General features: G+C 41.2%; 2 protein-coding genes across 3 annotated transcripts; both read right to left on the reverse strand.

Annotated features, from left to right (window-relative positions):
* Positions 1 to 35,295: 35,295 nt before the first annotated feature.
* On the reverse strand, positions 35,296 to 92,920 carry LOC147609411 (peroxisome biogenesis protein 5-like). 2 transcript variants are annotated; one of them, XM_086787539.1, is made up of 17 exons: positions 92,593 to 92,920; positions 89,521 to 89,619; positions 89,008 to 89,179; positions 88,326 to 88,451; positions 88,037 to 88,232; positions 45,995 to 46,188; positions 43,989 to 44,252; positions 43,095 to 43,217; positions 42,810 to 42,974; positions 42,517 to 42,701; positions 41,878 to 42,127; positions 41,628 to 41,712; positions 36,629 to 36,738; positions 36,336 to 36,560; positions 36,150 to 36,215; positions 35,899 to 35,993; positions 35,296 to 35,524 (listed from the first exon to the last, which is right to left on the reverse strand). In XM_086787539.1, exons 3-17 carry the CDS (start codon positions 89,125 to 89,127, stop codon positions 35,446 to 35,448), a joined length of 2,283 nt encoding a protein of 760 aa, XP_086643665.1. In that variant the 5' UTR covers positions 89,128 to 89,179; positions 89,521 to 89,619; positions 92,593 to 92,920; the 3' UTR covers positions 35,296 to 35,445. The 2 variants fall into 2 exon arrangements, with proteins under 2 accessions (XP_086643665.1, XP_086643666.1); XM_086787540.1 differs by lacking the exon at positions 89,521 to 89,619 and having other exon boundaries at positions 92,593 to 92,884.
* Positions 92,921 to 129,913: 36,993 nt separating this feature from the next.
* Positions 129,914 to 131,779, reverse strand: LOC147609412 (uncharacterized). The gene is made up of 2 exons (XM_086787959.1): positions 130,792 to 131,779; positions 129,914 to 130,707 (listed from the first exon to the last, which is right to left on the reverse strand). Exons 1-2 carry the CDS (start codon positions 131,777 to 131,779, stop codon positions 129,914 to 129,916), a joined length of 1,782 nt encoding a protein of 593 aa, XP_086644085.1.
* Between the last annotated feature and the right edge of the window lie 12,400 nt (positions 131,780 to 144,179).

The following is a 144,179-nucleotide window of genomic DNA, read 5'->3' on the forward strand; positions in this document are numbered from 1 at the left end:
AAGACTTGTTGGTTTCTTGGTTGAGCTATTGTGCTCCCGAGTGTGGAAGGGTAAAGCCCAGAACATTTGGTAGCATCTTGCACCATTCCCATGGTACTAGGGCTTTTCACATAAGTGGCACCACTGCCAAGGAATAGATTCACCGCATAGCCACAGTGCATTTTGAATGGTTTAATTTCATGAGATTTTTGTTTTCAGTTCAAGAATCAGATAGGAAGAAACAAATGGCATATTTTGCTACATTGTGGTTACTTTTTGTTACGTATTCTTGTTGATTTCTATTGCAATTGCTTTCCAATATGAACTTATTCTTCTTTGAATTTTGTCTCTTGTAGTGTTTTGCCTATGTATGCGGAAGGAATGGCTAGAGCCATGGTGAGAGACAAGCGATATGATCAATAGAGCAAGAAAAATTCATGCATTCATAGTCTAATAGTGGATGACTAGTGTGAAGACAATGGTTGAGGTGTTTTAAGGATGTTTGAATCTTTTGGAATATTGAGTACATGGAATATTGAGCTAGAACTAGCATGGAGTGTTATTATATTGAGTACATGGAATATGGAGTACATGGTCTATCCCATAATGACTTGATTTTGTTCATTTTGAGGATTAATCTTTATTGAATACATATTCAAAACTTCCATGAGAGAATGGAAAGGACCAATGATCATCCTATGCTTTTGTTTATGTGAAGACAATATGTAAAAATCAATTTACGAATAGAGTTTTACACAACTTTTCTCAAAAGCATCGCTCGAACTCGAGGCTCGCTTGAACGGAGTTGCTCGATAATTTGACTTACTCCATGGAATGGTGGATGGGTGTGATGGTGTGTTGCCACCCGCTCAATTTGGCATAGCACCCAAGGGGTCCCCTATGCAAAAAAAGAGTGGGTTTGGGTAGGACATCACACCCATCTAACAGTTGATAGGGGTGAAAATTTGCAAGTGGGTCCATGGGGCTTCTCTTTCCCCACTCATGTGATAAATCCATTTGTACGAGAATCTCAAAATCCTCTAGAACATATCCATCATCATCCATGATTTCTAAGATAGCCTGATGAGATGATCAGTGCTACACTGATATGGGCCTTCATGTTACAAGATCCACAGTCACTATTGACCATGGTGGGTATAATTCATCTATCTCCCAAAGGCAATATAGGCCAAAGTCTACACTACACTGATAGGTCGGACAGTCATCACCCAATGAGCGGCAAATCAGACACCTAGCAATCATCACCAAATGAGCGGCAAGTCAGACACCTGGGAGTCATCTCCAATGAGCGGCAAGTCAGACACCTGGGAGTCATCTCCAATGAGTGATAGGTCAGGAACACCTAGCAATCATCTTGCCAATAAGGACAAGGTAGTAAATATGAAACTGGTGGTGGCACCATCACCCTAATGTGTACCACTCCCAAGTGTCAAAGTCAGCAAGGCAAACTCTATAAACTATGGGACCGATCTTTGGAAAGTGGTCTTGCAACCAAAGAGTCTGATGATGGTAGGGGATAGATCGCGAGACTCAGCATCACATGATCGCGGGTTGCATCTCTGCCAAGTCTAGCCCACTCCCTAATATAGTGCTATGTGCGGTATTATGTGATCCGTCTCTTCAGATCCACCTCATGAACCAACTCTCTCTGGCAGCTCTTGGTCACACTCCTACTATAAAGTGAGCTAAGACACCTATCGTCGATGCAACTCATCTAGCGAGGTTGGTCAAGACATTGGCCAACCTTCCTACTACACGAGACATCCTCCATTGACTCTCGGTCAGCTGTTGCAACTTTATCACTTAGGTCTCCACGACCTCATTCACAAGATGGTCAAAATGCTTCCCTAGCATTCTTGACATAAAACAGTCATTTAAATACAGGTCATAAATATAGTTTCTATAACGAACTCTCGTCTTTCCACATTGTTCCACATCAATCCACATTACTTAATCCAAGTCCAATCATTTGTATTCCTATCGTCATTCATCCATTCTCATCCAGTTACATCCAGTCACATCCAGTCACATCATTTGTATTCCTATCGTCATTCATCCATTCTCATCCAGTCACATCATTTTTCATCTCATCATATCTTTCCACATTTATGCTCATCACATCTCATCCACTCGCATTTACCCATATCCACATCTCATCACATCACATTCATTCACATCTCGTCCATTCATATCTACCCCGATCCACATCACATCACATCTATTTCACCTCACATACCATTCATTCACATCTATCCCGATTCACATCCCATCACATCTCATCCATTCACATCACATATCATTCATTCACATCTATCCCGATTCACATCACATTACATCACATCCATTTACATCACATATCATCCATTCACATCTATCCCCATTTACATCACATCACATCACATCCATTTCACATCACATCTCATTCATTCACATCCCGATTCACATCACATCACATCTCATCCATTCACATCACATATCATCCATTCATATCTATCCTAATTTACATCATACCACATCACATCTCACCCATTCATACTTATCCGACTCACATCACATCACATCCATTCACATTCATCACATTCATTGTATCCCCATTCCATCACATACATTCTATCCACATTACGTCACATCCACATCATATCTCATTCATACACATTTCATCTCATTCATCCACATCCATCCAATCATTCACATACATGACTATCCACATCTATCATATCTCTTTTGACCAACTTGATCTTCTTTTCTTGCATCAATTCCTTGGCCATTCTTGAAGTAAGCAAAGGTTTTAATTGCTTTTTGTTGTTGCTGGATGTAGATTGGGATTGATATTCTCCTTATTAGGTTGCATTGTAATCCTGTATTTACAACAATGATAAATTATAACATCTAGAAGACAATATTAAAAAAGAAACTTCTTTAAATACATTTATTACCCGATCTTGCTTGAAGTCTTTTCTTCACACCACTTGAGCCTAGCTTCAAGGTCTCAAAGTTTTTGAGCTTTCTCCTTCTCTGTCTTTCTCCAATGCTAGTGTCCTTTGCCCTATATCTCCTTGTGTCCTTAATCTTGCAATTTCAATCTCATTTTTCTCAAATTATTTTTGAGGGCCTTGAAATCTTTTGTTGAACGGAGGAGTTCAGTAGCTTGATGTTGTGAATACTGTCTTTCACCATCTGTATACGTAGCAATGGATTTGCAATATCCTAGCAATCCATTGACTCCATCTCTTGTAAAACATAACAGAGTAGTTGGGTTTGAGAAGGGAGGATAAGAAGCATTCATAGGGTTGATAGGGTAAATTTATCCATCACACCAAAGATCTATATGCTTGTAAGATTCCTCCCCAGCCTCTCAAAATGTCCAGCATCTTCCCCTATAATCAATCCCCTCTGCAGAAATATAAGAGACCTTGGTTCTAACTGTTTTAACCTAGAGAGAGAATATTCAGATTTTTAATATTTTTGGATAGAAAATTAGCTCATCTTATTAAAATAAGTTCCCCTGAAATAGAAATTCAAAAAGAACTTTCCAATGTGCAATTGAAATTAATTGGAAATGGGTATAAAGGACCTTAGCCTAAGGGTCTAGATTTTCAGAAATTTTTGGATTATGGTCCAATTAAGGTTCCTATGGGCCAATAGCATCAATCCATGTGTAGGGAGGAGATAAATTCAATTTGTAAAAGAAGATACCCAAAAATGAGTAAATGCTCACATAAGATAAAGAGTTGAATATGTACAAGGTTTATTAGTGAAAAACTATGAGTAATATCAAAAAAATGAGATAAATTGGGTATCCAAAAATGAGTAAATGCTCACATAAGATGAAGAGTTGAATATGTACAAGGTTTATTAGTAAAAAACTATGAGTAATATCAAAAAAATGAGATAAATTGGGTATCCAAAAATGATTAAATGCTCACATAAGATGAAGAGTTGAATATGTACAAGGTTTATTAGTAAGAAACTATGAGTATTACTAAAAAAATGAGGTATTTTGGGTATAATGATTCCATTTTGACACATATGTAAGGAAGGGGAGTCCCTTAAAGGAGGTGCATACTTCACATGCTTGAATGAGTTTTAAACTAAAAAATAATGTGATATTTTTATCTCTCCTCTCTCTTGAACCAAACCAAATCAAAAGGAAACCAAACCGAATCAAAAAGGAACCAAACTAGGTCCAAATCTAGTCCAAATTCAACCAAACTGATTTGGAAAATTTTAGAATCAGTTTGTTTGGTTAGGAGCTCAATTTTTCCTATAAATAGAAGCCTCCCCCTTGTTGAAAATTAATAGTGTTTTATGTACTGTTACTCTACTCCACCCAAGCCAAGAACTGTGAATTCATTTTAATAATTCACTAGTTTTTGACACTTCCCTCTTCCAAAGATTGGTGGCCACTCTCGTTCAAACAAGAGTTGAACCCTCAAACCATCAAGCCAAAGGTAAGCTATCAAAGTCATTAGTAAGTTGGTGGTTCTTCTTTTCTTTCACTTATTTTATGGATTTTTATGCTTTTAAATGGTTTTTATGCTTTATGTCTTCTCTATAATGTTATGCCTCATTACAAAAAGGCAATTCCCCTCTCTTCTCTAGCAAAAACCAACCTTTCTCTATCCTAGGTGAATGGTTAAGTGATTAATGTCAAATTTTTATAATGTTTGTTTCAAACAATTAATGGACAAATGATTATTTTAGGTAAGTTCAATACTTTTGGTGCATTTTAATTAGTTAGAAATTTGAAAAATGGTCAACCATACAAAGGAGGTTATGGCGAAATTTTTAGAAATTAGTGAAATAAAATTCATCTTTCTAAAAGAATAATCCTTATGGTTTCTATATTCTAAAGTATCATTCTCATGTATAGAGGTATGCATAAAGGTTGATTATTTTATTATAAAAGTATTACTTTTATCATATTTGAATTTCATGCATAGAGGTATGCATAAAAGTTGATTATTTTATTATAAAAGTGTTACTTTTATCATATTTGAATTTCATGCATAGAGGTATGCATAAAGGTTGATTATTTTATTATAAAAGTATTACTTTTATCATATTTGAATTTCATGCATAGAGGTATGCATAAAAGATGATTATTTTATTATAGAAGAGTTACTTTTAGTATAATTGAATTTCATGCATAGAGGTATGCATAAAAGATGATTATTTTATTATAGAAGAGTTACTTTTAGCATAATTGAAATTCATGCATAGAGGTATGCATAAAAGATGATTATTTTATTATAAAAGTATTACTTTTAGCATAACTGAATTTCATGCATAGAGGTATGCATAAAAGATGATTATTTTATTATAAAAGTGTTACTTTTAGCATAACTGAATTTCATGCATAGAAGTATGCATAAAAGATAAAAATTTTATTCTAAAAGTGTAATTTTTACTAATTGAATTTATGTATAAGAAGATGCATTAAAAAAATTAATTTTTAAGTATCTTTCTCATCTAAATTGAATTTATGCATAGGAAGAAGCATAAAAGATTGAATCTTAATTCAAAAGCGTCATTCTCATTTAAAATGAATTTATGCATAGGGAGATGCATAAAAGATTGATTTTTATTTCGAAAGTGTTAGTCTCCTTAAATGGAATTTATGCATAAATAGATGCGTAAAGAAATCTTATATCAAATATAAGAATTCTCTTGTATTCTATAAATAGATATGGAAAAGGATAAGATATGATAAGATGTATATGAGATGTGATAGGATGTGATAAGATGTGATAAGATGTATATGAGATGTGATAAGATGTGATAAGATGCATATGAGATGAGTTAGGATGTGATAAGATGAGTTAAGATGTGTATGGGATGAGGTAAGAAGTGTATGGGATGGGATAAGATGTATATGGGTTGTGATAGGGTGAGAATGGATGTATGGATGTGAGTGTGGATGCATGAATGTGGATATATGGATGTGAATGTGGATGTGTATGTATGGATGTATGCATGTAGATGTGGATGCATGAATGTGGATGTATGGATGTGAATATGGATGTGTATGTATAGATGTATGCATGTAGATGTGGATGTATGCATATAGATGTGGATGTATGGATGTGAATGTGCATGTAGATGTGGATGTATGGATGAGGATGCATGAATGAGCATGTAGATGTGGATGTATGAATGTGGATGTGGATGTATGCATGTAGATGTGAATGTATGCATATAAATGTGGATGTATGGATGTAAATGTACATGTAGATGTGGATGTATGAATTTGGATGTGAATGTATGCATATAGATGTGGATGTGTATGTGTGGATGTGGATGTATGTATGTGGATGTGAAAATGGATGCATGGATGTAGATGTGAATGTATGGATGTGAATGTGGATGTGGATGTGGATATATGTATAGATGTGAATATATGATATGTGATGTGAAGGAATTTGAAGTGAAGAGATGGAAAATGATGTGATTGGATGAGTACACATATAAAAGGAATGTGGAATAAGTAAAGTGGATTGATGAGGGATAATGTGGAAAAATGAGAGTTAATATAGAAATTGTATTTGTAAACTGTTTGTAAATGGCTGTTTTATGTCAAGAATGCTGGGGAAGCATTTTGATCGTCTTGTGATTAAGGTCGTGGAGACCTAACTGATAAAGTTGCAACTGCTGATGACGGAGAGTCAATGGAGGACGTCTCGCGTAGCAAAGTCGGCCGAGGTCTGGTGAGCTTCCGGTACAGTGGATGAGGGACCAAGAAAGCGGCCTATGAGTGAAGCGCTAGGTCACCTGCGAAGGATCCTAGAGGGTGCTGACCATACGGTGCTCGGGCTCTGGGTCGCCTAGGATACCCACACGTGCATCGAGGAAGATATTGGAACAAGGAGTAAGAGTTGTTTTTCTGAAACCGGGCATGGATCTGGTTGATTGACCTTGCTGGTCTTCAATGGATGAGTCCATGGCTCTTTATATGGATCTTGGTTGATCTTGCTGATCTTCAACGGAGAGTCCATCTTGATAAGTGATTATATTACCGAGTATTATGGGCTAGGAACTATTGAAAAGGCCCCTGAGTGGACAGGTGGTGAGCGTTCTGGTTGCCAATGATGCCATAGATATTATGATGGGAAATTAAGAATCAACCGGATAATTTGGAAGATTGTGATCAGTAATACTATGGTTCATTAAAGGATTGTTTTAAAACTGGTTGAATCTGTGAAAAAGGCAATTTCATATTAGGTGTGTAAGTGGTGTGACTAGTTTTATTTTTGCATGAACATCCGGCTAGGGGGCCTGGGAACTCTTTTCCCTGGTACCCGAGACAAAAATCAAATTCTAAATTGGATCCCATCACTACAGTGGTTGGGCGGTTGGCTAATCCATGGGACTAGATGGGGTTAGGCTGGACTGATGGATCCGTAAATCGAGACTCAATTTCTGTTACTACGATAGATAAAGTAAATCTCGGATAGTAATTGTTCTATGGATAGGAATCAACGGATGTGCCTCTTGATGGGGAAAAAAGCGTTGATCCCAATGATACAAGTGCAAGTTTCTTCCTTGATCTGACCAAGTATCTGGGCTGACATCACATGATTGAGGATCAAACTCCACGTGTTGAAGGGCTTACGTCATCGTCGATTCACGAATTTTTACGTGGGGACAGGGATCTCACAGTTGATATCAGAGCCAATTAGCTAATAAAGATCAACTGAGAAGACAAATATGTCAAAAATTTATCAAGAAATACAAAAAGGTTGTAATTGTGTGATATAATTCATACAATTTGATATTCAAATTGAAATTCGTAATTTGGTAATTGGGTCTTCAGATGGAAGTACCGCAATTATATAGAATCCCTGACTTGCTTGAGGCCTAGACATGATGGTATTTACCTTCTAATTCCAAGGGCGGTGACTACCCGTATATACCGAGAGTATAACTGCAGCTCTTTACTGACAGTATATACGAGTAAATCTAAGACTTGAAATTATAAGCGTTAATGCTATCCAGATGATGAATTCGAATGTGGTTGATATGATTTTAAATTCTGTTTGAGAATTGATGAATTGATTTGGATTTTGATTGAAAAATGATGATTTCTGAAATTTAGTTGAAATATAATAACCTGAGCGAAACCACAATGAGGATGAATGGGACGAGTCCCTGTGATGATATTCATAACTGGAATGATGATAATGAATTCAGTAAATCACTATGAGATAAGTGGATTGTGCTGTCAGATTGCTACTGTTAACACTTGACCGGTAGATCAAGTTAAGGGATGACAAATTGAGAACTTGCTTGACTGAAATTTCCGTGGAGGAATGCTCAGAATGAAATTTTTCGGTCTAATGGACCATTATCGTGTTAAAAATATGGATGATATGATCTGAATGAATTGTTATTTAGATGATGAGTTCTATATAAGGGATATTTATCCCTGTATTCTGTTGGGTTGACCAGAATATAAGGAACCCCAGAATAAATTGGATCTTAAGAAAAAGAGTTGTCCTCTATCTTGGGAGATGAGGACATCTCGCACTTTTTAAGTGGGGTAGAATGTAAGATTCCTCCCCCAGCCGTCGAGGTATACAGGAATAAGAACCTTCCTTTCTGATCTTATAATTATTCCCTCTCTAAAATAAAAGAAAGATTCTTTTTAAAAAAAAGGAAGATCCTTTCCCCAGAATACTTTCTCAGGAGTCCCATCTGTTTTAAGGATTCAGAACAGTGAGTTCAGAAGTGAGAATCGGTGTTTTGGATACCAAGGTTTTGGTCTTCATTCGAGTATGGCCCAAAAGAAGTTCTTTATCTCTTGGGAAGTATAAGAAGTTATCCCCAGATATTGTGGGCCTTATCTGAATTCAAAGAAAGAAGGTGACTTAGCCTACGAGTTTCTTTTACCTCCTCATCTCAAAGTTGGGTGCTGCTTTTGTGACCATATGATGGACGGGCTTATGGAATTGTAAAAATTTCTTCTATCTTTACTGTGTATGTTCCAAGAGTGAATAAAGTTGAAATCTTGTTCTTGTCTTGAGTCTTGCTCTCTTTGAGTCTTTTCTTGGTGGGGTAATCTTAATTAAATTTTCTCTTAGTCTCATATTTGTGCATCTTGCGAAATTACCTCCAGTTTGCGAGATGAGAAAATCTCGCATTGCCTCTCAAAATGTCCAGCATCTTTCCCTGTAATCAATCCCCTCTTCAGAAATATAAGAGACCTTGGTTCTAACTGTTTTAACCTAGAGAGAGAAAATATTCTAGAGAGAGAATATTCAGATTTTTAATATTTTTGGATAGAAAATTAGCTCATCTTATTAAAATAAGTTCCCCTGAAACAGAAATTCAAAAAGAACTTTCCAATGTGCAATTGGAATTAATTGGAAATGGGTATAAAGGACCTTAGCCTAAGGGTCTAGATTTTCAGAAATTTTTGGATTATGGTCCAATTAAGGTTCCTATGGGCCAATAGCATCAATCCATGTGTAGGGAGGAGATAAATTCAATTTGTAAAAGAAGATACCCAAAAAGGAGTAAATGCTCACATAAGATGAAGAGTTAAATATGTACAAGGTTTATTAGTAAAAAACTATGAGTAATATAAAAAAAATGAGATAAATTGGGTATCCAAAAATGAGTAAATGCTCACATAAGATGAAGAGTTGAATATGTACAAGGTTTATTAGTAAAAAACTATGAGTAATATAAAAAAAATGTGATAAATTGGGTATCCAAAAATGATTAAATGCTCACATAAGATGAAGAGTTGAATATGTACAAGGTTTATTAGTAAGAAACTATGAGTATTACTAAAAAAATGAGATATTTTGGGTATAATGATTCCATTTTGACACATATGTAAGGAAGGGGAGTCCCTTAAAGGAGGTGCATACTTCACATGCTTGAATGAGTTTTAAACTCAAAAATAATATGATATTTTTATCTCTCCTCTCTCTTGAACCAAACCAAATCAAAAGGGAACCAAACCGAATCAAAAAGAAACCAAACTAGGTCCAAATCTAGTCCAAATTCAACCAAATTGATTTGAAAAATTCTAGAATCAGTTTGTTTGGTTAGGAGCTCAATTTTTCCTATAAATAGAAGCCTCCCCCTTGTTGAAAATTAATAGTGTTTTATGCACTGTTACTCTACTCCACCCAAGCCAAGAACTGTGAATTCATTAATAATTCACTAGTTTTTGACACTTCCCTCTTCCAAAGATTGGTGGCCACTCTTGTTCAAACAAGAGTTGAATCCTCAAACCATCAAGCCAAAGGAAAGCTATCAAAGTCATTAGTAAGTTGGTGGTTCTTCTTTTCTTTCACTTATTTTATGGATTTTTATGCTTTTAAATGGTTTTTATGCTTTATGTCTTCTCTATAATGTTATGCCTCATTATTACAAAAAGGCAATTCCCCTCTCTTCTCTAGCAAAAACCAACCTTTCTCTATCCTAGGTGAATGGTTAAGTGATTAATGTCAAATTTTTATAATGTTTGTTTCAAACAATTAATGGACAAATGATTATTTTAGGATAAGTTCAATACTTTTGGTGCATTTTAATTAGTTAGAAATTTGAAAAATGGCCAGCCATACAAAGGAGGTTATAGCAAAATTTTTAGAAATTAGTAAAATAAAATTCATCTTTCTAAAAGAATAATCCTTATGGTTTCTATATTCTAAAGTATCATTCTCATGCATAGAGGTATGCATAAAGGTTGATTATTTTATTATAAAAGTATTACTTTTATCATATTTGAATTTCATGCATAGAGGTATGCATAAAAGTTGATTATTTTATTATAAAAGTGTTACTTTTATCATATTTGAATTTCATGCATAGAGGTATGCATAAAGGTTGATTATTTTATTATAAAAGTATTACTTTTATCATATTTGAATTTCATGCATAGAGGTATGCATAAAAGATGATTATTTTATTATAGAAGAGTTACTTTTAGCATAATTGAATTTCATGCATAGAGGCATGCATAAAAGATGATTATTTTATTATAAAAGAGTTACTTTTAGCATAATTGAAATTCATGCATAGAGGTATGCATAAAAGATGATTATTTTATTATAAAAGTATTACTTTTAGCATAACTGAATTTAATGCATAGAGGTATGCATAAAAGATGATTATTTTATTATAAAAGTGTTACTTTTAGCATAACTGAATTTCATGCATAGAAGTATGCATAAAAGATGAAAATTTTATTCTAAAAGTGTAATTCCTACTAATTGAATTTATGTATAAGAAGATGCATAAAAAAAATTAATTTTTTAGTATCTTTCTAAATTGAATTTATGCATAGGAAGAAGCATAAAAGATTGAATCTTAATTCAAAAGCGTCATTCTCATTTAAAATGAATTTATGCATAGGGAGATGCATAAAAGATTGATTTTTATTTCGAAAGTGTTAGTCTCCTTAAATGAAATTTATGAATAAATAGATGCGTAAAGAAATCTTATATCAAATATAAAAATTCTCTTGTATTCTATAAATAGATATGGGAAAGGATAGGATATGATAAGATGTATATGAGATGTGATAGGATGTGATAAGAGGTGTATGAGATGTGATAAGATGTGATAAGATGCATATGAGATGAGTTAGGATGTGATAAGATGAGTTAAGATGTGATAAGAAGTGTATGGGATGAGGTAAGAAGTGTATGGGATGGGATAAGATGTATATGGGTTGTGATAGGGTGAGAATGGATGTATGGATGTGAGTGTGGATGCATGAATGTGGATGTATGGATGTGAATGTGGATGTGTATGTATGGATGTATGCATGTAAATGTGGATGCATAACTGTGGATGTATGGATGTGAATGTGGATGTGTATGTATGGATGTATGCATGTAGATGTGGATGTATGCATATAGATGTGGATGTATGGATGTGAATGTGCATGTAGACGTGGGTGTATGGATGAGGATGCATGAATGAGCATGTAGATGTGGATGTATGAATGTGGATGTGGATGTATGCATGTAGATGTGAATGTATGCATATAAATGTGGATGTATGGATGTGAATGTACATGTAGATGTGGATGTATGAATTTGGATGTGAATGTATGCATATAGATGTGGATGTGTATGTGTATGTGTGGATGTGGATGTATGATGTGGATGTGAAAATGGATGCATGGATGTAGATGTGAATGTATGGATGTGAATGTGGATGTGGATGTGGATATATGTATGGATGTGAATATATGATATGTGATGTGAAGGAATTTGAAGTGACGAGATGGAAAATGATGTGATTGGATGAGTACACATATAAAAGGAATGTGGAATAAGTAAAGTGGATTGATGAGGGATAATGTGGAAAAATGAGAGTTAATATAGAAATTGTATTTGTAAACTGTTTGTAAATGGCTGTTTTATGTCAAGAATGCTGGGGACCTAACTGATAAAGTTGCAACTGCTGATTAAGGTCCTGGAGACCTAACTGATAAAGTTGCAACTGCTGACGGAGAGTCAATGGAGGACGTCTCGCGTAGCAAAGTCGGCCGAGGTCTTGACCAGCCTCGGTTCGATTAAAATGGTGAGCTTCCGGTACGGTGGATGAGGAACCAAGGAAGCGGCCTATGAGTGAAGTGCTAGGTCACCTGCGAAGGATCCTAAAGGGTGCTGACCATACGGTGCTCGGGCTCTGGGTCGCCTAGGATACCCACACATGCGTCGAGGAAGATACTGGAACAAGGAGTAAGAGTTGTTTTTCTAAAATCGGGCATGGATCTGGTTGATTGACCTTGCTGGTCTTCAATGGATGAGTCCATGGCTCTTTATATGGATCTGTTGGTTGATCTTGGTGATCTTCAACGGAGAGTCCATCTTGATAAGTGATTATATTACCGAGTATTATGGGCTAGGAACTATTGAAAAGGCCCCTGAGTGGACAGGTGGTGAGCGTTCTAATTGCCAATGATGCCATAGATACTATGATGGGAAATTAAGAATCAACCGGATAATTTGGAAGATTGTGATCAGTAATACTATGGTTCATTAAAGGATTGTTTTAAAACTGGTTGAATCTGTGAAAAAGGCAATTTCATATTGGGTGTGTAAGTGGTGTGACTAGTTTTATTTTTGCATGAACATCCGGCTAGGGGGCCTGGGAACTCTTTTCCCTAGTACCCGGGACAAAAATCAAATTCTAAATTGGATCCCATCACTACAGTGGTTGGGCAGTTGGCTAATCCATGGGACTGGATGGGGTTAGGCTGGACTAATGGATCCGTAAATCGAGACTCAATTTCTGTTACTATGATATATATAAAGTAAATCCCGGATAGTATTGTTCTATGGATAGGAATCAACGGCTGTGCCTCTTGATGGGGAAAAAAGCGTTGATCCCAATGATCCAAGTGCAAGTTTCTTCCTTGATCTGACCAAGTATCTTTATAGATGCAGTCGGATCAGCTTGATCAAAAATGGTCTTGATTACGTTAGAGTAAAAGTTATCTTGGTGGAATCGCCCGTGCTTTCCGAGTAAAGGAAGTTTTTCTAGGTTTGGTTTTGGATAAACCGACGGATTAGTCTCTTGTCCGGATATCCGTGTGGGCAAGGCCCCGAGTGTGGGACCCTGCCCCTCGCAAGATGTGCTACTTTCGAGGCTAGCACCCCGAATCCGTTGTGCGGTGGGGACAGGGATCTCACAATGCTACAACCCTACCATTCTCATGTTTTCCTTAACGTTTGATGAGAGGATTAGACAGTTTTTTCTGCCATTTTAAATGGGCTCATACTTACTATCAAGATCAATGTGCAGATGATACTTTTTATTTTTATCTTCTTGATTAATATGGATAATTGAAGGGTTACTTGCATTGTAATCCTCCATTGGTTACATGTAAGATGAAAGAGGGTGTATGTAAGTTGTTTATTATTTGAATTTCAATTATACCGCCATAATGCTTCATTAAAAAAGGAAAATCCAAGTGAAGAAGATTTGAAAATAAGGTTGTAGCCTCATTAGATATAAGAATATAAGGTTATGACAAGCTCACAGCCTTATTCGTAAAAATAAGGGTATGACAAGCTTGCAGCCTTTCTTAAATATCAGAATGGTAATTTGGAATAATATATACATTTTGATATTTGGACGTTTTGGTATTTTTAAAGTTTTCTCTAGTGAGAGAAATTAGAAATTAGTGAATTTCTTACAAGGCCCTCCAAATGACCTTCAAAATGTCCTAATAGAATATTAAGCATATACTAAAGATCCAATGGGCATGCATATCTCATCATCAAACATAAAATAAAATAGAAACAAAACAAAGCTATCTCACTTGGGTGATACAAAACAAAGCTATGTCACTTGGGTGATACAAAACTATCCATGGCATCCCATCATGGAATACCAAGAAACATGGAACATGAGAGGAATGAGAGGGGATAGATAGATAATGGGAGAGGTTTGAGAGAGAGAGAGAGAGAGACAGAATGGGAGAGAAATAATACTAAGCATGTACTAAAAGAAATAATATTAAGTGTTACTAAAAGAATATTAAGCATGTACTAAAGACCCAATAGGCCTATGAGACCAAAGTGATACAATGATGTCCATGACATATCTTATTACGTGAATGAAAAATAAAATATAAGCAAAACAAATCTATCTCACTTGGATGATACAAAACTATCCATGGGATCCCATCACGGAATACCAAGAAACGTGGAATATGAGAGGAGCATCAACCCCCCCTAATATATAGTATACCACTCTCCAAATTATCAAGCATGGGGATAATGAGTGTAGCCGAGAGGTCTCCCCCTCAGCCATGTCACATGGAGAGAGAGAGAATGAAAGGGAAAAATTGTCTTAATATTGATCACTTTCACTTTTTAGAATGCTTCGGTTCGATTTAAATGGTGGATGAGGGACCAAGGAAGCGGCCTATGAGTGAAGCGCTAGGTGACCTGTGAAGGATCCTAGAGGGTGCTGACCATACGGTGCTCGGGCTCTGGGTCGCCAAAGATACCCACGCGTGTATCGAGGAAGATATTGGAACAAGGAGCAAGAGTTGTTTTCTCAATTCAGGTATGGATCTGGTTGATTGACCTTGGTGGTCCTTTCGGATGAGTCCATGGCTCTTTTATATGGATCTGTTGGTTGATCTTGCTGATCTTCAATGGAGAGTCCATTTGGTTTTTTATAAGTGAATATATTTCCGAGTACTATGAGCTAGGAACTATTGAAAAGGCCCCTGAGTGGATAGGTGGAGCGTTCTAGTTGCCAATGATGCCATAGGTACATCGATGAAGGAATGATTGGAAATTAGAATTCAACCAGATATTTTGGAGGATTGTGATCAGTGATACTATGGTTTCATTAAAAGATTGTTTTAAAGATAGCTGAATCTGTGAAAAAGGCAATTTCATATTGGGTGTGTAAGTGGTGTGACTATCTTGAAGTTTGCATGAAGGGGGCCAGGGAACTCTTTTCCGTGGTACCCGGAGACAAAACATAACCCAATTCCTAAATGGATCCTATCACTACAGTGGTTGGGTGGTTGGCTAACCCATGGGACTGGATGGGGTTAGGCTGGACTGATGGATCCCTAAAATGAGACTCAATTCCGTTATGGTACGATAGATGAAGTAAATCCCGGATAGTCCTTGTTCTATGGAAAAGAATCAACAGCTGTGCCTCTACAATTTTGGCCAAATCAAAACGCAAAAATCTTTGAAAACATACCGCCAAATTCACTAGGAGAGCAAGAAGCAACGTGTCGATCACAACTGCGAGAAAATTTGCAGGAGAGCAAGAAGCAACGAATAATGAATGTGGGTCAGCTTTATCCACGAAAACTAATGGTCTATACACATGGCAGACATGCATGATGGCAGACCACGTGCTTTGCGCATGTGTTGATGATAGGTGTAAAAATGGATTGGTCATAATCATCATAATGAGTACAGCCCCACATCCTCCTTCGCACATGTTGTTGACACGTGTCCCCATTGACATGCTCTTTCGCATGTGTAATCGTACTCCTCCGCACATGTGTCTGACATGTATCATCACTGTTATCATTCCCGATAAATGTCGTACTTGTCCTCGGTAAATGTGGTCCACATCTTTCATGTATGTACCCTTGTTTTTATTTTCCCCAGGTGTCCTTGTCTTTTGCCCCCGTTTCAATTTTGCCTCCTCTGGACAGCCTTCAGCTGCATGTATTCCTCTATCGTGCTTCATCTACGCCATCTCTGTGATTCATCAAGCAAGCGTACATCTGTTCAAGATTTTCCTTGCGTGATTCTTTGGTGAGTTATCAAGCAATCACTACTAGTCCTAAATGTTATATTCAATCATATATGTCATGTTTTACCTACGTTCATTAGATATTGGGTCAAATGAAAGGAAATGTCTGACAAATCACTATACGACACGAAGAATGAATTATGATTTTTTTTTATGTAGCCATATTGTGTTATAGTGATTTGGACATACTTTCTTGTCCTATTCATTATTTTGTGTCGTGTATGTTATCTATCACTTATTTTCATAAGTTACTTTGTGAAATGAAACGCTCTGTGTGAGAAATCACTACAATGTGAGGAGGGTATGACGATTAGGTTTGATGTACCTATATCGCGTTGTAGTGATTTGAAGCTATTTTATTGTCATAGGTATTGTTGGGTGTATTGTTTATGTGTTATTTTGTCAAATGAAAGGTTCTGTGTGAGAAATCACTACAACACGAGGAGTTGATGTAGATTTTGTCTAATGTACCCATGTCACGTTGTTGTAGTGATTTGAAGCTATTTTGTTATCCAAGTTATCTTTTTCAATAGTTTTTGTCTTATTTTGTGTTTTGAAGGGCTATGCGTGATAAATCACTACAACGCGAGGATTGTATGGTGATTGTATCTGATGTGCCCATATCGCGTGTTTTGAAGGGCTATGCGTGATAAATCACTACAACGCGAGGATTGTATGGTGATTGTATCTGATGTGCCCATATCGCGCTGTAGTGATTTGTTGCTATTTTATTGTCCTATATATTTATTGAGAAAACTTATCATGTAACATTATGACTATTTTCAGATGGTGCATACGAAGAAGACCGCAAGGCTCTCATACAAATGATCCTAAAATAGGTTTTAAAAAAAGCTGTTTCGAGAAAGAAAATGTCTACACTGCGCTCAATGAGGAGACGAGCAACATAGACGCAGATACGAGCAACATAGATACATCCTTCTTGAACTAAAGAAGGTGGAGAAACATATGCATTGTGCGGTTCCAAAGTTGCCATTCTAGCGCGTAGTTATTAGGTCGATATGCGAGGATTTTGGCATTAATATGCATTGGCAGGCATCTTCCCTAGGATGTTTGCAAGAGGCTGCGGAAGACTGGCTTGTCGAATTTTTCAGGATAGCTACGTCCTTGCCGCGCATGCACACAAAATCAATGTGATGCTGAAAGACATGAACTCGCTTCGTTTGCTCAGGTTTTTAGATATGATAGTACGCTGGAGCCTATCCTACTTAGTTACAAAAGAATGAAAGGAATTTTGAAAATCCCTCCTTTGACAAAAAAAATTAAGATCACAGAAGTGACAGAGCCTAGTCATTCTCATGACACAAGGCTCAACGCACCAAAAAGGATTCGAGACCAAGCCAAGATGCAGGAACTCCAAGAATTGCGGATGAAGAAAGCGGCTATTTGGGAAATACATAAGTCAAATGTTAAAGCTTTGAGTTATTTTGTCCCCTCATTTCATGTTAGACTTCCGGTGTACGAGGCACCGCGCAATTTTTCCCTTTTCGATGCGGAGGAGATTGCTATTTTATCCAATGTTTTAAGGGAGGTCAATGATAGAATTATGATAGCAATTCTAAGGTTTGCTACGTCCTTGTCATCATCTTGATTGTAAAGTGGTTTGCTTGTCCAAACTAACTGATATAATGTAATTTTCTTATGCGGCCTGATTATATCAAATCTCCCATATTCAATGCTCAAAATCGTGTATATATTGTAGATTCCCTTCTTTCCTTGGTTCTTACTGCACAACATACTTCAATGGTTGATGTTGTCCATGGTTTAGTCCGATAAATTTTGATGTAGCTCAAATAATTATAATGGCATACAATGAAGAGTAAGTGACATGCAATCTCATTTATAGTCTTAGTATTGTGACCTAAATTTACTATATATTTTTTATGTTACTTCTCATACTCATTGCATGTTGTAGTTCACATTAGAGTTTGATCCTTTACGATATAGAATCCAAGACTTCCTACTTGGCCAATTCAAGTGAAGGATTCCATGGAACCGTGAGACAATAAGTCCACACAATCATTATTCATATATCATAAACGAGTTGGAGAGAGAGAGACAGACAGACAGACAGAGAGACAGAGGGAGAAGTAGGGAGAGAACTTTCAGTATTGACAATAGTACTGTTTTGGGCAGATCAATTAGAAAGCTAATAACTGGTCTCGAGGGCATAATCTAGGACCCACTGCTAGAACACACAAGGATTGTGAGATGCAGAGTCTCGCAGCACACGATGGCCATAGTTGCGGTTGGAGGGTGTGCTACAACGCAAAGTTGTTGCTACACTTAGTTCTCTCATTGCCCACAGAAAATGTAGGCATGCTCTTTTTTTTTAATGATATCTTACTTTCCTTCCTCATTCTTTGACGGCACGTCTATTTTTTTTGCTTTCTGTAGAATCCACGATTATCAGAATACTCCGATGTCGATTTAGGGCTATTCAAGAAAGAGACCATTGAGCGTATTATTATCAACATTCAGGATCGGTCGCCTAATATCCCTGTTGCGATTGTGCCCCCTCCACCACGGCCACGACCAGAACCACCGCCCACAGTAGTACCACCAAACCAAGTCGACAGGTTGGTTATCGAGCTTCCAGAATCTGATGGATCTGAAGACATCGATTTGGAAGCTTCGAGATCCCAACTACAGCAAACCGCGCCACTGCCCCAAGCACAAAGTCAAGCTTCAACCCCGCAAACGACAACAAGCTTCTATTCTAGAAGAGCAAGCTTCCCATCCCTAATAGCAACCACCCCAAGAGCATCCAGAAGAGCAACCACCCCCCAAGAGCATCCTGAAGAGCAAGCACCCCCTCAACGACAAGCTTCACCACCCCAACAACAAGAATCTTCCCACACCCAAGAGCATGCTTCGTAGTAGAAAAAAAAGAACATGCTATCAATGTTTTAAACATCCAATAAGAAAATGTAGAATATTTGTCTTAGTTTCTATTGCTCTGAGAAATACAAAATGTTGTCATGCTGTCAAAAATATATGCTGTCAAAAATACATTTATCTCCATTTTTTAATGATTTATCTCTATGAGATGGTCGTTTGCACCACGAAAACTTGCTTCCTTGTAATGTCTTTACATTGAATGGTCCTTTCTTCTCCTTGGTACCTATTTCCAAAAATCAAAGTAATGTATATAAGTAATAGTGATTATGGCATAGTTTTGAAATGAATACTTTTTCGAGGTTAGATTGAATAACATAGCTTATGGTCGTTGCACTTGAACACATAATCATCAGGCACTTGTAGGTCATCCTCATTTGCCAATTCTGTTCTCACTTCACATAGTGAGATATTTGACCTTATATTGAGTACTATCAAGAGCTCATGTTCAAACCATACCTCTAATAACATCATTGGATTTTCAATGTCATCCTCCAAGTCCTGATCAATTGCTACAAGTTTTCCATTGACAGAATGCCATCTCATATAATGAAAGGCTAAAATAAAATTATGGGAGCCAATCATATATTTACAAACAATAGATTTCCTCTGGATTTCGCAGGTAGCCCCATTTAATTCTTTCACATCCCAATTTTGATCTAAGAAATCCAAACATTTCTCTAATTTATAGATAAACATTGACGATGTTATTTTGACCTCCTCATCATAAAAGAAGTCGACAAAAATATGCAATGGCATAAAGACAACGATTTTCACCTAACGACTTGCTACATTTGGTTTTATACACCTCTACACGTCTTGATATATTTTTAATCTAAAGCACTCACTTGTTTGTGCTATTAGTATTGGCCATTCTGGACTATCAAATGAAGGCAGTGGTAATGCTTTCAAAGATCCATAATCTGTAACACTATGAGGTGCTGTGTAAAATTCATTATAAAAGAAAACTCCTCTCTTTGCCAAAGACCTGCTTGATGTTTCTTTGTATAGTTGCTCACTAATAGATGCATGAAAAGCATCGAAGATTCCCACAATACTATCTATAGGCTGCTAGAGTCAACCAAGTTTGAAGGATATATATCTATACAGACGAATACAAGAGAAGCATAAGTATAGAAATAAAACACATTACATAAACATAATGTAAAAATATTTCAAAAAAACACTTACTTACAGTTTAGTCTATGGAGTGGGATTCCATTAGGCAAATGTTGCAGACGCAGTTCTGCATGTAGGCATTTTGTATAAGGACTTTCTTAATGCTCCTACCTATGTCAGAGAGTTTGAAATCTTGAACTCTCCCTTTGTAAGTGTCGATGAACTCATTCTTTGTATTTTTTTACTTCCTCGTCTGCAACATAATCCAACTACCGATAGAGATTATGGTAGGAATCTACCTTTGATTATCCATATCAAAGTTGTTGTATACTATAATATCTTTAGTAGAGGAGCAAGACGGCTAGGACGTGTGGTTTCCATTGAAGCAAATAGAAAATAAAAGTAGATGTAAGAAGATGGAAGAAGAGATAACCTCCAAAACGTGCAAAATTTTTAGAGGGAAATCCATTCATTAAATGAGCTAGGAACTTCGAAGAGAACATTTCAAATTTTTAGAGGAAAAAAGTACTTTTATTAAATGAGCTGAACGAGGAAAATTTTTAGATTGAAAACCGTTCATTAAATGAGCTGAGATTTATTAAATGAGCTGACAACACTCCTCTAATTTTCATATATATTAAAGAAATGACATTATAAAGTGTGGTCAAATGAGCTGAGATTTATTAAATGAGCTGACAACACTCCTCTAATTTTCATATATATTTAAGAAATGACATTATAAAGTGTGGTCAAATGAGCTGAGATTTATTAAATGAGCTGACAACACTCCTCTAATTTTCATATATATTAAAGAAATGACATTATAAAGTGTGGTCAAATGCATTTTGTATTTCTTTAATAACAATATATTCATATAAAGAATATATGAAAAACGTCTGATTATCAAAAGTTCCATTACGGTGGCTCTCTTCCTCTTGGTCCAAAGCCTTTCTCTCTCTAGAGGAAAAAGGCCCAAAGTTGCGTCCAAAATTTTCCTAATGTCACTTTGTTGGATTGTTAAACCAGCAGAAGAGTCAGATTTCTATAATGGATGGCTATGGTGGGTTCTCAAGAAAATTGAAGGAAAAAGAGAGAAATTACTTTTTGAGCTCTTCTATAGCAGTTAATTAGCATTGGGATTAAAGATTAACTAAATTGAAATATGGTCTAAGAGGTTTATTTACTTATTTTTACTTAACTTATGTACTCATAAGTTAAGACCTTCTAAAGGCTAAGAGATGGTGGAACAACTAGGAAAAAATTTCCATTGTGAAACTTTAAGAGCCAAACTTTTAAAGGCTTTCTCTTAGACTTATGTGTTAATTGAAAATTTATGGCCATAGGGTTGTATGTTCAAGTTTAAGAGACGTGTGCCCTTTATACCTTATGAAGGCACTGCTACAAGAATTAATGGAATTAAGCCATGGAGTGTATCCATTGTGAGAATAAGTATTCCAACTATCACATTCAAGTTTAGTTTGAGATAAGTTAAATTACATTCACTTCAAGTTTTTAATTTAAATACAATTTTTTTACTTTTAGGCTCAGTATTAAGATCTAGTCACTTCCTTCCCCTTTCAGTAAGACTTTGTACGATATCATTTTTTATTATGTCCTATTTCTTTTGTTTACATGTGACAAAGTTTATTACCGAAATCATTTCTTTGAAAGTCATAGCAACCTCTAAGTCCTACCTAATTTAGAGACCTTCCTTATGACCTTAAGCGACCACTTACGACGTTTCTCAAGAAATTTCATTTGACATTAACTCACCTATGCCTAGGATTTTAAATCTTAATACTGAAAGAGAGTGTTATAGTGAAATAGTTAAACTCGTGTCTTCATTTCATCAAGTTAATCAAGACTGCAGGATTAATACTAGTCATTCATTATTTTTATGTTATATTATGTTTAAATTTTGGATTTATTGAAAGTTATTCAATCTATTGTCCATTCACTTAGTAAAATCTAACATCAAATCAAAGAGGTCCCAATTCACACAAAAATAGATGTAAGAGACTACACCAATAAAAGTGAAGATCCTAATGGAATTCTTTATCCTAAAAATAGGAAAGTTCCAATTGCCAAAATTATTTTGTCTATAGCACTATGACTCGGACATCTCGACATGACCCTTATATCCACCCTCGAAAATTCTAAGACTCATGTCAGTGTGTAGTCGATTAGCTTATTTATCTGAATGAAATGGCACTCTATTTTAGCAATTACTATGAATTTTTAATAATAAACAAAATGACGAATGGTCGAACATTTGGACATGCGAACAATGAATTCTTCATCATGATACCTATCGGCAACACCAGAGTTTTCGCTCCGAACATCCATTTTTGTCAGGTCATGGAATACCTAAAAGTCATTCGGGGATATAGCATAGAAGACGACCCAACAATATCTGATGAGGAATTTCTTACTCGTTTTCACTATCTTAAATCCAAGTTACCACCCAAGAAAGTAATTGTATCTAATCACATCCATTATTAGAGGATTAAAAAAGTGATTTTTAATCTTGTTATAGTTAACATTTTTATCAATTTTAAATTTCATTCTTTTAATAGCAAACAACTCATCAATTTAAAGTAAGTCACTCCTACCTTGATATCAATAATCAATTTATTATTATTTTTATGATGTGAAGTTTCAGTTGAATTGTTGTTTTTCAGTACTATTGCAATAGCAACTTTTTTTAAAAATCAAATATTAGTTGTTTTTCTCCTTTTTTCCTCAATATTTATTTTTTATATAAAAGAAAATTTATACTTCTTATGCATAGAAAGTATGTAGATTCACATATTGAAGTACCATTTTTTTTGGCTAGACTATTTCAACGACACCAAAACAATGAGATATGTATTTCCTAATGCCCTTCTCATCAAAATATTTGTCATTGCTTAAGTTTCAACTATAGCAGATTTTCCACAACGTCCCACAATCCAAGAGTAGATTGACTCTCTTCGCGAATTCTTATATAAAGATCAGAAACTTCGAAGAGAATTTCAGAAGAAACTTTTAAAACGTATGAGCATAAAGCAATAGAAAAGAAATAAAATAGTTAACAAATTCAAGAAAACTGACATGTATAGCTCCATTAATAAAAGTCCAAGAAATATTTCATTACATGTTACAGATGTCGTCAAGAAGAAGGACATTATGCTAAATATTGTCTGATGAAAAAGAAGAACAAGTTCTTATCTACACCCACAATCGATGACAAACGTCTCAAGAAAATAGACACGTATGGCTCCATTAATAATAAAATTCCATGAAATATGTCATTACATGTTACAGATGTTGTCAAGAAGGACATTATGCTAAAGATTGTCCGACAAAAAAGAAGAACAAGTCCTTATCTACACCCACAACCGATGATAAACATCTCAAGAAAGAGGATATCATCATCAAGACACTATCAAACCGTGGGTGTTGACTTTTTTTTGTAAACAATGCACACTTATTTTTACATTTGTTTTATCATTTCTATAACCTAAAGGCCTAAATAGTAAATCCTAGCAAACTATAGATTAAACATTAAGATGAGGTCAAATTGAATAACTAAAGAAATATTTAAATTCCATTATAACAAGTTTACCAAGAGATTCATAATTCAAAAAATTATAAACATCCTAAGAGAGGCTATAATTTTTAAATTTTAAAAAAATATTTTTTTTTCAAAACTGTCTCAACCTTTTGAATAAGATTTCAAAAAAAAAACTTCAAAAAAATTTTGTGTCGAAATTTAAGTTTGAGAAGAAACTCGCCACTCCGTCTCAAACTTCTATTTTGAAGGAGTGATATGTGGAATTAATCTAGTGGTATGGGACATCATTTGATTAGATTGTTGCCTATCATCACTACTATTGTCAAGTTTTCCACACCAATAATAAAGCCATTCTCTCATGGATTTACACAACTGAGGACAGTTTCAACCCAAGCAAGGGGAATGTTATGAGAATCACTCTCGAGTTATTAGAAATTATATTTCTTATTTATGTTGGGAACACCCATGTATACCATGACAGTTGATACATGTGATTTGATATTATAGTTATTACATATTTCTCGTGACAGTGTTGGGATTGACTGGTGTGTTCAATTTATTGTCTAACTAACGTGAATTATGTCTAAGTATAGGTAATAAGATATGTGAGGGTACTGATTAAAGTGTCGCACTATATAAGGGTACCGATTGAGATGTCGTATGGATGGTGGATTAAGCGATGGTACGAAGATGAAGATCATGTGCTAATCATGTATTAGAATTTTCTTAATCATTTGCAACCTATCATGCGGCTAGATTCTATGTGCGAGTGTACAAGATTATTTTATGTGTGAATGTGCACAAGATTATTCTAAGTGCGTGTATGCACAAGTAGTTCTGTGAATAGGCCCATTAGTATTTATCATTGGACAAAGGTTTTGTCGTGTGTAAACTTTAGAAACTTTTGAAAAGATTATTTATACGCAAAACCAAAGTCCAAAAGTGAAAAAGGTGTTATTATTGGCTCCAAGGGCTAAAAATATGAATGACATACATATCACGTGTGAGGAGGAGCCACATAACGACGCGGGAGAGATTGCACCCAATCGTTGTGTTTTGTGTGGTGAAGTATTTTTCCGTTCTAGTGTTCTCTATTCAATTTAATTAAGTTATTGTGAGTATGTGGTTTAAATTTGTACTTGCAGAAAGATTCCTGAAACAAAATCCCTACATCACCATTACTGGTTTTGGGAATCTAGCAAGAACAGTGTGGAGCTCTTAAGAAAGAATGCTACAATGGAGGCAGGATTCCAACTAGGCAATTAGAAGAACAAATCCCTACATCACGATTACTTGTTTTAGGTATCTAGCAAAAATAATGTGGAGCTCTTAAGGAAGAATGCTACAAAGGTGGTTCCAAATCCACGCTTCAAAGGGAGAAGGTAGCAACAAAATGGGATTTATGAACACTTTGTGTAGTTTTGCAGTAACACGGTCTTACACACTTGTGGACCGTTCAGTTATAGGTGTCCGAGGAGATGCACCATGGTTTTTTTAAGATTGCAATAGGTCCCTTAGGGATGAAGGAATGTTTATTGAGTCTAGGTTTTATTTTTGAGGTGAATGATTTTGTAGGCATGTTGAAGCCAAATAAACTAGTACTCCATCATGTTCGAGCAGCACGCAAGGATGGAAAGTTGTTGAAATGGTGAATAAAGATTTTATTGATGCTCACAAGAGGTTAGAAACCCTCTACAATAGGATCGCCAAAAAAATGCGATGGAGAAAAAAATCTTATGAGATATGGTAACTACCCCTATGGAGTATGACTTATGGATCTAACTAGACCAGGGTAAAAACATACAACATCCTTGGCTTGTAGGCTTCTCTTAAACCCTTGACTTACTAGACACGCACCAAAAGGAACACTTGCTTATACATGCTCATATATTTCCCAAGTCATGTGAATACCAATCAATTTAAGAAACTCTATGGGAGAACACTTGTTTATATTATACATGCTCATATATTTCCCAAGTCATGTGAAGAATACCAATCAATTGGAAAAACTCCATGGGGGTACACTTAAAGTGGGGATATAACCACATTCATGTGTGTTACTAGACCCAGACCACCTAGATTCCATATAAACTCTAGTGAATCCTTCCCTAAACCATGTGTAACACCTTTGCAAGAAGGATAAGGTTTGTGTGTGGAAGCCTCCATGTGTGTGAACCCCCATAACCTTAAGAGATTAAGCCACGTAAAACAACTTAGTACGCTCACCAAAGCCATATGTGAACACCCTTTGAGAAATCATTAATAGAGGAGATTAAGTGGGATGGGAAGCATCCCTTAACGCATGTGGGCATAGTGATGCAGGAGCACCATTTGAGTGAGAGCAGGATTCGGAGATATGGTTCGGTGATGCCTGGTAGATGGGACAATTTTTGGTCTGCAGGTTTTGGCCCCTTGGGAGGGCAAGGAGGAGTATGTATCGTCATTGCGGATGCATCGCGGCAGGCCATTGTGGATCGCGGGGTCATTGTGCCTGGTAGAGCGCAGTATGTTATTCTGAGGATGCATGATGAGCACATTGGTGTGCTCAATGTCTATGCGCCCAATCACGCTAGTGCCAGAGCAGAGTTGTGGACCCTTGTTACAGATGCATTGCCCGAGGCCGCACATTGGTGTGTTGGGGGAGACTTCAACATGCTTGAGGACCTGGCCGATAGGGTGGGAGGCAGTCATGTTACAGTGCAGGGCACGGAGCTTGCAGCTTGGGAGCGATTTTGTATGACACTGCGGATCACTGATGCATGGCAGCATGAGGTTTTCTCCCGTTCTCAGGAGAGTGCCTTTACTCAAGGTTTGGAATCAGTGCCAAGATATTTGCAATAAGAAGAATACATTGCTTATTGATGATAGCCCTTTCAAGGGATGTGTTAATCCAAAAGACAACTCTCTTCCCTGAAAGTTTTCAAGGAGGGCACGACTACGTACTGTAAGCAATGACCTTCTACCCTACCTTTTAAATCTAAATAATACAAATGACATTAGGTCTATTATTTTGCTTAATCGGCTAGGTCAATCTCCTATCACACATGGCCATAATTTATTTATCGATTTTTAAGATGTACTGCAAGAATGGCTTCCATCATAATCAGATTCCAACCTAACCCATACTAGTTGTCGAAGGAAACCATTTTTGAGGTCTAAACGTGCAGTTTGAAGTATGGGATCTGCACAAATATTAAGACTTGTTGGGTGCAGAATGTTTGGAGCCATTTTGTACTAAAACCAAGGGTGTGAAATTTGATAAGAGGGAGCCTTAATGAGAAGAACCCCATGTGAACCTCTTTAGGGGCCCCATCGGTGGACACTCTTTAGATAATCCCGATTGTAAAAATTCATGAGCAAGAAATCAAACCACATGATAAGAACCACTTTACTCATATAAGCCATGTGAGAACACCTTCTAGAGAGTGAGAAACGCCTTCAACATAATCCACTGGCACATGATCATGCACACTAGCATTTAAATCAAAAACCAAAAAACGGTGGCTAGCCATAAAGGAAGTGTGAGGAACAAAGGATGGTGTCACTTCAACATAATCCACTGGCATTTAAATCAAAACCAAAAAACAGTGACTAGCCCTAAAGAAAGTGTGTGGTGTCACAAAATTTCTCACACCTTCTGTTTTCTTCTGTTCATGTGTGGCATATGGAGCCTAACATGACATACATGTATGGTTGGTGAAGCCTGACATGGTGTGTCTGTATGGCATATGGAGCCTGACATGACAATACATATATGACTCATGGAGCCTGACGTGATAGTACATGTGTGGCTTGTGGGGCCTGACATGGTGTACATGTATGGCTCATGGAGCCTGACATGATGTGATTCCCTAGGACTGGCTATCCTGGTGATTTTCTGTATTTATGTTCTAGGAACGATTCGAAAGGATCCCTCGACATTTTACCTGATACAACTAAGCAGATAGGTGTTTCTTCTAGACTAGCTGCAATCATGTGTGTGCATGACTTTGATTTTATATTTGGATGACTTGTTTTGTTTGCCTGGACAATGCCTGAGATTACTGCCTGTGTTGTCCATGGGCCGGGGACGCCTAGGCACCATGTGGACATGTATGTGCACACATGCTTGGACATGTTTGGGACTGATGACAGGTGCTCTACATGTGTTTTGTAGGTGGTAAGTGTCCCCAAAAAACCCAATTTATAGCTTTATGATTTCACATACTAATAATTATGGGTGCAGGTCCACACTCACTTATAATTGACCGGACAACTTATAAGTTATTCACACTAAGCAGGACCAATTTAATACATGTGGCGGCCAATAGATGGACATTACACAAGATTTGGGCCAATCTCTTGTAGGCGCCCCCTTCTGGACCAAAAAAGGACACGACTGCAGTGGAACTCTATTATGGGGGGAGAACTCCATTTTTGCAACAAGATTTGGGCCAATCTCTTGTAGGCGCCTACTTTCTGGTGCATGGGAGGAGTTGGTCGACTGGTTCTACAGCTTCCTACAGCCATCTACCACTACCTACCGCAATAAAATTCAACCAAGTGTGTGGCCAAGGCTAGTCGACTACATCTGGTGGCTGTTTTTTATGCTGATCAACTGTTTACAGCCCTAAGAATCTACTGGTCATGGCATCCAAGGGCAGGGAAATGCTAGCCGATTTGTGGGAGAGACATCCTCTATTGATCTGAGACCATCTAGCTTGTGAACTGTTGTTGGTCAACTTCCCTTGTGGCTTCTGGTCGACTTGCTCTGTGAGCCAAACAGGAGAAAGATGAAGATGCATGGCTATCCCGGGCTGATGTGGGAGTGCTATGAGCTGTCCATGGTTGTCCTACATGTGCTTCATGCCAAGAATGCTCTTAGGTGCTAAATATCGACATCAAATTCAGCATATGTTTTGTTTTGTTTTCATACTGTACGGGAAGAAATAGATGCTAGCATGTGGAAAATCCCTGGGCACCCGCAAAGTTGTATTTGGAAGCAAACTCCTTTTTGGTAATCTAACCATAAAGGGAAGGGGGGGGGATGGGGGGGCTCAGCCCATCTTCTGGCCCCTAGTGTGATGTACTGTGCAAAGTTGTTATCTTTCTTTTATCTGGCATGCTTGTGTGTTTATTTAGTTTTCATGATCGATAAGATTTCCGTGTTACAACTGCCCTTCCATTACATTGGTATTTCTACGAAGCTTGTGCCTTTTATGATTCCGGATATGGATGTGAGGAGTCATTATCCGTGAGAGAAGGTTGGGATTATGAGGTAGCCCTCATTTTACTGTCGCACCTCAAAAGAGGTTACCTTTGGTTTAAGCAACAGTGAGCATGTGGAAAGACTATGTGGCCCTCCTGTCTGTGTAGGGGCATTGTTGCACCCTTGCAGTCTATTCAGTATCATACTTGGAAAGATGGTAGAGAGCGATTCCGAGGCACGGAAATTCTTTTCTTTTTGAAAATCTGGTAAATACATCATGGCCAGCCAGTCAGATCATTCTCTGGAGGACTCGATGACCCGTATTCACTGCATGCGGGAAGAGGATAGAGATAGGGACCATGTTGGGGCTTTGGCAGATAACGATCCACCATTGTTTGCTAGGGCTGAGGATCAACATGATCTTGATGCTTTGATGAATGAGCTTGAAGAGCTCCGTGCTTTACAAAGGGACCGGGATGTACATAAGGTTATTGAATCAAAGTCTCAGGTTAAGGTTGATGTGGTCGCATTTGATGCAATTGTACAACATATGGGAATTGACAAACCTCGAGAGTTGGCTATTGCCTATTTGAAAAGTCGTGGAGATGCTGTTTCCAATGATGAGGGCAAGTGGGTCTTCACACGACAACCTCGCAACCTATCCCCTGAAGGGAATTTTGATGATGATGTGAAAGGGCATGCAGCCCGAACCAGTGATGTGAGAGGGCATGCAACCCGAGCAAGTGATGTAAGTGGGCACGCAGCCCAAACAGATGTTATGAGGGGGAATGCAGCCCATGCAACTAAGATTAGAGGGCATGCAGCCCGAGGAGATGATGTACATCGACATGTAGCTCGAGCAGATGATGAGGAGTTTTCAGCCCATATGAGAGAAGCAGAAGATCTTCATGCACTCTCGCTGATATTTCCACCTTCTAGGTATGTTCCTACTCCCAGAGTTCCATCCAAAGTGGAAGGTGTTGCACGGGAAATCAGCCCTAGACCTAGGCACCGTCGCCATTGTAAACATGACGAAGAAGGATGTTCTAGAGCGTCGGGATGCTTGTCAGAGCAAGAATGCCAAAGAGTTCAAGTCAAGGAACAAGGACATCAAATTCGAGAGCTATAATGGGAAGCTGGATACCACCAAGGCACTTGCTTTCATAAGGCAATTCGAAATAGCCTTTTGCACTGAGGACTTTACAGAGAAATCTATGCTCAGGCATGTGGGTATGCATCTTAAAGAGACTACAAGTGATTGGTGGATGGCAGAGCTCTTGGATAGGACAGCTACTCGTACATGGAGTGCTTTCAAAGAGCAATTCTATGATCAGTTCCTTCCTCCTCACTTCGAAAAGGGTGTACGAAAGGAATGGGATTAGCTAACACAGGATGAAGGCGAGTCTGTTTCCTCTTATGTCTCAAAGTTTTCATGGATTCTTCTCAAGGTCACAGCTTTCATGATGATTAGTGAGGATGAGAAGAGAAGAAAGTTTGAGTCAGGGCTGCAAAAAATCATTCAGAAGGACCTTACAGTGTATCCCCCCAACACTTTACAGGAGCTCATATATTCAACTACTATTTCTGAGGAGCTACATGGCAAGGGAGCATCAAAAAGACAAGAATTTGGCTCATATAAGGAAAAATTCAGAGCTGGAAACGAGCAAAAAAAGGGTGGACAACCACCTAAGTTTATTCGTAATGAGTCTAAGGATGCAAAAGGGGGCTCAGAAAAGAAGCCGAGGGGTAAAAAGGATGATCCTAAGTTGTCAAAACAACACATTTTTTATTGCATGAGAAAGGGAAGTGCTTCTTATGTGGGAGCAAGGATCACATGAAATCTCAGTGTCCCCAGAATGCCAAAATGAATAATATGCAGGATGCAAAGCCGAGTGTGAATGTTATACCCGATGTTCAGGGTAATACTACACATGAGCCAAAGAGCAGAATTTTATGCAAAGCTTGGGGCAAGTTAAAGGATCAAACAGTTATTCCTTTTTGACAATGCCTCTACATGTAACTTTATTTCCATTCAAATGGCTACTGCTCTTGGGCTAAAGCCTGAGAAATTGGACATGGACTTCCATGCAACTGTTGCCTTTGAGGGCACGGAAGTCAAAGTCGCTCCCATCATCCAGAAGCTTTGCATATAGATTTAAGGATATTTGGATCATGAAGACTTCCTCGTAGCACCACTTATGGGATGTGATGTGATACTTGGGATGCCATGGCATTATCATTTGGATCCCAAGATTTTGCTCAAAGAGAAGAAAGTTATGTTTACTCATAGGGATAGGGAAGTTTGTATTAATGCGGATACTACTGGTAGTACCATACCCATTGTCAGCCACATTTCTATTTCCAAGGCAATAAAGAAATTAGCTTGTTCTTACTTGGTCTTTGTACATGATGATGTTGAGCATGATGTTGTTCTTACTTAGTCTTTGTACATGATGATGTTGAGCATGATGTTATAAATCTCGTAGATCAAGATAAGAATGATTTCTTAAGTGATTATGCTAATTGTTTTGCTGACTCCCTACCTAGACAGTTACCCCCAAAGAGGCCAAAAGATCATTGTATTGGCATAATCCCTGGTAGCTCTCCCCCTAACCGGCCTTCTTACAGGGTGAGTGCTGCCCAACAAAAGAAAATCATGACTCAAGTGAATGATCTACTTGAGAAGGGGTTGATTAGGCCCAGTTCTTCACCTTATTGTTCTCTAGTTTTGCTTGTGCAGAAAAAGGATGGGACATACAGGATGTGTGTTGATTACAGGGCCCTTAACAAGATTACCATCAAGAACAGGTTTTCGATTCCTAGAATCGATGACATTCTTGACAAGCTTGAGGGAGCTGCTTGTCTCGGTCGCATTGATCTTAAGAGTGGTTACCATCAGATTAGAATGGTTCCTCAAGATGTACACAAAACGGCTTTTAGAACATCATTCAGGCTCTGAATATTTGGTGGTGCCATTTGGTTTTACAAATGCTCCCACCACTTTCAATAGGATGATGGACAGAATCTTTAGACCTCACCGCAAGTTCACAAGAACTTTCTTTGATGATATTATTATCTTTTCAAAGAGTGAGGGTGAGCAAAAGAAACATCTCGCCATTGTTTTTGAAGAGCTGAGGAAACATAAGCTTTTCATCAATGGAAAGAAGAGTGAATTCTTCTTATCAGAGATCCATTATTTGGGCCATATTGTTTCGAAAGATGGTGTACACATGGATCCCGCAAAGATTCAAGCTGTTAAGGACTGGCCAGAGCTTCAAAATGTTCATCAAGTCAAGAGCTTCATTAGTTTATGTTCTTACTATCGTAGATTTATTCGACACTTTACTTTCTTGGCTTCTCTGTTGCATGACTTAACAAAGAAGAAAGTTGCATTCCGTTGGTCCGATTCAGAAAGGAGAGCTTTCCAAACGTTGAAGGACGCCATTATCCCAGGGCCTGTTCTTATTATTCTATACTTGCATAGACCTTTTGTGGTCAAGTGTGATGCATGTGAAGATTATTTGGAGGCCAAGAGAGACATGCAGTGGCTTTTGAAAGCCGCCACCTGCAACATACAGAATTGTATTTGTAGGTTTATGAGAAAGAGTTGTTGGCCGTTATTCATGCCCTACAAACATGGAAGCACTATCTTTTGGGGGCTGAATTTATGGTTAAAAAACATCATCAGAGTTTATGGCACTCTCACATAGCCTAAACTCTCAGAAAAACATCAAGGTGGGGAAATTTCTTGTCTATGTTTCATTTCAAAATTTTACATACTCCGGGCAAGAAGAATTTGGTGGCGGATGCTTTGTCACGCAGGCCCCAAGTGCATGCAAGGACTACCGCCTATCATCAAGACTTGTCAGGGATGCGGGATATGTATTCTTTGGACACAGATTTTCAGCTTATTTGGGCTTATTTGAATGATGGTACTGTTGTCCCATCTTATTCGATTCGAGATGGTTTGCTGATGATGCAAAACCGTATTTGTGTGGTGCAAGAATTGCGCCAAAAGGTTATGGAAGAGTGTCATGTTCCTCCATATGCAGGTCATCGTGGTATTTTGGCTACTACACAAGCTTTGGAAAGATATTTCTTTTAACCAGCTTTACGCAGGGATATTGAAGCTTATGTTCATGAGTGCTTAGTGTGTCAAAAAGTCAAGTTTGACATGCACAAGACACCCGGTTTGCTTCAGCCCTTATCCATTCCACAGGAACCATGGGAAAGCATTGCCATGGATTTCATTATGGATTTGCCAAGATCGACACATGGTAATGACGCAATATTGACCATCATTGATCGTTTTATCAAACAGGCACATTGCACACTTGTTTTCGGCTCAAATTTTCAAACATCATGGCATGCCCAAATCTATTGTGGGGGATAGAGATCCTCGGATCACTAGTTTATTTTGGCAAGCATTGTTTGATAATATGGACACAACTGAGTTTTTCATCAGTGTATCATCCTCAAACGGATGGTCAAGGTGAAATTGAAAATTCAGTCGTACTTGACTTGCTATGTATCTAAGCAGAAGTCAGATTGGGAAAAGTAGTTGCCATTGGTTGAGTTTGCATACAATAACACAGTGCCAGGGAAAGAAGGCCGGTTTCCTAAGCTTTCGAACAAGTATCATGGGCCATTCTAGATCTTGCCTGGGCACTGTGTGGATATGTATGTGCACACTTGTTTGGGACTGACAGGTGGTCTACATGTGTTTTGTAGGTCCCCAAAAACCCAATTTACAGCTTTATGATTTCACATACTAATAATTATGGGTGCAAGTCCACACTCACTTATAAGTGACCGGACAACTTATAAGTTATTCACACTGAGCAGGACCAATTTAATACACGTGGCGGCCAATAGATGGGCACTACACAAGATTTGGGCCAATCTCTTGTAGGCGCCCCCTTCTGGACTAGAAAAGCACACGACTGTGGTGGAACTCTATTACGGGGGGAGAACTCCAATTTTGCATGGGCACCTGCTTCCTCGTGCATGGGAGCTGGTCAACTGGTTCTACAGCTTCCTACAGCCATCTACCACTAACTACCACGACGGAATTCAACCAGGTGTGTGGCCAAGGCCGGTCGACTTCATCTGGTGGCTGTTTTTGATGCTGGCCGACTGTTTACAGCCCTAAGAAGCTGGTGGTCAGGGAATCCAGAGGCAGGGAAGCGCTGGCCGATTTGTGGGGGATAGATCGTCTACTGATCGAAGACCATCTGGCTTGTGAACTGCTGCTGGTCGACTACCCTTGTGGCTTCTGAGAGCTGGTCGACTGCTGCAAACAGCCCTTCAAGGCTGGTCAACTTGCTCTGTGAGCCAGACAGGAGGAAGATGAACATACAGGGCTATCCCGGGCTGATGTGGGAGTGCTATGGGCTGTCCATGGTTAATCCTACATGTGCTTTATGCCGGGAATGCTCTCTGGTGCTGAAGATTGACATCAAATTCAGCATATGTTTTGTTTTGTTTTCATACTGTACTAGAAGAAATAGGTGCTAGCCAATGGAAAATCCTTGGGCACCCGCAAAGTTGTATTTGGAAGCAGACTCTTTTTTGGTAATCTAACCATAAAAAAGGGAAGAGGGGGGGGGGGGGGGAGTCAGCCCATCTTCAGGGCCCTAGTGTGGTGTATTGTGCACAGTTGTTATCTTTCTTTTATCTGGCATGCTTATGTGTTTATTCAGTTTTCATGATTGATAAGATTTCCGTGTTACAGCTGCCCTTCCGTTACAGGATGGTGTCACTAGGAACCTAAAGTTGAGTCCATGGTGCTGGGAAGTAGCTCAGCAGTGTAACCATGAATATTTTGCTCAATGCAGTGTCCAAACACTGGCTGCCTGTGCCTGTCAAGCTCTTCTAATCCAGGGCCGAGACGCCTTGTTTTGATCACTCGGGCAGCATAAAACAAGCATTTATGGGGCAGCGATAAAGGTTTCTAGCTGGCACACTCTTGTCCTGAGATGTCCTATCGCTAGCCCTACTGGGGTAGCATCTTCTTCTATCGAGAGAGAGAGAGGATGATGATAACGATGACAAAGTGAAGTTTGATTCTCCCAAGATCAAAGCCCAATGCATGGACTCTCGATGTGCCAGCACTCCACACACACACACACACACACACACACACACACACACACACACACACAGAGAACAATGACTTTGGGCACACCGCACCATATAAAAATGATCAAAACATGTTTTGAGATATCATATCGAAGAGAGCCATAGCCAACAAAGCTTTCCATTACATTTTATAAATATACGATGATGATACAACAGCATATGAACCTCTTTCATACCAATCCCACCAACATCAATGAGCAAGTTTGCATCACCATTGATTCCTCATATGCATGCCTTCTCTTTGTACCAACTGGTATTACAAAGGATATTCCTGCTGCAGCAGATCAAGATCTCGGCTATCACAAGCATCTAACAAGTCTCCTCTTGCAGCAATGCTGGAAAAACAAATTAAGTCAAACAATCCACAAACAAATTAAGTCAAACAATCCACAAAGTGTCCCCAGAGTAAGAGTGTGAATGTGTGCATGCACATATGAGAGAGAGAGAGAGAGAGAGAGAGAGAGAGAGAGAGGATTTGATTGGTCCTGACCACGAGGGTCTGAGAGATAATTGTAGTCAATCCAAAGAGACACACAAATGTGGTCACACATGTTCTGTACACAAATAAATCCAACTACACAGTCACACATGCGCTGAACATACACATACACCCACACGCAGGCGCACGCACACATGCATTTGGATTCCAGCTCAGTACTTTAAGAACAGCCACAAGAAATTCCATTTTTGAACAATTCTTAAACAATACCTTAGAGAGATGCGAAGATACTGCCACACATTCTCTGCTTTCGGATTCATGCACAATGCCCTCACATAAAACTGGATCGACTCCTCATAACGACCCTGGAAAATCATAAGAGTATGTATGAATAGAAAAAACATGATAAGACCATCAAATATCATCCTATTTGCTAAACCTAGACAATGCTGGCGTATACAAATCAATGGATAACATGAAGATTCAATAATGGTTATCTTTGGGAAAGAACAAAATGGAACCTGATTAGCATAGCTAATTCCCATGTTGGACCAGGCCCGAACATAGTTCGGCTTCAGATTCAATGCCTGCAGCAAAATTGAACATTTTCAAAGGAAATTATCATGAAACTAGTGGTTTGGAAATAGATTTAAAACTTGAGATTGCTACTGTTTTCAACGAGCACTTTAAGAGTTGAAATCAGGTACCTCCTGATATGCATTAAGGGCATCAGCACTCCTGGCACTGTTAGCTTGCGTCGCACCAAGCTTGTTCCAAAGCGAGTAGTCTTTAGGATTTAACTGGAGAGCTGTCCGAAAAGCCTCGATTGCTTTGTCATAATCTCTTGATAGATTATAGAGAACACCAAGCACTGTGTGCAAGTCTGCATCCTTTGGAGACGTTTTAGCAGCTTCATGAAAAAGCTGTGTAACCTGCTGACAAGGCAGTGTCAATTGATTGCTATCATAGAACCTTGACCATTCCTGTTCATACAAGTTACCTCGGCATGGTTTAACCCCGGAACTTGATTCACTGGGATTTGTCCACCATACTTGGGGTGATGTTGAAGCCAGCTCCACAAATACTTCAAGGCCTCTTGTTGCTCCAGTTCTGTGAGAAAGAAATTAAAACACACAAAGTTTAGCATTTCAAAAGCAAACTATTCCTATTAACTTCAAAAAGGTTATCACTTCTTGCAGCACAGATCAGAAGAGTAACACCCACAAACGAGAGAGAGAGAGAGAGAGAGAGAGAGAGAGAGAGAGAGAGAGAGAGAAATGAAATGAAATGAAATGAAATGATATATTAACGTCTTCAGAAGGCCAAAATGACCTATGAGACCAAAAAGGTTACAACAATAGGTGGATCTGATACAATGTCTGTGTAAAGAAAGCTAAAAACAACTAAACAACTAACTGAAACTGAAACAACTATGAGGAAAAGTACGGTACTAGGAGCTCCTAATGGATAACATCTGGGAGGAAAACTCCAGCAACAAAGGTAAGCATCATACACATCACTATCCAAAGATGTCTCTCATCGGTCGATGGCGGATATCCTCAATGTCCTCCATGGTGAGTACTCTCACTGGACGTCTCCCATGCCGTGCTAGTATGGTCCTGATCCTCTATTGTAGTCTCCGCCGGTGTCGAGATGGGCCTCTCATCTTGGGGCACCTGGACCGCCCCAGCTCTATAGCCCGATCAATCAGTGTACCTCTAGTGCGGCTATACTCTGGGGCTAGCTACAATGCCTGCTGGCCTGACTGCTCAATCTCTGGTCGAAAGAAGTCTGTAATCTGCCTCTGTAAGTGTCTCTCCCTCTCTGATCCCCTCCCTCTCAAGAGACCCTCTCTATGTCTACGAAGCTCCAGCAAGTATAATCCGAGGCATCTCTGATCCTGGTATCTCATGACTCTAGAAAGTGGTCCAAAACCCTCTCTAAACAGGCAGTGAAAACGGCCTCGTATCTCATAATATACTGGACAGTGACATATGTAATGTAACTCTGTCTCTGGCTCCATCTGGCACAGCTGACAAATCCTGGCCTCAGCTAGTACTCCTCTGAATCTGCCAGTCTCAATCTCTAGCTGGTGTGAGGATGTGCGCATCTGACCAATAGCACACCGTACCCCATGAGAAAGATGAGTATCCATGTAGCTGGGTCTAATCACAAACCCATCCTGCGTGAGCTGGAGAAGATGATCTCTATAGAAAGCCATCTTCGTACCAGGCTCCTGTGTCGGCTGTATCCATGTCCTCCTAGTGTCTAGCTGAATCAAGTCCTGCTTGATAAGTCTGGTAATCTCTGCCCGTGTGAGAGAGAGGGAGGGTGCATCCAGGGAGTACTGAAATGGAGGTAGCCTGTCCATACTAAAGCCATGCAACTGGAACCAAGCTGTCATCTGTGCATACCAACATGATCCATCTCCCTGTGATGCCAACTGTCGTGAAGACTCTAGGGCTAAGCGAGCATATCTGTCTCTAGGGAGAGCCCAAGTGCTATGCATAAAGGAGACTGATCGAGTGAGTGCCTCTACTACCAATGGGGGGGCAGCCATCTCTGCACGGATAATATCATGTGGTACGGAGGCCTTGGCCCTAATCATCCGGGAAATCATAGAAACCAAGGGCCTCTCCATATGTCAGTGCTACCAGCTCGGCTGTGGTGATCCACTGAGGGTCCCCATATCTCCACTCCATATAGCATGGCTAAAGTGACCAAAGTGTCAAAGAGCCAGAGCTTTGTTCGAGGTTCCTGAAACTGAACGTGCGAACACATCCTCTCTAGTCTCCCCAATGCTGCATAAGCTCTGGTCAATCTGGTCTCTGCTGCTCTCCTCAAGGAAAATAGTGGGCCACTGAAAAACACACCAAGGTAAGTATATGCATCTGTATACTCCACTGTCTCCTGACCATATGTAAAGGTGGGTACTGACCTCCTAACCCACTGTGCTGTGGTGTTAAACACCATCACCTTGGTTTTACCAAGGTTAACAGACAATCCATTGTCCTGTGCAAACGTGTGCAATGCATCCAAATGACGTTGCATCCCCTCTGGAGAATCTGAGATCAGCACAATATCATCAGCATACAATAACAGTGGAATCCATGTCCCTGCTAGCTGTGCTCCTCTGTCACCCTCCCGCTCTACATAGTCTGAAACCTCATCCACGTACATCCCAAATAAGGTGGGAGAAAGGGGGCAGCCCTGTTTCACCCCAATAGTGGAGTGAACCATCTCAGATATACCCTGAGTAGTACGTACCTGCCCCACAACTGTCCTGTATAAAGCCATGATTCCCCAAATCAGCTCTGTGGGCACTCCCATCTCCTGTAGTCTGCGCATCAGTCTGGCTCTCGGTACTGTGTCAAAAGCTTTGCGGAAATCCACAAAGCAACAATAAATCCTCCTGCCATATAATCTGCCCTCCTCAATAATAGCTCTGAGTGTCAAGATATGGTCAAGAGTGGAGAAACCTCTCCTGAACCCTGCCTGCCCTGATGCACATATGCCCTCTCTCTCTGCCCATCTACTCAACTCCTGCTCAAGAATAGATGCATATAATCTAGCCAATGTGTGACCAATCATGATGGTACGATAATTCCCAGGAAGCATGGGATCCCCTGACTTGAAGATAGGCACAATCGTGGACATATTCCAAGTCTCAGGAAAACCCTCACACATGGCTCGGTTAAACATCATAGCAATAAGCTCTGCAAGCATATCTCTGGCATGAATAAAGTGCTCTGCTACCAAACCATCATGATCATATGCTCTCCCAGTCCTCATCCTGTCAATAGCTTTCCTTACCATCTCAGCAGTAAAGAAAGCACATGTCTCTGGGCATGGCTCCGGTGGGTCTGGCAGGGGCGGCTGTCCTGCTGCTGTGTACAGGGATGCTGCATACTCACTCCAAATCTCTGTGGAGGTAATGGCTGGTGATGGTGAATGCTCATGGAATAGTCTCCATGCCTCTCCTGAGTCCCGACTCATAAATAACTGATACAAATCCCTCTCTAACTGAGCAAGATAAGCTCTCTTCTTCCGTCGCACTAGGTGCCGGAAGGTAATCCGTGACTGTCTGTGAGTGGTAACACCCATGAGCACCTCTCTCTGTAATCTCATCCTCATCTCTCTGCATCATCATACCAACTGTTCTGGGGCATGTTCCCAGATCGTCTCCGTGTAGGCTGACTATGGGGATATGCCTCTGATGCTGCAGCATGAAGCGTATCTATCAATATGTGAGTGAGCTCATCTAATGGCCGTCCCGGCTCCTCGGCACATAAGCGTCTGTATATCTCATCCGTGTACACGGTGTCAGTCTCCCTCGTAAAGGTATAACGAGTGTGTGTGGAGACCTGTCCCAATGGAGCGGTGCTGAACTGAAATGTGAGAGTGAAGGACAAGATAGCATGATCCACTGCTATTCCAACCGGCCTAGTGCCTACCATAAAATCCTGAACAGAGGGAATGAGACTGGGCTGAGCCATAACATAGTCCACTGTACTTGCACCATGCCTATGTGGAAAGCAAGTGAAACCGCCCGATGTCGGGAATCTCTGTAGGCCATTCAGGATGGCCAATCCATGTGCAGTCCCCATGTCTATCAAATACCGCCCATACACTGTATGTTCCTCATCCTATGAGAGTCTAGATAGGCCCATATCCCTAACATCAAGCTCCCTCAACATCTCCTCTGAGGTATCATAAAATACTGTCTGGTTATGGGCGGTCCTGGCATTGAAGTCCCCTAGGAAAATGATGTCACCATCCCTGGAGAACTCCCAAATGTCATCATCCAAAATAGAAAAGGGAGACTGCCCGCTAGGTGATGCATACACTGATGTACTAGGAGCAAAATAGCATATAGCAATGTAGAGATATCTGCCCGTCTCTGCCCTCAGTCTAACCCACATGTACCTAGCCTGCTCATCTCTGCGGACTATATGTATCAGTGGCTGTAGCTCCTCTCTAAACAATACTGCCACTCCTCCTGAGCCCCGTCCTCTATGCTCTGAACGAGTCTCCTGTCTACAAGCTGTCTCCCATCGATATCCAGTAACATGTGGCTGTCCAGGAGCTTGATGTGTCTCACAGTAGAAGATGATGTCCCTCCCAGTGAAACTATCCTCAAAAGCCCCTACATCAAGACGTAGAGATCCATTACAATTCCAAGTAGCAACTTTGAGTGTAGTCCCATAGGTCTCGCGCCGTCATGAAGAGCGCCTCTCCATAATCACCACTCTACCATCTCTATAGAAGGCCACTTTCTCTTTCTCTCGGGCTGCCCTTATCTCTGGCATAACTTCTTTCATGTGAGCAAGTTGCGAGAGTGTGAGGTCATCTCCAAGAAATATTCCCGTCTTCTTGAGTGTAGGACGTCTCTTCAAGAAGTCCTTCTTCGCTTCCATGGAGGGGAAACGAATGATAAGTGCTCTCTCCTTAGAAGATTCGCCACCACTACCTTCTCTCTTCTTTCCCACTCTCCATGCCTTTGTGTGCATGGCTTCAATGCCCATCATAGAGAAGAGCTCCTTGGTTTCCCCTTCCGCAGCATCACGGTCTTTTAGACCGGACACTCGTACATGTAAGGCCCGGGTCTTCCTCCTTTGCTCCTCTTCAAGGGTCATGTTGATGATGGTGGGAGTGGGGATGGGTGGCGATTCTTTACCTTTCCCTTTCTTGGCGACCTCGATCCATTTCTCCGCCTCGTCCATCTTCTTTTGTGTCTTTGTGATCACCTCCACCCATGAAGAGAGAGAGAGAGACACACACACACAAGCACATACATACAAGTGTGTGTACCATTATACATACGGATGTACATGCATATGTACGTAAATAAGAAAGTACGGAAGTACATGTGCACACATGCAAGCACGCATTTGATCTCATTTACTACTGAAAAGTACTTACGCTTCATCTGTTTAGCAAAATAACTTTCATAACAAAATGTGAAGAGCAGAGCATTAAGGTACCAAGCTATCACAAACCATTGGTATGGCTGACACCGAGCGACAATAGTACTTCCAAATTGGTGGGTTCTGCATCCCTTGCTCGAACCATCGCAGCGATAGCCTGTTATTTAGACTCCAACACAGACATTTAAGAGTTTAAAATTGCAATCAGTAGCTGTAATTCACAATCTCAGAAGCCATTACCAAAACTGGCTAATCACCTATCTTACACCAGCAACCCCCATCAACAAAAACTAACCACTGGCTTTTACGCTTCTTTACTAACCTGTCGATCATCGTCATTCTCAGCATGTGTGATGCCCAGCAACCGCCAACCCTCAGCATTGTCAGGAGTTTTCAAGACTTCTGCTTCCAAGGCCAAAACCGCTTCACTAAGAAGCCCACGGCGAAAGAGATCATGACCCTCCTTCATGGGATTTGAATGCCCTACATAAGGGTTTTGGTCTGCAAACACGTACACCCACTTTGAAGAAGATGGAAGCCCTTGATCTCCATTCACTTGCTCTTCCACATATCTGCAATTAAAAAAAATATTGTTTTATTAAGAAAAAGACAAAAAGTATTTTATGACTTGCCAGTGTGTCTTTACTGTAGCCAGATTTCAGTATCTATAATGGTCATGGTCACCGGGGTCGACCTAGTTACCCGCCTACTAATGGGAGACCTGCCGTTAGTTCTGACTTGCTGGCGTGTCAAACGGAGACTCCAGCAGAAGAACAGGATAGAGCCTTCTACTTTTGCTTGCGTGACCACCTTTTAGTGCTCATGTGCCAGTCCACCCATTCCTTCTGGCCTCCTCCCCTCTATGCCAGCAGTCAGCCGCACAGGCAGGAATGGGCGTCCCCACTCGCAAACCCGTCCTTATAAAGGTTTCAATATCTAAAAACATAGAAAAACTACCTACTTGTCATACACGTCCAGCCAATTGTTGTCCAGATCGTCATGGAACATGCTCTTTGAAAACTGGTCACCGAATTCGTCCACCCACTCTTTCATATTCAACTTAGAAAACTCATCAATCCAACCCTCATTGGCTGACGTTTCTGGGCGATTGTATTCATCAACCCAAGTCTCCCTGTGATGGGCATGCTGTAACATAAATGATCATGACAGACAGATTGTGAGCACTACGTAGTGATGATATAAGCCACGAAGGGTACCCAGATGAATATTTTGCTTGATGTTGTAGCATACAACCTCTCCTGAAGTGAACTCTGCTGCCCATTCTTCATCCACATTAGCCTGCTGCCAGGAGCTATCAAATTCATTAACCCACCCTTCCTCATTGGGCTTGACCTGGTTGTCTTCCACAATAAGCTCCCCTCTGCTCATCTTAGAAACAAACTGAAGAAATTTTGAATTCTGCCATTCCAGCCACAACATACCACGTACTAAGCAGACTACATTCTGGAAATTAAAGTGCGCAAGTTGCAGGAGGCACTCTGCAGACTAAAGAGTATTTTCTAGAGCTCCAAAACTGACCTGAAATTTGGGGTCTTGATTTTGAGATAGTGTGTGCGCCAGAGATCGTGTCTGCTCAAGGGCTGCGAGATTTCCGGCATCTTGATTTCTTAAAAACTCCCGTGCAGTCATCTTTGATTGTTCCTACAAATGCAATCAAATGTAGAGATCACTCGATTGAAGCTTGAAAAAGGGAATGGTGCACCAACTGTCCTTCCCCGATGTCGCAGTTATGGGGGATTCAAGTAAGATGACACTTTCTGGAAGTGTTGGGAGAGTGAGCTGCTAGACTTTGGGAGAGAGATCCAATGCCGAGAAGCAGTTTTGGCAAATGCATTTAAGGTTGCCAAAGCAACGCAGCGGAGGGTGCACTAGGGGTTGAAGCTCAGCGAAAGAGTTTCTTCAAAGCAGGGAGAGCTTCTAGGTCCTGAAGCTGTCCAAAAGTTTGGACTAGGAGACAACCAAGAAGTTGTGCAATTGTAATCAGTTCCTGTAGAGTCAACACAAGTACAAGAACCAATCTTCAAGGACCATCAGAGCTCAGTGTTGGTGGTGACACTATTAGAACAGTCATTCAGTTTCACTCTCCGAGTATAGTACAAGGGAGGATAAGCTGAGGCCCGATCCCGAGAATTTTCCCATGTAAGCGGTTCTAATAGAGTCACCATTGGAAGAAGAACCAGAAGAGGTGCAACAGTGTCTATAGGTCAACCGCCAAAAGAGACTTGTTTCCACTAGTTTGTCCATTTCGACAGTCCGATTTCTGGAAACTGGAACCATATCCTACCGTGACCAGATCTCAATTGGAGCCATTCCCCTACCCAACAAAAGGATAAGAGAAGGACAGAGCAGAGAGTTGATGATCTAGGTGGAGTTGAAGCAAAGGGGCATAGGTAAAGTATCATGCAGACTAACCTCACTAAACTGATGAGCCCAACCACTGCCTTGCTCGTGAAACTCTTCTGCCCAGTTCTCTCCCTTTGTGGATACATCCTGCTGTCGATTGAACTCAGTGGCCCACAGATCATTGTTGTTCACAAACCGGCCACTCTGTGTAGCCCCTAGCCTCCCAGCATGTGCGTCATTCCAGTACTCTTCAAGCTCAGAGAAACGGCCACCTTGTGGCCCCCATGACCTTGATTCAGACTCTATATCCAATGAATGCAAAAGGGCATTCACCTGCAAAGACATCAAAAAAATTTTGCAAAATTGCAAAAAATAGACAGCAGGAAAAAAGAAGAAATTGGGAATGACGCGGGCACCCACATTGAGCAAAAGACACAAACCACAAGAAAGTTTTGATGTTGGCCCTTCTTCTGATCTTTTTATGTAAAAAAGGATTACAGTGCTTCTCACAGATACAAAAGTGGACAAAAACACAACTAAATTATAATATGATAACTTTATCGAGAAGATACTTGCAGATTATTAATATGCCTAACCATTTCTTTGTGAGTTAAACATGAGATTTACTACAATCACGTTGAGGACTGAAAACATTTCTCCCCTTGGCTCTGATGCACCTCACTCCTGACCGAAAGTCGCTGTCAGAAATGGCTGCCTAGGATGGCCAAAAGGAACCACTAAGGGGCGTACAGCAGCTGGACAGCAGCAAGATGTGAGTTGACAGGTGCAGACAGGCAGCCCGTGCACAGGCCAGTCAGGCAGGTCCGGCAACAGCCACATCCAGGTGGGCCGGTCAGCCAGCAGTGTGGACCCTTAAGCTGCCAATAAAAGGACACCCCAGTCCCTCTCATTTTTTCATTCTCGTGTTTGGAGCCCTACCTCCACCTCTCCTGCAGTTTGTCAGCAGCCTGAAGTTTCCTTCAGACAGAGGCTCTGGGTGTATCTGAAATAGAACTCTTCAGTAGAGATTAGGTCTCTCTTTGGTTTCGGCCGTGATCCAGACTGGTAAGACTTGTAAACAGAGCTTTGCTCACAGGAGTAATACAATAAAGTAGTTTAGGTATCTGTGCACGCTTGTGTTAGTCGAGATCTTCCCTGTTCTTTATCTCTGTTACATTTGCATTTTGAACAGCTACCCTTACATTGGCAACTCATCATCTTGCATTTCAGGACTCCTTTATGTAAAGTCTGTTAGGATTAATATAAGAATCACACTAAAAGATAATTCCAGTTTGAAGAAAATATTGTTAGAAAAATGTTGTAAAATTCAGTGTGAAATGCATGGGATAGTTAACAAGAGCTTAGAATAACAGACTTGAGGTCAGTCTTGACCATTCTAGCTCTACTCAACTGGGCACACTGTTCACAGCTGGCCATGGCACAGACTGTGTGCCTGTCGCCACCAGCATTACGTCCGTAGTGTGAACTGGATTGGAGTTAAGCTGTATCACATCTCCCCACTAAGACCACAGCTCGCCTAAGGAGCATCTCTCTCTGATAGGCATACAGCAAAGGAACTGGGCTGTGCCAGCAGCTTGGTTAGAAAAGGGGCTGCCCAACTTGGGCACCTGCTGTTGCTACTCTTTCGTCCTCATAGCAGGGTCTTACGAACAAGCCTGATGAGGTTCCAATGAAGGGGAGCCATCCCTTTGTAGAATTCCAGTTTAGTAGATAAGATGGTGGTCTATATTGCTTCTAAAATCTTCTCAAAAAGAATAGAGAAGCCCATGTACATTCAGGTGAACCACAGTTACAGTGGTTCTTCAGCTCTGCCTAACCTCTAGGGTTCTTTCCAAAAATTCCTATCTTTAGCAAGCTTGTCCATCAGCATACCCATGATCAGATGTGAACCATCAACCCAAAGGAGCACAGATGAAGCAGCTGGATAGTGGAGGAGCTTGCCTTGTGTTTTATGTTTCTTAAATAAAAGCAACCAAACAGCATTATTAACATAGCAAGAATTTCCACACAGAAAATAGTCCATAAAATTTTAGACTAACGCCAAACAACCATACCTGAGTATTGGCATACTCCTCTCCCTTGTCGGCAAAAATATGGCGTGCCATGATACTGCTGCGATCTCTGATTCTTTGCTTATCAGCATCTGACAAGCCCAGCTCAGGTAAAGGAACAGGATGGAATGGAACTTCGGCTCGACTACTATCCAAAAAGGATTGTAAGAACCCTGAAAGAACTCGCTGGGGAGTGCCTAACAATTTTAGAAAAGAAAAAAATGAGTGAAAAATCCAATCCGCTTCCTTTTACCGAAAGAAAACTTCAACCTTTGGAAACACCAACAAGTCTCATAGCATTTAGAATTTCTAATGTCTTTAACAAGCTGGTTTTTTATCGTATGATTTTGAAGAGAAGGGGGGGAGGGGGCTCAATAAACGATCTAGGCAGGCCGTCTTCACGACCAAGCAAGTAAGAGATAATAGACACCACATGTTGCAACTTGTTAGCAACGAAGCATATCTCAAAGTGAGAAACTTCATGGAAACTGTCATTTAACATGTGAAAGGCTGGGCAAACAAGAATAGTGTGTTCCTCAGTCTCTGTCTGTTACATGCACGGAACCTCCATGCCTCCCTTCAGCCCTAAACACTAAGATAGGAACATCCTGATGCAAAATGCAAATATATATATATATATATATATATATGTAGAGAGAGAGAGAGAGAGAGATGGCTGTGTTTTCACAAAGATAATACAAAACCTGTGGCCCTTGGCCTTCCAAAAGAGGAAACATAAAGCCTATCTATGACCTGCCCCGTCTGGGGTAAGATGAATCACAATGAATCTTGGTCTTGCCTTTTATAGGCACTTGGAAGCATTTCCCAGTTACTGCTCTAGACCTTTGTTTATCTGCTGCCCAATCAAGGATTAGCCTTCAAAGACTAGCCATGTCCATTTGTGCACATGGCATCCCCTCTTGCTAAACTTGATGACGGGATTCCTGTAACTTACGGTGCCCGGGGGACTAGGGCCTTTGACACACTTGTTGATACCATCAATGCATATTAAAACATTTAAACATGGCCACAATCTCACCACATACGCCACTTAATCCAGAAAACTAAAAAAAAGAGATGTGCACAGCTGACATCACACCCCCCCTCCCCAGGCGGAGTATTTATATCCAAGGAGAAAATATCATGTACAAGCTTTGAGGGCCTTACTCTCCCCACAGGAGATGCCAGATTATGCAACCAACACGGCGCAACCATAAAGTTCAATCGGTACATAGGCTGTAGAAATGCCGAGCCAACAATATAATCCATATACTCCCTATGGGTACTGATTCTTCCCCAAAAACCACGGGTCTTCATGCAATAGAGCTGGTACAGCTCTCCGTTCAGCTCATACAGCAATAACATGGGCTGGTACTACAGATACATTGGCTGGTACAACAAGTACAATAGCTGGTACAGCAGGTACAAGGGCTCGTATAGCAGGTGCAGTGTTTGTACACGTGCTGGTACAGCTATCAGCAAGTACAGTGGCCGGAAATCATAATAAAATGATTAAATACCTTGTCTCCATTATTTCTTCAAGATGGAAGCCTTCAAAACGGTCCCCAACTGCCGATATACTTCATGGGCAGCCTTCAAGAGAGAGAGAGAAAGAGAGCAGCCAGCATTAGGGCAGCCTGTAACAGTAGTAGAGAGCCAAAGCCTTGGAGAGAACCACCAAGAATAGAGAGGAGTTGCTAACATGGTAGAGGCTAGTTTTCAGCACAAGAGCCTCCTCCAAATGAAGAGAGAGGGCTCCAATTCATAGATTTGGGCCCCTCATGAGCTAAAATGGCAAGAGAAGGCTATAATGACAAGTGGACAGCCACAGAATAGCTGAAGTGACAAGTGTGAGACCACTTGTCTCACTTTGATCCACTTTCTTGCCAGATGTCCCAATCTAAGAGATGTGTAACTATTTGGCCCTCCTAGCTCTATTTCACATGATGGAACACATGCCCCGACACATGGACAAGTTGATGAAAGCATGGGAACAGGAATCATGAAGTTGGCTCAAGAAAAAGCACTAGTTTTGGGCAAAAAGCAAGAAAAAGCAAAAAGTCAAACTAAGTTGCCCGCAAGCAAAGGACACCATTGGAAAGAGGAGATTGAGCCAGATCAAAAAGCTAAAAGCCACTTTTCCAGAAAACAGCTCCAGGGCCAAAAAGCAAGACCTTGAAGCTAGAAAACAAAAATTCAAGAACTCTGGCAAAAGATGAGTAATATTCTATTATTATTAAAATATAAAAGTAAAAAGGCAAAAGCAAAGCAAAAGGCTTGGCTAGAGCTTTTTTGGCAAAAAGCGGGGCTCTCCCCAAGTATAAAAAAGAACCTTGTGCCTCTCTTTTGGCATCAAGTGTTTGGAGAGCAAGGAGATCATCATCAACATCTTTATCATCATCCTCAACCTCTCCACCCTCTCCATCCGCTGGGCTTAGGGTTGCACCTCCAAGGCTGCCTCCTGGGCCGCCTCTGTGCCACCGCCCAGAGCCGTCGCCACCATTCCTTACCGCCCTCATCCGCCAGCAGTGCCAACAGCGCCAGCAGTGCGAAATGCCGAGCCAACAATATAATCCATATACTCCCTATGGGTACTAATTCTTTCCCAAAAACCACGGGTCTTCATGCAATAGAGCTGGTACAGCTCTCCATTCAGCTCATACAACACTAACATGGGCTGGTACTACAGATACATTGGCTGGTACAACAAGTACAATAGCTGGTACAGTAGCTACAAGGGCTGGTATAGCAGGTGCAGTGTTTGGTACAGCAAGTACACGTGCTGGTACAGCTATCAGCAAGTACAGTGGCCGGAAATCATAATAAAATGATTAAGTACCTTGTCTCCATTATTTCTTCAAGATGGAAGCCTTCAAAACAGTCCCCAACTGCCGATATACTTCATGGGCAGCCTTCAAGAGAGAGAGAGAAAGAGAGCAGCCAGCATTAGGACAGTTTGTAACAGTAGTAGAGAGCCAAAGCCTTGATGTAGAGAACCACCAAGAATAGAGAGGAGTTGCTGACATGGTAGAGGCTAGTTTTCAGCACTAGAGCCTCCTCCAAATGACGAGAGAGGGCTCCAATTCATAGATTTGGACCCCTCATGAGCTAAAATGGCAAGAGAAGGCTATAATGACAAGTGGACAAGCACAGAATAGCTGAAGTGACAAGTGTGAGGCCACTTGCCTCACTTTGATCCACTTTCTTGCCAGATGTCCCAATCTAAGAGATGTGTAACTATTTGGCCCTCCTAGCTCTATTTCACATGATGGAACACAAGCCCGGACACATGGACAGCATCGCGAAATGCCGAGCCAACAATATAATCCATAGACTCCCTATGGGTACTGATTCTTCCCCAAAAACCACGGGTCTTCATGCAATAGAGCTGGTACAGCTCTCCATTCAGCTCATACAGCAATAACATGGGCTGGTACTACAGATACATTGGCTGGGACAACAAGTACAAGGGCTCGTATAGCAGGGGCAGTGTTTGGTACAGCAAGTACACGTGCTGGTACAGCTATCAGCAAGTACAGTGGCCAGAAATCATAGTAAAATGATTAAATACCTTGTCTCCATTCTTTCTTCGAGATGGAAGCCTTCAAAACAGTCCCCAATTGCCGATATACTTCATGGGCAGCCTTCAAGAGAGAGAGAGAAAGAGAGCAGCCAGCATTAGGGCAGCCTGTAACAGTAGTAGAGAGCCAAAGCCTTGATGTAGAAAACCACCAAGAATAGAGAGGAGTTGCTGACATGGTAGAGGCTAGTTTTCAGCACAAGAGCCTCCTCCAAATGAAGAGAGAGGGCTCCAATTCATAGATTTGGGCCCCTCATGAGCTAAAATGGCAAGAGAAGGCTATAATGACAAGTGGACAGCTACAGAATACCTGAAGTGACAAGTGTGAGGGCACTTGCCTCACTTTGATCCACTTTCTTGCCAGATGTCCCAATCTAAGAGATGTGTAACTATTTGGCCCTCCTAGCTCTATTTCACATGATGGAACACATGCCTGGACACATGGACAAGTTGATGAAAGCATGGGAACAGGGATAATGAAGTTGGCTCAAGAAAAAGCACAATTTTGGACAAAAAGCAAAAAGTCAAACTAAGTTGCCCGCAAAATAAGGGCACCATTGGACAAAGGAGATTGAGCCGGATCAAAAAGCTAAAAGCCACTTTTCCATAAAGCAGCTCCAGGGCCAAAAAGCAAGACCCTGAAGCTAGAAAACAAAAATTCAAGAACTCTGGCAAAAGATGAGTAATATTCTATTATTATTAAAATATAAAAGTAAAAAGAAAAAAGCAAAGCAAAAGGCTTGGCTAGAGCTTTTTTGGCAAAAAGCGGGGCTCTCCCCAAGTATAAAAAAGAACCTTGTGCCTCTCTTGTGGCATCAAGTGTTTGGAGAGCAAGGAGATCATCATCAACATCTTTATCATCATCCTCAACCTCCCCACCCTCTCCATCCGCTGGGCCTAGGGTTGCACCTCCAAGGTTGCCTCCTGGGCCGCCTCTGTGCCACCGCCCAGAGCCGTCGCCACCATTCCTTACCGCCCTCATCCGCCAGCAGTGCCAAAAGCGCCAGCAGCGCGAAATGCCGGGCCAACAATATAATCCATAGACTCCCTATGGGTACTGATTCTTCCCCAAAAACCACGGGTCTTCATGCAATAGAGCTGGTACAGCTCTCCATTCAGTTTATACAGCAATAACATGGGCTGGTACTACAAATACATTGGCTGGTACAACAAGTACAATAGCTGGTACAACAGGTACAACGACTGGTATAGCAGGTGAGTTGTTTGGTACAGCAAGTACACGTGCTGGTACAACTATCAGCAAGTACAGTGGCCGAAAATCATAATAAAATGATTAAATACCTTCCCTCCATTATTTCTTTGAGATGGAAGCCTTCAAAACAGTCCCCAACTGCCGATATACTTCATGGGCAGCCTTCAAGAGAGAGAGAGAAAGAGAGCAGCCAGCATTAGGGCAGCCTGTAACAGTAGTAGAGAGCCAAAGCCTTGGAGTAGAGAACCACCAAGAATAGAGAGGAGTTGCTGACATGGTAGAGGCTAGTTTTCAGCACTAGAGCCTCCTCCAAATGAAGAGAGAGGGCTCCAATTCATAGATTTGGGCCCCTCATGAGCTAAAATGGCAAGAGAAGGCTATAATGACAAGTGGACAGCCACAGAATAGCTGAAATGACAAGTGTGAGGCCACTTGTCTCACTTTGATCCACTTTCTTGCCAAATGTCCCAATCTAAGAGATGTGTAACTATTTGGCCCTCCTAGCTCCATTTCACATGATGGAACACATGCCCGGACACATGGACAAGTTGATGAAAGCATGGGAACAGGGATCATGAAGTTGGCTCAAGAAAAAGAACCAGTTTTGGACAAAAAGCAAGAAAAAGTAAAAAGTCAAACTAAGTTGCCCGCAAGCTAAGGGCACCATTGGAAAGAGGAGATTGAGCCGGATCAAAAAGCTAAAAGCCACTTTTCCAGAAAGCAGCTCCAGGGCCAAAAAGCAAGACCCTGAAGCTAGAAAACAAAAATTCAAGAACTCTGGCAAAAGATGAGTAATATTTTATTATTATTAAAATATAAAAGTAAAAAGACAAAAGCAAAGCACAAGGCTTGGCTAGAGCTTTTTTGGCAAAAAGCGGGGCTCTCCCCAAGTATAAAAAAGAACCTTGTGCCTCTATTGTGGCACATCAAGTGTTTGGAGAGCAAGGAGATCATCATCAACATCTTTATTATCATCCTCAACCTCTCCACCCTCTCCATCCGCTGGGCCTAGGGTTGCACCTCCAAGGCTGCCTCCTGGGCCGCCTCTGTGCCACCGCCCAGAGCCGTCGCCACCATTCCTTACCGCCCTCATCCGCCAGGAGTGCCAACAGCGCCAGCAGCGCGAAATGCCGAGCCAACAATATAATCCATATACTCCCTATGGGTACTGATTCTTCCCCAAAAACCACGGGTCTTCATGCAATAGAGCTGGTACAGCTCTCCATTCAGCTCATACAGCAATAACATGGGCTGGTACTACAGATACATTGGCTGGTACAAGTACAATAGCTGGTATAGTAGGTACAAGGGCTCGTATAGCAGGTGCAGTGTTTGGTACAGCAAGTACACGTGCTGGTACAGCTATCATCAAGTACAGTGGCCGGAAATTATAATAAAATGATTAAATACCTTGTCTCCATTATTTCTTTGAGATGGAAGCCTTCAAAACAGTCCCCAACTGCCGATATACTTCATGGGAAGACTTCAAGAGAGAGGGAAAGAGAGCAGGCAGCATTAGGGCAGCCTGTAACAGTAGTAGGGTAGAGGCTAGTTTTAAGCACAAGAGCGTCCTCCAAATGAAGAGAGAGGGCTCCAATTCATAGATTTGGGCCCCTCATGAGCTAAAATGGCAAGAGAAGGCTATAATGACAAGTGGACAGCCACAGAATAGCTGAAGTGACAAGTGTGAGGTCACTTGTCTCACTTTGATCCACTTTCTTGCCAGATGTCCCAATCTAAGAGATGTGTAACTATTTGGCCCTCCTAGCTCTATTTCACATGATGGAACACATGCCCGGACAAATGCACAAGTTGATGAAAGCATGGGAACAGGGATCATGAAGTTGGCTCAAGAAAAAGCACCAGTTTTGGACAAAAAGCAAGAAAAAGTAAAAAGTCAAACTAAGTTGCCCGAAAGCTAAGGGCACCATTGGAAAGAGGAGATTGAGCCGGATCAAAAAGCTAAAAGCCACTTTTCCAAAAAGCAGCTCCAAGGCCAAAAAGCAAGACCCTGAAGCTAGCAAAAAAAAAATTCAAGAACTCTGGCAAAAGAAGAGTAATATTTTATTATTATTAAAATATAAAAGTAAAAAGACAAAAGCAAAGCACAAGGCTTGCCTAGAGCTTCTTTGGCAAAAAGCGGGACTCTCCCCAAGTATAAAAAAGAACCTTGTGCCTCTCTTGTGGCATCAAGTGTTTGGAGAGCAAGGAGATCATCATCAACATCTTTATCATCATCCTCAACCTCTCCACCCTCTCCATCCGCTGGGCCTAGGGTTCCACCTCCAAGGCTGCCTCCTGGGCCGCCTCTGTGCCACCACCCAGAGCCGTCGCCACCATTCCTCACCGCCCTCATCCGCTAGCAGTGCCAACAGCGCCAGCAGCGCGAAATGCCGAGCCAACAATATAATCCATATACTCCCTATGGGTATTGATTCTTCCCCAAAAACCACGGGTCTTCATGCAATAGAACTGGTACAGCTCTCCATTCAACTCATACAGCAATAACATGGGCTGGTACTACAGATACATTGGCTGGTACAACAAGTACAATAGCTGGTATAGCAGGTACAAGGGCTGGTATAGCAGGTGCAGTGTTTGGTACAGCAAGTACACGTGCTGGTACAGCTATCAGCAAGTACAGTGGCCGGAAATCATAATAAAATGATTAAATACCTTGTCTCCATTATTTCTTCGAGATGGAAGCCTTCAAAACAATCCCCAACTGCCGATATACTTCATGGGCAGCCTTCAAGAGAGAGAGAGAAAGAGAGCAGCCAGCATTAGGGCAGCCTGTAACAGTAGTAGAGAGCCAAAGCCTTGAAGTAGAGAACCACCAAGAATAGAGAGGAGTTGCTGACAAGGTAGAGGCTAGTTTTCAAGACTAGAGTCTCCTCCAAATGAAGAGAGAGGGCTCCAATTCATAGATTTGGGCCCCTCATGAGCTAAAATGGCAAGAGAAGGCTATAATGACAAGTGGACAGCCACAGAATAGCTGAAGTGACAAGTGTGAGGCCACTTGTCTCACTTTGATCCACTTTCTTGCCAGATGTCCCAATCTAAGAGATGTGTAACTATTTGGCCCTGCTAGCTCTATTTCACATGATGGAACACATGCCCGAACACATGGACAAGTTGATGAAAGCATGGGAACAGGGATCATGAAGCTGGCTCAAGAAAAAGCACCAGTTTTGGTTAAAAAGCAAGAAGAAGCAAAAAGTCAAACTAAGTTGCCCGCAAGCTAAGGGCACCATTGGAAAGAGGAGATTGAGCTGGATCAAAAAGCTAAAAGCCACTTTTCTAGAAAGCAGCTCCAGGGCCAAAAAGCAAGACCCTGAAGCTAGAAAAAAGAAATTTAAGAACTCTGGCAAAAGATGAGTAATATTTTATTATTATTAAAATATAAAAGTAAAAAGACAAAAGCAAAGCAAAAGGCTTGGCTAGAGCATTTTTGGCAAAAAGCGGGGCTCTCCCCAGGTATAAAAAAGAACCTTGTGCCTCTCTTGTGGCATCAAGTGTTTGGAGAGCAAGGAGATCATCATCAACATCTTTATCATCATCCTCAACCTCTCCACCCTCTCCATCCGCAGGGCCTAGGGTTGCACCTCCAAGGCTGCCTCCTAGGCCGCCTCTGTGCCACCGCCCAGAGCCGTCGCCACCATTCCTTACCGCCCTCATCCGCCAGCAACGCCAACAGCGCCAGCAGCGCGAAATGCCGAGCCAACAATATAATCCATATACTCCCTATGGGTACTGATTCTTTCCCAAAAACCACGGGTCTTCATGCAATAGAGCTAGTACAGCTCTCCATTCAGCTCATACAGCAATAACATGGGCTGGTTCTACAGATACATTGGCTGGTACAACAAGTACAATAGTTGGTACAGCAGGTACAAGGGCTCGTATAGCAGGTGCAATGTTTGGTACAGCAAGTACACGTGCTGGTACAGCTATCAGCAAGTACAGTGGCCGGAAATCATAATAAAATGATTAAATACCTTGTCTCCATTATTTCTTCGAGATGGAAGCCTTCAAAACAGTCCCCAACTGCCGATATACTTCATGGGCAGCCTTCAAGAGAGAGAGAGAGAAAGAGAGCAGGCAGCATTAGGGCAGCCTATAACAGTAGTAGAGAGCCAAAGCCTTGGAGTAGAGAACCACCAAGAATAGAGAGGAGTTGCTGACACGGTAGAGGCTAGTTTTCCGCACTAGAGCCTCCTCCAAATGAAGAGAGAGGGCTCCAATTCATAGATTTGGGCCCCTCATGAGCTAAAATGGCAAGAGAAGGCTATAATGACAAGTGGACAGCCACAGAATAGCTGAAGTGACAAGTGTGAGGCCACTTGTCTCACTTTGATCCACTTTCTTGCCAGATGTCCCAATCTAAGAGATGTGTAACTATTTGGCCCTCCTAGCTCTATTTCACATGATGGAACACATGCCCGGACACATGGACAAGTTGATGAAAGCATGGGAACAGGGATCATGAAGTTGGCTCAAGAAAAAGCACCAATTTGGGACAAAAAGCAAGAAAAAGCAAAAAGTCAAACTAAGTTGCCCGCAAGCTCAGGGCACCATTGGAAAGAGGAGATTGAGCCGGATCAAAAAGCTAAAAGCCAGACTTCCAAAAAGCAGCTTCAGGGCCAAAAAGCAAGACCCTGAAGCTAGAAAAAAAAACTTCAAGAACTCTGGCAAAAGATAAGTAATATTTTATTATTACTAAAATATAAAAGTAAAAAGACAAAAGCAAAGCACAAGGCTTGGCTAGAGCTTTTTTGGCAAAAAGCGGGACTCTCCCCAAGTATAAAAAAGAACCTTGTGCCTCTCTTGTGGCATCAAGTGTTTGGACAGCAAATCATCAACATCTTTATCATCATCCTCAACCTCTCCACCCTCTCCATCCGCTGGGCCTAGGGTTGCACCTCCAAGGCTGCCTCCTGGGCGGCCTAGGGTTGCACCTCCAAGGCTGCCTCTTGGGCCGCCTCTGTGCCACCGCCCAGAGCCGTCGCCACCATTCCTTACCGCCCTCATCCGCTAGCAGTGCCAACAGCGCCAGCAGCGCGAAATGCCGAGCCAACAATATAATCCATATACTCCCTATGGGTACTAATTCTTCCCTAAAAACCACGGGTCTTCATGCAATAGAACTCTTACAACTCTCCATTCAGCTCATACAGCAATAACATGGGCTGGTACTACAGATACATTGGCTGGTACAACAAGTACAATAGCTGGTACAGCAGGTACAAGGGCTGGTATAGCAGGTGCAGTGTTTGGTACAGCAGGTACACGTGCTGGTACAGCTATCAGCAAGTACAGTAGCCGGAAATCATAATAAAATGATTAAATACCTTGTCTCCATTATTTCTTCGAGATGGAAGCCTTCAAAACAGTCCCCAACTGCCGATATACTTCATGGGCAGCCTTCAAGAGAGAGAGAGAAAGAGAGCAGCCAGCATTAGGGCAGCCTGTAACAGTAGTAGAGAGCCAAAGCCTTGGAGTAGAGAACCACCAAGAATAGAGACGAGTTGCTGACATGGTAGAGGCTAGTTTTCAGCACTAGAGTCTCCTCCAAATGAAGAGAGAGGGCTCCAATTCATAGATTTGGGCCTCTCATGAGCTAAAATGGCAAGAGAAGGCTATAATGACAAGTGGACAGCCACAGAATAGCTGAAGTGACAAGTGTGAGGCCACTTGTCTCACTTTGATCCACTTTCTTGCCAGATGTCCCAATCTAAGAGATGTGTAACTATTTGGCCCTCCTAGCTCTATTTCACATGATGGAACACATGCCCGGACACATGGACAAAATGATGAAACCATGGGAACAGGGATCATGAAGCTGGCTCAAGAAAAAGCACCAGTTTTGGTTAAAAAGCAAGAAGAAGCAAAAAGTCAAATAAAGTTGCCCGCAAGCTAAGGGCACCATTGGAAAGAGGAGATTGAGCCGGATCAAAAAGCTAAAAGCCACTTTTCCAGAAAGCAGCTCCAGGGCCAAAAAGCAAGACCCTGAAGCTAGAAAAAAGAAATTTAAAAACTCTGGCAAAAGATGAGTAATATTTTATTATTATTAAAATATAAAAGTAAAAGACAAAAGCAAAGCAAAAGGCTTGGCTAGAGCTTTTTTGGCAAAAAGTGGGGCTCTCCCCAAGTATAAAAAAGAACCTTGTGCCTCTCTTGTGGCATCAAGTGTTTGGAGAGCAAGGAGATCATCATCAACATCTTTATCATTATCCTCAACCTCTCCACCCTCTCCATCCGCAGGACCTAGGGTTGCACCTCCAAGGCTGCCTCCTAGGCCGCCTCTGTGCCACCGCCCAGAGCCGTCGCCACCATTCCTCACCGCCCTCATCCGCTAGCAGTGCCAACAGCGCCACCAGCGCCAAATGCCGAGCCAACAATATAATCCATATACTCCCTATGGGTACTGATTCTTCCCCAAAAACCACGGGTCTTCATGCAATAGAACTGGTACAGCTCTCCATTCAGCTCATACAGCAATAACATGGGCTGGTACTACAGATACATTGGCTGGTACAACAAGTACAATAGCTGGTACAGCAGGTACAAGGGCTGGTATAGCAGGTGTGGCAGTGTTTGGTACAGCAAGTACACGTGCTGGTACAGCTATCAGCAAGTACAGTGGCTGGAAATCATAATAAAATGATTAAATACCTTGTCTCCATTATTCCTTCGAGATGGAAGCCTTCAAAACAGTCCCCAACTGCCGATATACTTCATGGGCAGCCTTCATGCGAGAGAGAGATAGCAGCCAGTATTAGGGCAGCCTGTAACAGTAGTAGAGAGCCAAAGCCTTGGAGTAGAGAACCACCAAGAATAGAGAGGAGTTGCTGACATGGTAGAGCCTAGTTTTCCGCACTAGAGCCTCCTCCAAATGAAGAGAGGGCTCCAATTCATAGATTTGGGCCCCTCATGAGCTAAAATGGCAAGAGAAGGCTATAATGACAAGTGGACAGCCACACAATAGCTGAAGTGACAAGTGTGAGGCCACTTGCCTCACTTTGATCCACTTTCTTGCCAGATGTCCCAATCTAAGAGATGTGTAACTATTTGGCCCTCCTAGCTCTATTTCACATGATGGAACACATGCCCGGACACACGAACAAGTTGATGAAAGCATGCGAACAGGGATCATGAAGTTGGCTCAAGAAAAAGCACCAACTTTGGACAAAAAGCAAGAAAAAGCAAAAAGTCAAACTAAGTTTCCCACAAGCTAAGGGCACCATTGGAAAGAGGAGATTGAGCCGGATCAAAAAGCTAAAAGCCACTTTTCCAGAAAGCAGCTCCAAGGCCAAAAAGCAAGACCCTGAAGCTAGAAAACAAAAATTCAAGAACTCTGGCAAAAGATGAGTAATATTTTATTATTATTAAAATATAAAAGTAAAAAGACAAAAGCAAAACAAAAGGCTTGGCTAGAGCTTTTTTGGCAAAAAGCGGGGCTCTCCCCAAGTATAAAAAAGAACCTTGTGCCTCTCTTGTGGCATCAAGTGTTTGGAGAGCAAGGAGATCATCATCAACATCTTTATCATCATCCTCAACCTCTCCACCCTCTCCATCCGCTGGGCCTAGGGTTGCACCTCCAAGGCTGCCTCCTGGGCCGCCTCTGTGCCACCGCCCAAAGCCGTTGCCACCATTCCTTACCGCCCTCATCCGCCAGCAGTGCCAACAGCGCGAAATGCCGAGCCAACAATATAATCCATATACTCCCTATGGGTACTGATTCTTCCCCAAAAACCACGGGTCTTCATGCAATAGAGCTGGTACAGCTCTCCATTCAGCTCATACAGCAATAACATGGGCTAGTACTACAGATACATTGGCTGGTACAACAAGTACAATAGCTGGTACAGCAAGTACAAGGGCTCGTATAGCAGGTGCAATGTTTGGTACAGCAAGTACACGTGCTGGTACAGCTATCAACAAGTACAGTGGCCGAAAATCATAATAAAATGATTAAATACCTTGTCTCCATTATTTCTTCGAGATGGAAGTCTTCAAAACAGTCCCCAACTGCCAATATACTTCATGGGCAGCCTTCAAGAGAGAGAGAGAGAAAGAGAGCAGCCAGCATTAGGGCAGCCTATAACAGTAGTAGAGAGCCAAAGACTTGGAGTAGAGAACCACCAAGAATAGAGAGGAGTTGCTGACATGGTAGAGGCTAGTTTTCCGCACTAGAGCCTCCTCCAAATGAAGAGAGAGGGCTCCAATTCATAGATTTGGGCCCCTCATGAGCTAAAATGGCAAGAGAAGGCTATAATGACAAGTGGACAGCCATAGAATAGCTGAAGTGACAAGTGTGAGGCCACTTGTCTCACTTTGATCCACTTTCTTGCCAGATGTCCCAATCTAAGACATCGACTTGGATATACTACATCGGCATATTTGTTTGCTTTTGTATTCATTGTTGTATTGATCTTGGCCAACGTGCTCGTGGATTGTTCCTAAATAAATTCTTGAAAGGGAGCGAGGCCCGTTTTCTGCTCAGTGTGGTGTACTATGCAAGATCTCTAGACCCTTCTCTCTCCCCCTCTCTCTATATCTTTATCTCTTGGATACGTGGTTGAGTCTGTCGCAGCACACCCCGCTGGGCTTACAGTGGTATCAGAGTAGGATTTCTCTTGAAGAAACTTTCTTGGGGTGACAGAGCCATGTCAAGAGAAGAGGGAAATGAACGGCCTAATGAAGGGAACAACTATGAGGCCGATCCAGGTCTCCAAGATCAAAACCAAGGCCGTCGATCCATTTCTCATGAGACCGCGGCCATGACATCGGCAAAGTATCGAGATTTTCAACAATTTAGACAGTTTCTCCAAGATGAAGAATTCCTTGGAGAGCCAAGGAATAGGACCATAGAAGGGCTCGGATGTTTGAAGATTTCATCAAGGACCAAGCCACTGAAGCCGAAGGAGTTGAAGCTACTAAAGCCTATCTTTGTGTTAAAGGAATCACCACTACAGAAGGATCTAGACTCTAGAGCTACCTGGTCTATTTCTCATGGCCTACTTTCTCAGATGCAACTTCTTCGGGATAGGTAAGGAAAAGGAAGGCAAAGAAGCCTACATCAGCCGGCAAGATGGACTTCAAGCCGAGAGAGAAGAACGTCAAGTTTGATGCTTTTCATGGAAAGCATGATACACAAAAAGCTTTATCTTTTGTCAAACAATTTGATGCCGCTTTTGGAGGAGACGACTACTCTGAAAAGTCAAAGCTTCGCATGGTCCGCATGCCCTTGAAGGACGCCACCTTCATGCTTAGTTCCATACGTCGTACGGATCTGGCCGTACGTACGAATCGTACCGTACGGATCAGTACGATCAGGTATGAAATTTGCCTATTTCTGCCCGTTGGAAGTAGCCGTTTCTGCCCGTTTTTCTGGCCGTTTTCTGCCCGTTTTTCTGGTTGTTTTCCTTTCATCTCTCTTGAGTCCTTCTATAAAAGCCTCAAGGACCAAGCCTCTCCTCCATCTACTCCAAGCCTCTCCTCCACCACCCTCCATCTACTCCAAGCCTCAAGGACCAAGCCTCTACTCCAAGCCTCTCCTCCACCCTCTACTCCAAGCCTCTCCTCCACCCTCCTCCAAGCTCCTTCCATCCCACTTGAGCCTCTACTCCAAGTTCTCTTCCTCAAAGCTCTTCCCATACTTCATCTTCTCTACGCTCTCTCCTCCACGCTTTAGCCCTTCTCTTATCCATCATGCCTCGGGAGAAGCATGAGGCTTTTGATTTGCATTGCCTCAATGTGTAGAAGGACACCAAGAAGTCCAACTCCCATCATTGGAGTCTGGACATGCCGATATTGTGGCAAGTCATACACCAGTGGAACAACAAGGCTTCTCCAGCACCTTTCAAAGATTGGGGGACAAGTTGCCCCATGCAAGGAGATTCCGCAAAGCATTGCCGATGACATTTCGTGGAAGATGAGCGGCGGCTCAAATTCAAGTAGAGGAGCATCATCAACACACGCACCGGCACCACCACCACCACCACCACCACCATCGGCACATGATGAAGCGGCCACTGGCTCTTTCATTGGTGTATCCTCCACTGCCACTTCCACGGATGCTCGGTCCGCCTCCGCACCGGGCAAAAGGCAAAGGATGGTGGAGCGTGAAGGGGTGCAACCCTCTCTCCACGGGTAGTGTGAGAGGTTCGGTTGCATTCCTCAAGGAGCGGCAACGCCTTGCGGAGATAGAGATTGCTCGCACCATTATTGAATGCAATCTTGCCTTCAATGTACTCCAAAAGGAGCAATGGAAGAAGATGGTGACGGCGATTGCGAATGTGGGCCCATGTGAGGGGTGGACGGGGGTCTCTTACACAGCTATGCGCACGAGGAAGATTGATGAGGAGAACTTGATTTTAATGCAAAGAACCAAGTTCCAATTGATGGTGGTATGGATGTTCTATTCTCACAGATGGATGGAGTGATCAAAGGAAGCGTGGCATTATCAACATCCTTGTGTCTTGCCCGCTTGGCACATACTTCTTGCGTGCGGTTGACACCGGGAGAAGGGGGAGAAAGACTACCGAGAGTTTCATCTACCGCCACATTAGGCAAGCGATCATAGAGGTAAGCATTATTTTACTTAAGTGTGGCTGATTTTGTCATTTGTGCAAAGCCCTCAACTCATATGATTTATCTACCATGTAGGTTGGGGCTCAAAACGTGGTGCAAGTCATCACCGACAATGCATCAAATTGTCGACGCATGGGCCGCTTGCTTGAGGAGGAATTCCCCACCATTGTGTGGACTCCATGTGTGAGTCATTGCATTGACTTACTCATGGAGGATGTGGCGAAGCTCGGGTGGGTGAAGAGGATTGTGCAACAAGCTACATCTATTGTCAACTTCTTCATGCTAAAGGTGAAGGTGCTTGCTATGTTTCGTGAGCATAGCAGGCTTGACTTGAAGAAGCTATCGGCCACCCGCTTTGCCTACATGTGGCTGGTTTTGGAGCGTCTATACGACGTGAGGCCCGCCCTTGGCCAGACAGTTGTTTCCACCATGTGGAACGAATGGGATGAGCACGTCACTGAAGAGGCCAAAGCCATGCAACGCTTTTGCCTAGAGGAGAGATTTTGGACTAGAGTCCGAGCAATTGTCATTGCTATGACTCCATTCTATAGGCTCTTGCGGATGACAGATTGCGAGGGGTCCACCATGGGCCTTCTTGTCCACTTCTTTAGAGCTGCCCTTGTGGAGTTGGAGGCTTGCACAGACATTACATCTGACGAGCGAGCACAAATCATGGAGATTGCACAGAAGAGATGGAGGTGGATGCACAAACCAATCCACAGGTTTGCAGCATTGGTACATCCAGCCTAAAAGTCTCCAGTAGTTTGCACCGATAGGGAGCTTCGACAAGATCGGGATGCATATATGCTAGCTTCGACAAGATCGGGATGCATATATGCTTCGAGCTGTGCCAGTTAATGAGCACAATGCCTTTCTAGAGGAGTTGGGCTGCTATGTTGATCAGAGAGGTCAAACCTCCTTTTCGTCTCCCACTTGCTGGAGGAGGGAGTCACTTGTGAAGCCCCTTTTTTGGTGGGACAATTTTGGGTATGGACTAGAGCATCTCCAACCCACAGCCTTAAGGGTCCTAGCCCAGGATTGTTCTACGGGTTCATGTGAGAGGAACTGGAGTTCCTATTCTCTCATAAACACGAAGATACGCAATCGACTGAGCACACGACAGTTGGAGCGGTTGGTCTACTGCCGCACTAACTTGCGCATGATGCAGGGCATTCTTAGTATGGGTAGTCCCAAGCAGGTAAGTGACAAGTCTAGACTCTAACTTGTCATGACTCATAACTTTTAAGTTTTGTGTACACTGTACAGACTCTAACTTTTGTGCCTTAATGTGTAGGTCAATGTTGACACTTTCACGTTGATGAGTGAAAACTTTGCAAGTGTCAATCAACAACCTAATGAGGAGGAGGAGGCAATCTTCATGGAGCTCTATAGTGAGCTTGTGGTTGCAGATACTCGCAGCACCAGGAGTCAGCATAGACGGGGCCGAGCAGTTGGAGTTCATAGGCCTCCGCCTTCGACATCGGCAAAGGGTGGCCTTCGCACATATGTGAGGCGGGGATCCTCGAGCTCCAATCCCCGCCTTCATGATGATATTCCATTGCCCCCTCATGATGATACCCCACTGCCTAGAGGGCCCTTGTTTGATGATGATGGCAACCTACTTAGCGAGAATGATCCCCAGAGTGTCTCATCCACCTTCGAAGAGTCCTCTTCAGAGAACTCTCTTGATGGACACTCTAGTAGTGATCATGTTGATGATCATGCAGATGTTGGTGATGATGTAGACTTTTGATATGTTATAGCTCTCTAGGCATTGGGCATCTATCTCCTTCTAGCCCATCGATGATGTATTGTAGTATGTAGTATCATGTATGTACGCATGTTGGCCGTCGCCCATGCCATGAGTTTTTGGCCTATCCTTTTGTAGCAATTTTGTACTCTAATGGCATGATGACATTATGTTCATGGTTCTACTATTTTGTAACTTCTTGTCTACAATTTTTAAGTTTAGGAAGTTTTTTTTTTTTAACGTACTAATATCGTACCGTACCTCAAAAAATTTTAAGGTACCAATTAGTACCGTATTTTATCGTACCGTACCGTATCGTACCTTTCGTACTAACTAACCATGGCCACCTTGAATTGGTGGCTAAAAGTAGTACAAGAAGGGACCGTGCCGAAGACGTGGAACCACTTCAAGCTTATGTTCAACAAAAAGTTTCTACCCCAGGTATGCAGAAGGAATGGGATGAGGTAAAGCAGAGCATTGGTGAGAATCTGGCATCTTACCTTAACAACTTTTTAGCCGTATCATTAAAGTTTACTTCTTATACTCCCATTCCACCACTAATGGAAATGCGTAAGTTTGTGAATGGATTGCAACCTAAGCTTATACAAGCAGTGTATATGATTGGACCAAAAACTTTGGAAGAAGCTCAAGACAAAGCTTTGCAAGCCAAGGCCTTGTACATGCCTTGGATGGACGGCAAGAGAAAGAACGACAATCGGGATCCATCTCAAAGGAAGAAGTTTAAAGACCGAACCCCATCAAGAGCCGAGTCTCAAGAGAAGTAGGATGAGAGTGGGGACAAACCTCCACTCTTTCAAAGAAGATTGTCCCTCAAGCAACATGAGGAATATGCCAAAGAAGGGAAGTGTTTCCAATGTGGAAACAAGGGACATATAGCTGCGAATTGTCCTGACAAGCCAAAGCAAGAAGCCAGACAGATTGGAAAATCATCAAATTGGCATCCTGCCAGGAAGTTTGTCAAGAGGAGATTGCATTGGAGCAGACTTGTACTAGGAGGGCCATTTTGTGGCCTATGCAAGTCTTACATGAGGATTTCAAGGATTGTATTGGAATAGATTGTATAATGGAAATTTTGTGACTTTGTCTTCAAGAACGATTCTTTTATGAAGCAAACCCATTTATGTGTAACAAAGGACTTGAAGACAAAAGTGTCTACAACTCAAACTTGGGAGAAGCTACTATTATTGGCCTAGCAGAAAGAACATCAAGTTTCATGCTCACGAATTCTAGTTTAATGGACAAGAGCTAGCAGTATTATTGCACCCATTGAATGTTCTATGGAAGAGTATTGCTATGGAATTTATCTTTGGATTGCCAAAGCCAAGGAATGATGGTATATGGACCTCTTCAGGATACCAAGAAGATCAACGGTGTATGCTATCGATTGGGCCTTTCAGATCATTGGAGGATATATAATGCCTTCCATGACAGTTTATGGAAACCATGTACAAGGTTACCCCCAGAGGAGCCTGTTTTAAAGGATACACCAAGGGTGGAAGAGCCAGAACAAATTCTTTTTCATTCTGTGAGAAAAAGAGGAAAGACAGTGGTCAAAAAGTTCCTCTTGGAATTCAAAAATTATTCACTATTGGATGTGAAATGGATGCCAGAAAAGTACTTCAAAGACTATCCAGAAATACTTCGAGTTTACAAGGAAGTGGTTGGTTCATATATATTTGAAGTACAGGTTCAGATATATATAGACGTCTTGCGATCAAGACAGATTCAAGAGAGATGAATTGTATCTCTAGCCCTCTTCATTGTATATATATATATACGGTTGCTTCACATATATATAGACGTCTTGCAATCAAGACAGATTCAAGAGGGATGGATTGTACCTCTAGCCCTCTTCATTGTACATATATATTGGATTGGAATTGATCATTATTCTGCTTATATAATGATTACTTGGACATGCTCTAGTTTGGGTGGCAACGATGCCCGATAGCCCAAGGAGCAAGATTTGTATACAGGAGGCAACGATGCCAAATGACCCATTGGACGGCAACGATGCCAGATGACTCATTGGATGGCAACGATGCCAGATATCTTGGACTTCACAGTCGGGCGGTCATTGCGACCAGATGGCCCAGATGACTGTATTGGATTTCACAGTCGGGCGGTCATTGCGACCAGATGGCCCAAGTGACTGTATTGGATTTCACAGTCGGGCAGTCATTGCGACCAGATGCCCAGATGACTATTGATGAACTCTTGGGCGGTCCTAGTGGCCTTGAGTGATAGTCTGAGCAGTTTCCCTCAGGAGCCAGATAGCTCAGCATGGTTTCCGATGAAACCAGATAGGACAATCCATGAACAAGAGGATCATTACTTGTGCATTGCATATTGATGTATGTTTGAATTTCATTGACTTTGTGTGTTGTTTTTGATGTATGGATAATGCTTGGATTTACGGCATGTGAAAGTCCACTGGGCTCCAGACTACCTAGCCAGTACCTGGAATACCCAGTAGATGCGAATGATGCATACTTGTTTGTTGACATTGTGGAGGGGGACATCCCCAAGACAACCTTCCGTACGGAACGGGCCCACTATGAATTTGTGGTCATGCCATTTGGCTTGACGAACGCCCCAGCTACATTTAACCGCATGATGATGCGTGTTTTCCGGGATTTGATTGGAAAGTGTGTTCATATTTCTGGACGACATACTCATATTTTCAGCTACAGTTGAGCAGCATGACATTGATGTGGAGAAAGTCCTTAAGTTGCTAGAAAGCAACGAGCTCTACATCAATCAAAAGAAGTCTGAATTTTATCTGTTCCAGGTGCATTACTTGGGATATATAATTTTAGTGCTGAAGGCATTCGACTTGATCCGGCTAAGGTGGCCAAGATTGTCAACTGGGAAGTACCTCAGACAGCCTATGACATTAGATCATTTGTGGGTATATGCCAAGCATATTCCACCCACATCGACAAGTTTTCTGACCTCTCGGCAGACCTCACCGATATGCTTAAGGGAGTGAAAACAAGAAGCCAAAAGATTCGGATGGCTCCACGAGCGTTGGAGGCATTCCAGAACCTCAAGGTGGCTTTATCAGAAGCACCTTGTTTAGCACTTGCCTCGTGGGACGAACCATTTCAAGTGATCACCGATGCAAGTAACATCACAATTGGAGGTGTATTGCAACAGAATGGTCATCCAGTAGCTTACATGTCTCGTAAGTTACTGCCCGCCGAGAAGAACTACTCAGTTTATGATCGTGAACTCCTAGCAGTGATACAGGCCTTGAAACATTGGAAACATTTCGTGTATGGCCGTGACTTCGAGGTTCGCACTGACCATCAGGCATTACGCTGGATCCAGACAATGCCAAGTGCACAGTGGAGTGATCGACAACACCGCTGGAGTCAGATATTCCAGCAGTTCGGTGGTATGATTGAGTACCTTCCAGGAAAGGCCAATCCAGTGGCCGACGCTTTGAGCAGGAAGGGACAAGTGTCTACGATTCAGACCACTAGACTAGATCTTGTTGGTACAGGACTAGAGAACATGAAGCACACGTACGCGGATTCCAAGAAATTCGGTACACAGTGGGCATTGGATGCCACAAGACCGACTGTGACGCCATTACAGGTGGTCATACGGGCATGAATTCGACTCTGGAGAAATTAGAACTGCAATACTATTGGCCAAAGATGAGGCGTGATGTGTTTACCTATGTAAAACGCTGTGACATTTGTCAAAAGGTGAAAGCTCCTCATGGAAAGAAGATAGGGTTGTTACAGCCCTTGCCGATTCCTGAGGGTCCTTTCCAGGACATTTCGATGAACTTTGTCACAAATCTGCCTCCCAGTCCAAGTAAGCGTAATACGCAGTGCTTAACTATTGTTGATAGGTTTAGCAAATTTGTTATGCTTATTCCTTGTAGGGCCAATGTGACCACTGAGGATGTTGCCCAGTTGTTCATTCGGCATTAGTACCCGATTGGCGGGATTCCTAGGACCATAGTGTCAGACCGAGATGCCAAGTTTACCAGTCATTTTTTGAGGACATTGTTTGATAATTTTGGTACTAAGTTGAATTTTTCCAGTGCATTCCACCCACAGACAGATGGCCAGACAGAGATATACAACCAGTTGGCCTTTGATGTGCTGAAGTGTTACGCCCACGATCAACAAGGTAAGTGGGAATCGTATTTGCCTTTAGTTCAAGCTGTTTTGAATGACTCTTTTTCTTCAGCTATTGGCAGGACTCCATATGAGGCAGTGTTTGGAAGACCTTTCCAGTCGTTGTTAACCAGGTCTTTGTCTTCAGTACCGGAGGCGAAAAGAGTGACGAGGTCTTACCAGGAGATCTTAGAGTCAATAAAAGACAGACTGGCTAAAGCGCAAGAGGCCTACACTCAACAGGCCAATAAAGACCGAAGGGATATGAAGTTTTCGGAAGGGGATTGGGTTTATCTTCGGATAATGAAGCAAAGATTGAAGCAGGTGGACAAGCGATGCCCAAAGTTGTCTTTCACGAGCTTCGGACCTTTTCCCATCCGGAAAGAGATTAATGAGGTGTCTATGCAGTTAAAGCTACCTCCGAGTTGGACTATGCACGATGTATTTCATGTCAGTTGGTTAAAGCCATATGCAGGTCCACCCCCTTTAGAGGTCAAAGACGAAGCGGAACCAAACATTGTGGATGAAGCGGAAATTATGGTTCCACAATAGATCCTTCTGCACCGTTTCAAGCATGGCTCAGGCCGAAGACTACGACAGTTCCTCACGAAGTTTTAGGACCGAGGAACTCATGAAGCGGTATGGCTCAACAAAGAGTTTTTCGAAGACTATTCGGCGTTATTGACGGATTATTTGGAGGCTATGCAGCTTCCGTCAAGTTAAGCAGAAGGGGATGTCACGTGCATCCCGCACTTGGATGCCACGTAGACATTTTTGTACAGAAGGTGCAGGACCTGGGATGGTGAACTGGTCCCATGTGAGCCCAGTCCGGAACGAGTCAGCCAGGGATCCATCTCAGTCGTCCGAGGTCAGGTGTGCATTGTCCTGCACATGAGTCCAAGGTCAGGTGTGCACTGTCCTGCACATGAAACAGTGCCAGTCCGCGCTGTGAGTCTCCCTCTAGAATGATGTCAGTGGTTCTGTATATCTGGTATGGTACCGGATGCCAGATCACTAAGTAAATAGTGGTTAGGACAAGGGGCCAGCCCATAGGGCTACCCCGGATCTTAGTGTGGGCATGGGAATGGTGTAGAACCACCCCCATGAGGGCCAGGAAGGCCCAGGCTGAACCCACCAGTCATGGAGGGGCTGTAGGACAGTCCTAGGGCAACGATAAGGCAATTTCCAGGAGTTTACAGCCTTTATATGGCTGTAGGGCAAGTATGGGGCAGCCCATACAGGCTGCCCAGCCCTTGGATTGTGGGCAAAAGCTGTGCCCAGCCCTCTGGAAGCAGGCGCATGATGCCCAACCAGTTAGGAAAAAAACGCAGCATTTTATGTGATTTATTTCAGCATTAAATGCTGGAAATTCAGTCGTGGGAGTATTTTATGCTGGCCGCCTGGGTTAGAACTGGCCGACTGCCCTAGATGGAGTAGTATAAATAGGAGAGTCCATAATCCCAATTGTTCATCTCATTCTCCACCAAGAGCTCAAGCATAAGAGGCTAGGCAAGCAAAAGGGTGAAGGATTCAGGTCAAGGGCAGGGTATTCCCAGCCAAGAAAAGGTCCAAGATTGCTGTATTTTCTTTCAGATTTTCTCATCATTCTAATAAAGCAAATACACCATCCATGGTGGGGGGCCTAGAGAGGGTAATTGGGACCCAATACTGTGTCCTCTCCACCTCTCCCTCTCTCTCTCTCTATTTTCTGCACTTCTCCTTTCAGTTTGTGCGTTAATTCCCGTCACGAAAAGAGTGCTGAATTCTGAGTATTGAAGTTACCAAGCTTCCGCATATTACATCCACCCTCTCCATCCGCCTGGCCCAAGGTTACACCTCCATCTTCCGCCAAGGCTGCCTCATGCGCCGCCTCTGTGCCGCCACCCAGAGCCGTCACCATCGTTCCTTGCCACCCTCAGCCACCAGCAGTGCCAACAATGTCGCCGACGTTGCCACCTGTACACTTTAGCTTTTCGACAAGAAATTTGACTCCAGATTCATAAATCCGCCATCAAGGTTAAGGGTTCCATTGCCAACTTAGTATTTGCTTTCTTGAGGATTTTATCCAGATTGGGTATTAAGTTTTCTTGGACTTGGATCTGGATTTGGACTTGGACTTGGACTTGGATATTGGATCTGGTACTAGTTTGGTGAGAGATTCTTGTGGTTCATCCCCGTGGTGTGCTCGGCGTCAAAGATCTCATGCCTCGACATCGACATCGACTTGGATATACTACATCGGCATATTTGTTTGCTTTTGTATTCATTGTTGTATTGATCTTGGCCAACGTGCCCATGGATTGTTCTTGAATAAATTCCTGAAAGGGGACGGGGCTTGTTCCCTGCTCAGTGTGGTGTGGTGTACTGTGCAAGATCCCTAAACCCTTCTCTCTCTCCCCCTCTCTCTATATCTTTATCTCTTGGATACGTGGTTGAGTCTGTCACGACACAGCCCGCTAGGCTTCTAGATGGGTCCTCCCATAATCTTTACTTTTAAAAATATCCCAACTGATAGACCTTCTACCAAATGTGCTTTGACATGTCCCCCCATTTGCTCAATTCGTGACGTAATGACACGAACAAAATTTCCATCGGAAGTCGGGCCATGTAGAGGGGTCGGATGCCCATTGTAATGGAGTGGTTGTGTGAAAGCAGGTTGTAGTGTGTGTGAGTTATCCCATATGCAAGGGATTGAAATGCCTACGGGCTTTTTGTGTAAAAGGCTCTCCCACTCATTGAAGAAATGCAATAGTCCAGTTCGTGTGTTTACTCTTTGCTTCATTTAATCGTTGGCATTCAGTTCAGCTACAGGTGTAGCCCAATTTTGGGGATCCACTTGGGGAGGGGTCGAGTTTCCATCACTCCCCCTCCCCACGCTCTCGTTTACGCATGCCTACCGAGCTACTGCCTGCTTTGGCATGGGTTGATGCGTGCTTGCAGCAGCATCTCGTTTTAACGTAGGTGCTCTGATAGCTTCAGTCGTGCTACTTCTCACATCGTGCTGTTGCTCCACGCCCAACTCATCCCCACCTGCTCGTTGCGCTCCCCACCATGTTGAGACTGCCCCCACTTCTACTGATCCTCACCACTTTTGTTGTGACTTGATTGAACACAATGCTAATCAATACACTTAAATACACCAAGATTTAGTGGACAACATGCTCAATACAAGAAGTAATTTGCTAAATTGACAAGAGACGCACAGTGAGCCGGAACGGCCGGCCCCGCCCTCAAATAAAGTATATTGATCTTGGGAGAATCAAGTACATAGTGTCATGGGCATTTCTGGCAAGATTTCCATACCAATGCATATGAATACAGTATTGCAAACAATGTAGTTGTCGGTGTAGACTTGCAACTCACACTACCTTCTCAAGTGCCCAAGTTACCTACCATCTGCTCTCTATTGTTCCACCAACACATCATAGCAACAATCTGTAAGAGAACACGTAAGACAAGAGAACACTACACAAGGTATGTGAACATGGAGTTCGGTTCCTCCCTCCTACTTCTTGCTTCCATATTTAAGCATCAACGCTTACCAAATTGCAAGTCTTCACGACGGAAGCATTTGGAGTGTTGAAATCTTTGATTTGTCGCGATCCTTCGCCAACAAAAGTCTTCAAGAGGATGAAGGGAACCCTGCGAAAGCTTCCCGTTTGGTTCAACTTGAGAAAAGAGGGCTGAAATTAGGGTTTTCAGCAAAAAGCCCAGAAATTACAGCAAAAATAAGAGCTGTTTTGCTGAATTTCAGTCATTGGGAGTGTGTGGGAGAGTGTATACCACCTGGAAACATCTTGGAAGCTTGGAAAACACACTAGCAAGCTTGGATATGGAGTTGGGAAGAAGAAAGTGCAAAAAACACAGCCAAAGAGGCTTCATGAAGGGGGCGCCTACTTCTAGAGAGAGAGGGAAGAGAGAGAGTGAGTTGTCCACTCTAGGTGTCAAGTAGAGAGGACAAGTGGCTTGTGGTGCCAGCTAGAGCAGACACATGCCTGGTTGCTCCCTTTGTACAAAGGGGATAAGGTCTAGGTGGTGGGCATTGGGTTTTTTCTACCTCGGGACATCAATGTATGCGAAGTATATACATACTCACTTATAAATTAGAGCTAATTCCTAAAGCTAGGTTTATGACCAATACTTACCACCTGTCACATGCCACATAACCATGTTAGCAGACAGTTATACGCATGGTTCATGGGCGGGCATCCCCTTACCCGAAACTACACATTGGTCAAGCAAGCATGAAAACAGCATGCAATTTCAATTGCAAGCAGACACATAAAGATGCTATGCAATGCAGCATTGGTATGGACAATCCCGGTTCCTGAAACTATACCAAAATAGACGTGCTCCAGGCAAGTACACGAGGTACCAGACCCAATGGAACACCAATCCTCCAGGCATTTCCAGGCATGTATATACAGGCCCAAGTCCCAGCAGAAAGCCAACTTCCAAGTCTACAGTATCACATGAGTGGCATCAATACCCGGCATATGCACCTGCCATGGACGTCAGTCCAATGTACATACATAGTGAGAAAACATGGATGGACCAATTGGGTGCCCAAAAGGTGACATCCCCCCCCCCCCCCGCGGGCGCTTCTAAACAGTTATCCGCAACTGAAAAACATCCAAATAGGTGTAAAGCAAATGCCGGTAATCTCTAAAGAACTCTTCACCTACCCATTTAGCATCAATGGAAAGATAGTTCTTAAACTTCACAAGGTAACACCTGACAACTTTGCATGTAGCAAGCTTGCGTTCCTTGTGATACACAATCTGCTCTGGCTGCAAAGCAAAATCTCCTCAAGGTCATCCACTTCTGGTGGATCTTCAATGACCGGTTCACTGGGCTCCGGCCCTACATACTTGCGAAGGAGACCCACATGAAAAACATTGTGTATGTGCCAATGACTAGGTAATGCCAACCTGAAAGCCACTTCATTGATCTTCTTCATCACTCGAAAAGACCCATAGTACCTGGTTGCAAGCTTAGGGTATGCACCCTCTTTGCCAGGCCTCTTTACAAGTCTTGCTTTCTCAAATTTCAGCAATACTCAATCATTCTCTTTGATATCAAATTGCCTTCTATGCTTGTCGGCAGTCTTTTTATGCTTGTCTTGTGACCTTGCAATGGCTGTCCGCACCTCAGCAAAAGCAATATCCAAGTCTCTTACATACGCATCAGCTACAAATATCTCATCTTTTGTGCGAATGATGGGTGGCAAAACCACTTTACTATAAACAATCTCAAACAGGGCCTTTCCCGTAGATGCATGCACCGTGTTGTTATATGCAAATTCCACAAGCGGTAAGTACTTCTCCCAAGAAGACTTCTGATCCACCACATAACATTTCAAGAGATCCAACACGGCTGAATTTGCAACCTCACTTTGCCCATCCGTTTGAGAGTGATAAGCTAATGAGAAGTCCAATTTGGTGCCCATATTGTCAAATAAGGCCCGCCAAAAGAGACTTATAGTCCAAGTATCTCTATACCCCACAATAGACTTCGGCATTCCATGATGGTTGCACACTTCTGCAAGATATATTTTAACCATATGCTCAGCTTTGGTCTTCCTGACTGGCAAGAAGTGAGCTTGTTTGCTAAACTTGTCCACAATTGTCCAAATAGCATCATTACCCTGTTGGGTCCATGGCAAGTCCATAATGAAATCCATTGTAATACTTTCCCATGGCTGCGTGGGAATAGGCAATGGGGTGGCTGAAGCAAACCTAGTGCCTTTTGCCTATCAAATTTCACCTTTTGACAGGTGATACATGTGAAAGAGTGCACAACGCAGAAGCATACAAGCACTAGAGTGTACTGAGAGAGAGTACAAGAGAGAGAGAAATATGAAGCAACTATGCTGAATATATTGCAGTGAAACAGTCCCGAGCAAGAGACATAAAAGGTCTCATAAGTGAGTAATACAAAGGAGAACTAGATTATGAAAAATGAAGGAGGCAAGCCCACCTATAAATAGGTAAAGTAGGGCTAGCCGACTGGACAACTAGACCTGGCCGACTGAAAAACAACATCACCCGACCTAGAAAAATACCAAGAAAAATAGTTAAAAATAGCAGAAAATAAGGGCGGCCAGCCCACAATCAAAGGTCATAAAAGTGACCAAAAGGGGACTCCAAACATGAGCAGAAACTGCGGATGAATGTGCTAGCACCCCCTCTCAGCACCAGATGCTGAACAAACTCTGAGAAGCTGAAGATGAGGAGCCAAGGAAGCCTGAGAAACCAGCTTGGTGAACAAATCTGTTGCATTCTCTGCTGAAGGACAATACTCCAAATGCAAATCTCCAGCAAGAACCCGTTCACGAACATAGCGATACTGTATCTCAATGTGTTTCGTACGAGCATGAAACACAGGGTTCTTGGCGATGGCAATGCAACTCTGATAAGAAGTGTAGATAGGGTAGACCGTAGGAGGAAAGCCAAGTTCTCCCAATAATCTCCGTAACCAAATCGCCTCACATGCAGCATAACAAACTGCACGATACTCCGCCTCTATAGAGGAAAGCACCACAGTAGACTGCTCTTTACTGCTCCATGAAATGGCTCCTAACCCAAGTGAAAAAACACAACCAATGGTCGAACACCGAGTATGTGGATCTCCTACCCAATCTAAATCAGACCATCCAAGGAGAGTGCATCCTTGGCCATAGAAGATGCCAAAGTCCAAAGTACCACGCAAGTACCAAAGAACCCTGAGAGCACTCCGCCAATGCTGCTGACGGGGTTTGGATGTGAAAGAACTCACTAAGCCGACTGCAAAACAAATGTCCAATCGGAAGTAGGTCAACCAAACCAAACAACCGACAAGAACCCGATACTATCACTGATCAATCCCTGGAGAAGCATCAAAAAGACAAAGCTTCTCACTAGTATCCATAGGAGAAGATGTTGATCTGCATCCAGTCATCTGAAACCTATCAAGTATCTCCCGTGTAAACTTCTGCTGAGAGAAGAAAATACCCTTAGGGGTATGCCAAATCTCAAAGCCAAGAAAATAATGCAAAAGGCCAAGATCTGTCATCTCAAACTCTGTCTCCAAAGCATCCATGACTGAACGGATCCGAACAGAATAAGAACCTATAACGATGAGGTCATCAACATAGACCACAATGATAACAACCAACCCCCTCTCAAGGAGGATATAAAGGTTCGAATCTGCATGAGAATGGCGTAGGCCAAGCTTCTGAAAGAACTCATCAATCCGCTCGTACCAAGCCCGCGGAGCCTGCTTCAGACCATACAAAGATTTCTTCAGCCGCCAGTACACCTAATCCTATTTGCCTGGAACCTCAAATCCCAACAGCTGATCAACATACACTTCCTATGTAAGCTCTCCGTTCAGGAAAGCTGACTTGACGTCCATCTGGAATACGGGCCATCTATGATGTCCTGCAAGACCAAGAACGGTGCGAATGGTAGTCATCCAAGCCGTCGGAGCGAAGATTTCATCGAAGTCGACTCTAGGGCGCTAAGCATAACCCTTGGCAACCAACCTCGCCTTGTGCTTGTCCAAGCTACCATCAGCTCGGTACTTGGTTTTGAAGATCCAGCGCACACCAATCACCTTACGTTGCAGTGGCCTAGGCACCAAAATCCAAGTGCCATTCCGTACAATAGCATCCAACTCTACCTGCATAGCACGACGCCAAGGCTCATGTGAAAGAGCCTCGTCCACAGAAGCGGGATCAGAAGGACCATGAATAATAGAGGACATAAGAGCATAGTTAACAAACATGTTGCCCTCATGAATTTGTTTCCCTGAAACTCTGAAAGATCGCCTAAGAGAACAAGGCGGAGGAGTAGAAGGAAGCTCACGTGTCACCAATTGGCCGACCATTTGGTCCATCTCCAGATTTGTGTCTCGTTCACTTGAGGCCAGACCAGTGTCTCATGTGAAGGGGCCAGTATTCTTACATAACATGGACGGGAGCCAGACTGGTGCCACCCGTGTGTTAGCAAGACGGTGTCGTATGGACGGGAGCCAGACAGGTGCCACCCGTGTATGACCTGGACTGTGTTCTATCCATGGGATTGTCACGCCATGGAAGAACCACTATTTGTGCCGTGTCTTGCCTATGGGACTGTCACTCCATAGGGAGGCTCGTGCCTAGATCTGTGTCTTACCTATGGGACTGTCACTCCATAGGAAGACCGGGATTTATGTCTTCTATCGTGCCATTTTTGTGCGCGACAGATGTTTTGTACTTGTTCCATGAACGGGAGATATGTCCATGATACTATTTGCACATGCATTCATGTTTTGCATGTTTGGAACTGTTTTCGCATGACTTTTATTCTTGTGTTTGCCTGTTTGACGTGCCACTTACTGAGCGGGGACGCCTGCCAGTGAGTCGTGAAGCTTGCTCTGTCTTCTGACGAGTTTGTTGCGTGTGAACAGGTGGTAAGTGTATTGCACTTGTTTGTTTAATAGCTTTCTTTCTAACCTTTATTTTTATAAGGTTGTAAGTTCACATTCATTAAAAGAGTGGGCACCCTCCCAAATATTTAGTGATGTCCTTGGTAGGGTGGGCACCCACGTTTTTTTTCATCATGAAGGGTAAGAAGGAACCTTTTTGTGTGGGGGTGGGTGCATGGCCACCTACCCACACCCCACCTTGGAAACTGGCCGCCCCCATGCAAGCTAGGGGAGCCGGCCAGCTGTGGTCGTGTGCTTTCTCTCCAACACCTACAAAGAGGCGACCATCCTATCATCCTGCACTGAACTTTGCAGGCGACCATCCTTCATGCTCGATAGGCGGTTGCGCTTCTCCCCTTGCAAGCGGCTGCGTTCTCCATAGGCGACTGCCTACTCTGCAGGCGGCTGCGCCACTCCACAGGCGGCTGCAGCCAAGTGTCTTCTGCCCTTACAGGCTGCTGCACCACCCTCAGGCGACTGTGCGCTTCCTCCTCCTCAAGCTGCGCCTCCTCCTCCTCCACAGCAGACGGCTGCGCTCTGCACAGCAGGCGGCTGTGCTCTCCCAGCAGACTGCGCTTCTCCTCTCTATAGGCGGCTGTGCTCCCTTTAGGCGGCTGTGCTCCCTTGCAGGCGGCTGCGCTCCCCTCTACAGGCGGCTGCGTGGGGCTGTGTCTCCCTTCCATAGGCGGCTACAAGTGGCTGCTGCTCCTCCTCCTCGACAGGCTTCTGCGCCGCCCTGGTGTCCATCTCTAGTAGCTGCACATAGACACCTCGGTATTTGTCTTCCATTTGCGAGCTACAAGTAAGTGGATTGAGATTTAATTAAAGGACTTTAATGTAAATCTGAAAAGGGATACTCTCTATCGCTAACACCCGTTCGGTGCCGGGTAGTCCAAGCTTCTGGAGAACCACGGTCCAAGGGTGCCGAGATCGGGAGAGCCAGGCGTTAGTATGGGAGCGCATGTTTGTGCGTGGTCCTGGAACACCAGTGGGGCGCTCTCCGTGGATTCCAGTGAAGGCACAGGACCGTAGAGATTAGATTACTCAAGTGGATTGCTCTCCTTCGAACGTCTACTTCCAGTCTCTTGTTTGGTACTGTATTCATCTCAGTTGTACATGGACATCATCTGGTTCTTTGAACCCATGGAGCATTGTATTTGTTAAATACTCCCAATAATATATCATATATTGAGGGGGGGGGGTCGGCCCGTTCCGGCCCCAATGCTGGTGTCCATCTGTCAACATTTCATTTCATTTCAATTTTCAGTTGTTATTAAGTTTTCCATTTCAAATTGTGATATTTAAGTTGTGCTATTACGCGTGTGGGTGTCCAACGAAGTCTATTCCCTTTTGACGGGGTCGGTTTCATTGGTACCAGAGCACGGTTATTTCCCTCTTCTTAGTGGGAAAAACGAACCTGTGATATTTAAGTTGTGCTATTACGCGTGTGGGTGTCCAACGGAGTCTATTCCCTTTTGACGGGATCGGTTTCATTGGTATCAGAGCACGGTTATTTCCCTCTTCTTAGTGGGAAAAACGAACCTGTGTATTGGACACCCCGCTTCTAGCACACTTAACACAATGGACAGCCAAGGCAACCCTTTGGAAGTGCCTAGTTCGAGGGGCCCATCAAGTGCCTCGCGTGGTTCTGATGCTTTACAAGGAAGGCACAAGCCCCTTGAAAGGGTAAATGATAGTGATTCAAGGAGACAACTGTCTCGAGGAAAGACAGTCATGCAAGAAGAAGAGCTTGATGCAATGAGGGCTGAACTGGAGCATATGAGAAAGCTTTTGCAAGCACAAGAGCAAGAGCTGAAATTTTTGCATGAAGATCCCCATGTGCAAAGTGCCATTGAAGCAGCAAGGAAAGCCGATGCAATGGTAGACGTGACTTTTGAGTCCATGGCACGGGAAGTGAGCAAGAAGCCAAGGGAGTTGGCACTTTCCTACCTCCTCCGTAAAGGTGACATCAAAGAAGGGGAAGATGGAGAGCTAAAATTCAGAAATCCACCTCGCTTGAAGCATGGAGATCCCGCATCTCAAAGGTTGACGTCATTTATGCAAAGGGAAGAGGTGACAGTCACCTCTCGTCATGCATCTTCTCCACAAGGCACAAAGCCTGACAGGTATATGTATGCTAGTGCTCATGGAGGGCATGATGGTCACATGCATTCAAGACATGTATCCCATGGAAGGGGTGACAGGTCTGCCACTAGAAGAGCTTTGCCTACTGAGTTGTCTCATGGAGAGACATTCCTTATGCAGGAAGGTCACATGCATCTAATTCTCAAGTTCATGGAGCACATGCCACCGTGCTTCATGAAACTTCCATGATGGCCCATGGAGCCCATGCCCCGTTGGATAAAGGGAAAAGAAAAAGAGAGGACCATGAGCCTCATGCCAGAAAGCTCAAGAAATTTAAAGCAGGTGACAAGTCCGTTAATTTCATGGAAAGCATGATGCTTCCAAAGTGTTAGCATTTGTGGCATAGTTTGACATTGCTTTTAGCGATGAGGACTTCACTGAGAAGTCTAAAGTACGCCATGCTAGCATGTTTTTGAAGGGGACCATTGCTCATTGGTGGATCACTGAAAAGATCACCAAAGACCCCATTTGCACCTAGAAAGAGTTTAAGGACAGATTTTATGCTCAATTTTTGCCACCTAATGCGGAGCAAACTCTCACCCAAAAATGGGATAGACTTGAGCAAAGAGATAATGAAACAGTATGTCAACAAGTTTTGGAAAGTGTTGCTTAAGGTAACTCCTTTTATGCAAATCACTGAGGATGAAAGAAAGAGGAAGTTTCGCTCCGGATTGCAACCAGCTTATCGTTCGGGCATTAAATTGCAGCCGAAACATACTTTGCAACAGCTTACAGCCTCTGCTCTTGCTACAGAGCAATTGGTGCTCAAAATCAAGCAAGATCAAGGCGGTTCAAAGAGCAAAGACAAGGCTGTCTCAAATCTGCAAAAAGGTGGACAGCCACCTAAAAAGAACTTCTGGGAGACCCAAAAGGAAGGTAAAGCTGAAAATACCTCATCTAAAGATCAGGGCCCAAAGAAGAACAAATTGGCTTGACCCCCGAGCAAAGGGAGCAATATGCCAAGGAGGGAAAATGTTTTTCTTGTGGCAGCAAAGAGCACATGTTTCGACAATGCCCTGACCGCAAACCAAAGCATGAGGACAAGCAAACCAAGGCTAATGTGCATGCAGTTCCCGATGTGCAGGGTAACACAAAACATGATGCAAAAGAGCGGATGGTATGCAAAGCATGGGGTCAAATCAAGGATCAGCCCGTCTTATTCATGTTTGATGATTGTGCAACCGATAACTTCATCTCTATACAAACGGCAGCTGCCTTGGGTATTGAGGTTGAGAACATGGGACCTCAGATTGAAGCAGAAGCTGCCTTTGTTGGTAAAGAGGTGCAGGTTACCCCACTGATAGGGAAGTTGCGCATACATATCCAGGGCTACCTTGATAATGAGCATTTCTTAGTTGCACCACTAAATGGATGTGATGTATTGCTGGGCAAGCCATGGCATTATAGGCTTGAGCCCCGCAAAGAATACAAGACCAACATGATTTCTTTTATGCATAGAGGCCGCATGCATTTCATTGATGCAGGCAAAGAAGGGGATTCCATCCCACTTGTATCTCACATCCAGATTAATAAAGCAATGAAAAAGAGTCTTTCTGCGTACTTGGTTTTTGTTCGTGATAGCATTGTACCAAGTCATCAAAATGTCGATGCTATGACTTACGATAGGCTGAATTTTCTTCCTGCATTCAACGATTGTTTTGTTGATGCATTGCCAGGTGAATTACCTCCCCAAAGGCCCGAAGATCATCGCATAGATCTTGTGCCAGGTAGTTCTCCACCTAACAAGCCCGCATACCGTGTGAGTGCCGCACAACAAGAAGAGATCATGAAGCAGGTAAATGAGCTTTTAGAGAAAGGTTTGGTTCAGCCTAGTTCCTCACCTTATTGCTCTCCTGTGCTTCTTGTTCAAAAGAAAGACGGGTCATTCCGCATGTGTGTGGACTATAGAGCTTTAAACAAGCTTACCATCAAGAATAGATTCCCAATTATGACATTTTGGACTGATGGTTCAGCTTGTTTCAGCCATCTTGATTTGAAGAGTGGTTATCACCAAATACGAGTGGTACCACAAGATGTCCATAAAACTGCATTCAGGACAGCTTTTGGATTATATGAATTTTTGGTGATGCCTTTGGTCTCACCAATGCTCCTGCCACATTTAATCGTATGATGGATAGGATATTCCGACCCCATCGCAAATTCACAGGTGTATTCTTTGATGACATCTTGGTTTCCTCCAAGAATGAGCAAGAACATAGAACTCATTTGGTCACAGTGTTCGAAGAGTTACGGAAGCATAAACTTTTCATTAATGCCAAGAAAAGTGAGTTTTTCCTTTCAGAGATACATTATTTGGGTCACATTGTATCCAAATTTGCGCAGTAACAATGGATCCTGCAAAGATAGAAACCATTCGGAATTGGCCAGTATTGCAAAACGTACATCAAGTACGTAGTTTTCTGGGATTATGTTCATATTATAGGCGTTTCATAAGGCATTTTGCTATGATAGCCACCCCTCTACATGATCTCACAAAGAAGAAAACCACTTTCAAATGGACTCCAAAAGAACAGGATGCCTTCTTGCAGCTCAAGCATGCTATCATATGTGGACCCGTATTGATTGTTCCTGACTTGCAAAGGTCATTCGTAATAGAATGTGATGCTTGTGGCGATTGTATAGGGGCTGTCCTAAATCAAGAAGAGCATGCAGTTGCATATGAGAGCCATCGTTTGCATGATGCTGAGCTTCATATGGATATCTATGAGAAAGAGCTCTTGGCTGTAATTCATGCCTTAAAGATACGGAAACATTATCTTCTTGGAGCTGAATTTGTAGTCAAGACAGATCATCAAAGCTTGAGATACTTTCTATCTCAAACAAAGCTTTCGGAGAAGCAGATGAGAATGGCAAACTTTCTTTCCATGTTTCATTTTCAGATTGTGCATACTCCGGGAAAGAAAAATGTGGTGGCAGATACATTATCCAGGAGGCCTTATGTGGCTGCAGTTTCAGTGGCCTCTCATGGGGACTTATCTGCTATGCGAGATTTGTATCTTTTGGATGCTGATTTTTGCCATATATGGACTGATTTGATGGCTGGTCACTCACATACCTCTTATGTTATCAACGAGGGTTATCTTATGAAGGATAACTGCCTATGTGTGGTGAAGGATTTGCGTCCAAAGGTTATGGAGGAATGTCACGCTCCACCTTATGCTGGTCATAGAGGTATGTATCATGCCCACTACACGCATGATTGAAAGATATTTCTTTTGGCCAAGCATGCGTAAAGACATTAAGGCATATGTACGTGCATGTATTACTTGCCAAAAGGTGAAATTTGACAAGCAAAAACCTCCAGGTTTGCTTCAGCCATTGCCTATTCCCTCGCAACCTTGGGAAAGTATTACTATGGATTTTATTATGGACTTACCTAGATCCCAGCATGGGAATGATGCTATTTGGACCATTGTGGACAGGTTTAGCAAGCAAGCTCATTTCTTGCCCGTCAAGAAATATCATGGTATGCCTAAATCCATTGTTGGGGATAGAGATCGCCCGGGGGGATGTCACCAATTGGCCAACCATTTGGTCCATCTCCAGATTTGTGTCTCGTTCACTTGAGGCCAGACCAGTGTCTCATGTGAAGGGGCCAGTATTCTTACATAACATGGACGGGAGCCAGACTGGTGCCACCCGTGTGTTAGCAGGACGGTGTCGTATGGACGGGAGCCAGACAGGTGCCACCCATGTATGACCTGGACTATGTTCTATCCATGGGATTGTCACGCCATGGAAGAACCACTATTTGTGCCGTGTCTTGCCTATGGGACTGTCACTCCATAGGGAGGCTCGTGCCTGGATCTGTGTCTTACCTATGGGACTGTCACTCCATAGGAAGACCAGGATTTATGTCTTCTGTCGTGCCATTTTTGTGCCCGACAGATGTTTTGTACTTGTTCCATGAACGGGAAATATGTCCATGATACTATTTGCACATGCATTCATGTTTTGCATGTTTGGAACTGTTTTCGCATGACTTTTATTCTTGTGTTTGCCTGTTTGACGTGCCACTTACTGAGCGGGGACGCCTGCCAGTGAGTCGTGAAGTTTGCTCTGTCTTCTGACGAGTTTTGTTGCGTGTGAACAAGTGGTAAGTGTATTGCACTTGTTTGTTTAATAGCTTTCTTTCTAACCTTTATTTTTATAAGGGTGTAAGTTCACATTCATTAAAAGAGTAGGCACCCTCCCAAATATTTAGTGATGTCCTTGGTAGGGTGGGCACCCACGTTTTTTTTCATCATGAAGGGTAAGAAGGAACCTTTTTGTGTGGGGGTGGGTGCATGGCCACCTACCCACACCCCACCTTGGAAACTGGCCGCCCCCATGCAAGCTAGGGGAGCCGGCCAGCTGTGGTCGTGTGCTTTCTCTCCAACACCTACAAAGAGGCGACCATCCTATCATCCTTCACTGAACTTTGCAGGCGACCATCCTTCATGCTCCATAGGCGGTTGCGCTTCTCCCCTTGCAGGCGGCTGCGTTCTCCATAGGCGACTGCCTACTCTGCAGGCGGCTGCGCCACTCCACAGGCGGCTGCAGCCAGGTGTCTTCTGCCCTTACAGGCTGCTGCACCACCCTCAGGCGACTGTGCGCTTCCTCCTCCTCAGGCTGCGCCTCCTCCTCCACAGCAGACGACTGCGCTCTGCACAGCAGACGACTGCGCTCTGCACAGCAGACGACTGCGCTCTCCCAACAGGCTGCGCTTCTCCTCTCTATAGGCGGCTGTGCTCCCTTGCAGGCGGTTGCGCCTCCCCCAGGCGGCTGCGCTCCCCTCTATAGGCGGCTGCGTGGAGATGCGCTCCCCTCTACAGGCGGCTGCGTGGGGCTGCGTCTCCCTTCCATAGGCGGCTACACGCGACTGCTGCTGCTCCTCGACAGGCTTCTGCGCCCTGGTGTCCATCTCTAGTAGCTGCACATAGACGCCTCAGTATTTGTCTTCCATTTGCGAGCTACACGTAAGTGGATTGAGATTTAATTAAAGGACTTTAATATAAATCTGAAAAGGGATACTCTCTATCGCTAACACCCGTTCGGTGGCGGGTAGTCCAAGCTTCTGGAGAACCACGGTCCAAGGGTGCTGAGATCGGGAGAGCCAGGCATTAGTACGGGAGCGCCTGTTTGTGCGTGGTCCTAGAACACCAGTGGGGCGCTCTCCGCGGATTCCAGTGAAGGCACAGGACCGTAGAGATTAGATTACTCAAGTGGATTGCTCTCCTTCGAACGTCTACTTCCAGTCTCTTGTTTGGTACTATATTCATCTCAGTTGTACATGGACATCATCTGGTTCTTTGAACCCATGGAGCATTGTATTTGTTAAATACTCCCAATAATATATCATATATTGAGGGGGGGGTCGGCCCGTTCCGGCCCCAGTGCTGGTGTCCATCTGTCAACATTTCATTTCATTTCATTTTTCAGTTGTTATTAAGTTGTCCATTTCAAATTGTGATATTTAAGTTGTGCTATTATGCGTGTGGGTGTCCAACGGAGTCTATTGCCACTTGACGGGATCGGTTTCATCACGTAACCTAGAATCAAGAACTGTCTGAAAATACCATCCAGGCACAGATCTGTTCAAACTCGCTGGAGGACGAGTAGAGTCATCATCATCATCTAACTGAGAATCCACAACTGGAGGTGTAACAAAAGCAAGGGGAGGAGGAGGAGGAGGCAGCCGAAGAGGAGGCGGCGGAGGAAGAAGAAGCTCACCACCCCCTCTGAAGATGCAGGAGTCTCGTCGAACACCACATCACGGCTCACAACTTTGCCGGCCTGTTGATAATATAGACAATATGCCTTGGACACATAACTGTATCCGAGAAAAGTCATGCGCTGAGACTTTGAGTCCAACTTGGAGCGATGCTCCTTAGGCACATGTACATACGCCAAACAACCAAATACCCACAAATGAACAACAGAGGGCTTCTCACCATGGAAAGCTTCATATGGAGTTATATTTGGAAGAGCAGTAGTAGGAGACATGTTTTGAATATACACTTTAGTAGAAGCCGCCTCAGCCCGGAAACATCGAGGTAATGAAGAATGCTCAAGCATAGCACGGGCCATCTCCATGATGGTTATGTTCTTCCTCTGCAACTCCATGTTGTAGTAAGGTGTCTCCGAATGCCATGATCCTTGCAATATTGTTGAAACTCCTGGGATGTAAACTCACCCCCTCTATCGGTCTTGAGAACCTTGACCGAAGAACCGATCTCTTTTTCCACCTCAACCCTCCAATCACAAAAGCGCTGAAAAGCCTCATCCTTGGACTTCAAAAAGAAGACCCAATTCAATTTGAAGAATGCATCCCTATCTACATCAATCCATTTGAATGTAGCCTTTTTCTTTGTCAAGTCATGCAAAGGAAAAGCAATCCATGCAAAGTGCAGAATCCATCCGCACTCCATCTTTGGACACAATATGCCCAAGATAATGTATCCCTAACAAGAAGAACTCACTCTTCTTTGCATTTATGAAGAGTTTATGCTTACGGAGTTCTTCAAAAACAATAGCCAAATAAGCTCTATGCTCTTCTTTGAACTTCGAGAAGACTAGGATTGTAGGCATATGCTCACTTATGGTAGTGCTATGTGTGAACAGGGCTTAACCAAGGACACTTTTTCCCATGTGGTTTTTCCCCTTGGACATCAAGTGTGAAAGGACACATAATATATTTTGTACTTCTATATTATATGGATGTGGCACACATGCAAGGGTTGACTTGCATTTTGTGGATACCACACTTTTGGCTCTCTCTCTCTCTCTCTCTCTCTCTCTCTCTCTCATTTCTGTGTGTGAGCTTCTCTATCCTGCACCTAACCCTAATGTGCAGGTTTGTGTGTGTGAGTGTGTGAGTCCAACACCCAACATTTGGTATCAGAGCTAGGAGCTGGGAGCTGGCCCTGATATTCTGCAGCTGGAAGAAATCCTACGAAATTCCATCGCCGTCCGTCCGTGGCTTCCGTCTCGCTGCTCCACCGTCCGGCCGCCAATAACGGGCGGCACTAGTGGGACCGCCGCCCAGCTCGCGGGCGGCTCTTCCATCCCCAGCCGGCGCCCAGTTCCGTCGCCGCCCAGGCACGCCTCCGCTCCGGCGCACCATCGTCTCGACTCCGTTCCGTTCCGTCCGACCACGTCCGTCGACGCCCCTCGGTTCCGGCCAGGCCGTCTCTGCTCTGTCTCGACCGGCACCCGTCGCCGTTCTTGCTCCGGCTGTCCTACACCGACGACTCCAGGCACCCTGTGCCTCTGCTCCAGGCCCTTCGTGCTGGCCCACGGCTGCCGCCTCCGCCTCCCTCGTCGCTAGCGACTCCAGCACGCCTGCTCGCCTAGCCGACTCCAGCGCCCGTCTGCTGTTCTCCCGCCTCTGGCTGGGGCCCGACACCTGCACCTGGGCCCGCCTATGACTGGCCCGTCGGCTGCCCACAGCCATCCGCTCGCCCTTGCAAACAGCCACCGCCTCCGTCCGCCTAGCACGCCACTCAACTGTGTGCTCCTCGCCTACACTCTGCAAGTATGAGGTATTTCTAGTACACATTTTTTATCAAACCCAAATACAAAATTTGCAGCCATTCCAGTGCAGGTCATATGCAGATTTTGCACACACTTCTGTGCAAGTCAAATTCAAAGAAAATTGCAAGTGCAATTTGGGGGATTTCTCAATTTCAGGACAAATTGAAAAAATTGGGTATTTTGCTTTGCTTGCAATTTAGGGGTTTTCGAAATTGAGGTCAAAATCAGCAAATTGAACCTCTTTCACTTGCAGAAATTTGGGGCTTTTGTGAAAATTGGCCAATTAAATGCACATTGAAGCGATTGGAGTGCATAAAAATTGGTTTGCTTGCAGATATATTTTGTTGACATGGCACAAAATGCTACAGATGTATTTGGTGTGCTCACCCAGGAGGACAAGCTGGATGGATCTAACTACTCCCTCTGGAGTTTCATGATCCGTAATTTGCTGGTAGCCAAAGGGCTTTGGGGCATCGTGTGTGGTGACACACGCCCACATACCATTCAGCCAGCCATGCCTCAAAGGGGAGGTGCTCAAAGAGCTCCTGATGTAGATCCTGCTCCCACACAAGAGCAGAAGAGATGGGACTCTAGAGATGCACAGGCCATGTCATTGATAGCCCTTGCGGTGAAAAGTCCGGTCACTTATAAGTGAATGTGGACCTGCATCAATAACTATTAGCATGTGAAAACATAAAACTATAAATTGAGTTTCAGGAGAAACTTACCATCTTTAAAACACATGTAGACCACCTGTCAAACCAAAACAAGTGTGCACACACATCCACAGGGTGCCCAGGCATCCCCAGCCCCATGGACAACACAGGCAATAATCTCAAGCATTGTCCAGGCAAACAAAACAAGTCATCCAATCAATCAGGTAAAATATTCTGGGATCCAAAATCCTTTCGGAATCTTCCCAAAACATAAATACAAGTGAGCACCAGGATAGCTAGTCCTGGGAAAACACACCATGTCAAGCTCCATATGCCATACATGTACTGTCATGTCAAGCTCCATATGCCACACGTGCAATAGAAAACAGAAGCAATGAGGGGTTTTGTGACAGGTTGACGAAGAATACTTCTCTGACTATCCACAGCTTCTCCAGGCATACTGACACTTTTCAATTGGGGCAAATATTTAGAAAGCGAATGTCCGGGATCCCAATTCTTCACGCCCATTTGTGGCCAATGTGTGGATCCAAGTACTCAGGATCCCAATTCCGCGCTTTCCAATGTGCTTGAGTTGTGCCTGGAAATGCCAGTGCTGTACTTATTCCATGATTGGGGTATTTGCTCATAATAAAGTGCACATGCACACATGTTTGCATGTTCAAATTTGTTTTCGTATGAATTGTTTTAATGTGTTTGCCTACTATGAATGTCCAGTTCACGGGCTTGGAACACCTACCCGTGAACCATATGAAAGCCCTGTATTCTCATGTGTTTTGTGACCTGTGAACAGGTGGTAAGTGCACTCAAAACTCTTGTATTAATTTGTTAAAATGCTTTGTAATATTTATAACCTTTGCAAGTTTACACTCATTAAAAATTGAGTGGCCAAATTAATAAATTGCCCCGGGCCCAACTTGATGGGCACCCTAGTGGCCACAATGTGTGAGTTGGGCACCCCACAAGTGAGGGGTGACCACCCATGTGGCAAATGGTTGGTATGGACAACTCAAAACTCATGCACAATTCATTTACCCCTCTTGTGCACCTTCCTGCACACAAGCTCTCCATCATTTTTGTTCCTAGAGGAGGCTACTCTCATCCATTTGCAAAACTGAGCACATAGTTGTGATCCTCATCATAAGGGCGCCCTGCTACACCCCTCAGCGTCGATTTGGCGACTTCATCTGGGCGGCTTGTACAAGTGCCACATCATCAACGGGCAGATGGATTTGCTGCTATTGGTCCTCCATGTGCTGCCCTACAGCGTGCCCAGCACCCACGGTCCCCCAGCCACAATCCACTCATCAACTCCAGATCCAGGACATGATCCTCCACCATCGAGCTACCTTTCCACATGACGTAGCTGAGGGACACCTCTCAGCCATACTCATTATTCCCATGCTTGATATCTTGGAGAGTGGTATACCATTTATTGGGTGTTGATGCTCCTCTCATGTTTCATGTTCCTTGTATTCCATGATGGGATTTCCATGGACATTTTTGTATCACTCCAGTGAGAGAGTTTTGATATGTTCTGTTTTATTTTTATGAGATATGTCATGGACATTATTGTATCACTTTGGTTGGTCTCATAGGCCCATTGGACCTTTAGTGGACACTTAATATATCTTTCTTTCTCTCTCGTTATTAGTTGATCATGGCATAACTCACTCTACACAGGATCGTCTGCTGATTACATGTATATACACTAGTGTTGGATGTTTTCTTTTTACTTTTTCTTTCAGTTTTCCATGGCTCAGTATATCCATGGTACCATAGTGTCACTTTTGATCTCACAGACCCTTGGGATCTTTCAAAGACGTTAATATTACTTTCTTTCTTTCTCTGACACGCACGCACATGTGCGTATGTATACCCATGAGCCCTCACGGTCATATATAAGATGCATAATCCATGCTCTTGAAATCACCATGACGCATTACCTTCCACATGTGGTACAATGGGTGCTGCCTCTTGCTCATAAATCTGTTCAAACTCAGAAAACACAGAGGGGGGACCATTTCTTTGGAAGTAAGGTTGCTGAGGCGTTTGGACTGCATTAACCACACTCCAGGCATCATCATATCTGTGGTGATGATGATCAGAAGACCCATGAAATCCCCGTAAAAATTCAGAAACCTGCATCAAAGGGGCTATCATACTCCTTTTATAATTTTGCAGAAACGAAGAGACCAAAAAATCGCATCAAATTAGTTAGAAGATGTAAAATACCCGAAGATCAGATGGTTGCCCAGTTTGTTGTTCATATTCTGAACCTGGAAGAGAGGTCAGAGGCCTGAGTTCACTTGATGAAGCTTCCCCAAGACCTGGTAATGCTGGAAGTTCCTTTAACCTTTCCTGTCAACATTATCAAAAGCATCCTATCAAGAACCCATTCAGAGAGCAGCTAGACAAAAATATGTCAATGAAAGCATCCACATTGGCAAATCCATAGGAAGTGCATGTATACATACATACTTACATATATACATATGTAAGTATGTATATAACATGAGTATGTATATGTCCATGAGTATATAACATGCACGTTCCTAAAAGGTGAATTTGGGCATGTTCCTGGATTCATCTAGGTATATACATATGTACGCACATGTGTGCATACATGCATCCATGGAGATACACACATACCACATACATACATACACGCATGATACATGTATACATCTATACATACATGCTTACACACGCACACGTGCATGTATGGTTTCAACAATCAATTAAATCCTCTACATGAGGATCTAGGCCATACAAATATCACAAAATTTTAGGAACATCAATTCTATGAGCATGAACCAAAAGAGTGTGTATTTGGAAAGTAACCCTATAGTCTTACAAAGCTTTCAATGAAAACAAGTTAAGCAGGCCTTTTGATGAGAAAGAAGCTTCATCAAACCTGAGTTTTAGAAGCAGAACCAAAGAGTGATTCGGCCAAGCCAGCCAGGGGATTAGCTGAGGAAGAGGTACCAGGGACGGCACACCCGCCGCCACCCATTATGAGATCACGGAATGCCATTGTTTAGTTTGTTATCAAACCCAAATCCTTGTGCAAGACTTTTGACCGCCACCTGAAAATAAATGCATACACCACATATTGACATGTTACAGTCACACACATACACCACATATTGACATGTTACAGTCATTTCCTAGCCAAAAATGTGGAAGCGCAGTGTCATTTCAATTTTTGTTTCTCATTTCCTAATGTCCTCCCAAGATTTTCCCCACAAATTTTACCTTCTAAGTTCTGGATTTTTATGGATTTCCTCGCCATCTCTTCCAAATTATGATCCCTATCATTTATTTATCTCAATGGTTTCCCTCCTTTCTATTTGATTTTATAATTTTATGTTTCATGTACACTATATAATGTTAAAGACTTGCCGTTTCCAAATTCCTAGACATTTACCTTTCCAGGTTTCAGGTCACGTCCATTGCATATGTTGAAAACATGGATCCAGGCATGGCTATGGTAGATCATAGTAAGTAGAAATCTTCATGAATAAACCTAATTAATAGAAAATTAAGAAAAGCTCTCTCTAATTAGTTAAGTGGTCTTACTCACATAAGAACACTCAAAAACACACCAAATCATTCAGAAATCACTCACACCAAACCTGAGGGCAAGTACAACATGTATAGCCACTAAGGCTTATATCTACATCATTGCTCGCATCACCCATTTTACCTCATCGCTAACTCTCAAACCATTCTAATTTGCACGATTGAATGGACACGAGTGCACATGGAGTATGCACGCATGCACATGCTCCTATTGAGCTTTTATTTTCAACACCATCCCTAAAAGCAAAAATCCTCCCACAATCTAACAATGGTGAACTCTATCATCGCCCTCCCATAATAGTGAACCCTTGCCACTCTCATAACTTGGTGAACTCCTGTCACTCATGCGCACACACGGCTCATCAACATCAATACAAAACATTTTAGGCTCTACCTGGCCAGGGCAACGCAGTCTCGTACAAATACACGGCACACATGGCCATCAAAAATCCATGCCACTCATAGGCCACTCACACAAACATCACTTGGCTCACTTGGCCACTCACGTGTCACATCACGGACACCTCAGCATGGGCTCTACATGCCCCATCTCCATGTCATCTACCAGGTCTTCATTGTCAATGCTGATACCGCCTCCTTGCAACATCTTCTCGATCAACGTGGTTCCCATGACCACCAAAAAACCCCAATGCCTCGACTCAGTGTTGCGAACAAGGGCTCATCAATGGCCTTTGTACCCAAATAAATGAGCCTAGAGTTATAAGGCTGAACCCTAAACACAAAAGAAAGGAGAAACCTTATCTCTTTCTTTGTTGCTCCTGTTCGAAGAACCTGTTGTTGTCCACACATAGAGAAGTGAGTCTCTCTACACCACGCTTGTTTAAGAGATATGAGTAAGACCACCAAGCTGCTAGAAACCGATCTTCTGCCGTTGAGGAGAGTGCTGCCTGCTAGTGTTTTTGTGTTGATCTCTTGCAGAGCTAATGAGGTTGAGCTACAGCCGCCTCAGATCACAGCTTGAATTTTGCTATGCAGATTGCAAGTGCTACATTGCTGGTGGTGTGGTTGAATGCAACCTGATTCTGCTTCCTCTCTCTGTGTCTCTTACAGCCGACACATGGACGTCAGCCCAGCCCCTTACTACTGTTTGCAGAACATTGAAGCTTAAGCAAGCTGCTGTAGAAGTCTCTATAGCTTACGGAGGATAGTGTTTGGGGGGGTATGCAGTGTTTTGCTATATCGTGGAAAGAGAATTCTTGCTTGTGGACACACTTGACCTCTTGATGAGAGCCTTCACCAGTACCCACTTACACTGTTGCTTGAGCTAAAGCCCACTATTCTGCACAAAACCTGGAACTCACCATGGAGCTGGTGCACGCTACTTGCCGATGTATGCAGAGCTGCCTGTCGTCTTACTGAGGCAATCAAGGAGCTTGCCGAGTGCTAAAAGTTGCGAAGAGCTAGAGTGCTGTCTCTCTCTCTCTCTCTCTCTCTCTCAGTGAGGGACAGAAGCAAGAGAACATTAACCCTATTATTAATCCAAACTTGCCAATGAACCCACCCATAACCCTATACACCTCCATGGTTCTTGCCAATGAACCCACCCATAACCCTATACACCTCCATGGTTCTAATACCATGTTGAAAACATGGATCTAGGCATGGCTATGGTGGATCATAGTAGGTAAAAATCTTCATGATTAAACCTAAGTAATATAGAATTAAGCAAAACTCGCACTAATTAGTTAAGTGGTCTTATTCAATACTCAAATCATTCATAAAATCACTCACATCAAAGGTGAGGCCAAGTAAAACACGCATAGCCACCAAGGCTTCTCTCTACATCATTGCTTGCATCGCCCATTTTACCTCATCCCTTACATCACCACTCAATCTTATCTATCCTACTCACACTCTATCCAAATCACCAAATGACTTTTACACACCTCACTAACTCTCAAACCATTCTAATTTGCACACTTGAACAGACACTTGCAGAGACAGGCACATGCTCCTATTGAGCTTTTATTTTCAACATCACTTGCTTCCGTTTTCCGTTTCTATTCTATCACACACACACACGCGCGCGCGCGCGCACGTGTGCATGCATGCATACGTGCATACATGCACATCTGTTTCCATTTCCATTTCTGTTCTATGACACACACACGCACGTGTGCATGCATGCATACACACATGCACACATCTATATACATACACTTATGCACACACGCATATACTTGCATACAACCATAGACACACCCCCACACACACAAACAAAAGCACACATCCATACACCTACATGCACACCTACAAATATAAACATACACACACAAATTTTTACACAAGCACACATACGTACATAAATGTATATACATGTCTATACACCACAATGGGCCAAAGGGATGTCTATCTTGCTAGTGAAGTTATTATCGGCTTGTAGTGTCGACGTAGTAACAAAGTTGTAAATAAAGATCAAATTTTCTACGCTCTCGAGGGTCTAAACCACCTCAAAATCTTCTTGCTAAAAAAAAAAAACTTCAAAAACACTTTTTCTATTTGAAAAACATATTTATTGTCACAGGAGTGAAGAGCAGAGAGCAATGTTTTCAGTATATTTGTGAAAGTTTGTATGCTCTTCTGAATTTAGCATTCTTTTACATTGGCACATAGCAGAGAGGGTTATAAGCACGCGTGCGCACACTCACACACACACACACATATCATAAGATTCAAAAATTAAATGGAATAATTATAATTGGTGCTATGAATATGATGACATATATGACAATCTAATCTAGAATTTGCCACAAAAACAGGCATATGAAAAGGGCTTATGGTGCCAATCAAGAATAAAAGAATACTTAAGAGTAGTGAGAGCTTGTAGTATACCTGCTTTGAACAAGTTAATGATATGATTAAGAGCAATGAAGGCATAGATTACTATACGGCTTACCTGAGTGTTTTGTCTGTGCAGCCCTCGTTGGCAAGCAAAAAATCAAAAAAAAGGCCTGATGGAGGGAGCTCATCCTTATCAATGGATTCACGAACTACATAAATACTAATAATAATTGTTGGACCGCCAAACTGGAGAAGAAATCCACCAGCCTTTAAATAGCTTGATTCTTGCAGAAATTCTAGCGGGGTATTAATAAAATTTGATAATTAATTGGAACAATTTGCCCTTTTTTTCCCCACACTCGGCTGTTCAAAAGATAACGTTCAAAGAATTGAGAAAACTCCTCCTCAAAAATTTCAAGAGTTACTAAAATAAATTATAGTATAAACAAAATTACTCCATCGGCTCACAACCTACCCCCGTCACGTACTCACTGACCCCCATAATGGGACCCACCCGTTCTACCACTAGACCACGCGCCCGCAGGCTTAGAAAATGCTTGCTCAAAATTACAATTTCCTTTTCAATCCATGGTAACTTTCGTAAGCCATGGTCAGCCACTTGAAGGTGATGCTTACCACTTGGGTGTTGATGACCGCAATCCTAGTTGGCATCATCGGATTGGGAGAAAATATCCTCTCGATGTTCCAAAACAAGGCGCTCGCCTGTGTGTTGGAATTCACTTCTTGGACCCTTTTTATATGTTGTGGCGTCTAGCCTGCTTGCTATATATGAAGATTATGTAACTACACCCTTACTTTTCCTTGTCCTAGTATTTCAAAAGACAAAAAGTTACAGTTCATATGAATAGTATTAGTGTATCATATAACATCCAAACCCTTTTAGAGTTGCAAGGTTAAACACATCATTGTACATACTTTATGTAGCCTTTCTAGTCCAAGAGCTATAAGGCCACTCAGCTATATGGCCATTAGTCAATTAGAAGTCCACTCTTTAATATTTTGGGCCGCCATAATGTGAATACATGGCTAAGGTATATAAGTGACTTTCACTATTGTCAAACATTGTTTGGCTTTATTTTGTGTATGTGTAAGAGAGAGAGAGAGCTTGTGTGTGACTATATTGTGCCTTTCAATTTCATACTTTCATGTGTATGAGAGGGGAAGCGAGAGAGTGAGAGTGAGAGTGAGAGTGAGAGTGAGAGTGAGAGAGGACCTACGCATGGTGCCTTTCCATTCCATGCTTCCATGTGTATGAGAGAGGAAGTGAGAAAATAAGGTTGAGGGAGAACCAAGTGAGTGACACATCACGGAGGAGCAAAGTGAAGGAGGGAGCAACCAAACAAAAGTTATGCTTTGGAGCTTGGCTTGATACGGTTGGTAATAAATACGATATGGGCTCGTCTTGATACATCGGGTAATAAGTAAGTTCCATCAATATGTGTACATACATGAGGTAACATTTACCCATAGCTCTTGTGAGCATGGTGGTGGTGTGTGTGAAGAAAGAAAGGTTTTATTTTTGCATTTAGAGAAATAAAAGAGTTTATTTTTGGTTAGGAAAGATTGACTTTTCCTTTTTGTAAATTAGGAAAGATTGATTTTATTGCGATGTTAAAGGGTGCATTAAAGGGTGATGACTATGAGAACTAATGACTATGGGGAACCATAGGGAAGCCTAATGACTATGAGAGCCATAGGGAACCAAACAAAAGTTGTGTTTGGTTCCCTATGGTTCTCATTTCCTATGGTTTGTGAGAACCATAGGGAAACTTGATGACTAAGGGAAACCATAGGGAAACTTGATGACTAAGGGAAACCATAGGGAAATCTTATCAAAAAGTGACAAGAAGACATTTGTATGTCATTCAATCAGATCCATATATCATACTATTAGACTCATCTATTATATTGGTTTAGTCGTATGCCATACAATTCCATCTGTACGTCGTATTGTTTGATTTGTATGCCGTACAAGTTGAATGAGACAAATTGCCACCTAATTATATGCCCAGTTATATGATGGACACATTGAGTCAAGTTGTACGCTTGAATAATACGTTGTATTTTTGTATAATTCATACAAACCTGACCTATGAATAATTTTTCCCTATAAAAGTTGCAATAGTACACGTATAGTTGAGTTGTGTGTCATATGAGTGATCATATCAGTGAGTAATCTGATATACAATTGGATCATACATGGTATAATTGCCAAAAAAGAAATCATAGGGTGACCTTTTGGAAGACATTAAATTTTTCCTAGGATTAAGCATTTAGATTCTAGAACTCTAAAAGGCTTGGATGATCCCATCTAATTATGCACTTGCAATCTTGTCAAAACCTTAGGTAACAATGTCCATCTTATGCACTCTAAAAGGCTTGGATGATCCCATCTAATTATGCACTTGCAATCTTGTCAAACCTTAGGTAACAATGTCCATCTCTAGATGACAATTCAAGATCCTTGTATCAAGCAAGTCAAAGATCACATCATTCCGTAGAGACCCAAGGAAGAGTTGCTAGTTTGGAGATGTTAGGTTTAGGGCTCCACTCTTTACAAGGATGGATCATTAACCCTTGAGACTCCCATGGGTTAAGGTTGATGCTGCTTTTGGCCGTCATGGGTTTGCTGCGTTTGCTGCGTTGGGTTTGCTTGGTCTAGTCTCATCTCTTGGGGTCAGGTTTGCAGCACTGGTTTGAGTCTTTGTGTTCTTGTGTGTGTTGGGCTTTGGGTGGGGTCCGCTTCGCCTTCGGTTCACTCCTGGGTCGATTTTTGTGTTAGTCTCCTCGTCCAGTTGGCTTTGGTGCCTATCGGTTATGTGGTGGGTGTCGTCGTCTAGGTGGCTTCCGTACCTGCTAGTTCAGTCTGGCTCCCGGTTTGATTCATCTTTCGTCTGGTTGGATTTTGTGGTTCTTGGTTCACTATGGCTCCCCAGTCTGATTTCTCTGTGCTCCTAGTTCAGTGTGGTTGTCGATTCGCTTCTCCTCTGGCTTGATGAGTAATCTAGGGCTTTGTTTTCCCCATGTATTACATCATTTGTTGATTTATTTATTTTTATTTCTTCTAATTATTGGGGTAGGTTTTTATTATGTGTTTTAAGTGCATGGCAGCGTCGATATGACGTTTTGTTTCCTGCATGCATCCTTGGGATGCATGTAGATGATCTGCACACACGGCTTCATTTTCATATAATAATGTTATTTTTTACTTTTAAAAAAATAAGTATGAAGTTTTAATCTTGATAATTTATTAAAATAAGTATGAAGCTTTAATCTTGATAATTTATAAAGTCTAAAAATATTTAAAGTTTAGATATTTCATTATTTTTGTCATTTCATTTTAAACTAATAAGTTAAGGTTGATTTTTTTCAAAGTGATATAATATATTGTTAAGATTTATGGTATTTTAGCAATTCTTTTTTAAGAATGGTGTTTTTGAGCACCATTTTAATGCATTAATAATGGTGTTTTTAAATGCCTTTTAAAAACTAATGTTGTTTTGATTATCTTTTTTAATATATAAAGTTCAAATGTTTTAATGTTTTATTGATTTTATTTGTTAAGCTTTATAGTTGGTTGTTAACGTGTTTTATTATATTAATTTTAATTTGAGATTTCTTTGCATGTTACTAACATTTGAATATTGGTTTTGTTTTTATTAAAATAAATTTTAAAAGAATTTGTAAAGTTGACATTTAAAGTGTACATGCACGTAATGTTTTATTGATTTTATTTGTTAAGCTTTATAGTTGGTTGTTAACGTGTTTTATTATATTAATTTTAATTTGAGATTTCTTTGCATGTTACTAACATTTGAATATTGGTTTTGTTTTTATTAAAATAAATTTTAAAAGAATTTGTAAAGTTGACATTTAAAGTGTACATGCACGTTTATTATGCACGTGTGTTGAAAGTTGAATGAAAGAATGATAAAAAGAAACGAAAAAAGTTATTTTCGCCATATTAGTTAGTTGTCAAGTATTTTTTTTCTTCTTCCTTGCTAAACAACTGCTCTTGCTCTCTTTTCTGTTCATGCTATCTTACATAACTGCTAGCAGCCAAGTCTGCATTTCCTAGTGGATTGTAGTGATTGTCTTGGCTCTTCAAGTCTTAGGCTAAACTTTCTGGCTATTCTTGTCTATGGAACCTATAAAGCCTCAACAATTTGTTGTAAATAGAAATGTTGAGGAGCATGTTGATGAAGGAGTCCAGCCTATGGACCTTGTTTATGGGAATTTGAATAAGTGAAGGAAACTTATTTTGCTTGAATTAGTGAAGGAAACTTATTTTGTTGAATCTTTTATGAACACTTATATGATGGTTAGAATCTTATATCTTAGCTTTTTGTCTTAGATTTCTAAAAATTGGACTCTAAGTCACCTTCTTCTTCTCCTCTCACCCCTCGAAAGAGCTCTTTGAAACGTACTAGTCCAAAGAAAACTTCTGGATTCTTAGGATTTAAAAGGGCTATGAATTTGGTTGCTGCATACAAGGAAAGAATGGCTAGAGTGAATGAAGGTTATATAAATGTGTTCTTTCCTTCATTACATTAGATGTACATAAATGCTGTAAATCCTTAAAGAATTTAGGGCTTTGTAGGGGCTAAAAAATGTGTGTCTAAATCTGTTATTGTCCCTTGCAACCTTGAAGCAAACCAAGTAGTTGAAGAAACATCTATCATTCCACATTGCCAAGGAATAGAACGATCTAATGTATTATCTTTGCTAACAATTTCTGAGCTCTCAGAGGGTATAAACTTCAGGTTTGCCTTTGAAGGCAAGGTGCTAGCAAAGTATGGCACATACACGGCATTAAAGGGTCCTTGGGCAAAAGTATTGAAAGCTGATCTTGCAGATATACATGATGAGCATACCATTACATTGGTAGTTTCAGAAGTGTTTATTTCAAGATTTGTGGAAGTGATAAGTGTTCGCTTCTTACTAATTGAGAGTGTTGTGAAGGCCAAAAATTTTAATGATGGTTGCACAATAGATTTTTTCGTGCTTGTGGATGCAACAACTACTATTATCAAAGGTGAATCATTCCTTTGTGATGTTTCTTTCTTCCATGAAAAGAAGATAAGTGAATTTCTGTCTCGAGTTTCATCTAGTGGAAGTACACGTGGTCCATCAATGGATGTGGCCACGATTGCATTTGTAGTTGTGAATATTGATAATGTGCCAAAGGGGAATGGAGGACAACTAGCGCAGTTAACAATTGTTGATGGTCCACTTTCAACTGATCGTGCAAGTGTAATTCTCTTAGCTCTATTAGCTATCAATTAGAATTTTCCATTACTATTTCTTGGTGTAATTATTCTTGTATCTTGTAGCTCTCTTTTGTGCCTGAACGTTGTTCTGAATATCATCGCAATGAATTCTAAGAGAGTGGCACAACAATGTATGTTGCTAGAAATATAGGTGTATGGAAGCAAAGAAGCAACACTCTATCAATACTAGATGGGACAATTTTAACTAGTGCTCCTACACCTCGTATTATTCAAAACTAATTGATGGATGCTTTCACAAGGCAGGTTTCCATTTTGAGATATGGGAAGAAGGTGAGATACGTTGAACTATCGCTTTCATTAGCATTGTTTTTTATTGCTTTTTTTTTGAATTTATCATTGCATTCTAGGTTTTTGGGAGCTTGCAAATTGTCAACCTAAACAATGTGAAGGTTGACTACATGTGCAAATGAATGTAAAAACACTAGAGTGAGTCGACAAGCATCGGATCGGTTTTGTTATGCATGCTCAAAAAGTGGCATTAGTCTCCCAAATAGCAACTTTGCAATTGAGGATTACTTTGCGTGATAGCTCCCAAACAAATGTCATACTTTATGGTGCTAACGTAGACAAGGTTCTCTGCCTTGATGAGCTCTTTTGTCTATGTATTCCAAGAGTTCCATGAAAGCTAAGTCCACCCTGGCTGATGTTAGAGGTTGGTGCATTATCTATCAACCACCAAGGCCATGTTGTAGATTTTCAGCCTGATCAAGGAAACTAGCTTTATCAAGCAGCCTATTTTTTTGTATCTGGCTTAAAGCTGCACCCACTTTGATCTAGCTTTATCAACAAGCAGCCTATTTTTTTGTATCTGGCTTAAAGCTGCACCCACTTTGATCTAGCTTTATCAAGCAGCCTGATCAAGGAAACTAGCTTTATCAAGCAGCCTATTTTTTGTATCTGGCTTAAAGCTGCACCCACTTTGATCTATGAGCCACTTTGTAAATCTTGCGTATCTAGTTTTTGTTCGTATAATATAAGATCATTAGTTAAACCTTGTTTTGCTTTCTATGCATGGTCTCAATTTGCAAAGAACCATACCTTCAAGTGATATCATCCAAATGTCTCAATGCATTTCCTTCTAACACAAATATATTTTTAGCTCTTGTGTATTTCATGGATCATGAATGTTCTTTTGAGGGGGGGCTGAAATCTATGGTTGTCTCAAAAATTGTTAAAGCCCTAAAAGGTGGAGAGAGTGATACCTTGCATGTTTGGTGTTCTTTTTTCAAAGCCAATAAACTAAGCTTACATGAACTAGCACTAAGGGAGAAAATTGAGACAACTTGCAATTCTAGAATGTTAATATTTCATGTGTGGGATATGGTTGCAAAGCTTATGACTTGGACTTTAATGTTAATTAGCTACAAGAAGTTAAGAGGATTGAAGATATGACTTACAATGCAAGTGGAAGTAATGTGAAGGTGATTCTAATGTTTGACATGATAACATGTATCTTTCTATTCCCAAACGAAGGCAATATTGCATCTTGTCAAAAATGCACACGTTGGCTTGCTGAAGAACAAGATATCTTGGACAGTGGAGGTGGAAACAACAGCCCCTGCCCACATAATTATTGTCCGATTCAAAACACTTTGTCCCACAACAGCTGCCATGGATAAACAAATCCAAGATAAAGTGTATAGGCTACGGAAAAAAAAAGAGAGATCTAGACCTTGCGAAACAAACAAGAACAACAAGCAACCATTCAAAGGATAAGAAGGAAGAAAGGTACGTATTTTAGGATTGTAGCTGATACACCTTCCAATCCATGCTCTTCTTGCAAAACATTGGTCTTCAAGAAACAATTTCAAAAACTAAATGAACTTTCCCTTGCTACATTCAATAGTGCAAATAATTGTAACAATGATAACATTCGTTCACAAAGAATCAATGTATGCAATAAATGTGCACAATCCTTGGTAGGATTCCAAAGCTCTTTGGAATCATAATGCAAATGAATAATCCTAATGAATCCATTCGAAAGCTTAATCCAATTGAGGCAAGACTAGTGTCCATAAGGATACCATTTGCACAAATTCGAGAATTGAACTACAAGGGACAATATGGATATGCAAGGAAGTGTGATAAATGTGATGGAAAACGTGGAAAAAGCACAAGCACCATTGCTACAGTTTTTAACTAAGGAAGCATCCATATTGGTGGGCATTAAACGCAAGCTTGAATACAAACATTGTTACATAAGTGGGATTGTTCGACCATTGCTAACATGAAAGCATTACACGAGCTTATTTCCACACCACTCTATAGGGAAAACAACGTGATTCTTAATGATCGATGGATTAACCACAGAGCTTCACTAGAATAAAAGTAACAAGAATTCATTGCTACATCTATGGAAATAGATGAGGGGCTTTCTGATGGGGATAATTTCGAAACAGACGCATTGCTCCATGGATTATACACATCACAACAAGTTGTTAACCATAATGATTATGTGACACATCTTGCACCATTTGAGGGTTTTTTCCCCACTTGGCCTATTCAAAGATGTCTTTTGTAAAGAAATGTCATTCCCAACATTATTCATTGGGCAACGAAGAGCATACCATAACCTATGCCAGATCACTACCACTAATTGCAAAAAGGGAGATAATGAATGAAGATAGAAGATTTCTAAGGAATGTAGAGACTCTGTTCTTCAAAACAATGAAGATAACAAGGGAGTTTACATTCATCAATACTAACTTCCAACAGGAGAGAACACTTTTACTAAAAAGAAAAGTAACCTTGCAATCTCTAAGTAATGATGACACCAACATATTCTTTGAAGATATAGTGTAGAAGTACTCCAAACGTCAAAGCACATTGGCAAACATTTGCTTGGCTGAATATGCATGCCTCTACAAGACAACGAATGGCAAGGAAATAAAACTAAAGAAGCCACGACTCATATGTTTTATGCACTTCAATCAACACAAGGATCCAATTCGCTTCTACCATGAGAATTGCCTCCTCTATCTACCATTCAAAGACTGTGAGGACACTATGTTGACAAAAGAAAACACATGGCATGACACACAACAAAAAAACATAAACGTCATCAAACAAAATGTAGAGAAATTCACAAAGACAACAATCCCCATGAATAGAGATCTTGAGGAGTCAACACATTCATTAAGCACAAGAACAGATAATGAATGCAACTACGATATTGGGCTAGACATAGAACAACACAAAACTCGGCCAAACAACGATCATTCCATGCATAGAAATTACAAATTCATGCGAAACTTAGAATACCACAGTGCAATTAGAACAATGAATGATGAACAACGACTAGTCCCCCACGATGACATAATGCTTCGAAAAAGATTACAACCAGACAAAGCCATTCATCTTTTTTTAACTGGCGGTGTGGACACGGGGAAAACATTCACACTTCACCTCATACTCCAAGGACTCCTTCGACACTACGCACAAACAATCAACAATGATATTGGCTTCTCATGGCCTACATAGGCAAAGCTGTATTCAACATAATAGGCACAACAATTCACTTAGTATTGCATCTTCCATTGATAACACACACACCAACCAGTCTAATAGATGAGAAACTTGACAACCTTAGTACATTGTACAAGAACCTGAGGCTAGTAGTTTTGATGAAGCATCGTTAATTGGACAAAACATGCTAAATATCATTGGTACTCGTCTACATTAAATCAAACGAAACCATGCAGAAGCATTTGGCCGATTAGATGTCATATTTTGTGGTGACCTTTGCCAAGCTAGTCCAATCAGAGATAATTGGATCTTTTAAAAACCAACATCTCCAACAAGTCTCATCAAACAATTATATTGGCAAAACATGATTCAATGTTATGAGTTGAAGAAAACAATGTGGCAAAGAGGTGAAATTCATAGACATACTAAACAAAATAAGAATTGGGGAACAAACTGACAAAGACCTAGCCTATCTAAACAACACATTCCATAGGAAACCAAACCCAGACACTGACATTGTACACCTTTTCTTCACCAATGCCCAAAAAGAGAACCACAATCAATACATCTTCAACAAGCTCCAAGGAACACCTTACATTCTAAAGTAATTGACACAAAGCATAAGACATTGCACACCTTTTCTTCACCAATGCCCAAAAAGAGAACCACAATCAATACATCTTCAACAAGCTCCAAGGAACACCTTACATTCTAAAGTAATTGACACAAAGCATAAGACATGCAACAAACAAATCAAGATTCCAAAAGACGCGCAAGCAATAGTTGGACTACATACAACATTAGCATTGAAGAAAGGCATGATAGTCGAGATATGTGCAAGCAATATAGACATTCTTGATGGACTAGTCAATGGTGCTGATAGTATATTTCAGCATGCAAACACATCAAAACCACGCCCAATACTATGGATTGATTTTCACACTAGTAACATAGGTTCAAAATGCAGGTATGAGAATCAGCATCTGTATGACTAAACAATATCACTAACCTGGACAACATTGCACCAAATCACAAAGGAATTTCAAATAGGGAAGAATTCTCTAAATATAGTCACACAAAAACAATTTCCAATATAGCTAGCCAATGCAAGAACAATACACCGATCTCAAGGGCTAACAATGACAAGTGTAGCATTTGATCCACAAAAGATTCGAACTCATGGACTCGTCTACACATCTCTTTCTCGAATCGCATGCACAAACATTCTATTCTTGCTTGATAGAGTGCAAAAAGGACACATCATCAAAGTCGATAGCATTGTGCTCAGAGAAATAACACATTTGCAAACCACAGCAAAATGGGAAAGCAAGTAGAGAACAATGCCATCATACAGGCAATCCAATATAATCATCAAGTCTTTGAAAACTGTCTCATTCAATGCACATAAAGAAGATAGTAATCTCATTCAATGCACATAAAGAAGATAGTAATCTCATGGCTGTTGATATCTAAAACATCAAGAGAAGCTATACTTCCCGATTACGACGACAAACTTTCTTGTTTTGATGGCTATGGCTATCACTTCTATACAAACAAACCTCGGGGGGTTCACTTAAAAATATGTAAGTATACCACGTGAGTTCAAATGAAGGGGTTTTTAAATTTAAAAATTTAAGGTAAATTTACAGAAATACATTTACAGAAGGGGTTTTTTAAATAGAATTTGAAAAAAGAAACCTATAAGTCCATAAAGAAAAAGGGGTCATTTTATTCAAGAAAAATTTACACAGGTAAGAGGTTTTTTAAATACCCCTTGAACGCACGTGATATACAGGGTTTCTTAGTAGTGCACCCTCCGAGAAATAAACACAATGTGTGATATCAAGTAGAAGAATAGCAAAACAAGAAATAGAATTGATACTTGCCAACTTCAAGAACGAAAGATTTGACACAATGTATATAATTGGAACATACAAATCCCTTAGAACCAACATCAACACCTTTACAACCCTTCTACAAGACCTTCTAGTAGAATTACAAGATAACAATCCAATCATCATCGTCAGTGACTTCAACATCAATTAGAAAGGCAGAACACAATCTCCTTACATTCTTGGCAATACTCTTCACTCAATGTCATGCATGCAAGCGATCAATCAACCACCCACCCTCCCTCTAGTTTTAAATATTTGTAGGGTCTAAAATAAAAGATCCCCAATTACCGTCTCTCCCTCTACTTTTTAAATATACAAATAATCCTCCCTCTTTACTTTTCTAGTTTTAAAACATTCCCTTCCATTACTTTTTGAATTTTTATCCCCAATCTCTCTGTGCTCTCTTGTCACATCACTAGCTCTCTGAACGTTTTTAGATGAAAGGCTTGGAACTATAAAAGCCAATTTCTCTTCTTTATAACACATTCTCCCATTTGTGCAATAGAAGTGGAGTGTTCTCTCTCTCCCTCTCTCTTCTTACAACTCTAATCTAGCATGTGTGGTGTGCTTAAGGTTAGGGTTTGGGAGTGATTAGTGCTAATCACTTGCTTTCCTCTTGCTTCCTCTCTCTCTCTCTCTCTCTCTCTCTCTCTCTCTCTCTCTCTCTCTCTCTCTCTCGTGAGATGATTAGGCTAACCAACACGATCCTCCTCCCGCGGAGATCCCACACGATCTTCGCAAGAGAGCTTTCATCACCCGTAGGATTAGAGTAATTGCCTCGGTGTGACAATGAGTGCGAGAGGATGGCGGGGACGAGCGGCTACGGCGGAGCTCTTGAGCCATGCTCGAGCTCGGCGGATAGGCAGCTTCCCATAACACGTTAGGGTAGGGTTTCCTTAACATCTTTGGCGCTACTGCTGGGGAGCGCCAATCCGCTACTTGTCTACGCCATCTTTGATTCGAATCCGACGGAGCTCCATAGCCCAGTGCCAGGTAAGCTCTTTGGCGTGTGGTTTTTTAAATTTTTGATGTTTTGTTTGGATTTTTTTTATGTTTTTATTGAGATTCATGTATAGCTTTGTGTTTAGAGTAGGATTACTATTTGTTTGAGTGAAAAGACTTGAGATTGGGGTGATTAGAGAGCCTAATCAAGAGGGTTTTTCTTAGACCTAGATAATTTTCTTAATTTTTAGCTTAATCCTTTTTCTTTTGCTTAATCCCTTTGCATAGGTAGGTTAGCATTACTAGAGAGAATAGTAATCAAATAAAAAACCTAAAAAAAACCATAAACTATCTCTTAATTTTCATTAATTATCACTAATCTATTGGTTAGTGTGATTAATGGACTTAAAGAGAGCAAAAAATAAAAAAATTGACTCTAATTACTTGTGGCATTAGTGTTCTAACCACTTGCCTTGACCCAAATCTATGTTTAGTCCACTCCCATTAGGCCTTAATTAGCAAGAATTAGCACTAATTTGGTCTCCTTTGTCTAATTTTTTCTCTTTTGAGTGGGTTAATTAGAGACCTAATTATGGGGATTAATTTGAGATAATCAAATCTTTGGATTAGCCTAAACATTGCTAATCCACCTATCAAATCCCCGTGCTTAAACTCCTCACCAATTTAGGAGTAATTAGAGAGCAAAGAAGAGGGTTAAGGAGTGCTTAGTAGTGAGATTAAGAAGATTAATCTTTAGTTAAGTTAGAGTGCCTCTAAATTAGTAGAAATATACTAATTTAGAGGTAGCCCTTTTTCCCCCCACTCACTTCCCTTCATTTTGAAATTCAAATTTCAAAAGTTGCCACGGCCATTCCATTCCCCGTACCATTCCAAAGTGTTGTGGCCATTCCATTCTAAAGCTGCTACGGTCGTTCCATATTCAAAGTGCCATGGTCGTTCCATTCCAAGTGCCATGGCCGTACCATTCCAAAGTGCCGTGGCCATTCCATTCTAAGTGTCGTGGCGTTAACGCCATTCCAAGTGTCGTGGCATTAACACCATTCCAAGTGCCGTGTGGCCGTTCCATTCCAAAGTGCCACGACCGCACCACACCTAAGCCCCGACCGTACCGTACCAACCTAAGTGTACGGACGTACCATTTCGGGAAAACAAATTCAGAATTTTCAAATCTTTGGAGGTGCTTTTGGTCTACCTGCCCGACTCACTAGGGTTGTTTTTACACGCATAAAACGCCTCAAAAGACCACTTTTAACATTAAGGGTGCATTCATGGCATAAAGCAAAAGTGAGCTAAAACTCCTATTTCAGGCCCATGCGCTCACTGTTGAAGCTTTTCTAAGCTTCCTCGCACACCATGGACACCTTTTGGTCATGGTTGCATGCCCCCAATGCCTCCATTCCATTTAGCGGCACCTCGGCCTCAATTGCACATTCACATGTGGTCGCCACGCCACACATGTTTGGCCATGCAGGCGAAATGATTTTTGAAGAGTCCTCATCTAACATTAAATAACCCTCGAAAATATTAAATTATCGAGAAAAAGAATTATCATGATTTTTCCTAAAATTTTCCTAATTTAAATAAGGCCTCAAAATACGATAATTTTGAATTCCACCAAACCTATCTTATGGCATTCCAAACCTATATTTTTCCAAAAAATTTTTAGCAATTAGATTTGCCAAAATACCATTGATATTTTAAAAATACCAATTTCCAGGATTTTTAAAAATAATTTCTAGAAAATTTCTAATTTTTTTGAGAATCCCATCGTTCACGAAATTTCCAATTCCGCCTGACAATTCTCAAATCCAATGAAAATTTACAATTTTAATGGGTTTTTAAATTTTTTGGGTCAAAAAATATATTTTTAAAAGAATTTGAATGGTCACGGGACGGGCGCCCGAATGGCCACACCACATGCCAATCACCAACCCCACATTTTCCAAAAATTTAAAATAACCTTTGTCTAATTTTTCACTAATTTCTTGGAATTTTTTGAAATTTTTAATTTATCCCGAACGCATTTAGAATACGAACGGTCAAAAAATTTCGGAACCCCAACGGTCTTCCCGAAATACGGAAAGCCAACAGTTTCTGAAAAATGAAAAGACAAAAAAAATCGGAATGTGAAAGGTCAAAAGTTTCCAGAATCTGAAAGGTCAAAAGATTTTTCGGAATTCGGAAAGCCAAAAGGTTTCCCGAGAATGCGAAAAGTCAAAAAACTCTAAGAGAAAAATTTAGAAAATTCCAGAAATTTCATATTTCTCTCCTCTTTTTTTCCCAGCTTTTTTCCAAGCTTAGAAAAGCTTTATTTTTTGGAATTAAAAAAACTCTTTTTTGATATATTTTTAAAAGCTCTGATACCACTGTTAAAACCCTAAGATCTCTCTAGATAATTGTTATGTATAATCATGCATAAATCAGGCATAAACTCATCCACTCGACCATCCCCGAGCCCAAGGGATGCACACATGAATTATAATGAAGTACATCATACCTTTACCTTGATGTCCCATACCATCAAGAGGTATAACTCCAATCCAGTAGCATGTAGCTATAGTGTGAAATGAGGTGAGTAGATATAATCCTCTATACAAGAGAACATCATATCATAACCTAGCCTCAAGACAACATAGCATTACCCTCCCTTGAGTGTGCCCCATGCCCCTATTATATAGGAGGGCCCTCAAGTGACTCTTGACTCTCCATTTCCCATGTGACCCTTGGATGCCTGACCCTAACCTTAACCCTTAAGGTTAGTTCTAACCCATGCTCCACTAGAGCTTGTTCCGATGCTCCCATGCTCACAAGCCTAATGTGAGTTAGCCTCCTAGTATATGCACACATAATGTGCATATACCACTTATCTTCGGACACGTTGAAATCATCCACAAAATCTTTCATGAAGTCTGTCAGATAGTCATATAAAATCTCCTTCACCATTCTCTGGAAGGTGGGAGATGCATTTTTCAAGCCAAACATCATAATAGTTTCCACAACAAAGACACCCCATTTGGCGATGAATGTGGTCTTATCCCTGTCTTCCGGAGCCATCTAAAAAGGAGTACACCTTTTTTCCGGCTACCTCATCCAGCAACGAGTCCATGAATGGAAGTGGAAAGGGATCTGAGTTAGTTGGCGTTCAGCTTGCGATAGTCCACATAGTTTCTAATTTTCATATTCTTTTTGGGGACTACCACAATCGGGGGTATCCAGGCAACTTTTTCCACTGGCACTATGAAACCCACTCTCAGTAATCTGTCAATTTCTTCTTTGACTTGTTTTGCATAATTTCGGTTCATTCTATACCTCTACTCTCTGACAGGTATAACTCCCTCTTTCAATTGATGCTGTGCTGGAAGAATTTAGGGTCAATGCCCTCCATGTCTTTGTATGACCAAGCAAAGACATCTTGGTATTCCTTTATCAAGGATACCAACTCATGTTTGAATTCATCTTTCAGTTCGAGGCTGATCTTTACATGCTTTTCTTCTCTTCCATCCCCTAGATTTACCTCCTGTAGTTTGTTCGGGCTTACTTCTGCGGCATTGTTTTCCTGTTTCTTCTTTTGCTTTTGCACCTAGTCACGGATCTCCTGGATCTCTTCTTCTTGTTCCGAATTTCGGGTCCATTTTATTTCTTCCAAGGCTTTTTCCTGCAAGGTTTTGCTCAATTTTGAGCCCTCTATCTTTTCAGAATCTTCTTCTTTCTTCATTTGATTGTCTGGTGCCTCCTTATTTTCACCCTTTGCTTATGCATAATGCCTTATTACTTCATCCACATTCAACATGTACAAAGGCACCAGGTCCGGGTGTTCACGGAGTATTCTGTTCTCTTCGTCGTCCTCATCAAAGCCTTTTGACATGTTGAATGTTTCAGCATGGACTGGTCTCTGAGCAGCCTTCACTGATCCCCTTGCATCGGATATATCAACATGCACTTTCCGCTTTCCTTTTTTGATGGTGATTCTGTTTCTACTCCAATCCTACTTCACCTTGCCATGTCTCAACCAGGGCCTTCCCAATAACACTTGGTAAGACCCAATGTGGTTTTCTGTGGCAATAACCACTACGTTGACCTTGAAGTTAATTTGTTGGATTTTCATTGGATTATTCTTGATGATTCCTTTAGGTACTACTACCCTGTTATTTGCCATTATTATGTTAAAAAAAATGGGCTCCCACTTGAGACCCAATCCCAATGCAGTTTCCTTGTTGATGACATTCACTCCGGATCCTCCATCTAGCACTGCATCATTGATGAGTACATTGTTCAGTTGAATTGAGACTTTGGCCACTTCATCATCTCTGGATACTGGGGGTTCTTCGGCTTGCATATTGTTTTATTTCAGGGTTTCTTCCTCTATTGAGTTCTTCAATTCCTTACTCAATCCTTCAATGCATGCCATCTGTATTTTGGCCTTGAATCTTGGACATAAGTCCATCACTTGTCTCAGCCGAACCTGTCTATCTAGCAGCATTGATATTACATTGGTTTGAAACTAGTCAACATTCTTCTGGCTTTCTTCCAGGCATTCTTTATTGAGGTGCTATGCATGCTTGCTTTCACTTGTTTTCGGGAAATACGCAATGATTTCGCGTGAGCCATCCTCCTTTTGCTTTCTTTTCCTTCTCTCAATTTCCTTAGTACTTTGAATTCTTACATTTTCCTGCTGATCCCAGTCCACAGTTGCCTTCTTGCAGGCTTGGGGTGAGTTTTGGTTATGTAGCAGAGTTATTACTACACCGGATTCATTAGCTTTAGCCCTTGTGATGACTGCTGCTAAGATGTCACCTCCTTCTGTATGTCATCTTCTTGCATCATGTTGGCACTTGGTGGATTTTCTTTGAGATGCATCAATTCTGCTTGTCTTTCTTCATCATGCTTTTTCTTCATTGCACATTTTGCTTTGGTGTGTCTAGGCTATTGACAATAATAGCACGTGAATGTTGTAGAACCACTGGCTCATCCTTGTGGTTTCTCCTTCTTGAATAATTTTCGCGGCCTCTATTTCCATACCTTCCCATTCCTGGGGGTCTTCTTTCCTCTCCTTCCATGCTGTTCACCATGGGAGCTCTATTTTTCATGTTGTACTTGCAGTTCCATGTACTATGATTGTAAATATTACAAACGGTGCAAGTTGGTGGAACCATGAATTCCTTCTTGAGGTGATCTTCCTGCTTGCATTGGGAACAAAACACAGTCTTGCGGAAATAAGAGCCCTTGCTCTTTTTCATTTCTAGCAGCAGCTGCTTTACCTGCGGCATCAATTCTCTAGGGCTTGCTTGTGCCTTCCCTATTTTCTTCTTTTTTTCTTTTTCACTGCCACTGGAGAGTCCTGCAAACAACAACAAGAAGGAGTCACTTGAATCATCCTCTTCCTGGTGACACTCTTCTTGGGCTTCTGCTTTTGTCTCCTTTCACGGCTTCTTTTTTTAGCCACTTTGTCTATCTCCACCAATTCCTCAAACTCCTCTTCAGTTTCCGTTTGTTTTGTGTTGACTGCTGCATGGATGTCTGGCTTAAGTCCTTGGACAAACCAATCAGCAACAATTTGCATAGAGGGTCGGGTTTGTTCTACCACTCTTTGCCTCAAGCTTAGCAACTTTGTTGCATAAGCTTCCACATCCATATCCTCTTGTTAGAGCTCTCTCACTTACTTGATCACAAAGTTGAGTTGTAGACTTTATTTTGCAGAATCTTCCGAGGAAAGCAGTCATGACCTCCTCATAGGTTTGGAAATGGTTGTCTTGATATCTTGACACCCACTACGTAGCTCTGTCTTTGAAAGTATTCATGAAAGCATCTCTACGAATTTCACTCAGCTCTGGCTCTTCCACATCCCGAGGTCTGGCCACTTTCCAGTATTTCTCAAACCTCCTCATATGCAGATCTACATCTTCCCCTTTTTCTCCTGAGAACACCAAGAAATTTTTGGCTAATGATGCCATGGCTCCCTTGAACCTTTTCCAAGGGTTTTGTTGTGGTTGTTCTTCCTAGTTTTGCTACTCCACCCTTCTTGGGCTTTCTGGACCTAGACTGTGCCTAACTTCTCACTCTTGATACTCCTTTTCTTGGTCCAAGTTGTGCTTGAATTCTGACACTTCTTCTTGCTTGTACATGGGTATAGAAGTTTCAGCACTGCCTTCTTGATTGTAACGGTGCAAAGCACTCCCAGCTGCGAGCTTCCTAGAGGGTCTCTTGGAAGGCATTGCTTTCCACCATCCTTAGATCTAATAACATGCATGAAACATGCCTAAAGTTGGTTGAGTTGTGTGGTGAGAAGATCTCCATATTGCCTTCTTCGGAAAGTTCCTTCCATGCTATGGTTTCTCCTTAGACATGTTCTAAGCGGACCTACACTTTCCTTTGGATAATGGTGTAGAATGCTATTCAACGAAGGTTTTCCCTAGAAGTGTTGAAATTCATGGATCAAGCTCCCTAATGACAAATCAACTATCTAATTAGATCTTAATCTTAATCTAATGACAACACTAATCTAAGGTGGATAAAAATGAACAATACTCATGGTGATGAGTGTGTGCTAATTAAGTTTAGACTCAAGTTCAGTTAGGTTACAAGATGAAAACTGTACTCATAAAAAGACTTGAGATGTTGTGCTTGTATTCCAATGCTTGAAATGTCCTCCTTTTATATGAGGAAAGTACAACAAAGCTATGATAGCTCATGTGGGATAACTTGGCTAGGTGACTTGTGGCACTATAGCATCACTCATTTCAACACCCCCCCTTGATGCTAGGTTGGGTACAATTTTTAGGCTTTCACTCTTCCTCTCTCCCCCCTTGTGCTAGGCTACTTTAGCCTTTATGCTAATTTGGCATTATAGCTACTTTGGCTATGAATTTCAGCTTGAGTGCATCATATGGCCTGAGAGGCTGATTACATCACACTTTTTGTAGAGACAAGAGGGGTGAAAAATACAATGGTTCTTTCTCTAGAAGAGCATGTCTTCAGCTGGGACAGCTTTGGCCTCGATGTAGTTTGCTTGCTTCTTTTTTTTATAGCAATCTTCTTCTAGGTGACCAATTTTTCTACAATAATCACAAACAAGCTTTGGTTTATTTTTATCGCGACATTCATTCTTGGTATGACCAAGTTTTCCACAGTGATAGCATCTTGGAAGTTGAGATGTTGATTGATTTGTCCTTTGAAATCTCCCACCCTTTTTATATAGTGCTTGCTCACTTGAATGTGATTTGAATGATTCTTTATCTTTGAATTTGGATTCTTGTTCAAGTAGAGATGATTCTACATCTTGAAGTTTAGTGTTGGGCACATTTTTAAGTGTAGCAACAATTGATTCATAAGGTTCTTTGTTAACACTTTTTAGGAATACAGCAATAGATTCATCTTCCTCAATGACTTCTTTAATGCACTAAGTTGTTGTTTAAAACCTTAGGAGGTGAGGATAACACAGTTACTCCTCAAGAACTCGTTAAAGTCGAAGAATTATCCTATGTTTTACATGAACCTAATAAGGTACTTGAATTCAGGGAAAGGAAAATTTGTAGTTGACTAATCCCTGAGGTTAAAATTAGGTGGAAAGATAGGGAAATAGAGGATTCGACTTGGGAGTCGGTTGAGATTGTTCAACGCAGTTCTCCTTCTTTCATTGCAAGAGTGCAATGTTTTGAGAGAGGGGAAGTATGTTATATGCACATTATGTGTACATATTCTAGGAGGCTAATCCACATTAGGCTTGTGAGCATAGGAGCATGGGAACAAGCTCTAGTGGAGCATGGGTTAGGACTAACCTTAAGGGTTAAGGTTAGGGTCAGGCATCCAAGGGTCACACATGATGGGAAATGGAGAGTCAAGAGTCACTTGAGGGCCCTCCTATATAATAGGGGCGTGGGGCACACTCAAAGGGGGCTTGGAGGCTTAGGCTATGGTCTCTTGATGTTATCTTGAGGCTAGGTTATGTTATGTTCTCTTGTGTAGAGGATCATAACTACTTACCTACCATTTCACACTATAGCTACATGTTGCTGGATTGGAGTTATACCTCTTGATGGTATGGGACATCAAGGTAAAGGTATGATGTACTTCATTATAATTCATGTGTGCATCCCTTGGGCTCGGGGTGGTCAGGTGGATGAGTTTATGCCTGATTTATGCATGTTTATGCATAACAATTATCTAGAGAGATCTTACGATTTTAACACTTGGTCTCACCCCTACATTTGTCAAAAAGACAAATATGGGCAGCTGAAGTGTATCCTTAGCCTTCTACTTCTGTTTCAATCTGCCCTGGACTCCTTGTACTCCTCTTTGATGGCAACGATGCCTTTGATCTTGTTGCCTCTTGCGTGAGGCATGTCTCTGCTCAACCGCTTCTATCACGACCAATGTGCACAGCTTATTACATGTTCTCCTATATTTTAAGAAAGTCTAATTCATGTAGTTTTTATGTGCCCTGTGGGATCCTTAGCTTGTTGCATGGCTCTCACAACCCATCTTGTCTACATGCTTTATCATAAACTTGTGCTCCTTTGAGTGCATTGCTCTGCTGAGAATTTCTTTGGTCTATATTTATTTGACCCTCCTTCCTTTTGTGGTCCATCTATTGTAGACAATCCCTCCGTCTAGCCTTGTTTGATTTTGCTATGCATCCCTTATGTTATAACCTCATATTTACTTGACCATCATCCTCTTATTGATCCGGATGGAGATCAATTGACTTTGTCTCGCCTCACAAAAAACTTACATGTTTATACACCCAATCGGCAATATGCTGTGATTTCATCCCAATCTATTACCAAGGACTACCATGTGATTTTAGTATATTTCCTTTATGGAAAATCGTGATCCCTAGGTGTCACTTTCTAGATATCAAACCACATTCAATGTCCCACACCTCATCTCACTTTGGAACATCAAAACCCACCTCACTATCCTTGATGCCAAGGCCGCTTTCACAAACACCTCGTCATCATCATCTTTATGTTGCTTCATTGAATAAAGTTAACCTCATTTACAAGAGCATTGTGTGTTAGTTATTATGTCCTAATAGACAATGTCCTCATCGTATACTCGATCATATTGTATCTTAGATTGAACCATAGAGTCTTTACTTTCGCCCAAGTTGGCATTCATTTGCCCAAAGAGGAAAACTCATGAGCCCTAGGTGTGTGTGCAACATCCATGGGATAAACCAACAACCAATCGCAATGCTCATTGTAGCATAATGGGCTATAAAGGTCAAACCCAAAATTATCATGGGAAACAAAATACATTCGCGGTGATTACCTTGTCCACTACCCTACCCAAGAGCATACACATAAACCAAGGTGAAAACAAAGACCACCATAAAGCACAATGAGGCATGATGAAACATATTTTAAAAAAAACGCATAGGGATGATAACAAGGACCATCCCCAAATTCTCAATTGAAATGAAAAGGGTGATAACAATCGACCACCCAAACTCACTTGAGAATCAAACAATGGTGACAAAACAAAGACCACCAATATATATATATATATATATATATATATATATATATATATATATATATATATATATATATATAACAAAAGTGGAACATTACCCATAAATTTTAAATTAAAAAAATAATAAATCAATTATTTTTGACAAGCTGAAACAAATCAACCTCTGGGCGATGACATTAAAACTTAATTGTACATACGCACTTGTAAATAGCATCACCTCTCATTTGATATTAATTGATCATAAAGTACTCATACAACCTTTTTATTTTGGCATGTACCAATGCAAAAATTGGAATTCCACTACTCAACTTGAGGGGGAGAATACGGATGGCAAGTCTGAGAGTGGAAGAACCTATGTTTCGACATCATATTGGAACACACGTGTTGTGGTTACCATCAAGTCCAATGTTTCAATATTATATTGGAACATATGTCTTATGATTGTCAAGAAGAAGATCAGCTTCGACAACATCAACAATACCCTTGACATCTACGTCACTTCTCTCATCATTAGATTTATCATTGGTGTAAATATATTACAGAATATCACATCCATGATGCACAAAGCATCTCCTTACTTACCGCTTATGCGGTCAGAAGCATTAAGGGTTAATGGGTGTGTCCACATGTGTGTGAGCGCCCATCACCAAGCGATATAAATGAAAGGATGCATAACCCTTTATAAAAAGGATATGTTAGTTTAATAAAACATATCGATTCAATCAACGATCGCACCCTCCTTCTCTGTGTGCAACTATGGCGATCTCCATCTCTGAGTAACTCTGACTTTGTTAATGCTATCACTTGATTAATGTTGTGCTAATTAATTGTAATCACTTCCTCCTCCAAATCACTACAACCGCCTTGTACTTCACGTCATAGATGAAGATAAGTTAATATTATGGAATTCTTTTAAATTTTATCACTCCATCAACATCAATGCAAGGATAAGGCCTCTACATGTTAGTGTGTCTCCAATTTTTACCAAACCTTAGGGTGCCACAAGGATGTAACTTTTGGCATGAAAATAGGCCTTGTTTGGCCAAAACTCAGTCCTTATGGAAACCTTTATTTTTCTTGATATTTTTAAGATTTTTTATAATTGTTTTGATTTTTAAATGCAAAAACACTTATAAATATCATCAAAAATAGTAAATGGTAGCAAACAAATCCTTTAAATTTTTTAAACTTAAATTATAATCTTTGACTTGAATTAGCTACTTTTTATCATCTACACATATATACCATGTTTATGGACCATGGACATCAAATTAGGGACATGGTGGCATTGTCTAGTTTTGGATGTAATCTCCTTTGCTACATTAACACTTAGTGAGAAATTCTTTGAAAGTCATTTCCTATGTATGACTACCCCCCCTCTCTCTCTTTATCTCTCTCCATGTGCTTTCACACACACACACACACACACGTGCATGTACGCACGCATGCATGCACACACACATGCACGCATGTGAATGCACCACACTAAAAACTAAGGTCAATGAAACAACAATCAAATATTATCTTGCATAGTACATTCTGTGTATACATAAGGAGGTGTACTAGATCCCTTTAAAATATCTTAATATAGATAGTAAACCTTGTAAGAAGCCCGGACGGGGGCTCATGGAAGCCACCCCAAGTCTTCAAATGGCCAAAGATGTAAACAAAAAACTCCCCATAAGTGTAGTGTTTGGAATCCTAGTGCAAGGAATATCATTGCATTGGGCATAGGTTTATTAAAGTGATAATGTGGTATAAAACTTATAAGTTGAAATTTATAACAAAAGAGAAAATCGATCTCAATTCACCTAATGCTGTGGACTCCATCATGAAACATTTATCTTGAAGAAAAAAATGATGTTTACAAAACTCAAAAGTTGGCATGAAAGAATGAGTAATTATTCCAATCTACAAGAGCCCAAGGTTGACAAAACAAATTTTGGCATGGACTAGTGTCTAGAAAACAATTCTAAAATACCATAAGAAGGCCTGCAACCCTTTTTTTGTGCTTTTGAGGACATGTCTAGCAGACAATTCTAAAATACCGTAAGAAGGCAAAGAAATGGTAATTATGACCTCTACTAGCCTTTTGTAAGTGATTTACATGGTTCACATAGCCAAAAAATCCAATTAAACTTTTAACTTTAGATTGGGTTAGCTTAGCCAGCTAAGGTGCCCAAATCTTGACATTAAATCTTGGCATATTAAAATGTTCATTAAGCCACACTATATTTGTTGTCAAGATTTGGTCACTTTACTTGTAGAGAATACTCAAACAAAGGTTAAAAATTTTGGTGCTTCTTTTGGCAGAACAACCAATGTATATGACCTCCTGAGGATTCGAATACACGTCACCTATGCCATTTTTTGCAATAAAAACACAAAAATGCCTGCCACCAGAAGGGCATGACTTTTGGTAGGGCAATCAATGTATATGACCTCCTGGGGGCATCCATAAGCCACCTATGCCATTTTTTTGCAATAAAAACACAAAAAATGCATGTTAGAAGGGTGCGATTTTTGGTAGGACAATAGCTAACCTCTTGAGGGCATCCACAAGGCACCTATGTCATTTTTTTGCAATAAAATGGCATATGTGGCTTGTGGATGCCCCCAGGAGGTTATATACACCTATTCTGCCAAAAGTCGTGCCCTTCTGGCATGCATTTTTTGTGTTTTTATTGCAAAAAATTGGCAAAGGTAGCTTTGTGGATGCTCCCAAGAGGTCATATACATTGGTTGTTCTGCCAAAAGAAGCACCAAAATTTTTAACCTTTTTGAGTATTCTCTGTAGCACAAACACACACACAAGAGCTAGAGATTGGGGAAAGGGGAGATCTAGATTAGTATTTTTAAAATATCAATGGTATTTTGGCAAATCTAATTGCTAATTTTTTTTTAGAAAAATATAGGTTTGGAATGCCATAAGATAGATTTGGTGGAATTCCAAATTTTAAGGCCCTATAAAATTAGGGAAATTTTGGAAAAAATCATGATAATTCTTTTTCTCAAGAATTTAATATTTTCGAGGGTTATTTAATGTTGAAGTACGTTTTCACGTGCTGACATTAGATAGATGTGGGTTATTCACATATTATTAATACGATTGTACCTCGTATTAGTAGTTATTTTGGTTTGGATTAATTCTAAACGATGTTTTTATGATTTTTTACCATTGTTTAGCCATTCTTTTTGGACATGTTCCTTAATTTTTTAAATGATGGCTAGAATCTGCATTCAAAGTGTGTCTCACCTTTGACACTTTTCCATGATAATTTATTTTGCACTTATTTAAGTGTGGTTTATGCTTAATTTCCTAAGTCTAAGACAAATTCTATTATGGGTCAGTTGATCGGTTTGTTTTGGTGGATTTTATTGGATGTTTTCCAAGTTTTATTTGGACTCATCAGGTTTTACCTAGATCACTTGTGTCTAGGGGTTTTTTATTGAGTGTTACACACATGTGTTTCACTTGCTTACTTTGGAGTTTTGCTTGAATGAGACCACGTTCATATACTCCGGATTGATGAGTTGGCCACCAATTTTAATGCTTCTTTTGGCATGATTAATGACCATTAGATGGCATGCATTGATTTTTATGATCAACTATGGTTTTCATGGATTTGAGGAGCTTCTATGCTTTTATCCATGGTTTTATAAAGGAACTTTTGATCTTTTGGATAATTTCATGTGCTTTGAAGGTAGCATTTGCCTTCGTTTTTTGCACGTAATTTTAGAGTATATTTCTTATACTCTTGTACATATTCCAACTTGGATATCTAGTTGCTTATGTATCTAGGTGAGTTATTTTTCTACCCCAACCTTAGTGTGTTTTTTGGGTAGTTATCATTAGAAAGGCGCCAATAATTTAAATTCTTTTCTAATGATGTACTCGGAAAGAGTTATTCTGTGATGTAGTCTCGAGAATATAGAGACAAGTTTTAGTATGTGAAAGTTTGGGATAAGGCCATCTTATTTCTTTTATAAAGGATTTTATTCATATCTCCTAGACGGCATACTAGGGAGTTTCAAATTAGTAAGGTATGTATGGGTGGTATCATGGTGGTATGGGACGCTAGCGATCCCTCACATATATTATCTTATGGGATAATTTGGGCTCAAGATTGTTGCTTTGCTAACATCACTTGGCATGTTGACCTCAACATTCAAAGACAATCTCATTTTCTGAATTCATTTAAAGTTGTTGTGTGGGCATTCTCTAGATAAACTTCTTTTATTTATAGCTTACATATATTGATAAGCGTAATCTCGTCGGCATTTTCACTTGTTGAAATCTATTTCTTTAGAGTTCAACGAGTTTATCTTGTTGTGTTCAAATTAAGGAAATTTGGATTTTTCCTTTGTTGGCATTTCTTTCTCTAGTTCCATACTTTAGGTGATTTATACAGTCAACCTGATGGTTTACGGATGAAAATATGTGACTCATTGAGACGTTGATGACTCTCATTCAATGGGGCAGGCTCAAAAATTGAAAGGGATGCAGAAGTTGGATGGAGGATATGGATGACTATTTCTTAGCAGCCAGCACAAGATCTGAAAATCAATCCATGCTTGTGAGGTTTCATCTCATTGGAGATGCTAAACTTTGGTGGAAACAATGGTGTTGAGACAAGGGGGTCACCGAAGGTTCCCAGACTTGGAGTGACATTAAACAAGCTATGAAGGACCGCTACCTTCTCCCATCTCATGAATCCATTATGATGAATGAGTTCTTCAGCCTCAAGGAGCTCAGCTTGAGGAATACTAAAAAATTTGTCACACTTTGCAAGTGTGCTCCGCCTATGACAACCACCCAACAGGTGGCCCATTTTTGCCAAGGGTTGAATGAGCCCCTAGACTCTTGCTTTGAAGCAATGAAACCAACCACTTTGTAAGATGCTCTTACCCAAGCCAAGCCATTGGTAAAAGAAGTAAAGAGTGGTCAAGTTAAGAAGAGATTCCATTCTCATTCTAGCCCAAGGGAATGATTCCAAAGGAATTTCCAGCAAAATCCTCACAATAGCACTCCTTATGAGCCAACAACTTTATCCCCCACACTTATGCTATTTTTACCATGGAGCCCTATGGAAACCAAAGGTGTTTTATTGTTGTAATGAAGTTGGCCACTTTAGAGCTGAATGCCCCAAACTTGCAAGACCCTCTTTTAATCCTGCTGCTATTCCACAAGGTGGCTAAGCAAACTAGGGCTATGGGCCCCCCAACCGCCAAGCTGGAACTAGTGGTGATAAGGGACCGGTTGCTCACACTTGTGCGCCATGATTGGTGAACCGACCTTAGAAATGGAAGAAGAAGAGCAAGCATTCTTAAAAGATTACCTAGAGTCTATGTTTAGATGAGAACATCTCAAATTTTTTTTAAAGGAGAGATGTAACATACCCATTGTAAATATAGCACATTAAGCACAATATGGCATATCCATTGCAGTTCATTATGGTTGCATTCAATTGTTATTTTTTATCCCTGAGAAGTTGCTATTTTGAGGCAATTGCAAATTAAGCACTTTCTAGTCAGGATTTTCTAGTCAGGATATAAGAAAACTAAATTCAAATTTGAAATCTTAAGCACGCTAATACCCTAGATAGGGCTTTTTTTGGGATTGAAAACGAGTGACCGAAGTGGCTTAAATCGACTCACAAAGTTTTGAAATTTGATAGGTTCAAACCAAAACTGGCGGCATTCCGGACGTCCAAATGACAGACGAAAAGCACCCACTAGATCCCAAGGTAATCCCGAACAATTTCCATAAAAAAAACTGATGGCCTGAAAGATGCCCTCGGGCATGTGCAGTGGGCCCCACCACGACCCTGTCCTAGGTGGAATTACGATGCTATGAATGCCTTCCCCAAACAACGGAGAGCTCATTTCCTGCCAAATTATGCACGCACTTATCCACGGGCACCACCCACCAACACCCCGGATCTACGAGCGCCGCCCACCAACCCGCTTGGACAATGCCTGCCATCCTCCCCTCGAGGCACATCTCCCTACACGTACCCCTACACGTACCCCTTCTCACCTTTACCCCCCTCTGGACCCTTCCTTAATAGGTGGTACATGTACCCCCTCCCCCTGCCATCTCGCCTCCCTACGTACACGCCTTCCAGTGCTCTCTCCGTGACACACCTAGCGCCCATGCAGCTAGCCTAGATGGCGCCCCCACCCAGACGCACTTGCCCCCTACTGGAACTCTCTCCAAATGGTGCCACCACCCATACACACTTGCCCCCCTTGCTGGCACTCTTCATGCGTAGGAACCCCCTCCCCACATATATAAACCCCTAGGGATTCACAAGCCATATCTTATGGTATCACGTGAGTGTAACGAAGGGGGTCTTTTGGAAGGGGGGCCTTAAGCTTATAAGTTAGGGGGTGAGGGGGATTTATGGTGGAGAGAGAGAGAGAGAGAGAGAGAGAGAGAGAGAGAGAGAGAGAGAGAGAGAAGGGAGCAAGGGATAATGAAAGTAGGGGTTTCGTTTCTTCTTGTAGTTTACAATATATGATCTAGTGGTGTAGTTTGAAAACTTAATTAGTTTACTATTATTTTAAGCCAACCACACATGGAATAATTTTTGGAGAGTACATGTAGGTCTGTGTGCTTCTAGCACTTACATCCATGCTATTTACATGGGCTGTAACTTGTCACATGTATAACATCAATATCTGCTATTTGATATTTAAACCTTAAATAGGGGGGGTACTTGAATTTCATAATTGGGACTCATATACTTAGAAATGGGTATACTTTATTTTTTAGAGAAACTTAAATAGGGGATTTTTATGAGTTTCATGCGTGCAGGTGACATCCCCTTTCTATGGAAAGTGAATTCCCTAGGTATAAACCCCCCTCCCCTCCCCTCTAGGAGGTAAGCACTAGTGTAGAGGCTAGGCTCTAGCTCTAGGACATGTCCTACACTCTTCTACCCCTGGTGTGAATAGACTTAGAGTCACTAGCCAAGGCTACACATACCCAAGCATCACTCTCTCTTATGAGCCCTCTGGCTAAGGACACCCTCTCCAAAACCCCCCATGTGAAGAGACTTAAAGATGAAAGCCTTAATTCAGAGACAGTTTACATGCAGATACACTCCGTAGCAAAATGGAGTTGCTAAGCGAAAAAACAGGCACATTGCTGAGATTGCGCGAGCATTGATGGGAGAGAAGAATATGCCACATAGCTATTGGGCTAAGGCTGTTTCTACAACAGTTTACATCATGAACAGGACTCCAACTACAGCCATACATGATGTAACTCCAAAGGAGAGGTTTACTGGCAAAAAACCTGATTTGTCTCATCTGAAAGTCTTTGGATGCATTGCATATGTTCATGTGTGCCAGATAAGCTGAGAACTAAATTGGATCCAAAAGTTGAAAAATGTGTGTTTATTGGGTATTCCCTTGAGCAAAAGGGATACAGCTGTTATAACCCTGCTACACGTGAGTTAAGGGTAAGCAGGGATGTTTTTGATGAGATGATCAGCTGGTATGCTGCTGAAAAAGAAGCTATTGGGGCTGATGTGAGTGGAAATGTGGTTGCACAGAATGCAAGTCAGCAATCACAGTAGTCTTTGAGTGGACCAGGAGAGTCCTCATCTAGTGGTTCAGTTGATAGACCATGGAGTGGCAGGCTGCGTCATAATACCAGTCTTGCAAATGTGATTAGTACATCACATAAAGGCAAAGAGAAAGTGATTGAGCCCCTTAGTATGACTGACATTTCTGTGGGGCATTCTCATGTTGATGGAGAGTCTAGTGGCTCAGAGATGAGCCTTGATGAGGATCTCGGGATACCAGCTATGAGAACACCTCGTGTAAAGAAGGCTATGGAAGCCATGAATGCAAAGCTGTAAAGATCTGGGAGAGTGAAGAATCTTGTGCAGAGGTTTACCTATGATGGTTATGTGGCACATCACTATCCATACATGGCAAAAGTTGTACAGGTTGTAGAGCCCACATGCATTGATGAGGCTATTGAAAATGTGTGTTGGGAGAAAGCTATGGATGAGGAGATGGATGCACTATATGGAAATGAGACTCGGGATTTAGTGCAATTGCCTGAAGGCAAGAAAGCCATTGGATGTGCAAGTGGGTGTACAAAGTAAAACATAACAGTGATGGAAGCATAAGCAGGTACAAGGCTAGATTGGTAGCCAAAGGATATGCGCAGACCTATGGCATTGATTATGAGGAAACTTTCAGCCCAGTTGCCAAGATGGCAATAGTGAGAGTTGTGATAGCAGTGGTTGCGTCAAAGCAATGGTCTTTACATCGGATGGATGTAAAGAATGCATTCTTGCATGGAGATTGGCAGGAAGAGGTGTATATGTTGCAGCCACCTAGTTATGAGGATGTGAGTCACCCCGAGCATGTTTGCAGGTTGAAGAAATCCTTTTATGGCTTAAAACAAGCACCAAGAGCATGGTCTGACAAGATTTATGAATATCTTGTCACTATTGGCTTTCATGTAGCCAATGCAGATTTCTCACTGTATGTGACACAGTGATAGAGGGGTTGTGCTTGTTGTCATCTATGTAGATGACCTGATCATTACGGGGGACCATGATGCAGAGATCTTTGATGTAAAGATCTTGCTTAGATAGAAGTTTGAGATGAAGGATCTGGGGGAGCTTAGATATTTCTTGGGCATTGAGGTGATTAGGTCACCACATGGTATGGCTTGGACATGTTGTCCAAGTATGGTATGACAGGCTGTAAGCCTATCTCACTGCCATTGGATCAGAATGGCAAGTTGAGTGCAGATTCAGGAGAGATTTTGGAGGATCCTACTATGTATAAGCGCATAGTAGGAAGCTTTATCTACATGACGATCACTAGGCTAGATTTGAGCTATGCTGTTGGGTTGGTGAGTCAGTTTATGCAGGTTCCTCGGAAGCCGCATGCATTGAGACGCATACTGAGATATGTGAGGTCTACTTTGCATTGTGGACTATTTTATGAAACTGGGACAGAGATATGTGTACATGGGTACATAGATGTTAATTGGGCTGGTAGTATCTCAGATAGAAGATCTACTAGTGGCTTCATGTTTTCTTTGGGGAGTGATGCTATGACTTGGAGCAGTAAGAAGCAGCCTACAGTTGCTCTATCCAGTACTACACAGAGGCCGAGTACAGAGGTGCTGCTATGGCAGCATGTGAGGTAGCTTGGTTGAGAAAGCTACCGCAGATTTGGGTCTATCAGTGGATAGACAAGTTGTCATTTTTTGTGACAACATTAGCAGTATACAGTTGGCCAGGAACCCAATTTTTCATGCTCGCACGAAGAATATAGAGGTCCACTACCATTTTGTCAGAGAGAAGGTTTTGGCAGGAGACGTTGACCTTGTTTATGTCAGCACACAGGATCAAGTAGTAGTTGGCATCTTCACTAAAGCATTGGGTACAGAGAAGCTCTGCAAATTCAGGGCTTCGCTTGGTGTACATGAGATGGAGTTGAGCTCGACGGGGAGTGTTGAGATATCGAGCTCATCTAGTGAGGCGGTGGACACTAATGACCCGCGTGGGGGATAGGCCCCACACTTACACCACTGGCATGGTTAGTGATGAGATCATGGGTGATATGCGGCCAGTGGGATGACAGGCTGTGTGATAGCCATTCTAGCTGGCATAGTTATAGTGCCAGCTCATTTAGTTGGGTTCACACTATAGAGAACCCTAGCATGTATTTGGTTGAGTACCTTTTCATATGGTGTGTACTCTTATCTTTGTATATGGTGTGTTGAGTGTTGTGTGAAGAAGAAGAAGATTTTCAGCCTCTCACCTTGTGTGTTCTCTTTTAGGGTTTTGTGAGTGTGTGTGTGCTTGCAAGAGCTCAAGCTCTCTTCTCCCCTGCATCTTTTCAATGGCTTCACCCCTTCCATATTGAATCCTCATGCATACGACAACCAGGTTGGCCATATATTTAACTCTCTTAAATATATGAGCAACTTCTTCCTTTTAGGTCATAAAGTTAAGATTCTTAGGCTTAGTAAGATTATGTTCCTATTGGTTAAACCTATAACGACTATAACTAGCATTGTAGAAGCATCACACCTCTCTTTTAAGTTAAGTAGCCAAAAAGATTACGGCTCCAATATGAAGAATTACCAATTTCGTCCTCGTATATGTCCTTAAGTAAGGCTAGTAAGCAAAATTGTGATTAATCTTACTCCGAAATACTTTATACTTCAAAAAGAATGTTTTCCTGGTTTTAATGGATATGTTTGTTGGTTTCATTGTTGCTAATCTAGAGGTACATCTTCTCCCCTACTTATCTAACTCTGCTCCTGCTTGTGTAGTCGGCAGGTGGTGGTGGCAATAGCAAGCTCGGGAGGTCGGCCCAGGGTAATCCCCCCCTATGCCACTGGGAATTGGATTTCTACCCCACAAGGGTGGACATCTGATTATGGATGCTGCCTAGGCCCGGGCTAGTGCAGTGAATTAGCTGATCTCATGAGTAGACACCCCCTCTAAAGAGCGGGAGGGTTTGGTATAAGAAACAACAACGTGTGAGACACCCTTTCTAAAGAGCGGGAGGGTTTGGTATAAGCAACAACGTGTGAGAGGGCAACATGGCAGCTTGGTCCTCACCGACTGGTCAACAACGAGGGAGTATGGTTCGTGAGGTATGCCTAGCTGGTTGAGGTTGGAAGACCAAATTCTAGATCATCTGGTGGTTTGGTTTGGTTTGGTTTGGATATGTCTATGGACATGGATATGGAAGCCTGGATCTAGCTGTTGACCCAGTTTCAGGGTCTCTTTTGTGAATATTTTTCTGTAAGAACTGTTTGATGTAAATATCTTGTTTTTAAAGGCTATTTTAAGGAACATTGTGGAACTTCTTTAATTAAAGAACCTATTTTTATATGTTTCACAGCGTGGTAGGACCTAATTAGATAATAAAAATGAACGGGTGAGTGCGTGGATGGATGCCCAAACGGTGCCATCCTATGGACGGTTGGAGTCAATCCATAGTAAGATAAGGCCCAAACAAGTTCCATTTTAGGGGAACGAGCCAGCGACCGTGCCTTGTAAAGAAAAGAGGAAAAAGGCATTGGCTTCTATGAACCAATTGCGGACTTGTTCCATCCTCAATCGTGCACATTGAGTGCCATTCGATCGGAGGAATAGATTCCCGTTAGAATGACTATGTTTCCCATTCGATCAGATGAATAAATTCCCATTAGAATGACTAAGTTTCCCCTGCAAGGTTTCCCCTGCAAGATAGAGTTAGGTCCCTCCATTTGCTCGTATCCTCATATTCCTGAGAGATCAAGGTGTCATCAATCGAAGAGACTAGGGGACTTAGCTGCCTATCAAAAGGATCCCCTTGGCCCACCTAGGGTGGGGACCTTACACCTATGAAGCCGCAAGCTAGTAAGTTGGTAACCCCATAAGCAAGCAAGTCTAGAAAACCTATAAGTCTTCTTGTAAGCCTACAAGCCTCGTATTTTACAAGTCAGCAAGCCCATAAGCCCGCAAGCTCATGAGTTGTTAAGCTAGTAATCTTGCAAGACGGCGATAAGCCCATAAAAGTCCTTAATTTTTCATCGACAAGATGGTAAGCCCAGAAGCTACTACAAGCCAAAAATCTCATAAGTCTGTAAGTCATTAAACTTGCAAGCCCTTAAGTTGACAATTCCACAAGCATGCAACGTAGTAACTCTATAAGATCACAAGCCCACAACTTGATAAGCCACCGGTAAGCCCATAAGTTTTCAAGCCGGTAAGAACACAAGCTCACAAGCCATATTAAACCCACAACTCAATATTTATATAAGCCTAAACACAGAAAAAAATGGCTACAAGCCAACAAGCCCACTCCATAAGACCAGAAGTCAGTAAGCCCACAAGCTGATAAGTTGGCAAGCCTACCAACAAGTTTGCAAGACAATATGCTTGTAATTGTATAAGCCGATAAACCCATAAGCCCATAATTTTTGAAGCCAAAATTAGGATCCTATAAGCAAGAAAATCCACACACCCACAAGCCCCTCAGCTAATCCTCTAAGCTAATAAGCCCCTAAGTTGGTTTACCAATAAGCTGGCAAGTCACAAGCTCATAAGTTTGTAAGATTGCAAACTTGCAAGAAATTCTACAAGTTAGTTTAAGCCTATAAGCCTACCTGCAAGCCCATAAGTCCGTAAGTTCGCAAGCTTGCAACAAGCAAGCCCATGAGTTAGGGTAAGCCTACAAGCCTACCTACTTGCAAGCCCATGAGTTAGGGTAAGCCTACAAGCCTACCTACAAGCCTATAAGTTTTCCTGCAAGACGAAAGCATATAAGCAGGTAAGTTTGTGGGTTTAGAAGTAAAGCATATAAGCAAGTAAGTCTGCAAGTTCACAAGCATGTAAAGTTGACACTCTTTCTCCTTTTCACTCATCAGTGAATTAGTGAGCTTGTGAATCCTTGCCTCCTTGCCCATCATCATGCGTTGAATGGATGTCTTAATACTATGAGCTTGTGTTACCCTCCCATGCATACTTTATGAAAGGTGTAAGTCCTGAAAATTGTGGAGGCCTCTAGGAAATAAATTGACCCATTAACTCAAAGATCTATATGCTTTTTTTTTTGCATCTCTCTCCTACTGCATCATTCTCTATGGTTGTGTCAAACCTAAAGTGTTGTCCTAGTGTTGTCCGCTTATCCACTTATAAAGTGGTGCTTCATACTCGACCTCTAATTGGAAGTGTACGTCTCTCTTTTTGTTTCTCCCTACATTATATATGCCAAACACCATCATTTTGAAACCTTCAAGTTGGCATTAGTACACATTAACAAAATAAATTACATTTATATAAGCTAAGTCCTATAATTAATATTATTCAATAATATTAAATCATAACAAAAAAAATTCTTAACAGTAACATAGTATTTGTCCGTGCATAACAAAAAAATATAACATTAAATAATAACAAGAATTATGTATATAACTGTAACACATTAACCCCCATTAAAGTAATCTTCTTTAAATAATACATTGACCCACAACAATAAAATACATCAAACCTAATTGAAAAACTTTACACCAAACAAAAACCTTAAAAAAAAGTGTTGGTCTAGTAAACCACAATAATCTCATCAACATAACCAAGAATTAGCTTAGCATGAAACCTTTCTCTCATAACATTATTTAGGCCATGAAATCATCATCATTAAACACAACTATCAACCTAAACTTAACATGGAATATACAATAGCAAATGAAAATAACAAAAATATACAATAGTACTTAACATAATATTTATCTTCAACAAGCAACACATTTAACCATAATATTAAAATATATTAAACCTAATTAAGATAATAGTACACCAAACAACAATCTAAAAACAACAATGTTGTAGTAACTACATTAAAACATGAGAACAACATTAAATTATTATTTATAACATGAAATCATCTTAAGAACAACATTAAACAAAACTAATTAAGATAACATTACACCAAACAAAAGTGTTGTAGTAACTACACTAAAACGTGAGAACAACATTAAATTATTATTTATAACATGAAATCATCTTATGAACACAAGTATTAACCCAAAATTAACACCGAACAATTGAAACATAACAAATCACCAAAACATGATAGAAAATATACCCTCTGTAGCTCTCTTCTCCTTTGATTTTTTTTGGCACTGTAGAAACATGAATGAATGGAAAGATGAATATTTGGTTCCAACTAATGGCACCAAATATTCAACATACCCTTCATTCTCTCACTTGCTTTTCAAAAATGATCCCATACTTAAGAAGATATGATGCTATTAATGCAGTAATGGAGGGAAATGAAGTTTTTGAGCAAAGAAATGAGAGCATGGTTGCTGAGGTTGAAGGTTACACAAAAGCTACACATAGATTTTATTTTCCCCTCTACAAAGGAGGGAACATGAGAAAATATCAGGAAGATCCTAGATAAGCATAGTAAAATCGTGGCTACCTCAAGATGCTATTTTCTAATTAAAAAATCAAAACAAGTCTCCAAATGAAATAAAAACCTTAAAGCTCAGAATACCCAATGAAATTCAAGAAAAATGAACAAAAACACTCTGAGAGCATAGAGCTAGGCATGGGTAAAAAGAAATTTGAAAATCAAAAGTCTACATCAAGATATCTCATTTTCTTTTTCTTTTTTCAAATTTGGAAAGCTCAAATGCACACGATTTTGATGGAATTTGAAGTTGAAAAGTCATATGGTAGCTAAGAGTGTCACATGTTACATGTTGCACATTTTTAGCTCAAATAGAACAGTAGTTTTTCACCTTTTTGAATTTTGAGGAGATTTGGTCCCAATCTTATTATAAAACTAGTAAGAAGAGATATCCTTGATTCTAAAAGAAGAGAGAGAGAGAGAGAGAGAGAGAGAGAGAGAGAGAGGCAATGCTAGAACATTTTTTTGCGCTTTTCCTTGATTCAGGAACGAGAGAGAGAGCCCTTAAAAGAAAAATTTGAGTCCAAAATTTTAATGCTTAGTTTGTGATGTGGTTTCAATCTTAATCTATAGTTTAGAATAGGCTTGCTCATGACATTTTAGCTTGGTGTCAATGTTCTTGTAAAACCTTGAGTGGTTAGTGTAAGCCGTAATCCTTCTAAAAAAGGGTTCGAGATCGGCTAGTCCTTCAACAATTACAATTTACTTGCACACAATCTTTCTTTGGCCTCTATTTGTTTCATGGATTGAATTTCAATGGCAACCTAGAGAACATTGCTTGGTTTTGTGTCATGCTCGATTTTAGCCCTTCCTTTTTTTTTAAACTACCTCTTGTGCGTGCATAGGTACCCATGACCCACTCTAGTAATAAACCTAGACCAACGTGCTCTTGAACTTGAAGCATTTCTACTCTTTTAAAACTCCCTAGACACACACATAAACATATAACCTCATGATTTCAAACAATTAAAGGTACAAATCACATGGCTTCACACATAAATGGACCTTTATCATATGGCTACACACATACGTGGACCTTACTTCTATAGCTTAATGTCATGAAAACATCAGTCTTCCTAAAGATATACATTTAGTGATTACATGTAATCGAGTAAGCTATTCTCATGGTGCCTCTTTGCATGCCATTTTGCGTCATGGATGAAAAATTTGAAGCACTTGTAGGTGCAAATTCCCAACATGCCAAATGATATCTTATACTCCTCTTATTGTGAATGTGGAGCATTCGAATTTGCAAATGTTGTTCTATTGGTGAATAACAATTACAAAGTATAAGCACTCTACCAATGTCATAAATGAATACAGTCACTCTAGCAAGGCTGACAACAACACATGTAAATATCATGATACTATGTGCGTTTGAAATTATCAACCTCTTGACAAAGGGAAAGTTGTATATTAACAATTTTAATATTCAGGCAACGTGATTTAAATACTTGCAACAAAAAGAAAACAATGTGCCTTATAAGATAGAAAAATCTGGAAGTGTCAAATGTGATGGTATAGGAGCCTCACGATAGGAAGTATAAAATCTAATGGTATAAGAGACGACAAGAAAAACATGAATGATTGGAAATGCAATTGGAATGAGAAAGTAGTAGCAATTTCTTACATGGATGGCGTTTTTAAGAGTTTAGAATGCATAACTTAGTGCCTGCATTTGTTGTTGCCATATGGGTGATGATACCAAAATAACATTTTAAAATGCAAGAGTGAATCAACACTAGCGTCTCAATACATGGAGCTTCTAAACAATGATGGCTTAGACTCCTTGCATGAGCTAAATACAAACATCATTACATGCATGGGAAGTCTTTATTGATGTCATTACAAAATTGTCATATGATGGGGCCTCAAAACAAGATATTTAGAAAGCAATATGGCTTCTTAAGACATGGAGGAAACTTCTACACAAGGAGAGTAGTTAGAAGGCATGGCTTTAAGATATTTAGAAAGCATGGCTTCTTAAGACATGGATTGAAACTTCTACACAAGGAGAGTAGTTAGAATGCATGGCTTAAGATGCTTATGGCTTCTTAAGGGATGGAGGAAACTTCTACACAAGGAGAGTAGTTAGAAATTAAGGAGGACGCCTCTCTCTCTCTCTCTCTCTCTCTCTCTCTCTCTATATATATATATATATATACATACAAAGAGTGCTAGAATCTCAAGTTTCATTACATGATATAAGGAGCTTTGGAGTACGTAATATTTATTATTATCTGCGCCAGCTTCTGCATGCACTCACGAAACGCCGTCACTGCCACTGTTTTGATCGCCGAACTCATTTTTCTCCAAATCTGAAGGCGCCATAGATGCATGAGGCCGCCGCATGCAATCTCTTAAGCTGCTCTTCTTACTCATCATCATCGGCATCACCGTCATCATCAGCAATGTCTACCTGCCGCTCTTGCGTAATTATGATTAAATCTCCGCAGCTATCTAATTCATCATCATTAATGCTGTTAAACTCGTCGTTACTCTTGTTGTTGATGATGTTATAATCACTACTACTAGCTGCCCTTACGTCTCTGTTATTTTTTACATCACCACAACTAGTAGCTGCTTTGCTATCTTCTTGCTCACTGCCTTTGCTGCTGCAGTTATTGTTGTTATCATCACCATCGATGCTACAGGCGCTATGGAGATCAGCTGCATTGCTGATGAAATTACCACCATTAGCTGCAGCTTGCAAATCACTTTGTTGCTTTTGGGCAGCTGTGAACCGTAAGAAATCTGTCTGTAAAAATGGGATCTCCAGCATATTACTGTTCAATTCTAGAGGTGGTAACAATTGCTGATGAGATGATAAAATACTATTGCCCAGATTGGCTTCACCTCCAATTCTAGTCGGCAAAGAACCCATCAAAGGTAATGGGCAAATGCTACTGCAAATCATGCTGCTACCACTGCCATTGATGCTGCTGCTGCCATTGATGCTGCTACCGCCATTCATGTTGCTGTAGCCATTAGCAGGTGGCCATAGATTGGCCAAACTAGTGGCACCATAGTCTTTGGCCAAGTTGGCAGAAACAACATCCTTGGCCAAATCAGCAGAAGCATGACCTTTGGCCAAATTATCACAAGCATTATAGTCCTTGGAAACATGATGGCTGTCTTTGGCCGAGCTAACATAGCCATAATCCATGCCTAAACCAGTAGAAGCAGAAGCAGAAGCATCATCATTGGTTGAACTAAAAGAGACAACATTAGCATTAGCAGCTAGCTGATTACCTGAGACAATATAATCCTTGGCAGTCAAATCGGCGGAAGCATAATCCTCTGCTACATATAGCCCACTTCCAGCTACAGCCGGCATCATCAAACTTGTCAGCTGATCACCTGTTGAGAAAGGGTCTTCATAGCTCATCTCCTCCGCATTATGCCAATTTGGAAGCAGGTTCAAGCTGCTAGAATCAGCAGGTGGCTGTTGTTGGATTGAAGCAGGATTATTGAGCAAGATGTGGAGAGGGCACCTTGTGACAGAGGTTGGATTATGTGCCAAATTTGGCAGCTCTAAGGCCGGGAAGAGAGGAGGGGGAGGGAACGAATCTGCTCTAAATTCGGTGTGGGGCAGATGATCTGCTGCTAGATGTAGGGGAGGTGTAAGTTGTATGGGGGTGAGCTCAATGGGCTGCATGAATCTATGTGGGTTATCACTGAGCAAGGTGGGGAAAACATGGAAGGGAGTGTGGCCAACAGGAGCAGCAGCAGCACCACTGCCGTCGAACATCATGTGGATGGGGAAATGCAAGCTCAGGTGGAGGCATCGAGCTCGTTCAAGGATCATGTCATGGAAGGCCTCTAGTTTCTGTGCATGCTGTTTGTGCTCATCTAGACCCATGTTGTCATCTAAGCTTTCTTCCCACCAGAACCCTCTTCCGGCGAGCTGCTGCTGCAGCATGTAATTCTTCTCTTTCTCCGCCTCCAGCTTCTGCAACAGCTGATTATACTCTGTCTCCAACCTCCTTATATGCTCTATCTTCTCCGAATCCACACACACCGGCCTCTTCAGCGTCTTGTCTATCACATAGTCTATGCATGGATGCCCAAATGAGAATGCTTTTCCTGCCTGTGAAAACACTATTATACCCACTTCTGATCCGCACAGTATTGACAGCTCGCTTGCTTTTTTAATCAGCCCCACCCTTCTCTTCGAAAAGCAAACCTGCCTCGCACTTGGGTTCTCTATCTTTTTAATCTCAATCTTTGCTCGCCCCATCTTTTCGTAATCACAATGGACCTAATCAGAGCTTCTCGGCTTTTAATCACAGCCCTAGTCACAGTGTTTTGGCTTATAATCGCAACTGTAATAATCACAGCTTGTGGACTCCTAATCACAACCCTAATTGCCGGCTCTTAATCACAATACCAATTACAGATTTTGGGCTCTTCATCTCAACCATTTTTCTGTAAAGCACTGCAAAATCATCTCTTAATCCTTCATCAGTGGAATCAATCCTTGGTTCCAGGATATAACCGCCCATTTGCAAAAGCATCATGGATTGAATGATAACTCCGCCGGAGGCCTCCTATTTTTCATACGCTCCACCTCATAATACCTTCCAGCACTGTGTATTCTAGAAAGACAGTGTGCCCGAAACTATTACGTTGCGTGTGCATTAAATCGGTTGATTAAGTGCTAACATATCAATTATTCCGTTGAATTAGAGGTACAGAATTAGTAACAGTAATATTTTCAGGAGCGCATCGCGGGGATGAGGAGATTAAGTCTACCATTTAAGTGGGCGGGACGATGATGAGGGGTAGTTAAGAGGGAGATTAGGCAAGGTTTCATTGGATTAATCGATGTGAAGGATTAGATAAGATAAAGTAGATTAACAGGACGATCGTTAATATGCATTTCACGCGAGTCTCAAGGTTTTGTCAACACGTGGCTTTGCCTTTTGGGACTTTTTTCATAAGAGATTTTTTTAAATATTAATTTTTTCTTGGACTTAATTACAAAACCTAGGCCATGTAAAGGTCTCCCAGCAACTTCTTGAAAACATATCTAAGAGGTTTTAGGTATAAATACTTTTAGATTTCTTAGCTAGAATTTTACAAATGGTTTCCCACCAACTTTTTGTGGCTTGCTAGACATCTCCTTTTCAACTTATACCTTGATGAAAGGGCATGGACTAAGAGTCTCTCATGTCCATCCTCGCCCCGAGATAAAAAAGGTGAGACGCCAACACCTACTCCAACACCTTCCAATCGTGGAAAGGAGGTTGTGTAGGAGACAAGTCTACCAAAGAAGATGGCATCACGATGCAACCATTTATTAAAGTTTCTTCTTCTTTTGAGAGAGAGAGAGAGATAAATTCAGAAGCCCTAATGAATCTATGAGACCTAAAATAGAACAATGAATAGGTTAATGCATTACCCTAATGCACAAGAGATAATGTTATTGGAGACTTGGAGATTAAGGTAACAACACACACATAGAGATAGATAGAAGCACACCACTTAAAATAGATTGATGAGAATGAGTGAAGTACAAGTGAAGTGACATGATAAGGTCACTTACACACACACACACACACACACTCATAAGAGTGTGTATATATGATTGAGGGAAAAAGCCTCCTAAAGAGGAAAAAAGTATCTCAGTCCATTATTAGCATACACCATACATCACTACCATATAAATGGCTACAAATCCCCCCTATAGTGATGATGTGAGCATGTCCATAGATCATGTGGTTGATCAATCCCCAAATGGCAATAAGCCCAAATCTTTGCAAAAAGCTTCGAACTTCTCTAGCGAGAGAGCCTTCGTCAACATATCTGCTACATTATCATGTGTAGAGACATAAGCTAGGATAATCTCTGCAATGAGCCTCTCCGTGACATAATGATAATGCAGCACCTCAATGTGCTTTGAGTGAGCATGAAACACTGGATTCCTCATAACGCGACTAATGCACTTTGGCTTAGTGAAGATGGAGGTAGAAGAATTCTATCCAAGATTAACACTAAGATCTGCCAAAAGGTGGCTAAGATATACATGCTTCTTAGTCATGCTGTAAAAGCTACCCTGTACTCAACTTCATAGTTTAAAGTGGTCCCACTATCAACAGCTACTTCTTGTTGAGCCATGATATACATAAATCACCAAGATAAAAGCAAAAGCCACTAGTTGACACTCACGTGTCATAACATCAAGCCTAATCGGAATCATCGATTTAGCATGTAGCTGAATATCACCCCCTTTAGCATATAATAAGTTAAGGGGATGAGTGCCTTGTAAGTATCTAAATACTCGCTTTGGTAGCCTCTACCAGTTCTTACTTCCAGGATTGTGCATAAACCTGCTAAACTGGGAGACCCCAAGCTGAATGTTTGGCCTCGTATTACATATATATATGAGGCACCCCTATTGATAAAGTGATGCATCAAATGGGGGCCTACATCATGGAGACTAAACCTAGCACCTATCTCTACTGGTGTAGTAACAGGCTTGCAGTCTTCAAGACCAAACAGTATAAGTATCCTCTGTATGTACTTTGACTGTAACATCACAATACCATCATCACGCTTCATAAATTGTATGCCCAAATAATAATGCAATGAGCCCAAAATCTATCATCTCAGATGAGATGTGTAATTTAGCCTTGAAGACTGAAATCTTCTCCTCATTAGGGTCTATGAGTAGCATGTCATCAACGTATAGAAGAATGACCAAAAAATAATCTTCACTCCTTTACATAGAGAGTACTCTCAATTCGATTGTTGTAAAAAAAATTTACAATCAAGTATGAATTTATCTTCTCATACCATGCTCAAGGAGCTTGCTTAAGGCCATATAAAGCTTTAAATTTCTTAGCCTACATACTTTAGCCTCATGTCCCTTGTTAACAAAACCATGAGGATGAGATACATAAACCTCCTCATGCAAGTCACCATTCAAGAAGGCAGTCTTGATATCCAACTAATGTACATTCCAACTATGATACCATGCTAATGCAATAATACACCTGATCATAGTCATATGAGACGTGGGTGCAAAGGTCTCATCATAATCTATGCCCTGCTTGTGAGCATAACCCTTTGCAAAATAAGCTTTGCTTTGTAGCGGTCAATGTTACCTTCATCTTTATGCTTAAGCTTATAAACCCACTTCATACCAATGGCCTTTTTACCATAAGGCAAATTTCCTAAATACCAGGTTTCCCTTTTAAGGATTACATTGTACTCATCTTGCATGGCGCCTACATCCAATGATCATTTCCTTGTGCTTCCTTAAAGGAAACATGTTCCTTTACATTGCATACACTAGCAATGAGAGCATGATCCACAACAGAATAAGATGCATGATGAGAACCTGCACATGTCTTGCTAGGTAAAGGAGTAGCTGTTATCCCATAATGTCTACATCAACCATTTTAGCATACTCTTGGTGGGTGCCTATATGGCCTCCCTTTCCTCATCCACTACATCATCCACAATTTCCTCATCAATAGGCTGATATTTGGGCTACAATTCGAGCTGATTTTTAGTTGGTTGTATGGGCTGATTTTTAGTTGATCGTATGGGCTGATTTCAATAGAATGTGTGTGGAAGTAACTAAACAAGCATTATGTGCCAATCTCTCATACCTGTCCAACATGTAAAGCCCATGACTTAGAGTATTAGATAAGTGACCACAGTGATGTTTCCATAAATCTGACCACTACACCTGTTCTAGCAATGGAAGAGATTGACAACAAGTTTTTTTAATGCTGGGCACAAACAAGGCTATACTAGACATGATGATGTGTCACTGACATGCATATATGATGGGACAAAAGGGTGCTAGCAAGTACATTACTGATTTTTATTCTCAACATAGCTCACTGACTCCTTTTTTCAGCATTTTTGGGTGCTGATGCATCAACCACCACAACCATGCCTGACTTGTTTTTCTTATCCTTCTCTAGTCTTTTTCTAAATTCATTCATATAATGGCTTGGATCCTGTTAGTAGTTGCATTTTTCTTTCTTCTTAGGCTTATCACCCCCCTTCTCGGTATCCTTTTCAAAAGACTGGGCTGATTTTGCCTTCTGGCTTATAGCTGCCCTTAGAAAATGCTTTGTCTTTACCTTTTGACTGTGGCAACAAACAAACGTTTGATCTTCCACATGCACACTGGTTTGGTTTTGTTGAGATTTCTCTTCTTACAAGAGTGCTACACCAACTCATCAAATCCAAGGACATCGGGGTTACCCTTCATCATGAGCCAAAGTGTGGATGCAAAAACTTGGTATGAATTTGGTAAAGCTATGAGAATAGTAGACATAAATAAACTATCCAAATAGGCCTCATCTCAACACATACAAGCTGCTCCCTAAGATATTTAATTCTTATGAGAAACTCATCCATTAAATCTCCCTCATTTATATGCTTGAACTCTAATTGCTTGTGCAAGTAGGGCACTCGTGCCTCGTTACACACCTAACAAAGCATAGCAAGCACATCCCAAGCCTACGTTGGCAATTTTCCATGAGCGAATATGAGGATTCAAGAATCATGTTCCTTTTCAGAGAAAGCTCCACCAATATATGTGCCTATGCATCCTTGCGATCCCACCTAGATTGTTCCACATTGGGAGGTGCAGAGGCAAATGCAATAGTTACATCTAAACTAGTGTCACCATCCAAAGTACTTATACTATCCTGTGCTAGCAAGATAGGGCATGCCTTAATACCAATGATGACATTCTAAATACCTTTAACAACTAATACATGATGCATCATATATGACCACAATGGGTAACTTTGGTCCCGTCAAGCTTATCCTCAGTGAAAAACATCCGAAATACATCATTACCTGCCATTTTGGTCCCGTCAAGCTTATCCTCAATGAAAAACATCCGAAATACATCATTACCTGCCATTTTGACTTGCAAATAACTAATGTCTAACACAAAATACAAATATCCTAACTATTTGTAAGTACTATCAATGACTGTTAAATGCAACCAAGATGGATGTGCTTGTAGATCTGAATTGAGGTGATGAAGGAAACCTATAAAGTGTATGAAAAATGGTAAAGCGTAGAGTGTAGAAATGTTACTAGCAAGAATGCAGAAATCAATGTTAACAATACTATTGAAGATGTTGATGATGAGCTCGAAGAGATAAAATTTGATGATGAAAATGGCCCTATCTGCAACACCAAATGTTGCTATATGCAATGTAGAAACCAAAAATTTAAAAAAAGCAGTTCAAACTAAATATCACTAATCTCAGTGTTGTTTGAGTAATTGGGGGTTAGGTCCAACATCTACATTGGGGGTTTGAGTAATTGGGGGTTAGGTCCATTATCTACATTTCTTCTTTAATTTTTAGCCTTGAAGAACTTCAATAATAGGTAGAACCTAGTTCCGCCTTCTCCTTGGCTGCCTTTTTATCATGTGGGACCCACAAGGCTTCCTCGGGTAATAAGAGGATCGTAATATTTTTTGAATTTACTACCATTAAGGAAGCCTACGGTTTCAACCCCGTAGGGTTTCAACACGCATGATACCTTGCGGTGTTATTTCATTGACTCGAAATGGTCCTTTTCCAGTATACTATAGTTTCTTTTTTCATGCAGATGCCGTACATAAGTACAAGGGCTCCCTCATTGATTTCCTTATCCTTGAACCATTTTTTTCTTTGATCCTTTTCTATTAACATGTTCTGTATAGCAATTTGTCTTTCTTCTTCCAATTGTTCAAGAATGAACAATCGGCCGGCCAACATGTTACCATGAAGTCTCTTAGTCTCATTGCTACTCTTAAGCTGGTATCATAAATTCCCATGGAATTACTGCCTCAACCTCGTATACCATCATCTTAAATGGTGTGCAAACAATTGCAACTTTGTAAGAGGTTCAGTAAGCCTATGGAGATGCTGTGAGCTTGAGTTCCCAATCATTGCATCGAGCTTCAACAATTTTTGTTAATATGAAAATGAGGACTTTGTTGGTACTCTCAGCTTGACCATTTGCTTGTGGGTAGTAGGGAGTAGATTTGCGGTGTGAGATCATGAATGTTGTAGTGAAGGTGAAACACTGGGTCGTACAAACCCTTGTTCTAATAGCTATCTAAGCTATTCCTTGAGTTTGATGGCTTTAGGAACTAGCATTTTGTACGGGCGCAGGGCTGAGCTCCGGGGGTCAATTCTATCACATGATCTACTTCCCGAATTGGAGGCATCTCTGTTAATTCTGCTGGGAATAAATCATCATAATCACTTAACCATTCAGGTTCTTTAGCTTTTAACTTTGAGTCTATTGGATTCATTCTGACAACATAAATGAGCCACTTCTTTCTAAATCCTTTCAGTAACTTAGAAGCCTTTACTAACTGCAGAATTGGGGATCCTATAATTTCGGTTCCTTGAACTTTATTTCCGTGAAGGTCACGAAAGGAAATGGTTCCATTATGACAGTGAATGTCAGCTTGATTTTTGTGGAGCAGCCAATCCATTCCAAGGATCCCGTCGAAAACTCCCAAAGGTATAACTCTGAACTTACAGTCAGTTAAATTCCCATCTAGATTGAATTGAATACGATCTGTCTCTCAAGGTGAGTGAAAGGAATCTTCCCACTCGCCAATTCAACTTGCATAGGTTTCCCTGATTTTTGTTCTAAGACTAGCTTACGCAAGCATCCTGGGGAAATGAAAGAATGAGTACTGCCTGAATCAATCAAAAGCTTAAAAGGCTTACCCTGATACTCAGCTGGAGTATGGATGACTGAGGATTGGCCCTTGGTTTTCAATTGCTACATAAATTTGTCCTCTTTCCTATTTCACTACTTCTGTTATTGTGACTGCTCTGGCTGCTATAGTCTGAGACAGAACTCTTTCTCTTTGGTTGCCCCAGTTCTGGGAAGGAGTTCTGAGGCTACTCTGAACAGAGGTAGATGGTTGAGCTGGAGTTCTCTTGGGATTGCCCTGATTTTGACGAGATGGACCTTGATTTGACTAATAGGAAGGGACTGGTCTCTACACTCTCGGTCCTTGACTTCCATGTCCCCTTGACATGGCAGGAGTCGGCCAGTCTTTCAGCTGGTGACCAAAACCCTGACACCCAAAACATCGGTTCTCACTTCTGAGCTCATCCCTCTGAATCCTTGAAAGAGGTGGGGCTCCTGAGAAAGTGTTCTATGGGAAGGGTCTTCCTTCACTTCTGAATCTCCTAGTATCCTGATTTTGAATTGGGCCTTGCTGTCTCTTTGGGGGTGGAAAGTTTGAAGTACTTTTTGGGGTTTGGAATCTTTTAAAATTAGAGGGTGCAAGCTTTGGCGGGACCTTAACTACAAAGGCTTTGGCAAAGTCCTTTGCCATTCTTATTGCTTTGGCCATTGAGACAGGTTTGGCATTCTTCACTAAGGTGTCCAATGGCTCGTTCATTCCTCGAATGAATCTGGCCATCAGCTGCTCTTCATCCAATTGCGGGGAATATTTGAGGAGAAGGGCAAAAGCTTGATGGTACTCTTCAATTGTTTGTCTATCGTGCTTTAGTTCCAAGAACTCATTCATTTTAGTTTCAAGGAAGCCCGGAGGACAAAACCTCTTTCTGAGGTAAGCTTTAAGATTGGTCCAAGTCTGGGTATTCCGATCGAGATGGTTAGTCTCGCAGTGATTCCTCCAAGCGACCCTGGCTGTTTCCACAATCTTTAACCTGGCGAGAGCCATCTTGCTTCTCTCATTGTAGCCAGTTACATCAAAGTATTCTTCCATAGCCTCAATCCACTTTTCCACTACTTCACCTAACTACTCCCCTTCACCCTTGAAGGGACCAAGTTGGGATCTGTGGTGCAGGGCTTTTCGAACATCCGGTTCTAACTCTTCGTCATCGGTTAGAGGATCCGATTTTGCATGGGCCGCGCGCCTCATGATTCTGACAAAATGCGATTTTTGTTAGCTTAACTTTGATAATAGATTTATGATTATTTAATTTTTGAGATTTATCTTTAAACAGATAATTATTTCATCATACTTCTTGAACAAGATTAACCACATTCACAATCATGAAAACAATTTGAAATTTTTTTACAAAACATCGTTTATTATCAAAATTTTTCGATATATACATAGAGCATAATGGCTCCCAAAATCATTGCCTCAATCGCGTACGTATAAAGAAGCAAAACTGCGAAGGAGACATACCATGGTACACACAATTCATTACAGAAAGAGGTGATGTAATTCTACTTCTAGGGATAAAGCGGCTAAGAAGCCTAAAAACTCGGCATGAAATTCAGAATTTCCTGGGTGAATGATCAAAGAGTTATACATGCTGAACAAGCCCTGGGTGAATGATCAAAGAGTTGTACATGCTGAACAAGCCCTGGGTGAATGATCAAAGAGTTGTACATGCTGAACAAGCCCTAGCCTTATATCAGAATCATGGCTAAGGAAATATTTTGCCTGAACCTCTGACGCTGATGTCTGGTACTGACATTAATACATCGTCCTCCAAAGAACCACATATACCGACGTCGCTCAATAGGATCACGAAAGTAAAGACTCAAAATGACATGCGAGTTTCACTCTGCTTACTCGGGTGTCGTAGCAGAGTTGATGAGGTGCTCGAATGCAAAGGCTATTATATCCTGACTCTGGGAGTTCAGGAATGCCAGATAGATTCGGTGTATCCATGTATAAATTTCCAATTCAATTTATGAGTTTTCAATTTTTGAAGTTCATTCAACATAATATTAACAAGTGAAAACATTATTTCCCAGATTTACTTTAAAATTTTAAGCAATTTCTGTTGTTGTTACGTAAATTTACAACAGCACTCTGATACCAACTGTGGGATCCCACTGTCTCCTCTGCACATCGGATTCTCGGTAGCTGGCAGAGCGGAAGCAGCTCCCTCATGCGCGGGGCAGGGTTTCCCACTTGGGGCCTCGCCCTCGAATGTCTAGGCGCACAAGACTAAGCTGGTGGTCATTCCGAAAACCGAAACCGGGAAAATTTCCCATGCCTAGAAAATGGGAACGATTCCACCATTTTGAATTTCTTAATAAATTTTTCTAACGAGGTCAAGATACTGAACTAACCTTCATCTGAATAAACCAGATAGAAGGGAAACTATTATAGACTTAACTTGAAGGAATCAACGCTTTTTTCCTAATTGAATCAGGAACAGCCGTTGATCTATTCATTAGAGAAGTCTTCAGGCTTTTATTTAACTACTCGAGTTCTAAATGTATTCCTATTAATCAATTTTATTATTAAAACTCTATACTGATTCTAGCCTAACCCCATCTGGCCCATGGGTTAGCCACTGCCCAACCACTGGAATTGGTAGAACCAGACAAGTACTCACCCACCCATAATTGAATGTCTTTCTTAACTTTTGCTTTAGAATAAAGATACGCACACACTCCTCTTTAAACTTTAACTTTTAAAACAATCCAATGACAAACAATTATTGGTTACAGATGTCATAACTCAAAATTTCCATTCAATTCTTGTTTCTCAAAAAACAGTATCACTCCGGACTCTTCGTTGAGACCAGCAGGTTAGCAACGAGATCCAGTAACAGATTACAATAATTTTCTCGTCATCGTACATATATATATCTTCCATGACATACGCATGGGTGTCCTAAGCACCGCGAGCCCGTGCATCACCTAGTCAAAACCCTCCAGGATCCTCCTTAGGTGTCCTAGCACTTCACTCAGGGACCCCTTCGTCGGCCCCTCACCCATCGTACCGAAAGCACACCATTTTTCACCATACCCAGGCTGATCAAGACGTGGGTAGGTTTTTGCCACGTGAGCCGTCCTTTGAACACTCCCCGCCAGCTATTGCAACCGAACTTCCCTTAGAAAAACACATATACCAAATGCTCCTTCCAGCATTTTGGCATAAGAAAGTCCTTTAAGAAAACAAGGTTTCTATGCAAGTTTTCAGTTTTGATTTTCTTTTGAATACAATGGGTATATCTTAAATCCGTATCCCAATACTTCTAGATCACAGATCTAAAATTCCAACAGAATTTCCTGAATTCTGTAACCTTGATCCTCAGATCAGAATCAAGGGTCTTAACTTGATTTCAGATTCGGTATGATTTGAGTGAAATTTTTCTGAACTGGTCACATCGTCTTTTCTTAAAACTGACAAAGGAGATTAAGTCTTGGTCATAATAAAAAAAATTCTTTTATGCGTCATTTTATGCATAAAAATCAATATTGGTGAAAGTAACACTTTTATAATAAAAAAATTCTTTTATGCATAAAAATCAATATTAGTGAAAGTAGCACTTTTATAATAAAAAAATTCTTTTATGCATCATTTTATGCATAAAAATCAATATTGGTGAAAGTAACACTTTTATAATGAAAATCACTCTTTTATAAAAAAGTAAAAAATAACCAATATGCATCTTTCTATGCATAGAATTTAAATCTAATGAAAATCACTCTTTTATAATAATAAAAAACCATTATGCATCTTTCTATGCATAGAATTTAAATCTAATAAAAATCACTCTTTTATAATAAAAAAATAACCAATATGCATCTTTCTATGTATAGAATTTAAATCTAATGAAAATCACTCTTTTATAATTAAAAAATAACCAATATGCATCTTTCTATGTATAGAATTTAAATCTAAAGAAAATCACTCTTTTATAAATAAAAAAAACCAATATGCATCTTTCTATGCATATAATTTAAATCTAATGAAAAACACTCTTTTATAATAAAAAAATAACCAATATGCATCTTTCTATGCATAGAATTTAAATCTAATGAAAATCACTCTTTTATAATTAAAAAATAACCAATATGCATCTTTCTATGCATAGAATTTAAATCTAATGAAAATCACTCTTTTATAATAAAAAAATAACCAATATGCTTCTTTCTATGCATAGAATTTAAATCTAATGAAAATAACACTTTTATAATAAAAATATTTTTATTATGGATTTTTCTATGCCTAGAATGAAAATAACACTTTTAGAATACACAAATGGTGGGGATTACTCTTTTTGAATAATAAAAGATAAAACTTATTTCACAAAATTTAAGAAAATTTTACCATAACCTCCTTTGTATGGCTGACCATTTTTCAATTTTTTCTATCCTCGAGTTACTTAAAAATTATCCCAAATGGTTAAAGCATTCTAAACTAATCAAATTCCACTTTTAAAAGAGAAACAATATGAAAAGTTTAATTCTAACAATTTGATTACTTATCTAGGATAAAGAAAGGCTGAATTTAAGAATGAAGAGAGGGGGAAAGCCTTTCCAACAAGGCATAATATCATTTTTTTTATTTTAAAGAAAATAAAAATTAGAAAACTATTAAAAGGAATAAAGAAAAAGTAGGATTTCTAGCTTACTTGAATTTTTGTGAGCTTTCCTTTGGCTTGATGGTTTGAGGGATCTACTCTTGTTTGCAACAAGAGTGGCCACCAATTCTTTTGAAGAGGGAAAGGTCAAAAACTAATGAATTATCAATAAATTCACTATTTTTGGCTCTGGGGAGGTGGAGTAGAGTAACAGTGCATAAAACACTATTAAGCTTCTACAAAAGGGGGAGACTTCTATTTATAGAAAAAAGTGAGCTTCTAACCAAGCAAACTGATTCTAGAATTTTCCAGATCAATTTGGTCAATTTTTGACCATTTTTGGGTCAATTTAGCTTACTTTTTGGAACTAGACTTGAATTAGGAGAGAGGAGAGATGAAATATCTCAATATTTGAGAATTTAAAACTCCACCACACATGTGAAATAGATGTCTCCTTCATGAGGGGGAATCCCCACTTTGAGGTGTCAAAAATTTATTTTTTTAGTATTTCCTTTGGTCCTTAGTCACTCTTCATCTTATGTGAGTATTTCCTTTGGTCCTTAGTCACTCTTCATCTTATGTGAGTATTTACTCATTTTTGGAGAGATTTTCTTTATTTCTTCAATTTACATCCTCCTCCCTATATTTGGATTAAACTTATTGGTCCATAGGAACCTTAATTTAAAATTTTTAGAAAATCCGGACCCTTAGGGGGATAAGGCCTTTTTGAACAGATTATAATTTATTTCTAATGCACCTTCTGAAAATCTTTTTTGAACTTCTATTTCAGGGGAATTTATTTTAATAAGAAGGGATATTTTTCCATCCAAAAATATTTTTCCATCCAAGAAGGGATATTTTTCCATCCAAAAATATCAAAAATCTAAATAACCTCTCTCTAGAACATTTTCTCCCTCTAAGCCAAAATAGGTAGAAACAAGATCTTTTATTAATTGAAGAGGGGATTGATTACAAGGGAAGATACTGGACATCTTGAGGGACTGGGGAGGAATCTTACAAGGGATGTACTTCATGGATATATTATGAGAGTAGTCATTGTAATAGCATTAGGCCCCTTATGAGCCTAAAATGCCTGGGGCCGACCATAATTTAAGTGAGTGTGAACACTTATGGCCATGTATAAGTGAATTTCTCTCATAATACAATAGATTCTCCCATTGTGCAATTGAGTCTTGCTCTTGCTAATCTCTCTCCCTAATGCATGCTAGTGAGTATGTGTGAGTGAAGTGAGGTGAGAGGAGGGATGAGAGTACCTATAGTGTAACGTGGCAGTGTGACAACGCTTGCGGGAGCACGGTGGAATTGCTTCTCAAG

The sequence above is a fragment of the Cibotium barometz genome, chromosome 51 (assembly GCF_041138505.1).
Source record: "Cibotium barometz isolate CiBa-2024 chromosome 51, ASM4113850v1, whole genome shotgun sequence".
Lineage (NCBI taxonomy): Eukaryota > Viridiplantae > Streptophyta > Polypodiopsida > Cyatheales > Cibotiaceae > Cibotium > Cibotium barometz.

Excerpts from the sequence above, each read along its gene's own strand:
- LOC147609411 (XM_086787539.1), bottom strand. The coding sequence starts at position 89,127 with ATGGCATTCCGTGATCTCATAATGGGTGGCGGCGGGTGTGCCGTCCCT. Across the intron at positions 43,218-43,988 it reads GGGCTCATCAGTTTAGTGAG|GAACAATCAAAGATGACTGC; the intron begins GTTAGTCTGCAT and ends TTGCATTTGTAG. Across the intron at positions 42,975-43,094 it reads ATCAAGACCCCAAATTTCAG|AATTCAAAATTTCTTCAGTT; the intron begins GTCAGTTTTGGA and ends CTGGAATGGCAG.
- LOC147609412 (XM_086787959.1), bottom strand. The coding sequence starts at position 131,779 with ATGGGGCGAGCAAAGATTGAGATTAAAAAGATAGAGAACCCAAGTGCG. Across the intron at positions 130,708-130,791 it reads CAAGGATTATATTGTCTCAG|GCATGGATTATGGCTATGTT; the intron begins GTAATCAGCTAG and ends CTACTGGTTTAG.